The sequence below is a fragment of the Sus scrofa genome, chromosome 4 (assembly GCF_054392235.1).
Source record: "Sus scrofa isolate SSC_HxYL_T2T_F1_AM1 chromosome 4, Sscrofa_HxYL_maternal_Yorkshire_Landrace_v2.0, whole genome shotgun sequence".
Classification (NCBI taxonomy): Eukaryota; Metazoa; Chordata; class Mammalia; order Artiodactyla; family Suidae; genus Sus; species Sus scrofa.
Genome location: NC_139386.1, coordinates 65,936,027 through 66,080,205, shown reverse-complemented (window position 1 = coordinate 66,080,205; position 144,179 = coordinate 65,936,027). Strand labels below are relative to the sequence as shown.

The window sequence follows — 144,179 nt, the reverse complement described above, 5'->3', positions numbered from 1 at the left end:
TGCTTGGCTATGAAGGTGTTGACCTCTCTTCCAGTTCATTTTGTGAATTTCCAACCTTCCTTTCACTTCCACTCAATCATTTTCTCAGGAAAGCCTTCCCTAGCACCTCTGACTTGGTTAAATCTCCCAGTTACAGACTTTAAGAATGTCGTTGTCTTAGAGGAGGTTCTCCAAAAAGCAGAGCCTGAGGCGGGGATGTGTATACTCATGATCTATTGAGGGCAGGAAGGAAGGAAGCAAGATAGGGATGGAGAAGTGGCTGCACAGGGATGTGGTGTTAGGTTCATGCTTTAGCCTGACGTGAAGGGGACCTCTGGAGGGTAAGTGAAATTGCAGAGTCTGTGGTGCCTTTAGGAGGATGTGGGGGGCTCCTGTGCTCCCCATTCCTGTACTGACTGTCAGTGACTGGCCTTGGGTGGCAGGGATGGATTAATTTCCAAGCACTTCCCACAGGAGATGTCTCTGGACAATCCTTTTGAGGTTTTAGGTGAGGACACTGGGGAGAGCTCATCCATCAAACAGGTCCAAGGCACCCCAGGGTCTGGGTGGGGCACCAACCATGGGGGCTTCGATTAGACCCTCCTCCTCGTAGAGTTTGCCCAAGTGAAACTTCTGTATTTACATATATGATTTGTTGATTGAAATCTGTTTCTTCCATTGGTGTGAAATCCTAAAGGACATCCATCTTTGCTCATGAGATTTCCATGTGCTAAGCACAGGGCTTGTAGATAGTATTCAGTAGATACTAGTGAATAGATAAATTGATTGACAAAGGAATGAATGAAGCTGACTTCCTCTTTTGGATGATAACCCTCTCTTTTGCTTTCTTCTCTATTTATCAGCTTTTTGGATGCTTTTTGATCCCATTCTGTCCAATGGAATCTCTTTCCTTCTTTCTGGCTTCCTCGAATGACATTTTCCATCGTATGACTCCTACATCACGGTGGTTAACAAGCCAGGAGTTTATAGAGACATTCTTCAAGAGCTTGTTCTTGAGAGTAGGGACCAGCCTGCTTCTGTAACAACATATGACTCTCAAGAGCCTCAGGGAAAGAGAAGAACACAGGAGGTATTTAGATCACGGCTCCCTTATGTCCTCTTCCTGGGTATCAGGAGGAAACACTGGTGACATAGTGATTTTTCATTCTCTTGAAAAGTTCCATGGCCAATTTCCCATTGTCCTTGTGCAATATCTCATGACTTTGTCTTATGCTATTTAGGTTAATGAAGACTTTTTAGTAATCTTGCAGATTTTTCCATTGGGTCATTTAATTAGCCACTCCTACCTGTTGCCACATAGATTGTTGAGGAACCAGGGCCCAAAAGCAATGTGATGAAAAAAGGCTAAACTTGAGTGGTAGAGAAACTGTTTGGAACCTAAGAAATTTTAGAACATTGAAGGCACTAGGCAGAGGGGTTTGGATTCCTGCTTAAATCTAGAACTAACTCTATCTAATGGGCTAGGCAGTAGAATTCTAGTGAGTGCTCTGCTTTCCAGAAGTTTGTGGGTGTGGAGGTGTGTGTATGCATTAGGAGTTCCTGTTGTGGTGCAAAAGAAATGAATCTGACTAGTATCCATGAGGATGAGGGTTCGATCCCTGGTCTCACTCAGTGGGTCAGGGATCCAGTGTTGCTGTGGCTGTGGTGTCATTCACAGGCGCTGCTCAGATCTCGTATTGCTGTGGCTGTGGTGTAGGCCGGCAGCTGTAGCTCCGATTTGACCCTCTAGTCTGGGAACTTCCATATGCTATGGGTGTAGCCGTAAAAAAGCAAAAAAAAAAAAAAAAAAAAGGCTGGGATCTACTATCTTCGAAATAGTGTTCAAGGCCCTGGGATTATAGCAATGAATGAGATGACAAAATCCCTGCTCCCAAGGAGAATTCCAAGGCGTGAGTGAGTGCGCCTTTGGCCCACACACATCTCCAACCCTGAGACTTGCAGCTCTCTAAATCTGCTCCTGAAACACTCATATTCACCTGGATTTCCGCAGCCTCTCCTTCTACACATCAGGGCAGCATGCTGTCTGGGACAGGATGAGGCCAGGCATGAAAAGAGCTGGCATCTATTCTAGGCTCTGCACAGCTCAGCTGGGTCACCTTGAGAACCATGCTTACTTCCTGAGCCCCTGGTTCTTCATTTATGAAACAAAAGGGTTGGAACAAATGGCCTTCAGCTGTTGAGTTCTTTGGATACCTTTGCTATCTGTCTGCTGTGTCCCAGGCACCTTGTGGTATCTCATTAGAGTTCATTTTCTCATTGAATTCCCTGGGGAGCTGGTGTTGCCCTTGATTTGTAGATGAGGAGACGGAAGCCAGAGAAGTTGAGTGACTGGCTGAAAGCGACTTAGCAAATGAGTGTCAGAGCTGGGGTAAGACCCCCTAGACCGACTCCCCCGTTCAGTGCTCCTTGTAGTCAGCACAACAGACCCTGCACTGTTTTTTAGCCCTTGACCCACCATTCCTCTGCTCTTCACCTTGCTCCTGTGCCTGCCATTGGGGACCACGAGGTGGGTGGCTTTGCTGAAGAGCCAGGAGTGGAGGGAGATCCCATCAGCATTGGCTCTGAGACTCCTCCTGCCGTCGTGTTCCAATGCCTGTCTCTCCGCCTCATCTCACGCTGGTCACAGTGGGTCAGCAGTATCCATGGGGAAGGGAGAGCCCCAAGTAGGAACAGGATTTGGTGTTGTAAGCGAATCTGACACACACCCAATGACGTGCACCTTAGCTCTGCTCTGTAGTAATGAAGAATAATAGTAAGTTGTTACATAATTATGATTAGTGTTAGATTTTAACGGTTAAGCTAAGTACTGGTAACTTTAGAAAAAGAGCACCTGGCACACTAGGCAATTCTAATTGTACCCCCAAAACTCAAATACCTGGGACTACACCTGACCAAGGAGGTAAAAGACTTATATGCCGAGAACGATTAAACATTAATCAAGGAAATTAAAGAAGATGTAAAGAAACGGAAAGATATTCCATGCTCCTGGGTTGGAAAAATTAATATTGTAAAAATGGCCATACTGCCCAAGGCAATCTACAGATTCAATGCAATCCCTATCAAATTACCCATGACATTTTTCACAGAACTAGAACAAACAATCCAAAAATGTATATGGAACCACAAAAGACCCAGAACTGCCAAAGCAATTCTGAGGAACAAAAACCAAGCAGGAGGCATAACTCTCCCAGACTTCAGGCAATATTACAAAGCCACAGTCATCAAGACAGTGTGGTACTGGTACCAAAACAGACGTATAGACCAATGGAACAGAATAGAGAACCCAGAAATAAACCCAGACACCTACAGTCAATTAATCTTTGACAAAGGAGGCAAGAACATAAAGTGGGAAAAAGACAGTCTTTTCAGCAAGCATTGCTGGGAAACCTGGACAGCTGCATGCAAATCAGTGAAACAAGAACACACCCTCATACCATGCGCCAAAATAAACTCAAAATGGCTTAAAGACTTAAATGTAAGACAAGACACCATCAAACTCCTGGAAGAGAACATAGACAAAACATTCTCTGACATCAGCCTTACAAATGTTTTCTCAGGTCAGTCTCCCAAAGCAACAGAAATAAAAGCAAAAATAAACCAATGGGAACTAATCAAATTGACAAGCTTTTGCACAGCAAGGGAAACCAAAAAGCAAACAAAGAGACAACAAAATGGGAGAAAATAGTTTCACATGATGCAACTGACAAGGGCTTAATCTCTAAAGTATACAAGCAACTTATACAATTCAACAGCAAAAAAGCCAACAACCCAATTGCAAAATGGGCAAAAGACATGAACAGACATTTCTCCAAGGAAGATATACAGATGGCTGACAAGCACATGAAAAAATGCTCAACATCCCAGATTATTAGAGAAATGTAAATCAAAACTACCACAAGATACCACCTCACACCAGTCGGAATGGCCATCATGAATAAGTCCACAAATAACAAGTGCTGGAGGGGGTATGGAGAAAAGGGAACCCTCCTGCACGGTTGGTGGGAATGTAAGCTGGTACAACCACTGTGGAGAACTATATGGAGGTACCTTAGAAATCTATACATAGAACTACCATATGACCCAGCAATCCCACCCTTGGGCATATACCCAGATAAAACTTTCCTTTAAAAAGACACATGTACCCATATGTTCACAGCAGCACTATTTTTTTTTTTTTTTCTTTTTAAGGTGCACTTTCAGCATATGGACGTTCCCAGGCTAGGGGTCAAATCAGAGCTGCAGCTGCCGACCTATACCACAGCCACAACAACACAGAGTCTAAGCTGTATCTGTGACCTATGCCACAGCTTGTGGCAACACTGGATCCTTAACCCACTGAGCAAGGCCAAGGATAGAACCCACATCCTCATGGATACTAGTCGGGCTCTTAACCCACTGAGCCACACCAGCAACTCCTAGGAAATTCTTTACATTCCTCTTTCTCCTCAAGTTTCTTTCTTATTAGGTCACACCTTTCCTGATTGTGTGTTCTTCGGTGGTAGTTCATTCTGTTCCCTGACTGGCTGTTTCATGACCTGTAAAATGGGTACCACAATGCGTTTTCCTGGGATTTTGGTAAAAATTAGATCGCATCTGTGGAAACACTTTGTAGACAGGGAAGTGCCGAATGCATGTTAGTTATGGCAGGAGACATATGTGCTGTGCTGTGCTGGAACATGAGAATGACGAGGACATGCGCCTGGCCTGGAAAATGCTCTTGTCTCGAAGCCCCTGTCGTTGTGGCCAGGCTATCTTTGACTTGAGTGTTTTAGTTGCCTCAGGTCACATAGTTTCCTATTTCTCTCACCTCCCTTGGTTAAGGTTACACGAAGAGCAGATGGAGCTGATTTAAGGGAATATCTTCTTTCCTCCTGTGCAAAACTCCAATCTTCTAGGGTAGATTTTCCTAAGAGCAGCGATTGAGGGTACAGCACAGAAGCACAAGCAGAGGGGATGTGGATGTGAGCCGCAGAGGGGGAGGAGGAGCCCCTGGCCTGGCCCAGGGGACATATGAGCAACCAGGGACCTTGACTCACTTTGCCCAGATGTAAGGGGTGAGACGGCCCACTGTCCACTCATAACCACCTCCCTTCTTCTATTATTCAGAAAGCGTTCGATCTGAGCTGAGCTCTGTTACACCCCAGTGTGGCTTTTCAACCGAGTTCTGGGATGTGATCAGCAGGGATGGGGCGACTTCTGGATTGTATCCTTAAAGGGACGAGGTCTTGACTCAGTCTCTTCCCCTTTCCATGTGCTGGAAGGTTGGCATCCTGGTTGGATCTGTAATGGTGAACTTGGATGATAAAATGGAAGCTGCCTGCTGAGAATGGCCGAACAGGATCAAAAGGGCCCGTGTTTCCAACACCACAGGGACATCGTTATTAGCAAGGGACCGCTTACACATGGCCCATCACACAGGGGAGAAATATATCCCATTTTGTTTAAGCCTCTGTTATTTTGGCGTTGGTTGCAGCAGCTGTCTCTTAATCAGTCCAGTGAGAAAGGGAACGTGTGCCCCGCTGAAGAGAGGCACGTCCAGACACCATGAGAACCACTCGATGAGGTCGTTGTAACTTTGGTGGAAGAAGCTCAGATGCTGATATTGAAAGATATTCTGTCACTGCCACAAAATAATTGTTGGGGAAGTTGGTAACCTCTCTATGCCTGTTTCTTCATCTGTAAAAGACCAACAATAACAGACAGAATGATACTAGCTTCTGACATTTTATTGAGCACCCAGCTTGGTTTGAGTTTGATCAAGTGGAATAAGAGAGTTTAATACATAATACAAAGGTGAGTTACTTTCAACTTTGTTAGACATACAGAAGCATTATCATTTGATTTTTCCCATACTGATTTCTTGTTTGCTTCAACTACGTAGGGGCATTGACTTTTTCTGAGGTTTTGAAACTCCTGTAAGACCTAGTTCAAAACTGAGCACATAATGGATACTTAATGAATACGTGTTGAAGGCCTAGCTTCTTTTTAAGTGGGTTACTTCTAGTCACAGAATGACGTTTAATCTTGATTTAAACAATTTTAATTGTTATATACATCACATAAAATTTGCCATTTTAATATTTTTTTTGTCCTTTTTTTTTTTTTTTTAAGGGCCGTACCTATGGCATATGGAAGTTTCCAGGGTAGGAGTTGAATTGGAGCTGTTGCTGCCAACCTACGCCACAGCCACAACCACACCAGATCCAAACTGCACCTACACAACAACTCGTGGCAATGCTGGATCCTTAACCCACTGAGCAAGGCCAGGGATTGATTCTGAGTCCTCATGTACAATAGTTGGGTTTGTTACTGCTGAGTCACAATGGGAACTCCCCATTTTAATCATTTTTAAGTGTACAATTCAATGGCATTACATCCATTCACATTATGTAACCATCACCACTCTTCATTTCCAGAATTTTCCTATCTTTCTAGATAGACACTCCATGCCCACTGAACGTAACTCCTCCCTTCTCCCTCTTCCAAGTCTCCAGTGAATTAACCCTTTCTGTGTCTATGATATTGCCTACTCTAGGTACCCCATATTATTAGTGGGATTGTGCAGCTTTTGTCCTTTTGCGTCTGGCTTATTTCACTCAGCATAATTATCTCAGGGTTCATCCGTATTATGGTACATGGCAGAATTTCTTTTTTAAGGCTGAATAATATTTTTTCCCATGTAGATGCCACATTTCGTTTATCCATTCATACATTGACGGACACTTGGGTCCCTTCCACCGTTGGGCTGTTGTGAATGGTACTGCTGCAAACACAAGTGTGCGAGTCTTCATTTGATGTTAAGGCAGAACCGGGACCTCACATCGGGAGTGGACCCTGGTGTTTCTCTGGAAGTGCTGCTGCACTGGCACCTGGCCCCGGTGTTCCTGTTGGAGGCATGCTTGGAATATTGGAAATGCCTTGTGGATGCCTAGGCATAACATCTAGTCCCTGGCACAGCTGTGAGAGTGTTCAGTGTGCTGCTGTCTCCCTACTTTGCACGGAGGGACTCAAAGGGATGGAGGGAGGAACACGGGGAGGGTGACATTGGCAGGTGAGGGCTCAATGCGTGTTTATGCAAGCTGTTTTCTCTCTGTCCATTCCTGGCTTTGACGTCTCTAATCCCATCTTGGTGCCTCAGTTGGCTCAAGAGTCAGAGGTTGGTGACTTGGAACCAGAGGTCAGGCTTCCATCCCCTGGTACTGGAAGTGCTGGATGTGTTTGGCTGATAATCCTTGGGCCGCTGGCTCCCTGCTGTAGAAGCAGATGCTGATGACTGAAGCTGTGTTACGGCAGAAGAATGCCTGGGGAATGTGGCCATTACTCTGACTTCTGAGAAATGCAATCGGGAGGATTCTCACTTGGGTTGTTGAGCTCCAAAGACACAGCTCCCCAGGCCTGTGGGTTGTACACTGGCTGCCAGTGAATTTTAGAATCCATGTCAACAGCAAAAGCACTGCTCGGCCCTGGAGTCTCTCAGTTGATCCTGCTGTCTGTGAGATCAGATTCCAGGATGATGGGATTTTGAACATCTCTAAGTCTCACACAAAGTCAGATGAGGACAGTACAGGCAGATGTTCTCATATGTCCTTGGTTTGGGGATCTGTCCCTTTGAGTTTCAATCATCTAGTAAAAATTCAGATCCTTTTATGCATTGTGGTTGTAAACTTTCTGTGTTGTTGGCTTGCTTGAATGTGGAAAAGGCCTAATAGGATACCTTAAGAAGAATAAGGATGGTGGGCTACTAGGGAAAAAAAGGATTTAAATTTCATTTTTTGGTTAACTGTAGAAATATGACATTTTATGGAATAGTATAGCAACAAACCCAGTACCTGGGCTCCAGTGCCCTCATTTGTTTTGCTTGCTGGGTTTCTAAAAAATTAGCTGGCTAGCTCTTTCCCTCCCTCTCTTTTAATGTTTTAATACTTTTTTAAATTGAATTTTACTTGAGTAGAGTTCATGTACAATGTTGTATTAGTTTCAAGTGTACAGCAAAGTGAATCAGTCATACATATAAACATATCCATTCTTTTTTCTCACAGAAGTTATTACAAACTATTGAGATTTTCCTGTGCTATAAAGTCGATTCTCATTAATTATCTATTTTATACAGTAGTATGTATGTGTTATTCCCACCCTCCCAATTCTTCCCTCTTCCCCCCCCTTTTTTTTGTCTTTTTTTTCTGTCTTTTTAGGGCCACACCTGCGGCATATGGAGGTTCCCAGGCTAGGGGTCCAATTGCAGCTATTGCCTTCGGCCTACACTATAGCCACAGCAACGCAGATCTCCAACTGCACCACAGCTCACAGCAACGCTGGATCCTTAACCCACTTTGCAAGGCCAGGGATTGAACCTGCAACCTCATGGTTCCTAGTGGGATTCATTAACCACTGAGCCATGACGGGAACTCCAGTTTGTACCTCTTAATCCCCTACTCCTCTACTGCCCATGGCCACTTCCTTCTCTCATATTTCTCTTTCTCGTTTTTAATTGACAAAGATATGCATGTTGCCTTAGCCTGGAAACAGTGTTTGAAGAAAAGCTTAAGTGCTCCTGGTTCATTGGGCGGTAGGATGACAAGGTGGCCAGAGTGAGGGAATTGGAAGTGTGGAGGTTGGGAGGAATGGGAAGCAAATGTAAGTGTTGTGATTTCCCATGGACACAGAAGGTGGCTGCTGCATCAGGACTGGACCTAGCCAATTTCTCAGCCCCACGTGGTAGCTCTGGACAAGATGGGCAGAAACACCACACCCTGGAGCCGTCCCTTGGGGCATGAATGAGGAATACATTGATTTGTTGGCTCTCTTCCATTTCCTGTCTTCCTACATGGTGAAGTTCACCTGTATGACATGATTTTTGCTGGACTTACAATGGGCATCTCCTGACCCCTTAGTAGTTGCAGAGAAGGCAGCCCTGGGGTGTGGTACTTGGTCTGGAGCTAGAGATGCTGGCCATTTACTTCCTCTGGTGGAAGCAGCATGTCACAAGGGCAACAGGTGAAGGGGGCAAGCATCAGAGTCTGGGAGAGAGCTGGAGCTGGAGAATCCAAGGCAGCCCCTAAGTTGTGTCAATTTAGCCTCCATAAACTTTGACGCGATACCAAAGAGTATGCAATAAATAAGTTTCCCTTCCATGGCAGACCTTCAAGTCACGTCTGTAGTTGGCCACGACATGGTACATGTACCCAACTTTCATCTACGTTGGTAAGATTGTATCCATTAGGATAAGATTTTGCTGCTTATGGTAAACTCCTCAAAGGTCTGGCTTAAATAAGGTAGAGAATTATTGTTCTCTGTCTTATCAAAGTCAGAGAAAGGTGGGAAGGCAGGAGGAAGAGAGACATAGAGCAGGTTCCTGGTTATCATTCTGTTCCATCATACTTAGCATATCTTCTAGCCTCAAAGTTGCTGGATGTTTTCAAAATAATTACTGGAACTCCAGCCAGTACCGGACCCAAAAGAAAAAAGAAAGAACGAAAAGGCTGTGATCTCCTAGCTGTGTTAACCTCACAGAAGCTTTTTCTCAGAAGCCCTGCACATCATATGCAGCTGTAGCAATGCCAGATCCATTAACCCCCTGTGCTGGGCTGGGGATCAAACCTGCATCTCCACTGTGACCTGAGCCACTGCAGTCAGGTTCTTAACCCACTGTGCAACAGTGGGAACTCAATTCTTCCACTTTCTTGATAGTTTCCATGAAGCACAAAAGGTTTTAATTTTGATGACGTCTAAGTTACTTAGTTTTTCTTTTTGTTGCTTTTGCTTTTGGTGTCAGATTTAAGAAACCATTGTTTAATCCAAGATCATGAAAATCTATTCCCATGTTTTATTCTAAAATTTCATAGTTTTAGCTTTTGTATTTAGGTTTCTAAATCATGTTGAGTTAATTTTTATATATGATGTAAGGTTGTGGTGAAACATTTTAAAAGTCATTTTTTTTAGAAAACAAGACTTTTTTCATTACATTTAAGTGTTATACATCTTCTCTTAATTTTAGTTCCTTTTCCTTCAGGAGAGATTTCTTCATTCATTCATTCATTCACTCACGTATTTAGCAAGTATTTATTGAACAGCTGCTTTGTGACAGGCTCCAGTCTAGAGGAACGCAAAAAGGAATCAGGAATAGCCTCTATTTCCAATGAGCTAACAGTGAAGAAGGAATGAAAACAAGGCCACCAACAATTAGTAGCTGCTATGGCAAAGGAGGGACACTTAATTCATCCTGAGGAGCTCTGGGGAATGTTTCTCTGGAGAAAGAATGGTTGACTTGAGCACTGACGAATGAGGTCAAGTTTGTCAGATGGAAAAGTGCCTTGGGAGAGAGATGACGTTCTAGGTAGGGTGAAAACACCTGTAAAGAAGGTCTTGGAGGAGTTCCCATCGTGGCTCAGTGGTTAACGAATCTGACTAGGAACCATGAGGTTACAGGTTCGATCCCTGGCCTTGCTCAGTGGGTTAAGGATCCGGTGTTGCCGTGAACTGTGGTGTAGGTTGCAGACTGGGCTCGGATTCTGCGTGGCTGTGGCTGTGGCATAGGCCTGCAGCTACAGCTTCAATTGGACCCCTAGCTTAGTAGACAAGAACTTGAGGTTGTCATTATGTGAAGTAGCATGTTGGGGGGACTCTTACAATTCTGGCAGCAAAAGCCAAAGGTGAGTAGACCCTGTTCCTGAAGGCCTTTGCTGTTATGCAGATGAGAAGTTATGAGAGGTTCAGTTAATTCAGAAGCAATGCTCTTTGCCTTCGAATGAATGAAAACTGGCATTCACGACAATAACTGTGACGATACAAATACCTGTGTTTGCTTTAAAGTCTTCATTATCCGGAATAAAAAAGACAGAAATCCTCTGGGATACAACAGAGTTCTTTATGTGGAAACATTATTGCACCACAAGGGAACTTCTAGGCTTCTATCTTTAACTAGTTTTGCTCCCAAAAGGTCATTTAGGTTTCCTGACATCCCAGAAAACCCACAAGCTGACCTGTGTCCAAAATGTCTGAGTGGGAGTGGAAAACATGATTAAGAACATAGAGTCAGGAGTTCCTGCTGTGGCTCAGCAGGTTAAGGACCTGACGTTATCTCCGTGAGGATTCGGGTTTGACCCCTGGCCATGCTCAGTGGGTTAAGGATCTGGCATTTCCACAAGCTCCAACATAGTTCATGTACGTGGCTCAGATCCAGCATTGCTGAGGCTGTGGCATAGGCCAGCAGCTGTAGCTCCAATTCGACCCCTAGCCTGGGACCTTCCATACGATGCAGGTGCGGCTATAAAAATAATAATTAAAAAAAGAATATAGAAACAAACAAAACCCTAAACGCTTCCAAAATGTATAGAGACAAGGAAAAGTTAATACTTAAGCATTTGCTACAACCCCCCGCCCCCCCAGTAAAAAACCAAAAAACCCAAAATCATGAAATCCCTGGGATATATGTATAAGGCTGTAAAAGGCTTAACGGCTCAAGCAGCCCCACTGGGTGAAATTGGAGCAGGGGCGTGGGAGAACTCACAAGATGCCCCTCGTGTTTTACACCACGAAGCTCCATCTCAGCTAGTGATTCTCTCCATTCCCAAGGAACACTTGCTTCCTTTTCAATCTTCAAAGTATTTATTTATTTTTGTCTTTTCAGGGCCATACCAGTGGCATATGGAGGTTCCTCGGCTAGGGGTGTAATCGGAGCTGTAGCCGCTGGCCTACGTCCCAGCCACAGCAACACCAGATCCGAGCCACATCTGCAACCTATACCACAGCTCACGGCAACGCCGGATTGTTAACCCACTGAGCAAGGGCAGGGATCCAACCCGCAACCTCATGGTTCTTAGTCGGATTCATTTCCACTGCACCATGATGGGAACGCCCTTAAAAGTATTTTAAAGAGAGAGAGACTCAAGGAATATTTCAGAATGTTGAATTGATGAGCATTGATGATGGATTAGACTTGACCAGTGAAAAGGAAGAGAGGCCTAGGGTTATGGCTTCAGGGAACTGAGAAGACAGGGGTGCAGTTTGCTGAGATGAATTCCATTAGGGGCATAAATGAGGTTTGTAAACATCCATCACATCTTAGGTAAACTTGGGCCAAAGCTTCCAAAAGTTTCAGAGAAGTTTGAGTGTACGACTCTCCCTACAAAGTCCAATTCAGCTTCTATTTGAGCTCTTCAATAAGCAGTTTCTTCTCCTATTGCTAACATGTTATGAGATCAGGCTCCTGTTCCTTTCCCTTCCTTCCTCCATCCATCCCTCCCTTCCCTAGCCCTTCCCCTATTCCTTACATTTTCCAATACTCTTGCAAATCTGTGTTGAACCAGCCTATTGCAAGCCAAGCCAGAGAAAGAAGGAACCCAGGACTTCCCAACACTGAGTTTTTCCTCCGTGTGCGGTGGTTCCTCTATGTGTTGCAGAGTTTACCAGGAGATATAACGGAATTTGCTTTCCTGCTGGTTCCCTTGCTAAGAGCACTGCATGGAACAAGCAGACGCCTCACAAGGAGGAAAAGCTGTTGTCAGAATAGGAAATGGGGATAATTGGCAGGCTTCCTCCATCTGCCAATGCTGCCCTGAAAACAAGCCTCCTTAGAGCGCAGCTTTTCCTGCAGTGCAGCTGTGGCTCCCAGCACGCTGAGTCTGTTTTCTGGGAATTAGAAACACGTTGATCTGAGCCGTAAATGCTGATGGCTAAAAACAGTCCAATTGCATTTGTCATCTGATGGTTCAGTTGGTGGTGCAGTTGGGGTGGGGTGTGAGCCAGCCATTTGCTGTTGCTTTTGCTTAGCTGTGACCCCACTTTTCAACAGCAAGATAATGGGCACATGCGTTTTATCCTCGGGGGATGGGAGAGTTGGTGCATGTCTGCCTCCTTGGCCAAATGCAAGCTGTTTGAGGCCAAGGAGTGGAATTCACCTTTTTTTTTTTTTTTTTTTTTTTTTTTTGGTCTTTTTAGGGCCGCAACTGCAGCACATCGAAGTTCCCAGGCTAGGGGTTGAATTGGAGCTGCAGCTGCTGGCCTACTCCACAGCCACAGCAATGCCAGATCTGAGCCGTGTCTGTGACCTACACCACAGCTTATGGCAATGCTGGACCCTTAACCCACAGAGCAAGGCCAGGGATTGAACCCAAGTCCTCATGGATACTAGTCAGTTTTGTTACCACTGAGCCACCATGGGAACTCCAGGAATTAACTTTTGTGTTTCCCATAGCACCTGAGAAAGAGTAGTTCAAGTTATTCACCTAAGTGCCTCTGGGAAGGCAGAATCTGGGCTGCATCCTGGACCCTCTTTCCCAGCTCGCTCTCAGGTGAGCTCATGGGGTTTGGGGGCGGGCCTCTTGGCCACCACTTTCCCAGGATCCCTTGAGAGAGCAGACAGAGAACTGCCTCCTCCTTGGTATCTGAGGGGTAGGGCTGAGGGTGGCTACACCGGGGAGAGCCTGCCTCTCCTGGGGGCCTGGGACAAATGCTGACATTTTGTAGTTGCCCAGAGGCTGGAGTTGGAGAACGCCTGCCTATAGGTATCGGACTCCCACCTGGCGATCCCAATGATGCCAGAGGGAACACCCCCCGCGAGTGGTCCTGATTTGCTGGCTTGCTCACTGAAGGCCCACCTTCAACCCTTTAGTGGTTTGCTCATGTGCCGGAACCCACAGAAACCTGACTTGTCTGCTAGCAGGGCTGGGGTGGAAACACGGGGCTTAAATTCATGAACAGCAAAGAAAGAACCCCAGCTCTGGATACAAAAGCCAAGATAATTGGCCCAGGTGACTCTCTCCTAAGCAAAGCTTTACCTTTGAGACAAGGTAAGAAAGAACTTTAACCAAAAAAAGGGGGGGGGGGGAGTTCCTGACGTGGTGCAGCGGAAATGAATCCGACAGGAACCATGAGGTTTCGGGTTCAATCCCTGGCCTCACTCAGTGGGTTACGGATCTGTGTTGCTGTGAGCTGTGGTGTAAGTCACAGTCGTGGCTTGGATCCTGTGTTGCTGTAGCTGTGGCATAGGCTGGCAGCTGTAGCTCCGATTAGACCCCTAGCCTGGGAACCTCCATGTGCTGCAGGTATGGCCCTAAAAGTTTGAATAAAAAAATTAAGAAAATTCTTGATTATCCTTAGATGTATACATTGCAGTTACAGTTTCTTGCTGTACAGTGGGAAAAAAAAAAGACAAAAAAAATGAATATATAACAGATAATGTTTTATCAATATCAATTACCAATATTACATTCCTTTGGCTTGAAAGCTTGGTTGTAACAGAGATTTTCTTTGTAGGAGATATTTACTGAATAGCACAGATAAAGCTAAATGGAAAGAAAAAGAATTGGTTAATCTAGATGACGTATATACTAATATTTCTTGTACTATCATTGTAACTGTTATGAAGGTTTTATGTTTAAAAATAAGAAGTCAATGAAAAACTTGGATTAAATAAAACATCTTCACACACACACAAAAAAAGAAAATTCTTGAGATGAAATTAGAGCTTTAAGAAGGCTTTCTGGAACTAAAGAACTGTGGTTTAAGAAGAAATTTAGAGAGTTCCCAATGTAGCTCAGGAGTTAACGAATCCGACTAGGAACCATGAGGTTGCAGGTTCGATGCCTGGCCTTGCTCGGTGGCTTAAGGATCTGGTGTTGCCGTGTGCTGTGGTGTAGGTCACAGATGTGGCTCGGATCCCATGTTGCTGTGGCTCTAGCGTAGGCCAGCAGCTACAGCTCCAATTAGACCCCTAGCCTGGGCATCTCCATATGCTGCGGTGCGGCCATAGAAAAGACCAAAAAAGACAAAAAAAAAAAAAAAAAGAAAGAAAGAAATTTAGTAGATGCATTTAGAGCACCTATTACTGTTTAAAAGAACTTGGGCTGGGAGTTCCCACTGTGACTCAGCAGGTTAAGAACTCGGTATAGTGTCCATGAGAATTTTGGTTAGATCCCTGGCCTATCTCAGGAGATTAAGGATCCGGCATTGCCAGAAGCTGCAGCGTAGGTCACAGATGTGTCTTGGATCTGGTGTTGCTGTGGCTGTGGTGTAGGCTGGCAGCTGCAGCTCTGATTCCACCCCTAGCCTGGGAACTTCCACATGCCACAGGTGTGGCCATAAAAAGGGGGGAAAAAGATTGTTTAAAAAAATTAAAATCTTATGCTGAGTGTGACAAGGGATGCAGTGATAACTGAGACTGTCCTTTGTTCAAGGAGTTAACAATCTATTAAAAGAGGTTTCTACATAACTAGACACAGTGCCGATGAGGATGATAGAGGAACTTATATGAAGTAGAAATAAAGTGTTTTCACACTTTAGAAGGAGCCATTAGTTCTAAAGGGCAGATGGGCAAAGCTTTGAGGAAGGAGTGCTCTCAGCTGGGTGGTGTCATGTGGGAGGTCTCAGCTGGGGAGGCTCAGGGGATGGGCCAGCAGGACAGTGGGGACTGAGCTCTGGCAGCAGAGCCGTGAGGCTGGAGGGGTGCCATGGCGATGAGATTGGGAAGCAGTGACGAGTCAAATCAAGGGTCTTGGATGTGACAGCTGTGGTGGTAGATGAACAAAGCAAAACGTTGGCCACCCCTGAGCTGTTCCAGAGAGCGAGAAGCAGCAGCAGGACCTGAGTTTGGCTCAGGCATATTCAGGGTTAAAGGCTTGTGGTCTCTCTCACTGCTGTGAGACCTGGGAGGCATCACTGCTGGTGGCCCTTCTGTACTGGCTTGGCCAGAAGACAAATGTCCTCAAGACTAGGAATCATATACAAAAAGGGTGTTTGGTACATCATGGTCTCTCAGTGCAGGTCTGCTGCCTGAAGAAATGACCCAGAGGAAGGCTTGGGTATGACAGAGTCAGGGTGGAGTGGAGATGGTTGAGGCTGAAAGTAGCTCGTCTAAGCTTCCTGAGTCAGCAAGAATTCCAGTCCGGATTTGAGCCTAGAGCCCTTTTTGTTTGTTTATTTGTTTCTTTTTAGGGCTGCACCTGTGGCACATGGAAGATTTCAGCCTAGGGGTTGTAGGTCTGAGCTGCAGGTCTATACCACAGCCATAGCAACTCGGGATCCAAGCCGAGTCTGAAACCTTCACCACAGCTCATGGCAACCATCTTTAACTCACTGAGCAAGGCCAGGGATTGAACCTGCATCCTTATGGATACTAATCAGGTTCTTAACCTGCTGAGCCACAACGGAAACTCCCAGAGCCCACATTCTTTCTTTGAAATGCCCTTCTCCATGGAGAGCAAGGCCACCACAGAGGGCTTGTAAAACCGGCCTGTGTCACTGCCTTCAAGGAGTTTACCATCTGGCCTCTTAAAACTGGAAGTTGGCATTCAAAGCAAAAGCTGCCACAGGGCTGTGATGCTCATGGGTTCAGAACAAGAGCAATCCCTGAGACAGAGGCTGTGGTGATGGGGGGGCTTCCTGGAGGAAGCTGACCTCCCTGTGGACTTGGCTGGAGAGGGAGTTTCAGGGTGGTGGATGCCATGAGGTGCACCCAGAACCCCCTTTAGGAGCAAGGGCCTTACTCCTCCAGCTGCTGGACGAGCTGTAGGAAGATGGCTCTTGGCAGTTGCCTCTCGGTCCTCTTCCCCAACTTGGACATCTCGGAAAGTTATCTCTAGCCCTCAAGCTCCCTATGGGGTCCGCTGAGGACCTCCTGGGGCTGCATCACAGCTCAGCTTCCCCCTCTCCTGTTCCCCTCCTTCCACAGAGTACTTCCTAAGAGACATCTGCATGCTCATCCTTGTCTCCGTTGGCTTCTTGAAGAGCCCCACCGGTGACATTTGGGTTCAGATGATGCCTTGTAGTTTGGGGCTGCAGCTGAGTCTACATGATTTAGCCCATGCTCTGGGTACCATGTGAAACTGAGACTCCCTATTGGAAGTGCTATCTTAGAGGCTGTGTTGATGGGAACCTGGAATATAAGGTTGGCTGGGGCTTTAGTTGCCCCTTTAGTGCTGTACAAACACACACAAGGGTGAGGTTTGGTTTTGGTTTTGGTTTTTTTGTTTTTTTTTGTTTTTTTTTTTTTTGTCTTTTGTCTTTTGTCTTTTGCTGTTGTTGTTGTTGTTGCTATTTCCTGGGCCGCTCCCGCGGCATATGGAGGTTCCCAGGCTAGGGGTTGAATCGGAGCTGTAGCCAGCGGCCTACGCCAGAGCCACAGCAACGCGGGATCTGAGCCACGTCTGCAACCTACACCACAGCTCACGGCAACGCCAGATCATTAACCCACTGAGCAAGGGCAGGGACCGAACCCGCAACCTCATGGTTCGTAGTCGGATTCGCTAACCACTGTGCCACGACGGGAACTCCTCCTGGTTTTGGTTTTTGTGGCTGTGTCTGAGGCATATGGAAGTTCCCAGGCTAGGGGTTGAATCAGTACTACAGCTTCCAGCCTATGCCACAGCCACTGCCACACCAGATCTGAGCCACATCTGTGACTTACACCACAGCTCACAGCATTGCTGGATCCTTAACCCACTGAGCAAGGCCAGGGATTGAACCCACATCCTCATGGATCCTAGTTGGGTTCATTACTGTTGAGCCACAGTAGGAAATCCCCAGTGAGTTTTCTGAGGGGCTCTCTGCCCCTTCCCTGGCTAGGTGTTGGCCAGCTGGAAGGCCACAATCTAGCAGAGGACAAGCTCCTACAGCAGAGGACACTCTGACCGTCCTTCTGTAGACACTGAGAATTTTGTGCTGGAAAGGATCTGGCCTGGTCTCATGGAGGCAGGGGGCTTGTTTCCCTATTTCTTCTGATTTTTAGGGCAGTGAAGGAACTGGTGTGCAGCCTTTAATAAGGAAGTCACAGGTTCAAAGCTAAGTTTTAGAAGATGGGCTGTGTGTCTCTGGCGCGTCCTAGCAGCAATGTTAGAAAGGGCAGACTGGGGGCTGGGAGACCCATTTGGATGCTCTTGTGATCTATCCAACCAACCAGTGGTGGTGAGGAGCCGAGCTGGAAGGGAGGCAGCAGGACTGGGAAAGCAGGGATCAATTGAGACACATGGGAGGCAGCGCCTGTGGGAGGTAACAGTGGCTGCAGGAGAGGGAAGTCCAGTTTCAGCCCCAAGGGAATGGTGGCTGATAATACCATGATAAGAAGCTAGGAAGTCGGTTCTCACAAACCCTATGAGACAGGTTTCAAAAATAGATCTGGTTTCAAATTCTAGCTCTGTTACAACTAGCCATGGGGGAGCCACTGCATAGGCAAGCCACCTCATGGGGACTTCTTTGTTGTTTTTCCAAAATCTAAGATGACAACAACTACGTCATAGTTTCTTCATTGCAGAGTATAAATTCAATGAGAAAATATCAGAAAGTGTTTATAATAGGCGAGCACATATCACTCTCCAATGGTGGTGACTGGGTAGAGACTGATTAGCACCATTTACAAGGTTGTAGCTCGGAGATGGTCCTGTGGACGCATCACCTGGAGCCCAGTTCTAGTTGAGCTGCTCCATAGGGAAGACCTATGGACACCTCACCTTTTCACAGGTCACTCTTCAGTCTTTTGATGTTTTAGAAATCTGTGTATCCCCAGCACAGAAATGAACCAACTTAGAAAACAGTCTCTCGTTTTTCAGAGTTGATGCAAAGGACAAACCTGAATCCTATTGTATGCTCTTTCATAGTTAAATAAGAAAGAGAAAAAAATCTTACATACTCACATGCATACATACATATTTACATAAGAGAAAAAAATTCTTTCATACTTACATAAGGTTGAAACTATTTTATTACCATTCTAATAAAAGCTGAGATTTTAGTTATTTATTGAAGTATCATTGACATAGAACATTAGCTTCAGGTTTACAGTGGAATGATTTGATCGCTGTATGTATTGTGAAATCATCACCACAATTTTTCTAGTTCACATTCATCACCATGAATAGTTATATGTGGTTTTTTTCTTCTAAGAACTTTTAAGATTTACTTTTCCCAACCTTCACATATGTAAGACAGTATTCTTTTTTCTTTTGTCTTTTTGCATTTTCTTGGGCTGCTTCTGGGGCATATGGAGGTTCCCAGGCTAGGGGTCTAATCAGAGCTGTAGCCGACGGCCTACGCCAGAGACACAGCAATGCCAGATCCGAGCTGCGTCTGCAACCTACACCACAGCAATGCCAGATCCCCAACCCACTGAGCAAGGCCAGGGATCGAACCGCAACCTCATGGTTCCTAGTCCGATTCGTTAACCACTGTGCCACGACGGGAACTCCAAGACAGTGTTCTTAACTATAGTCATCATGTTGTACATAACATTCCCCCTGACTTAGTTACTTTTTAACAGGAAAATTGTGCTTTTGACCCCTTTCACTCATGTTACCCACCCTTACCTCTGGCAACCATCCATCTGTTCTGTTTCTATGAGGTTCTTGTTTTTGTCTTTTTAAGATTCCACATATGTGAAATCATATGGTATTTGTTTTTCTCTGTCTGCCTTATTTCACTGAGCATAATGTCTTAAGGTCCATCCATATTGCTGCAAATGGCGACATTCCACTCTTTTTTACAGCTGAAAAATATTCCATGGTGTGTGTAAGCATAGGAATAAATATACCACATCTTCTTTATTCATTCCTAGGACTCTTAGCTTATTTCCATGTCTTAGCTACTGTAAATAATGCTGCATTGAACATAGGATGCATGTATCTTTTTGAGTTAGTGTTTTTGTTTTCTTTGAATAAATACCCAGAAGTGGAATTGCTATATCATATAGTAACTCTATTTTTAATTTTTTGAGAAGCCTCCGTATCGTTTTCCACAGTGGCTACACCCATTTACATTCCCCACAAACCGCGTGAGGGTTCCCTTTTCTCTACATCATCGTTGACTTGCTATTTCTTGTCTTTTTGGTAATAGCCATTCTAACAGGTGTGAGGTGATAATCTCCTTGTGGTTTTGATTTGCATTTCCCTGATGATTAGTGCTATTGAGCATCTTCTCATGTACCTGTTGACTACCTATATGTCATCTTAGGAAAAATGTTCAGATCCTCTGCCCATGTTTTAAATCAGATTGTGGGTTTTTGTTTTTGTTTTTTTTTTTTGGTTTCTTTGGCTACTATGTTGTATTGATATCTTTACATTTTTTGGATATTAGCCCCTTAGTTATATGATTTGCAAATGTTTTTTCTTATTCAGTAGGTTGCATTTTCACTTTGTTGATGATTTCTTTTGCTGTGCAGAAACTTCTTGGTTTGATATAGTCCCACTTGTTTAGTTTTGCTTTTGGTGCCAGATTCAAAAGATCATTGGCAAGACTGATGTCAAGGAGCTTACCCCCTATATTTTCTCCTAGGAGTTTTATGGTTTCAGGTCTTACATTCAAGTCTTCAATGCATTTTGAGTTAATTTTTGTGTATGGTGAAGATGATGGTCCAGTTTCATTCTTTTGCATGTGGTTGTCCAGTTTTCCCAATACTATTTATTGAAAAAAACTATTCTTTCCTCAGCATATATTCTTGGCTGCTCTGTCTCAAACTAATTGATCATATAATCAGTTTATGTGTTGATCTAAATATCTATTTTTATGCCATAAAATGCTATTTTGTTTACAACAGTTTTGTAATACAGTTTGAAATTGGGGCACGTGATGTCTCCAGCTTTGTTTTTCCTAAGATTGCTTTGGCCATCCAGAGTAGATTGTAGTTCCATACAAATTTTAGGATTGCTTGTTTTATTTCTGTGAAAAATGCCATTGGAATTTTGATAGAGAATCTATTGAATTTGTAGATTTGGGTAGTGTGGACATTTTAATACTTATTCTTCCAATCCATAAATAAGTAAAATCTTTGCATTTATTTGCATCTTCTTCAGTTTCCTTCATCAGTATCTTAGAGTTTTCAGTGTACTGCTCTTTTACCTCCTTGGTTAAATTTATTCCCAAGTATTTTATTCTTGTTCTTTCTTTCTTTCTTTTTTGCTTTTTTCACTTTTTTTTTTTTTTTTAGGACCACACCCGAGGCATATGGAAGTTCCCAGGCTAGGGGTCCAATCAGAGCTACGGCTGCCAGCCTATGCCACAGCCACAGCAATGCCAGATCTGAGCTGCCAACCTACACCGCAGCTCATGGCAACTCTGGATCCTTAACCCACTGAATGAGGCCAGGGATCAAATCCAAGTCCTCATGGATGCTAGTTGGGTTTGCTAATCACTGAGCCACGACAGGAACTCCTATTCTTTTTTAAGTACTTGCAAATGAGATTGTTTTCTTAATTTCTCGTTCTGAGGGTTCATTATTAGTGTATAGAAATGCAGTTTTCATTTTTGTACATTGATTTTTGTATTCTGCAACTTTACTGAATTAATTTGTTCTAACAGTTTTTTTTGGTGGAGGCTGTAGGGTTTTCTATGTATGTCATTTGTAGACAGTTTTACTTTCCAATTTCGATGCCTTTTCTTTTTCTTGTCTAATTGCTATGTGGATTAAAAAGTGGCAAGAAGTGGGCATTCTGGTCTTGTTCCTGATCTTAGAGAAACATATTTCAGCCTTTCAATATTGAGCATGATATTAACTATGGGCTTGTCACATATAAAGCCTTGTAGTATGGTGGGGTACGTTCCCTCTAAACCCACTTTGTTGAGAGTTTTATCAAAATGGATGTTGAAATTTGTCGTATGCTTTTTCTGCATCTATTGTGATTATATGATTTTTATACTTCATTTTGTTAATGTGGTGTATCACTTATTTGCGGATGTTGAATCATCCTTGCATCCCTGGAGTAAATCCCACTTGATCAATGTGTATGATCCTTTTAATGTATCATTGAATTCTGTTGGCTAGTACTTTGTTGAGGATTTTTGTGTCTATGTTCATAAGAGATAAGGACCTATAATTTTCTTTTCTTCAGGTGTCCTTGTCTGGTTTTGGTATCAGAGTAATGCTGGCCTCCTAAAAATGAGTTTGGAAGTGTTCCCTCCACTTTTCCTTCTCATGCTCTTTTTTTTTTGGAAGAGTTTGAGAAGGATTGATATTATTTCTCCTTTGAATGTTTGATAGAATTCCTCTGTGAAGCTACCTGATCCTGGACTTTGGCTTGTTGGGAAGTTTTTCATTACTGATTCAATCTTGTTACTAGTAATCAGTCTATTCAAATTAATTTTCTAATTCTACATGATTCATTCTTGGTAAGTTGTATGTTTCTAGGAATTTATCCATTTCTTCTAGGCTGTCAAATCTGTTGACATAATTTTCATAGCTGGCATATAACATATCTTTCATGATCATTTGTATTTCTGTGGTGTCAGCTGGTCTTCTCTTTTCTGATTTTGAGTCCTCTTTCTTCGTGAGTCTAACTAAAGGTTTGTCAACTTTACATTTTCATATGTAAGGTTGAAATTATTTTTGTTATTTTAATAGCAGCTGAGATTTTTAAAAGGGGGTTAAATGATGATGACATTTAACATGATTAATGACATTTATTGTTTACTTAACAAGAAAAGTTCAACAATGTTATTAAGGATCAAAGCTCTTTCCAACTTTCTGCTGTCCTATTCTTGTTGGGTTTTTGTTCTTAGGCTTGTTGCCTCATGGTTGCAATAGGGTTGCCATAGCATAAAGCATCACATCTACACCCAAGATAACAAAATGGCATGTTGCAGCACCATTGAATTCTCAGCTAGATATCTTTTTTATCAGGAAAGCAGAAAGTTTTCTAGAAGTTTTAGCAGGGTTTTATTGGCCAAAATTAGATCACACAGTGACCTTTAGGGATTAAAAAAGGCCAAGAAAGCAAAAATTTAGCAATGAGGAACAAGATTGCCTGATAACCAGTGGGAGATTTTAAGCAGTTGAGATTTTGAAATAACATTTTTGGCAACTTAGAGTCCTGGTTTAATCTGGTGATTTATCATTTAACTATAGATCAGTAGACATTTTCATGGATAAGCAGACAGTCTTTCTCTGTTTTCTAGCTGATAAGAGAACTGAAAGACTGTTTTAGAAGAAGACATGTTTTTGCCTTTTTGTTTTCTGAGGACCTACAGAAGCTTTCATTCCCTTGCTTTTCATTCCTTTTTCCCTCTGTTTTTTTTTTAATTTATTATTATTTTTTGTCTATTGTTTTGTTTTTTTAGGACTGTACCCATGCATATAGTGGTTCCCAGGCTAGAGGACTAATTGGAGCTGTGGCTGCCGGCCTATGCCAGAACCTCAGCAATGCCAGATCCAAGCCTCATCCACGACCTACACCACAGCTCACAGCAGTGCCAGATCCTTAACTCACTAAGCGAGGCCAGGGATCGAACCTGCAACCTCTTGGTTCCTAGTCACATTTGTTTCTACTGTGCCATGATGGGAACTCCCTTTTCCTCTCTTTTTAAATTTCCATTAATAAATAGTAGATCTCTCCAACTACATAATGACTAAAAATGACTGGTGGACTTGAAGATTAGACTTTGTTGTTGCTTTTTAAATTTATCTGTGAGTGCAGCAGTGAGCTCAGTTGCACAGGAAACTGAAACAACAGGAAGGAGGACAAAGAAGCCAACTCCACTTTGTGCAGGAAGGGGCTTATACAATCATGATTAGCAGCTGCCCCTTCACTGCCCTTGGGCCTGATGGCACAGCCTAGGATCCTTCTTGTGAAGAAAAACTTTCTTGACCCTTCATGGAAGATAAATATTCACAGATATTTACAGTAGTTTAATCATCAAATTCCTTGTTATAACATGAATTTAAAAATTGTACATTTGGGAGTTCCCGTCGTGGCGCAGTGGTTAACGAATCCGACTAGGAACCATGAGGTTGCGGGTTCGGTCCCTGCCCTTGCTCAGTGGGTTAACGATCCGGCGTTGCCGTGAGCTGTGGTGTAGGTTGCAGACGCGGCTCGGATCCTGCGTTGCTGTGGCTCTGGTGTAGGCCGGTGGCTACAGCTCCGATTCAACCCCTAGCCTGGGAACCTCCATATGCCGCGGGAGCGGCCCAAGAAATAGCAACAACAACAACAACAACAAAAAGACAAAAGACAAAAAAATAAAAAAAATAAAAAAAAAATAAAAATAAAAATTGTACATTTGATGTGAGATTCAGACTGAGCAGAAAAAAAAGCTCTTAGAGTAACTTCAAACACCTCTGTATTAAAAAAAAACTAGTGAAATTAATGACAAAAGTTTTTTTTTTTTAGAGAGAGTCACATTTTAAATATCTCAATTCAAATAATCTACTGAAGATGGATAGTGGTGATGGGTGTACAATGATGTGAATGTGCTTAACGCCACTCGATTGTACACTTAAAACATGGGTGAAATGGTAAATTTATGTTATGTATATTTTTCCATAATAAAAAAAATCAGAGTTCCTGTCATGGCTCAGCAGAAGTGAATCTGACTAGTATCCATGAGGACGCAGGTTTGATCCCTGGCCTCGCTCAGTGGCTTAAGGATCTGGCATTGCCATGAACTATAGTGAAGGTCACAGATGCGGCTTGGATCTGGCATTGCTGTGGCTGTGGTATAGGCCAGCGGCTACAGCTCTGATTTGACCCCTAGCCTGGGAACCTCCATGTGCTGCAGGTATGGCCCAAAAACAATAGAGGAAAAAAAAATCTGTAGTCTTGTTGATGGACCCACTCCAGTGAATGAAAGAGTTGTAAAAAGAAGAGCAAATAATTGTGTGTCAGTGGATGTTTTCTCTTTCCACTCAGTACAGAGCTTGACCACAAAGTGTTCTCCTCCTGCCCTGTGGAGCTGGGTACCCAATGGCATTCTCTCCATTTGGCCCATCTCCCCAGCACCTTGGGTCTCAAACAGAATTCAGTGCCTTCAGTTCACCTGTGCACACCTCTTCCTCCTCCCACCTTCCCTGTCTTAGAAGCCCTAACAAGCACCTGAAACCTGGATGTCATTCTTGAATCTGACTTTTCCTTTACCCTCCACTCCAGAGCAAACACCACTTCAGGTTAATTCTGTCTCCTCAGTGTTGCTTGTTCTAATCTGTGCATTTCTCTTTACCTCCATAGTTGCCACTTGAAGGTGAAAAGGAATCAGGAATTCATCTCCAAATGACCTCCTAGCATCCATTCTGCCTTCCAATTATCCTAAATGCCTGGAAAAAAAATCAAGGTGTCAAATAATTTTTTTTAAATGCATTTTATTCTGGTAAGACTACTTAGAAGATCTGTCCTCTTAATAGATTTTAAGTGTAAAATAGTACCATTACCTACACATACAATGTGGTAAGCAGATCTCTCAAATTTGTTTCTCTTGCTTTACTGAGATCTATTGATTAGAATAGGTTTATAGGTAATAGCTTATACCTGGTGATTAGAAATCATTTTCTTAACCAAGATAGACGATTGGTTGGCTTTTCTTTTCTTTTTTTCTTTTTACAGCCATTCCTGAGGCATATGGAAGTTCCCGAGGCTAGGGGTTGAATCAGAGCTGCAGCTCCCACCTACCCCACTTTTACAACTTGGCAACACCATATTCATGCCACGTGTGCAACCTACACCTCAGCTTGCAGCAATTCAGGATCATTAACTCACTGAGGGAGGCCAGGGATTGAACTCGCCTCCTCATGGACACTGCATCAGGTTCCTAACCTGCTGAGTCACAACAGGAGCTCCCATGTTGGTTTTCTCTGTTACACTATCAAATTGCTTAGCAAATTTTACAAAAGTGCTCAGCCATATTTTTTGCCAGATAGAAATGAGTGATATTTAAATTTCTAACCCTTCTTAGTCTTCCACAAAATATTCACACGCACTCCTATTTAGTACAATAATATTAACACCATGAGACAGAAGAATGGGGGAGGGGAGGTCACATCTTCAGAGCAAGTTTTGGAAGATGGCTTTCTTACACTAGTGTGTGAGTTGCCCAAATTGGCAAGGTTGTTTCAGTTTTGTGAATTCACTCATTAATCTTACTGGACATATGTGTTTACTGGGCACTGTTGGGATAGAGATGGGACAAATTCCCCACCTATGAGACGTGCACAGCCTCGTAGCGGAGACAGATTGGAAAACCAGATGACTTAGACAGTGAAGTGCTAAGAATCAAGCAAGGTGGTCTGGAGTCATTAGGGAGCGACATTCCATGGAGCCTGGGAAAGCTTCCCAGAGCTGAAAAGTAAGAACGATCTGGATTTGAGATCCAGTGCTGACTCCAAATCATACACTTTTTCCATTTCAGCTAAAAGTATAGGAGATGTGGCCAGCACTGGGTTTTTTGAATCCATTATTTTATTTTTAATTTTATTATTATTTTTTTTTGGCCATTTCTGTGGCATATGGAAGTTCCTGGGCCAGGGATCGAACCCACACCACAGCCACCACCTAGGCTGCTGCAGTGATAATGCCGGATCCTTAAACTGCTGCGTTACAAGAGAACTTCTGAAATCTCATTATTTTAATTTGCATTTCCCTGGCTGTCAGGTTGAGCATCTTTTTATTGACCTCGTGAACTTTCTCTTCTGTGTCTCGTCTATTTTTTGCCATTGGGGAAAAATTCTTAATGTTGAAAATAAACTCTGAGGCAGGCAGGGCGCTTGTCTGATGCTGATTGTAAGATTGATTTCCTAAGTCCTACACACATCTCCTGACAAAAATAAGCGTCAGGATGTTTTCCTAAACACCCCATGCTTCCTGCCAATATCTGTCTTCCCTCTGATAGCTGGGCTTCCTCTTCTAGTCTGGTGGTTGCTGAGGAAGGTCAGCTGGACGTGATGGAATCCGTATGTGTGGTCACTGTCGTCAGCTTCAACTGCGTAGACGTTCCTCCTGTCAAAACTAGGGAAGAAAGCCTCCACAGATGGACAGAGGGAGTTATGCGTAGGCTTGCAAATGTGAGCACTGTGTGATGAGAACGGGAAGTTTTTGAGTGTGCAAATCTTAAAGAATGAGGTCCGATTTCATATGCGGTTTGAGAGAAATACCTAAGATAAACTACTATGTGGATTTGAGGATGACACTCATTTATGTAATAGAAAATGAGTGAATAAGCAATGAGATCCTGCTGTAGAGCACAGGGAACTATATCCAGTCACTTGTGATGGAACATGATGGAGGATAATGTGAGAAAAAGAATACATATATAGATATATATATGTATGACTGGGTCACTTTGCTGTACAGTAGAAATTGACAGAACACTGTAAATCAACTATAATGGGAAAAATAAAAATCATAAAAAACCAAAAAAAAAGTATTACCTGCGACCTCAGGTGTCATTGTTTCATCCCGGATAAACTTGAGGTCTCAGCCTTTACGCTGTCTTGCCTGATGGCAATCGGAAGGGCTCTCCAACTGTGCCCTGTGTCCTGACCTCTTGGAGGCCAGAGGACAGAGCCACTGAGATGCAGGGCAAGGGGATCTGGGACTTGGAGCCAGAGGCACCTGGGTGGGAGTGTTGGTTGAGTCTACTCTTCTTATTAAATTTGATTTGATTTGATTTGGCTGTACTCACAGCTTATGGTAGCTCCTGGGCCAGGGATGGAAACTGAACCAAAGCTTCGGCAACGCCAGATCCTTAACCCACTATGCCGGCCAGGGATCAAACCCAAGCCTCAGCAGTGACCCGGGCTGCCACAGAGACAACAACGGATCCTCAACCCACAGCTCCACAGTGGGATTCCCCCCCCCTTTTTTTTTTTTGCATTTTTAATATTCAGTTGTTTCTTTCTTTAAAATTTTAATGATTTTTATTTTTTCTATTATAGTTGGTTTACAGTGTTCTGTGAATTTCTATTGTACAGCAAAGTGACCCAGTCATACATACATATATATATATATATATATATATTCTTTTTCTCACATTATCCTCCATCATGTTCCATCGTAAATGACTAGATATAGTTCCCAGTGCTATACAGCAGGATCTCATTGCTTATCCATTCCAAATGCAATAGTTTGCATCTATGAACCCAGACTCCCCATCCATCCCACTTCCTCCCCCTTGGCAACCACAAGTCTCTTCTCCAAGTCCATGAGTTTCTTTTCTGTGGAAAGGTTTATTCTAGATATAAGTGATATTCATATGGTATTTGACTTTCTGACTTCACTTAGTATGAGAGTCTCTAGTTCCATCCATCTTGCTGCAGATGGCATTATTTTGTTCTTTTTTATGGCTGAGTGTATTCCATTGTGTATATATACCACATCTTCTTAATCCATTCATCTGTCGATGGACATTTAGGTTGTTTCCATGTCTTGGCTATTGTGAATAGTGCTGCAATGAACATATGGGTGCATGTATCTTTTTCAAGGAAAGTTTTGTCCAGATATATGCCCAAGAGTGGGATTGCTGGGTCATATGGTAGTTCTATATTTAGTTTTCTGAGGTGCCTCCATACTGTTTTCCATAGTGCTATATCTCCCTTTTTAATTTTACTGAAGTATGGTTGATTTTCAATGTCATGTTTAGTTTCTGATGTAAAACAAAGTGATTCAGTTATACATAAACATACATATCTTTTCCATTATGGTTTATTACAGGATATTGAATATAGTTTCCTGTGCTATACAATAGGACCAAGTTTATCCATTCTATATTTAATAGCTTGCATCTGCTAATCTCAAACTCCCACTCTATCCCTCTCCCACCCTCTCCCCCTTGTCAACAAGTCTGTCCACACATCTGTATGTTTCTGTTTCACAGATAAGTTCATTTGTGTCATATTTTAGATTCCACATATAAGTGATATCATGCTGTCTTTCTGATTTACCTCACTTAGTATGATAATCTCTCGGCTTTCTTCTCTATCCATGTTGCTATGAATAGTATTATTTCATTCTTTTTTTATGGCTGAGTAGTATTCCATTGTGTATATATACTGCATCATCTTTATTCGTTCATCTGTTGATGGACATTTATGTTGCTTCCATGCCTTGGCTATTGTGACTGCTGCTGCAATGAACACTGGGGTGCATGTATCTTTTCAAATTGGAACTTTGTGTAGCTATATGCCCAGGAGTGGGATTGTAGATCATATGGTAACTCTGTTTTTATTTTTTTAAGTAACCTCCAAACTTTTCCAGTGGCTGCACCAATTTACATTCTAATAGTGTAGTAGGGTTCCCTTTTCTCCATACCCTCTCCAGCATTTTTTTAAATAGACTTTTTAAAAATGATTTTAATTTTTTTTCCATTATAGCTGGTTAACAGTGATGGCCATTCTGACCAGTGTGAAGTGATACTTTTAGCAGTTTTGATTTGCATTTCTTTAATCATTAGGGATGTTGAGTATCTTTTCTTGCCTGGCTCTGCTCTTTATCTGCCTGTTTTGTTAAACAATTCTCTCCATCTCTCTGGGCCTAAGTTTTGTCACATGCCAAATGGGGAGAGTGCTTCCCTAGCCCACTGAGCTATTTTAAAGACCAAATAATGTAATTGCTATACACATGTTAGGTGTGCATGTATTCCTTTTCACTCTTTTTTTTTTTTTTTTTGTCTTTTTTTTGCTATTTCTTGGGCCACTCCTGCGGCACATGGAGGTTCCCAGGCTAGGAGTCCAATCAGAGCCATAGCCACTGGCCTACGCCAGAGCCACAGCAACGCGGGATCCAAGCCGCATCTGCAACCTACACCACAGTTCACGGCAACGCCGGATCGTTAACCCACTGAGCAAGGGCAGGGATCGAACCCGCAACCTCATGGTTCCTAGTCGGATTCATTAACCACTGCGCCACGACGGGAACTCCCCTTTTCACTCTTTTTTCTTTTCTTCACACACTGCACACACAGTCAAGCGAAGAGCCTTGACTGTAGTTGGTGCTTAATACTTGTGTTCTGCTTGATTACATAAAGCAGTGGTTCTCAAAGTATGGTCCCCTGGCCAGCAGCATTAGCATCATGTGGAAACACATTAGAAATGCAAAACCCCAGATCTACTCAATCAGAAACTTGTGGGCAGTGCTCGACCTCCAGGTGATTTTAATGCTTGTAAAAGTTTAAGAACCACCGAAAGAACCTCCTTCCTGTTGTGGGCAATATAGAATGAGATTCGGTGAGATTAAAAAAAAAAAAAAAAAGTGTGTTTTTGTCTTAATGATGAAAAAGCTATTTAAAGCAGGTGACTTTCATCTACCATCAGGTTTTCCTTAAAATAGTGAATGAACTGTTTCAAGCATGAGAATTGTTTCCTGTTACCCTTTGAAGAAAAGCTCCCACATTTAGCTTAATAATATGGGGTTTGAGATAAGCTATCTGGACCTGGATAGTCACTGCACTGGAGCTGATACATTCTTACACTCTTTTCTTTTTCTATAAATATTAACAACAGAACTTATAAACTAATGGATGCTACACAGACTACTTAACTCTGGGAGATTGGGACCTGATGATATTTTGCCATGCTATTATTTCTGATTAAGTGTATTTTAATTTAAAGCCAGAGCCCTTTGCCTTTGTTCATAATCACACTGATGAAACATAATAACGTGGCCCATTCACACACTTCTGCATATCAGTGAAAATCTTGGTGCTCTACATGCATTGAAAAGCTTGCTCCTCTGACCAAGAGTTTAATCATTGTGGCAAGTCTTTGTCAAGCTCATTTCTCATACACCCTAAGTGTATCTTTTAATTATACAGTTTTTGTAAGAGGCATTAATGAACAGTTGTACCTAATGGATATATTGAGTATTCATATTATTAAATATTCCTACGCTTATGAGAAATGCATAAAAACTCATCAGTACCTTCTGATAATCATTATGAGCTTTTATTTTTAGTTGTCTACCTTTCGCTTTTGAGAAGGAACTTGTTTAACTGTTTCAAGTACAACTGATTCTATATGCAAAATACATTAGGATAGGACCTGATACTGACCAAAGAATTTCATTTCAGTGAATTTAAAAAAACATGAACTAAGTAATCATTAAAAAAAATAATTAAAACAATTTAGGTGATACAAATAAACTTTATTTAAAATTTTTTTGATTTTTTTAAAGTTTTATTTAAAGTATGGTTGATTTACAATGTTGTGATAATTTCTGCTCTACAAAGTGATTCAGTTATACATGTACACACATCCATTCTTTTTCAGATTCTTTTTCATATAGATTATCACAGAATATTGCTCTATAGCAGGTCCCCATTGGCCAGTCATTCCATATACCACAGTGTGCCTATGCCAAACCCAAACCCCAGTCCATCCCTCCCTTCCTCCACCTGTCTTCTTTGGTAACCCTAAATTTGTTTTCAAAGTCTGTAAGTTTGTTTTCTTTCTGCAATTAAGTTCATTTGTATCCTTTTTTAGATTCCACATATAAGAGATACTCATGTTTGTCTTTCACTGATTAACTTCACTCAGTATGATAATCTCTAGGTCCATCCATGTTGCTACGAATGGCATTATTTCATTCTTTTTATGGCTGAGTAATCTTCCATTTATATATGCACTACAACTTTATTCCTTGGTCTGTGAACATTTAGGCTGTTTCCATGTCTTGGTTACTGTGAATAATGTTGCAATGAACATTGGGGTGCACGCATCTTTTCGAATTAGTTTTCTTCCAATGGATACCCAGGAGTGGGATTGCTGGATCATAGGGTAGTTCTAGTCACAGGGCTAGTTTTTTAAGGAACTTAGATAGTGTTTTCCACAGCAGTTGCACCAATTTACATTCCCACCAACGGTGTAAGAGGGCTTGCTTTTCTCCACTTCCTCTCCAGCATTTGTTTGTAGATTTTTTGATGAAGGCCACTCTGGCTGGTGTAAGGTGGTACCTCACAGTAGTTGTTGTTGTTGTTTGCTTTTTAGGGCTACATCTGCAGCATATGGAAGTTCCCAGCCTAGGGGTTGAATTGGAATTACAGCTGCCAAACTACACCACAGTCACAGCTGCTTGGGTTCTGAGTTGTGTCTGCTACCTACACCACAGGTCACATCATCACTGGATCCTTAACCCACTGAGCAAGGCTAGGGATCGAACCTGCATCCTCATGGCTACTAGTTGGATTTATTTCCACTGTGCCACAAAGGGAACTCTTTTTTTTTTACCATCTATCTGTCCTTCTTTGGAGAAATGCATATTTAGGTCTTCTGCCCATTTTTGATTGTGTTGGTTTTTTTGATATTGAGCTGCTTGAGCTGTTTATATATTTTGGAGATTAACCCCTTGTCGCTTCATTTGCAAACATTTTCTCCTTTTTGTTGGTTGTCTTTTCATTTTATTTAGGGTTTTCTTTGCTGTGCAAAACCTTTTAAGTTTAATTAGGTCCCATTTGTTTATTTTTGTTTTTATTTTCATTACTCTAGGAGATAGATCTGAGATATTGCTGCAGTTTATGTCAGAGAGTATTCTGCCTATGTTTTCCTCCAAGAGTTTTATAGTATCTGGTCTTATATTTAGGTCTTTAATCCATTTCAAGTTTATTTTTGCATATGGTGTTACAGAGTGTTCTAACTTCATTCTTTTACATGTAGCTGTCCAGTTTTCCCAGCACCACTTATTGATTGAAGAGACTTTCTTTCCTCCATTATATATTCATGCCTCCTTTGTTGTAGATTAGTTTACACCCATAGGTACATAGGTTTATTTCTGGGCTGTCTCCTGTTCCATAGATCTATGTTTTGGTGCTAGTACCATACTGTTTTGATGATGTAGCTTTGTAGTATAGTATAGTCTAAAGTTGGGAAGCCTGATTCTTCCAGCTCTCTTTTTCTTTCTCAGAATTGCTTTGACTATTTGGAGTCTTTTGGGGTTCCATACAAATTTTAAAATAGTTTTTTTCTAGTTCTGTGAAAAATGCCATTGGTAATTTGATAGGGATTGCATTGAATCTATAGATTGCCTTGTGTAGTATAGTAATTTTGACAATATTGATTCTTCCAATCCAAGAGTATGGTATATCTTTCCAACTGTTTGTGTTACCTTTGATTTCATCAGTGTCTTAATAGTTTTCAGAGTATAAGTCTTTTCTCTTTAGGTAGGTTTATTCCTAGGTATTTCATTGCTTTTGATGTGATGGTAAATGTGATGTTTTCCTAATTTCTCTTTCTGATCTCTCATTATTAGTATATAGAAATGCAATCAATTTTTTTGTATTAATTTTGTATCCTGCAACTTTACCAAATTCATTGATGAGCTCTAACGTCTGGTAGTGTCTTTAGGATTTCCTATGTGTAGTATCATGTTATCTGTAAACAGTGTTAGTTTTACTTTTTCCTTTCCAATTTGGATTATTTTTATTTTTTTTTTCTTCTCTGATTGCTGTGGCTAGGTCTTCCAAAACTATGTTGAATAAAGGTGATGAGAGTGGAGATCCTTGCTTGTTCTTGATCTTGGTGAGAATTCTTTCAGCTTTTCCCTATTGAAAATGATGCTATTTAGCTGTGGGTTTGTCATATGACTTTCATTATGTTGAAGTGGTTTCCCTCACTCACTTTCTGGAGGTATTTTTTTCTCCCATACATGAATGTTGGTTTTGTCAAAAGTTTTTCTGCATCTATTGAGACATCATATGGTTTTTATTCGTCCATTTGTTAATGCATTGTATCACACCAATTGATTTGTGGATATTGAGAAATCCCTGCATCTCTGGGATAATCCCACTTGATCATGGTGTATTGTATTGTTGGATTCAGTTTGCTGGTATTTTGTTGGGGATTTTTGCATCTATGTTCATCTGTGATATTGGCCTGTAATTTTCTTTTTTTATGTGGTATCTTTTCTGGTTTTGGTATCAGGGTGATGGTGGCCTCAAAGAATGAGTTTACAAACTTTATTTTACACTTCATGCAGCAGTTTCCTTTTTGAAGAAATGCAAAATGGGGCAGAAGATAATATGCTTTTAGAGGATAAAAATACAGAACAAGGATGAGAGAAACAGAAAATATCTAACTGGCTGGGGCTACAGAGTCAACCTTGTTTGGGGTGAGAAGGCTCAAAGTTGGCCTGCTGTTTGGGAATTGATTGGCTGCATCCATATTGCATTCCCAGTCAAGAGGAACATTTGCAGGAACCAGAAAGTTATCTATCTTTTGGTTTGCTGAACTGGCACACCTGGCAGGAGGGGCTCCATCTTGGGCCTAGAAGTTTATTGTTGAAAGGATAAGTTAAAATTGCTAACAAATGTGAGACTGTTAAGTGTAACAGTACCTACTAGATGTTGAGTCTATAGGATGCCATAGAGTTGACTGAAGTTACTGACTTTGATTCTTATAAAAACACTAATGGGGCAGATATTATTGTTCCCAAATGGCCACGTGATGTTTGGCACTGGCGTATCCAATAAATATGAGGATGACTTGAAAGGAAATGTGTAGCAGTTTTCATAAAACGCCATCTGAGAAAATGGAGTACCCAAATTGAGTGTTTTATATGCTTCTCTCTTTCAATTAATATCCTCAGTTAAGCTGACCTGTTTGTCAAACCACATGGGTGTGCTCTGTGTGTCTAAGCTTGCTCCTGGTCTGGGGACTGACGAGGTGCCATGCTACAATGAGGTGAGATGGAGAACTCGTTTCCCAGGGCCCTGGGCATTCAGAATTGAACCAAACACACAGGCAGCAACAAAGTTCCTGAAAGGCAGGGCAGCAAATAGGTTTCAGGTTCTTCCTTCATAATTTACTCAGGTAGTCTTTGGAGGTCAACACAAATAAGATAAATTAATAGTTTGAGTGAACCCATGAAAACTTAAAAATAACTGTCTGCTAGGATCTTTTCTGGTTGGTAATACTTTTTTTTGTGAAAGAAAAAATGGACATGGTTATTAGAAAGAATGGGAAGATATTTCTACTCACAAACATTCTAATAGAAGAAAGCCAAATTGTACAGTAAGAAAATGTTGGGAAATATTCTTGGTGGGTGCTGCAACATCAAAAAAATATGAATTGTTCACATTACTTGTATTCTGACAAACCAATTAGATGTAGAACCACCTGGACGTAGCTAACACCAAACCTTTTATTTTAAGCACAAATATATTTCATTCTTTGGCGCTTTCTTGTGCTGAGATTATTTCCTAAATTCTTGCTTGATTTCATTGGACAGATGAGTAATAACAGACTTAAGTAATACTTATTTATCCTTTTGAATATTATAAAGATTTGTAGGTTTCTAACTTCTCCTAACTTTTATTTGGTCCAATCATCTGACACAAAACTGCTTTTCAAAGGCCATGTCTGGTTCTTAGGTGATGTGATCTACCACCTGTTAGGCCCACAACAATGCTACATTTGAGCATCTTTGGGCCTTTATCAGCTTCAGAAGCAGCTCCCTGATCTCTAAGTATTTATTCTAGTCGTCAGAAGAAATTGTTAAAACATGCCAAGAACATGAGAAAATGAGATGACTTTTGGCTTCTCATCTTTGATTCTGCTCCTGTCACACTAGGGACATGATATTTGACTGCCAGATTCCTTTCTTCCAATTATGTGCCATTGGTGGCAGAAATGTGATATTACAGTCCTGAAACGAAAGCCTTCTGTTACCTTCCCTTAAGCAAGTATCATCATGAATTCCAATGAATGTTCAGTTCTGTCCTTGGTATTTCACAGATGAGTTTGCCTAGGGCAAAGATGAGGACAAGGAAAGGCTTATACCTCAACACTGTAATCATCTTTCACTGAATTTCTCTGCTTCTCTATCTTTCCAAAATTCTTTTCAAAGGTCAATAATACTCTTTACCACAGTAAAAGTGAACAGCCTTATCAATCACTAACTGACTGCATCTCAGGTCCTCACTTTTTGTGTTCATTCTACTCAGTTTATCTAAATCAGACTTGAGATTCAAGAGAATACCAAGGAAATTTTATGGAACACTGAGATAAAGTATCAAAAGAACATCATGATATATGCCTAAAATCCTTTAAGATAACAGTGTGGGTTGAATGACACTATGACATAGCTTGTAGACACTATGTGCAGTTTCTGGGTTAATCCACATGAAACTCATTTATGACATGTCTCCTACTCCAAAATACCAAGCAAGAAAAATTTAAAAGCTCAACTTTTGTTAATAATTGGTAGTATTTTTAAAGGTTCAAAAATAAATAAATGTCAGAGAGGTCCCACTGTGGCACAGAAACGAATCTGACTGGTATCCATGAGGATGTGGATTCGATCCCTGGGCTTACTCAGTGGTTAAGGATCTGGTGTTGCCGTGAGCTATGGTGTAGGTCCCAGATGTGGCTCAGATCCCCTGTTGCTGTGACTGTGGTACAGGCTGAGAGCTGTAGCTCTGATTTGACCCCTAACCTGGAGAACTTCCATATGCCGTGGGTGAGGCCCTAAAAAGCAAATAAATAAATAAATGTCATATCTTACTACAAATCACAAGAAAAGTTTACTCTGAACTGCTGTAGTCATATCAACTGAGTAGCATTCAAGAACTTACAGAAATGGGCTCATTCAACCCACACTGTTACTTTGCGTTTCGTATTTTCTGCCTTTTCATGGCTGATGGGGATGACAATGTGGCATAAGGCTAGTCCATATATGGAATGAAAAAGGACAACATCTAGAGTCAGATCGGGGACTCTGATGCAATCTTCATAACTTTCTGCCTGTATGACTTTGGGCAAGTCATTTAACTGCAAGAAATCTTTCATAGGGATCTTGTAAGACTCTAATGAGAAGAGAAAGTTCTTTGTAAAGCAAATATCTCACATTCTACTATACAAAAAAATCACATTTTAATATACAGAAGGAGCTCTGTAAGTGTGGCCTTTGATTGTCACCGTGAGCAAAAATTGCTGATTACCACTGAGGAAAGCACGTCGTATGACCTATGGCATAATTAACCTTTACAAAGAGGCTTATAACGGGACCTTACTATATTTTTAGGTGTATTTGAGACACAGGAATTACATTTTTCCCCCTAGTTCCTCCAATTAGTCAAGGCTAACAGGTACAAAGCAGTTCCTATATGCCAGGTAGTGTACTAAGCACTTAACATAAAAAAGCTCATTTCCTCCTCTGTACAGCCCTGGGGGCTCAGTGCTAAGGTTATGCCCCTTTTACAGATGAGGAAACCAGAGCGCACAGATGAGAGAAGAATTCATAATCACGATCATGGCCGGAATTCCATCCATGGTCACTGTATTCATCAGTAGTCATCGAATCCCATATATTTTGATGTTTTTCTTCTAGTCCCATAAATCAGACCCCTAGAGAGGCTATGATGGGATACTAAAGAGCTTTCCAGGACTTTGGGGGTAAGGAGGAAATGCTATGACACTGATTATCCCAGGTTCACAAATTCCCTAACACAGCCTGATGATTGTTAGACTGTACTGGCAGAATATGCCACGTCCACCGCTGCCTATTAAGTTGGAGAAAGGAGGCTACAGGACTTTCCAAAGCCTGGGGTGGAGGGAGGACTGCAAGTGCCCAGAGTGTGTGCCTGGGGAGCCGCCCACCACGACTCTTGAAATAGTTATTGCACGAAAACGGCTTGTAGAATATTTTCCAGATTTCCCAACCGCAGTCTTCACCCTCGTTTTGGCTTCAGCCATCAAAACGTGTGGTTTGGACATGAACCTGGAGTCAGTCATCTTTCTAGCACCCTATGCTTCTCTCTGCCTGCTCCAACATAGTCGGTTCTGTGTTCTGTTCCTTTATAGAATTTCCTAGGAGAGTCATCGCGTGAGTTGCTAAATCTGGTAATACCCAGAGGGGGTACTTTGTGCATTATTTCTACGGGGTCTCTGATACCCTAGCCCTCAACGGGAGTGACGCATTTGGGAAATTAAAAGCAAAGTGGCAGCTGCCCGGGAAGCTGTCCTGGAGAAGGTCCTTTTATTATACCTCATGGGCTGCTTGTTGGTGCATCAAGCCAGCCGAGGCCAGAGCCGAGGATGGCTTCAAAGGCTGAGATTAAGTGGCAGCAAGTTTATGCAACTACACCGTGTGTCTAAGCAGTAGGGGCCAGAGCCATGTATTAGTTTATTTGGGCCACGATGGTCAAAAAACTGTAACTGAAAAGTACCCCACATAGGAGAGAGATTTACTCCAACATTAAGTTTTCCTTAAAAACAGAAACACCCTTAAAACCCTGCTTAAAGCACTAATACAGTTAATGAAGGCAACGAGACAGAGTGATGAATCTTATTTTGCCAAGTGATCTGAAAGGCCCAAGGTGAAAGAGATGTAGAAGAAAATAATGGCACAGTGTAATGATCTTCTGCCACCTGGATTCTTTAAGATCCCTCCTCCGCCCCCACCTCCCATTTCTATTGTTAATTTTTCAGCTGATCTCTATTTTCTTTTTTTTTTTTTTCTTTTTGCTTTTTAGGGCTGCGGGTGCAGCATATGGAAGTTCCCAGGCTAGGGATCGAATTGGAGCTGCCGCCTACATAACTATGCCACAGCAACACCAGAAACCTGACCCACTGAGCAAGGCCAGGGATCCAACCTGCATCCTCATGGATGCTAGTCAGGTTCTTTCCCACTGCACCACAATGGGAACTCACGGCAGATCTTTCTTTTAACACCATTATCACCCCCAAATTCCATATAACTCAAGACAGTAATTTACTCTCAAAGGAAACACACCTGCCACTTTATTAATAACCAACTTTTTTTTTTTTTATTAGAGCAGATACAGTTGTGAAAACTGTACATTATACATTTTGGTTTCAAGGATTATAAATAAAGGAACTCACAGGTAGGGAGTTCTTTTTCACAGCAAGAAACTTTAAATAAACAAAGTCATGTTTTATTAAGTACATTGGCAGACTTCATGTGCTGTCCAAAATGTAGAGTACAGTATAACAACCCATTAGAAAGAGCCTTTCATGTAAAATACAGCTGTGCACATTTTAGAAAAATACCCACAATTTGAGCTTTGTTTTAAAAAAGCTTATAAATCATACATATATTTATAAATGGAACCAACATGCTCACTTTATAAACATATCCTTTATAATCTGTTACCCATTATTTCCAAAGCATTACACATTTGAAATAAACACTTAAGATTAAATATTTTGTTTTATTTTTTTAAAAAAATCAGCTTTCCCAGCAGTAAAGAGCTATGGGGTAAGGAAGGAGCGGTGAGTATTGGGACTGACACAGGAACTTGAATGTTTCTTGGGTAAAAACGTACTTCCTAAATTTAAAAGTCAAAGCAAAATGTAAAAAATAAATATACAAGTTGTAATTTTCATTTGCTCTCTTTCTGCTTTCTTCTTTGTTCCACATTGGTCACACCCAGGAGTCTCAATGTATTATACTTCTGCAAAAAACACCACTGGGGACTCGGCATTCAGTCTGCACCTGTGCTAACATGGGAACTGTCTCTTCTGCATTGAAAAAGTAGCAGACAAGGTCAAAAGAACCTGATGAAACCATGCAGATCATGAAGATACTTAGGATTATAGCTCCCTCTCCTCTGTGTAATGTTTTCCAGAGATTTAACAGATACCTTTCCTCCCCTGATTTTCTTTTTAAAGAACTATTTTTATAAAGACCATGTAGTTTCCCTAAATAAGCATGCTTCTGAGTAATAAAGAATAAATTATAAAACAGCCAAAAAAAATCATCAGATTATGTCAGAATAACAAAGGACTGCAAAAGACAGACACTTCAACAACAAGGTCTAAGCCTTTAAAATGTCAAATAAAATTACAAAAAGGACTTGTTGAAAGACACAGAAGGCATAAAATCGAGAAGCGTTGATGTAACAAAGCTTTATGCTCTACCTGAATGTATTCAACAAAAATTTAAGTTGGGAGAAAAAAAAAAAGAGAAGAGCAGTTATTAATAGCATCTTGCTTAACTTTCATGGGAATTAACATAGCCACTGACAAGATTTTATTTGGTTGGAAAAGTACGTCAGCAATGAAACTGAATCCTTTGAACACCGATAACTGCAATGCATGCAACATTTTGACTATACTTCTTAGAATTCTGTTGTCTCTCAGTTTGTAAAATTGAGCACCTCCTAAGTGCATACGTATATCGTCTCAGTAGTGTTAAAAATGTTTAAAATTAAATTTCTTAGGAAGGTAGAGTGCCTTCAAATTTGCTAACATTTTAAAGATAAATAGCCTTTTACAGGTCTAGGAAGACTCAACGACATGAAGAAGGATGTATTGCTCTGAAAAATCAACACATTTTCTCTAGAATTCTCCCGTTTCTCTTCCTCGAGACATGTGCTTCCTCCAGCCAGGACCGCACGCACGCTGAAGGTGACTAGACATCGGATTTAAATCAACCGCAGAAATGAACATAGTCGTGCACAAGCCAACGAAACGTTTTCTCCCGGGGACGTGCCAGGAGATGGGAAGCAGCAGGTCATGGCATAAGACTGGTGAGTGATGCTGCTACCTATTTCTTCTAATGAGAGAGGAGTGAATGCTGGAAGCCCGGCCGCAGCAACACAATCCTTCGACTGCATTCCTCCAGCAGCCGTTTGTTTCCCCAGCTCCCTACTAAAGACGTCAGATGGTAAAATAGTCAGGCAGCTGTTGACTTCCATCAAAAAAAAAAAAAAAAAAAAAAAGAAAGAAAGAAAGAAAGATGCAGCTCCATACATTTCCAGTTTAGTCACACTCCGCTAGGACAGATGGAGTAGCCAATGCCAAGAACTTCGCCCGATGGGGCTGCTTCAGCAGATTTTAAAAAAGAATGATTATTAAGTTTTGCTCTCCGACACTGGGCTGCTTGCTTCAGCTCCCAGAGGACCCCAAAGCCACAAAGCATTCCCGGGGGGTGGGGGGCGGGGACCCGAACAGGTCCTCTGGCTGCATTTTCCAAGTTTCATCTCTCTCGAGATCCCATCCTAATTCCAAGCCTCCTTCCCCGTGTCTGAGTCTGCCCGGGGTGTGCCATTTAAAGGGCTGATGACACCACTGTGGAGAACTGTGGGCTAACACCATTAGTTGTCATGACTTCACTGAAGGGTCAAAACAGTTACATCATTAAGTAACTATGTTGAATCGCATTCGGGCGCAGCCAAAATTAAAGTGAAGGACAATACGTGGTGGTTTTTTTTTTTTTTTTTTTTTTTTTTTTAAAGGTCAATTTGAATATGGGAAGAGATGTTCTATATTGTGATTTTTTATGGATAAATTAAGGCTATTCTTACCTTTCCTAATTCCAATCAGGTTAGAAAGTGAACAAAAAGAATGGCCAACCCGATATTCAACAGCATGACGAGGACGATCATAACTGAATTAGGGCCCTGGAAGCAAAGCAGAACAAGTGTCACTTTTCCGTGTCAATGGCAATAGATAAAATTCGTTCACAAAAGCAATGGCCACAAACATGAAAAACAAAACAACCCGACACAGTTGTGGTAAATACGGCATGAATTATGACAGCGGATCCAAAAGGTATAAACTAAAAATAGCTATGCTGTATTTAGATGGAATCATCTCTGAACTTTCACTTAAAAAGGAGACTAGTCTGGATTAAACCTACAACATGACTTAAAAAACAATCTAGCTCATTCGCCTGAAAACACGGGGCAACAATCTGGGTGAGACAGAGCTCGCCGTAATGGCTTTAGAAACAGACGGGAATTAGATACGCATTTTTGGTTAAGGTGTAATTGGGGTGAGGAAGAATCGTTTCCTCATAAGGGCAGTCAGAACAGGAGAGTGAAATCTGTAGGATTTCCTGAGGCCACTCAGGAAGGGTTTAGGAAAAACTCAAAATGCGGTTCTCTGACTCTTGCTTCTCCTGGTCTTCTTTTTGGATATGTCCCCTTCCTTAAAGCAAAAATGGCAAGTGGGAAATTGGACCCTGTCAGAAATTATGGTGCAGGTTGCATTTTTAATTTCTCTGCTCACAGCCACAGCATCCGCGAAATCAAGTTATAGTTTAACAAATCACAGAATCCTATTCTGGTGAATACTGCGATAATAAATACTACACAGCCCAGGGCACCCAAACTTGACTTGTTTCAGACAAACCAACCAATGAACCTTTTAGGACCCATCTTTTCTCATCTGCCACTGTGCTCAGCCATCTTTATCACAAAGATGCAACTCTGGTATTTCCTATTATAACAGTGCCTCATGCCTTTTTTTTTTTTTTTTAAAGGGCTGCACTCATGGCATATGGAGGTTGCCAGGATCGGGGTCCAAGGAGAGCTGTAGCTGCCAGCCTACACCACAGCCACAGCACGCCAAATCCGAGCCACATCTGCAACCTACATTACAGCTCATGGCAACTCTGGATCCTTAACCCACTGAGCAAGGCCAGGGATCCAACCCACGTCCTCCAGGATGCTAGTCGGGTTTGTTAACTGCTGAGCCATGACAGGAACTCCACCCGTCGCTCCTTCTTAAGTAGCATCAAGTGTTCTAAAACTTGCCTTATGAGGGATCCGGGGTAGGTAGTTTTATTCTCATTTCGCAGATGAGGAAACAGTTGTACTATTATATGAATGTCCATTGAGACAACGGAGACTGTGTCACTGACTTCTCAAGTATTGTTTTAGAGTAATTTGCGGGTGGGACTGGGGGGTGGGGGAGGTGAGCAAGGGACCTTGGACCTGTCATTGCTCCAGTGCTCATGTCGCAGGGTCCAGAGTCTGGCTCCCACCTTCAAGGAGGCCTCCTTTCCAGAGGAGGGCACAACCTCCCCAACAGAGGTAAGAGGGCCTGTTCTTCCTCGATCCTAACAAACACTTCCCACTTGATTGGCATTTCTAATTAACTGCCATCTCCCCGCCTTGACTGAGTTCCCCAGGGGCCCTGGCCTTGTTCACCACTGTGTGCTCTCACACAAGGGCTGCCCAAGTCATTCATACAGGCAACCAATACTTAATGAAAACCTGTCTTTTCCAGGTGCCATGGTGTGGTGGTGGAACAGATACCGTCACTGTGTTAAGTGAAGAACCAGGTGACTGATGATAAAATCAGGGTTTGAGGAGGAATCAAAGTGGGTGCCCTTCCTATAGGGACTGTTAGGAAGAAGGAAAAGCCTGGTTCCTAAACCCCAGGCAAATGGGAGGAAAAGGCACATTTAATTCTTCAGTGATGATTAGTCCCATTTTACTGAAAACTGAGAGGGCAAGTGTCTTGCCCAAGGTTACTCAGCCAGTTGGAACAAGTCAGAACCAGGAGTAAACTTTAGTTTGTTCACTTCAGAGTTCCATGTTGTGTAGCTATTAAAGCCACAGGCCTTAGTTTAAAAAATAATTTCCCATTAACTATTTTTTATGATTTTTATTTTTCCATTATAGTTGATTTACAGAGTTCTATCAACTTCTACTGTACAGCAAAGTGACCCAGTCATACATACATTTTCTTTTTCTCACATCATCCTCCATCATGTCCCATCACAAGTGACTGGGTATAGTTCCCTGTGCTGTACAGCAGGATCTCAAAACTGCATCTTCATCTATATCATATGGGTCCAGAGTATCAGAAAAACATCAAATTTTGATACTGACCAATGGTTTGTTTAGAATATCTGTGTTCCAAGTTTACAGAAGAGTAAATAACCTATGTAACTGCTCCATAACAGCTAACTCAGAACATAGGAATAATGTAGGAAACTCCTGCAACTTGGGCAGTAATTTAAATTTTTTTTTGTCTTTTTAGGGCCACACCCGCGGCACATGGAGGTTCCCAGGCTAGGGGTCTAATGGGAGCTACAGCTGCTGGCCTACGCTAGAGGCGCATCAACTCGGGATCCGAGCGACGTCTGCAACCTACACCACAGCTCAGGGCAACGCCGGATCCTTAACCCACTGAGCAAGGCCAGGGATCGAACCCGCAACCTCATGGTTCCTAGTCAGATTTGTTTCCGCTGCACCACGACAGGAACTCCAAGACGATTTTTTTTTCAAAGATGATCTTTTAACATTAAAACTCCACATGGAGGAGTTCCCGTCGTGGCGCAGTGGTTAACGAATCCGACTAGGAACCATGAGGTGGCAGGTTCGATCCCTGCCCTTGCTCAGTGGGTTAACGATCCGGCGTTGCCGTGAGCTGTGGTGTAGGTTGCAGACGCGGCTCGGATCCCGCGTTGCTGTGGCTCTGGCGTAGGCTGGTGGCTACAGCTCCGATTCAACCCCTAGCCTGGGAACCTCCATATGCCGCAGGAGCGGCCCAAGAAATAGCAACAACAACAACAACAAAGACAAAAAAAAAAAAAAAAAAAAACCTCCACATGGAGATTAAGGAAATGCTATTGCTATACAAACTTTAATTAGATTTTGCTCATGCATATGTTAAGAATTTGGGGATCATTTCAACTGTTTTGGGCCAGTGGATTTCACGTGTAATTCCCCAAGAAAGGGACATGAAGAAGAGGAAAAGTAATAAGGTCAGAACAATATGATGCAGACTTTGGTGCCTTACAGTGGACCCTGGGAAAGCAGAATAATAAAAGTACCTTCAGTATAGCTACCTTCAAAAACCAAGGGTGTGTCTGACCCTTTAACTCCCATTTCATAAATCCTTATAAAGTTCTCTGGGTTTATCTAGCTTTTTTGAATTGTTTAGTATTTTAGGTGTGTGTGTGTGTGTGTGTGTGTGTGTGTGTGTATTGACACACACTCACTTTCTACTGAACACGTATTCCTCCCATATATATTCTAATACACACATATATTTATCTTACCAGTACCAGCTCCATTTATGAAGCTATTTTTAAAGATGACTCACAATGGAGATGAGGGGAAACCACCAATAAAAGGCGCAAACAGCAACCAGGTAAAAAATAAATTCTGGCACGCTACGTTTCATAGGCGTGTATCAAGACATGACCTCTGTGTTCTTCAGCTACCTAGGCTGGTACAGGATGGCAAGCTTTAAGGTGCCGTCTCGTAAATATGACTGTGGTGGCCAGTTGTAGCTTAAAATAGCAAAATGGAAAAAAAAAATCAGTCTTGCTTTTCAAGACTGACTGGGACAGGTGTAACAAAAGAAGCTGTGGCGTCTTGACTGGAAGAAACTTTCAGGCAGTTAGAAAATAAAGTGCAGGCAGTCAAAACGTGGAAAGAACTTCTCCCTCGAGAAACGTTTTCATTTTTTTTTTCTTGAACAGACTATCACTCATTTAAAATTATGAATTTTCTGAAGTTAGTACAGTTTGTGTTAAACCTACACTTTTCCAAAAACATGCAAAGAGCAAAGTTTAATTAGTATGTATTCATTGTATGTGTGTGTGGTTCAAACCTGATTTAACAAGGACACCTCAGGTTTTCCAACAATTACAAAAAAAAAAAAAAAAAAAAAAAAAAAAGGCGGGTATAGCCCAAACTTGGAAGCTGATCAGAGTAGTTACTAAGAAAAAAGAAAAAAGCGCAGTTTTCGGGAGGCGTTGAGATTCCCAAAGAGAAAGATCCTTCACTAGTCTATTTGATGATAAGGTTCGAAAGCTACTGCTCTCTTGCCTCCTACCCGAGACACCTTATTGCAGAATCCTACAAACATGCTGGTATCACATAGCATTTACCCTCCTGGGACATGAGTCCACATGTACCCCCTGCCCACAGGAGTCACAGACTGGAGGGTGGTTTTAAAGTAATCCTTTCTTTCTCCTAAGTGTTAGCTTGTGTCCCAGAAGATTCTCCGTGTTTCTAGAGATCAAGATCCAGAAGATGGGTCAAAATCCACTGGAATATTTATGAACTATTTCTGCCTCCACTAATGTTGAGGCAAACTTAATGACAACCAGAGCTGTTTTGAACACTTTCTCCATGCCGGGGGCTGTGCTAAGAACTTTCTAAGAATCAACTCAATTGTCATAAGACTCCTGTGATCCAGGTACCAATGAGAAACCAAGTCACAAGCAGTCAGGAAACCTGACTACGGGTACACAGCTGCTAAGTAACACAGCTGGGATTTGAACCCATGCAGTCTGGCATCAGAGGTCATACCCTTCCCCACTAGCCTATACTGTCTCAATAAGCTGGGTGACTGAAACTGCAGACTGTTTGGTCAGCCACGCTATGAATGGTGATTCTGACTCAACGTCTCTTGAAGTTGCCCACAAAGAGCCTGGAGGGATTTCAGTCTGGAGTTCCCTCAAATGTCTGCTTTATTTTATTTTTCTTTCTAGGGCTGCACCTGCAGCATATGGAAGTTCCCAGGCTAGGCTAGGGGTCCAACTGGAGCTGTAGCCCCCGGCCTACGCCACAGCCACAGCAACGCCAGATCCGAGATGCGTCTTTGACCTACATCACAGCTCGTGGCAACGCTGGTTCCTCAACCCACTGAGTGAGGCTGGGGATCAAACCCATATCCTCATGGATACTAGTCAGGTCCTTAACCCGCTGACAGGAACTCCCTCAAATGTCTGCTTCAGAGTGAATGCTTCTATGGATTTCCAAGTTTTTATTTGCAAACCTCTAACTTACACATGTCTTTTTAATCTTAAAATGGTATGCAGTGCCCTTGTATTCTACAGGTCATTCAGTGAATACCTTTAGGCTGATTTTATCACATCCTAACTCTCTGTGAAGAAAACTGTTATCAGGGGTGAAAGGCAGCTTTCTGTTGTTCTTAGGAAGAGAAGGTTAATTGTTAGACTCGTCACAGGAAGGGGCCACCTTGGTCCTGATGGAGGCACAGATCCACCGCCTCCTTCCTCCCTGGAGGCGTGTAAGGGAACCTGTGAGCTGCGTGCCTGCTAACTCCAAACCAACTGTTCTGCACGTAAATAAAACAAATGCTGTTTCTAAGCACAGAGGCTGTGAATTTACCAGACACACCTATTAGCAACGTTTTGCAGAAAGACTATTACAGACCAGAGCTGGACAACTCACCTAATGGGAGGGACCTTGAGACATAGGCTTCCCGTTGGGGAGTTCTGGCCATCACCTGAACCCCACTACTGAGTGGCCAAAGGTACAAACAATCTGGCTTTGCATTGTTTGAACTCCCCCCTTGTAAGTCAGGCAAAAGAATACTAATAGATACGTGAGGCCTATTTACCTATGGCTATAAATGCTAAAAGCCACATGAAAAGTGACTTATTACATTTAAAAAATTCAGTTATCATACATATTATATAGTTCGGGATATAGACATATCAATGCTAAAATTAAAAAGTAAATGCTTGCTAAACCGAGTCTCAAAAGTTATTGTTTTTAAAACCATTTATCTATAATATGGAGGCTGACTCTCAAAAAGTTAATCATGTTAATCTGATTTATATTTAGATAATTTTAAAAGCTGAGAATTTTTAAAAAGGTAGGAACCAGTGTTAATAGATACTAGCAAAATAAACCTAAGAAATCTCAAACAATTAAAAAATGAATTTCAACGTGTAACACTCTATGAGTAAACTGAACAGACAAAAGAAACTGACAATCGTATTATATTCTTGTTGGCCAAAATAATGATCCATACCTTTATGCAAATGTCTCTGAAATTACTAGCAAATACTAGGTCTGCTATGGCTGTTTCACCAACTTACAGTGTTCTAAAAGCGTATGACTAGGTCAAAGAATCAGTCATTTGTTTTCAATCAAAAATCACTCAGCTTCAGATTTTATAAATTCTACGGAATATGATAAAATACAAATTCCATATATCATTAATGAATCTCACTGAATGAGGACATAGACATTTATCAATAACTGAAAGCTTTCTGGTTGAATAGCAATAACCTTAAATGCTCAAGACTGATAATAAAAGTAGCATGTACTGGAACACCGACATTTTAGGAGCATTCCCACTCTGAGGAGTTAGAAGACCAAAGTAATTTTCTCCAACAGTCGAAAAATTTCCGTTCTCATATGGGAAAGAAAAATGTTCTGGCTGTAAAGCCTGGCTCTTAAGTAATAAGTCTAAACTAAGTACTGATGAGACTAATTCACAAAAGCTAAAAAAGCTGCTCTTTTTTCTAAAGATGCTGACTGCTGTGGGGGCGGAGTCAAAGGCAGGTTAAGAACTTAGCAAAAGGCAGAGAAGCCCTCCTGGCTAGAGCTCAGAGAATGGCTGGTCCCTGAACTGAGGGCATTCCTTTCTAGCCATCAGAGTTAGCTACTGTTATTGACCTCATGTTTGTGTCCCCAATCTCCGGACTGATACACTGAAGCCCTACCCCCCAGTGTGATGTTATCTGGAGGTGGGCTTCTGGGAGGTAATGAGGTCATGAGGGTGGAGCCCTGTTGATGGGATTAGTGCCCTTCCGAGGAGAGATGCACAGAGTTTGTCTTCCTCTCTCAGCCGTGAGGACACAGGGACAGCCTGTGTTCTATAAACCGGGACGTGGGTCCTCACCAGACGCTGAATCTGCTGGTGGCTTGATCTCAGGACTCCTCAGCCTCCAGAACTGGGATAAATGAACGCCTCCTGGAGCCACCCTGTCTACGGTAGCTGAGTTACAGCAGCCAGAGCTAGTAGGACAGCACCATGAAGCTTACCACCAAGTGCTGCAAACGCTTGCTGAATGTGATACGATAACAAGCTGGTCATGTCCATCTACCTGCGAGAAGTCTGAGGGTGGCCCGGGGGGTGCGGAGGAATTTCTGCCCTGAGAGCCCTTCATTGGCTCAAGCAACAGGTGCTAAAATGAGCCCTACTCTGCACAACCTCGTGCTCCTCAGGACTTTTGCTAACCTGGTCGCCACCTGAAAAGAACCAGCCGGAGGAAAGGGAGAGGGGATGCTCAGGCATGACTTACTGAATTGGCTTCTTTTTCCAAAGAAGGGCACGAATCATTGCTTGCTGGATTCTTTGGTATAGCAAGTTCAGACTTCTTAGCTTTTGGCTCAGCTTTGCTTTCTTTGGCAACTGGTTTTGTCACAGATTTAGGGGGACTCCACTTGTTGGGCGATGGCTTGTGCACCAGCGCCGAGGAAGCCGGGCTCGACGCTGCTTCCTCCTCCAGGTCTTCCGGGGGGTGCTGGGGGGCGTTCAGTTTCACGTAGTAGCCGTGGTACTGGGAGTGCAGCTCCCCGTTACTGGGGTTGGGGACATGGTGGCGGCCAGAGTACTTGGAGTGGGGCACGACCACCCCCGTCTCCTTCGAGGGGGCCTTGGACGTCAAGGGCTTGTTGACCATGGCTGTCACCTGCTCCTCGACCGCGCTCCTTTTGTCTCTTGCCCCCAAGCTGGGGTTCTGCTTCTTGGCGGGCTTGGGGGACGGAGAGCGACCTTTTTTGGGACTTGGCTCCGGAGTCGCTGGGGGGGTCGTGCCTTTGCGGTAAAAGTGAGGAGATTCCTTTGGTGTAGGTGGCTTTTCCAGGACCTTTTCTTCTGGGTTTTCTTTAGCATCTACACCTTCCTGAAATCTCTGCTTGATATAATCTGGGCCTGGGGAGAAAATGGACAATAGAAGGGAACGTGACAACATGAAAAGAGGGCAGGAGGGCTTGTTTTCCATGGCTACTTGTATATATTTGTGCTAAAGGAGCTTAGCTGTTCCTCTTTTTAATTTTTTTTTGGGGAGTGGGGTGGGCCATGCTGGTGGCATGTGAAGCTCCTGGGCCAGGGATCAAACCTGTGCCACAGCTGTAACCAGAGCCACAGCAGTGACCATGCCAGATCCTGAACCTGCTGAGCCACAAGGAAACGCCTCTTCTTTTAAATACATTTACGAGGTTTTTGAGCACAAGGATATTTCATTTGCCAGGAGCAAAGATTCTTTATCGCTGAGCAAGTTTTCAAGTTAATATATACCGATATTTATATTTTTATGTTTTGATAGCCATCAAAAAGTCAAAAACAGTTCTGACTTCCTGAGTAATCGCACTGTTCCTTCTTGTTGGCAGAATATGGAGGCAGAGTTTATGTGGATGGAGCACTGGTGACACCACCATAATTAACCTGCATGTTCAAATTACACGGTATCACCAAACACAAAGTATATACTCGGAGGCAAAAAGGAACTGACTCGTATGTCTAATACTTACTGTGAGACCATTTCAATGTATACAATTAAGCCTTAATAAAATATTCACCCTGTAGGAGGAGAATGTGCCGATAACGGTTTTAATGACCCTTCATCAAAGGATCATTTAAACTTCCTAGTTAGGAACAACGCGGGAGGTTTGGGTTACACTGTACAAAACAACTTACTCGGCGTCCGTTCCCAGCCTGGATGTGCAGCAGCAGTATTTCTGTAGGCATCAAAGTCAAGGTAAGGTAGTAGACTCAGGATTTTTTTTTTTTCTTTTTCTGAACACTTCAGAATTGTTTTAACGATCATATGTTACTTTTAAAAATAGAAAAAAATTTCTTTTAAGAGAAAAAGACCTGGAACATTGTTATTTTATGGGCAGATGTTGAGGTAAGAAGAGGAAACGCAGCACAAGATGATAGCCACAGTGAGAGTGTGGGGAGGCCGATGGTCCAGAAAAGGACCTCTGGGGCTCTCAGACACGCTTCAAGGCTATGCCCTTCTTTCTAGGCACATCACCCTTCAGCCCCTTCCCAGTAACAGGTCCTATACATCCTTCGGCCACCGCTCCACCCGCCAGTCACTTTTCATCTCAGAGGAGGAGGCAAGGTCACACGGTCCAGCTGCCCCTCTTCTCATAAATGCGCAAGTGGTAACAGCATTCAAGGGAGAAATCATCCACCAGCTTGCTTACAGCGGCCGACCAGCTCTTGTCGATTCCAGCTGCTTGCATCTGTTCACTTCCCTTCCTGCCCTCCTCTCTCACCCCTCACCCCGGAGAGGGTGAAAAACAATTATCCTGAATTGTTAAAAATACAAACTACCTCCAACAACAGATGAGTGGATAGAGAAGAGGTGGTGTGTATGTATGTGTATGGTATTTGTCCTCCTCTAACTTCACTTAGGAAGGTGATTACACACACACACACATACACACACACAAAAAATGGAATACCACTCAGCCATAAAAAAGAATGAAATTTTGCTATCTACGGCAACATGGATAGACTTGGCATTACACTAAATTAAGTCACAGGCAAATACTCTATGATGTCACTTCTATGTGACATCCAGAGAATACAACAAACTAGTGGATACAACAAAAAAGCAGACTCACATATAGAGAACAAGTTAGTGGTTAATGGGGGGGGGGAGAGGGGCAAGATAGGAGTGGGACAGACTATTGGGTGTAAGAGGCTCAAGGATGTATTGTACAACATGGCTGGAATATAGCCTATATTTTGTAATAACTAAATGGTTTAATGTAAACCTTTAAAAGCTGTATAAAATACAAAATTTCAGGAGTTCCCGTTGTGGCTCAGTGGTTAACAAATCCGACTAGGAACCATGAGGTTGCGGGTTCGATCCCTGCCCTTGCTCAGTGGGTTAAGGATCCGGCGTTGCCGTGAGCTGTGGTGTAGGCTGCAGATGTGGTTCAGATCCCAAGTTGCTGTGCCTCTGGCGTAGGACGGCGGCTACAGCTCCAATTCGACCCCTAGCCTGGGAACCTCCATATGCTGCGGCAGCGGCCCAAGAAATGGCAAAAAGACAAAAAACCCTAAAAAACAAATAAAAATTTACATACTGCTTATAATTGCTCTTCCTATGGTGGCCTAAATAGTAACTTACTATTGTGAGGCTGCCATTTATCATACAAGGTATTTATTTTCCAAAATATAAGCCTTGCCTAAGTCTTAGGAAGCAGCCATTACCGTGATTTACTGAGGTGGACACAGCTGTGGCAGCTGAAAAACCAAAAGTCACACAGCTCCTATGTATCCATAAGGTAAAATATAATGCAGGAGTTCCTGTTGGGGCTCAGCAGAAATGAACTGGACTAGCATCCATAAGGACGCAGGTTTGATCAGTGGCCTCGCTCAGTGGATTAAGGATCTGGCATTGTCATAAGCTGTGGTGTAGGTTGCAGATGCGGCTCGGATCTTGCATTGCTGTGGCTGTGGCACAGCCGGTGGCCACAGCTCCGATTCAACCTCTAGCCTGGGAACATATATTACATAAAATGTAACATGTTAAATCCAGCAGTAAGAATTCCTGAGGACTCACATTTATAGGTCATATTCAGGCCCCAAAGCATAATAGCATTAACTGACATTGCATTCTCCTGAAGACAGAGCCATCATGCCCCAGGGTTCAAATGTCCCCAAGAGGTCAAGATCACATGCTGACAATTGGGATTTCTAACCTGATTCAGTATCCCCCTTTAAAAAATTGGCCATTTTCTTTTTTTTTTTCTCTCGTCTTTTTTTTTTTTTTTTTTTTTTTTTTTTTTGGTGTTTTTGCTATTTCTTGGGCCGCTCCTGCGGCATATGGAGGTTCCCAGGCTAGGGGTCGAATCGGAGCTGTAGCCACCAGCCTACGCCAGAGCCACAGCAACGCGGGATCCAAGCCGCGTCTGCAACTTACACCACAGCTCACGGCAACGCCGGATCGTTAACCCACTGAGCAAGGGCAGGGACCGAACCCGCAAACTCATGGTTCCTAGTCGGATTTGTTAACCACTGCGCCACGACGGGAACTCCTTCCATTTTCTTTTAAATCCTTTGTCAAAAATGGCAATACGTCATCCATAAAAAAGAACGAAATAATGCCATTTGCAGCAACATGGATGGACCTAGTGATTATTCTACCAAGTGAAGTTGGAGGACAAATACCATATGATGTCATTCACGTGGAATCTAAAATATGACACCAATGAACTTATCTTTGAAACAGACGCACCGACATGGAGAACAGACTTGTGGTGGGGGAGGGGTGGACTGGGATTAGCAGGTGCAAACTATTCTATACAGAATGGATAAACAAGTAAATGTATGTAGATACACTGTATATGTATGTATATGCATATATATGTATAATGGAGTCACCTCACTGTAAATCAGCATTGTAAGTCAACTATACTTCAGTAAATGATTAAAAAATGGCAGCATGAATCCTTAACACAGAGAAAGATATCTCACTTGAGAAAAAGAGGCAACTGCAATAATTCAAAGGAACTGTCTTTCTGAATTCTTCCTTTGTGCTGTGACTGGAAAACACCACCAAGAGAAAGCAGCAACAGCACCAGAAAGATGCTCTTCATTGATAGGCTTGCCCCCACTTTCAAACCCCCCCGAGAACATTTACAGGGGTCTGTCCTGCAAAAGCCCCGGACCTGCTGCAGATTTTTATACAACTCTCCACTGCAGTGTGTTGTTGACATGTTTTCCTCTTACTGTTCTACCCAAGATTTCATCAGACTTGGTTTTGTTTGTGCTTCACTGTTATTCAAGCTAACTGCATCACTGAAACACCCAGCTATGAGGGGTAGTCAATGCTCTGTGCAAGGGTAATTAATCGTCAAGACTCTTAGAGCCAATGGGTTTTTCATTTAAGCCACCTAACTCTGAAGTGCAAAATACAAAGTACCTTGAACGTCTTCAATCTAAGGAGTAAGTGCAAAAGTTACTTTTGCAGATCTTTCTGTCTTAAGATTAAGGCACATTAAAAGCTAATGTTTAACTTAAATGCACACACACAGAAAAGAATGGGAAAAAATAGACTCCGGCAAACATGACTAGTTACATACATTTTTCAAGTTGGGATGAGAAGATAGCCACTGAATCATGAGAAATAAAGCTGTCATAAGGCCTATGTGCCTCATTTTGAAAATACGAGGCCAAAACAGTGAAGCTTATAAATTTAGGATTTATCTGGGTGACCACTTGTCTTACCTATGTTTACTGCAGAAAGCAGATGAGAAGCTGAAATGGGAGCTGCTCTGACAGATCCCAGCAAAAGTGACAGCTGCCAGCAAAGGATGAGACTGCTGAAATACTAACAGCTATAAGAGATCATCTGGGAGGAAACTCAAAACAACTCAGTAACAGTGGGGTCCAAAAAAAATTTTTTTTATAAAATATGATCCTCTTTAGTTATCTGGAGAAAGAACAAGGAAGTATGATACCTGAATACAAAGCACAATTTTCAAATGCTTTTTATAAAGAGTAAATAGAACTCTCCCTACCTCTTAATTTATACTATCACTAATAGCAAGCTGAGAATGGTTTGGCCACTGAAGAATTTTGTATTAATGGACTTATGAAGCTATAATTGAGTGCATTTATTATGTTCATTAACTCTCAAATACCAGTCTGGTTTAATCGCTCCTTTAGATCTTTAGAAATCTCATGCTCCTTTGGACAGTTTTCCTGCCTTAAATGTCTTAGGAGGAGTTCCTGTCATGGCTCAGTGGTTAACGAATCCGACTAGGAACCATGAGGTTTCAGGTTCAATCTCTGCCTTGCTCAGTGGGTTAAGGATCCAGCGTTGCCCTGAGTTGTAGTGTAGGCCCCAGACTCAGCTCAGATCTGGCGTTGCTGTGGCTTTGGTGTAGGCCGTCAGCTGTAGCTCCAATTTAGCCCCTAGCCTGGGAACCTCCATATACTGTGGGTGCGGCCCTAAAGCTAAAAAAAAAAAAAGTCTTAGGAAAGGCATTTCTCATTTGTGCCCGTCTCCTAAGACACAGGTTTCAGGCATATTCATTCACATTTATATACAGGGCTTCTGATGATATCCAAAATCTGCAGAAGTCAAAGAATTTACTAGAATGGTGGAAATATTCCAGTACCACCTTCCAGATAAAAAACCTCCTAGCTTTATTATGCATTAAAACTGGGGTGGATAAGGGAATAAATATATTCCAAAGCAGTGGCTCCACATTTGCTGCCTATCAGAGGTATCTGGGGTGTGATTCCCAGAGACTCTTAGTTAAGTATGAACTGAAGCCTAGAAATCTTGATGTTTAAACAAACACTCCAAGTACAGGCATTTAAAAGCGTGCTCCTCTACATACTACTATATATAAAATAGATAATCAACAAGGACCTACTGTATAGCACAGGGAACTCTACTCATTACTCTATAATAACCTACAAGGGAAAAGCATATGAAAAAGAATGTGTAGGTGCACACACAAACACAAAACTGAGTCACTTTGCTGTTCACCTGAAACTAACATGACAGTGTAAATCAATTACATTCCAATGTAAAATAAAAAAATAAAAAGTATGTTGACTAGAGGCAGACCTCACTCCAGCCTTCCTCAGCTACATCCAGTTGGAAATGGTTCCAACATGGCATAGCCAACTGGGGAATGGCCAGCTCAATGAGGGGATACAGTCCGATTTTCCAGAGTAAGACTGAGTGCTTTTAAAACAAGACATTTAATATAATGCAGAGGGCAGACATTTTTCCTGGACAATTTTCTTGAAAGGCACACGTTGTGCCTGCTATTGTTCTGTGTAGAAGTATGTGTCGGCGCTGCAATGCCAGCAGCGTAAAGCTGATGAGATGCAGTAATTCATTAAAAAAGACTAGCCTGAATATTCCCAAGGGGGTAAATCATAACAAGTGTTGAGGGTTGTTGCGGTTAGCATTTTTCGTTTGTTTTCACAAGACAGTATTTATGAATCCTAAGGGATTCCCCCCCGAGGATTCATATTGGGAAGAATTCAGACACAGGTCACCTGCTCACTGACATGCCACACAATACAAAACAACATTCAGCACACGTCATCCACCCACATGGAAAAGTTATGTGTTATAGTTGGCGTGAGGGCTCTGGACAGAGAGGGCTGATGGAAACAGCAGGGTAACAGCTCGTTCTTCCCAGGTGGGCCTCGGTGAAATGGCTGTGGGCAAGGGGAGCATCAGAAAGACCCCTCAAAAAACATGTCTACGAGGGTCGTGCTGACGGCAAATGCCGTGTGGCAACAGCAGAAGTCCTGAAATAGAAATTAGATATTTCCTATTTCCTTAGCAATGCGGTCCTGCTGTATAGCACAGGGAACTATATCTGGTCACTGGTGATAGGACATGACAGAAGATAATATGAGAAAAAGAATGTGTAAATATATGTATATGTATGAGTGTAATATATATATTATAATAAATATAAATATAACACACACGTATATGACTGGGTCACTTTGCTGTACAGCAGAACCTGTCAAAACACTGTAATCAACTATAAAAATTTTTTTAAAAAGCTAAAAAAAAAAAAAGAAATTAGATATTTTCCTACAGAGACTGTCAATCAGTAAAAGATGACCAGATTGGAAGATTTAAAAACAATGACATAACTGATAGCAGGATCACTTTTATATTCTCTTTGTAGAAGGCTCCTTTCCCCCACAGGACTTTAGAGGCCCACCAGCAACAATACGGCAACTTCTGTTTACAGGGCCCTGGTGCACTTCTCTGGAAGCCGTGGGACATCAGCCCAGGGTCCTGCTTGTGGCAGGCACTCCCTCCACATGTGTGTGGAACCGAATACACTGGAATGAACAAGTGGTAAGAATAACCAGCAGGGAGTTCCCATTGTGGTGCAGTGGTTAACGAATCCGACTAGCAAGCAAGAGGTTGTGGGCTCCATCCCTGGCCTTGCTCAGTGGGTTAAGGATCTGGAGTTGCTGTGAGCTGTGGTGTAGGCTGCAGACTCGGCTTGGATCCCGCCTTGCTGTGGCTCTGGCATAAGCCGGTGGCTACAGCTCCGATTAGACATCTAGCCTGGGAACCTCCATATGCCACAAGAGTGGCCCAAGAAGTGACAAAAAGAGAAAAAAAAAAAAAAAAAAAGAATAACCAGCAAACCAAACCCATGAATTATTAATTTCACCTTGACCAGTGGATTATTCTGTTTCCCTTTTTCTATGAAAAAAATTCATATTTGGAATTTGGGGTTTGGAAAGAGAGTTTAAAAGTCATCTATTCCAAGAGACTTCTTTTTTCTTAACCCCAAATGTTACATATTAATGATAGGCACAGACAATTCTTAAGACTTCTAATTCTTACCAGAAGTCTTCACTTTAAGTCATCAACATACTGTATGCATGTGCGTACACACACGCTATTATATACTGAGTACTTTGTCACCCCCTCCCCCCAAATCCACATGTTGAAACCCCAACCCCCAATGTGATATTTGGAGGTGGGGCCATTGGGAGGTAATTCAGGTTAAGTTCATGAGGGCGAGAGTTGTGATGAGCTTAATGCTCTTATAAAAAGAGCAAGAGGAGTTCCCACTGTGGCACAGTGGAAACGAATCTGACTAGGAACCATGACACGAGGTTGCGGGTTCGATCCCTGGCCTCGCTCAGTGGATTAAGGATCCGGCATTGCCGTGAACTGTGGTGTAGGTTGCAGATGCAGCTCGGATCTGGCATTGCTGTGGCTGTGGTGTAGGCTGGCAGCTGTAGCTCCGAGTAGATCCCCTAGCCTGGGAATCTCTGTATGCTGCCGGTGTGGCCCTAAAAAGAAAAAAAAGAAAAAAAAAAAAAGAGGAAGAGACACCCGAGTTCTCTTTCTCCAGGTACATGCATGTATGAGGACACAGTGAGAAGGCAGCCAGGTGTGGGCCAGGAAGGTGGCCATCACCAGAACCCAACCATGCTGACACCCTGATCTTGGACTCCCAGCCTCCAAAACTCGGAAAAAAATAAATGTCCATTGTATAAACCATCTAGTCTATGGTAGCTTGTTACAGCAACCCATGGTGACTAATACACATGTTTACACACAGGAAGACAAAGCCTGACGAGGGCGTTGCCAAGGCTACTACCCCCCCAAGAGGGCTCTCAGTAATACATTTAACAGAGTCTCTTTTTAATCTCATGACCAGCCGCCTCCCACAACTGATAAACATCACTTAAAATATGAATCGCGATGGAAAGGAAATCACAACCGTGGGGCAAAGAGTCAGACATAGAGTTTTCCAATCATCCTTCCCCTGTGTCCGAGTCCCCACTACTTCCTTAGTGACCCATCCAAAGTCTCGTCTCAGCTTTCCTGGCTTAGAAACCCGGTTTCATCAGCACTTTGAAGTACAGCCATCCCTTGGGGCCGACTCACATGACCAAGGCTCACAAGACTGATGTATAACTCCAGAAGGCCAGTTCATCAGTTTACAACGAGCAACGCACACTTCACAAAGGCCAGGAGCTTGCACGGATACCACCTGGGCAGGCTCGCCCTGCTGGCAGACCTCTAAGGGAAGCTCCACCAAAATTAGAAGGTTACTGGTGAATGTGGAATCAGGGCGGGAGCACGAGATGAAGCAAGTATCTGATGGCATCGGGCTGAGCTAGGCTGATGTGCCCATTTCCTCATTCGGATCATCTTGCCAATAAAGCCATACATGGTTGGCTAGAGCTCCCTGCATCCTTCCCCATAATAGAAACGTCCTTGCCAATGCAACTGCAACGCTCCAAGGTTTTGGCCACAGCTTTGCTCTCCTCTGGAAGGTGTGTGGATGGGCACTGCCAATGTCTGCCTCTGTGACTCTTTTTCTATACCGCTGTGGGTGACCCAATCTTCCGAGGTTTGAATACACAGTCAGGTTGCAAGGAAATCTTGCTGTGCTATAGTGATGCTATCACTTAATGGTCACTTGGGATATTTCCATGCAGTCTCCTGGGCTCATGTTAGAGGTGAACTCTCAGAGGGCGACCTTATTTCTGAGTTCTAAGGGGACAGCTCACTGTGTCACTCATACTCATGGCAACTTAGGTTTCTGTGTACGGAGGCAATCATCCACAAGCACATTCACATACATCTACTTGTATGCTTTTCATGATCTGTGACAACTTAGCCCTTTGGTGATGGAGCCATTCCCACTCGGCTGTGTTTTTTCCTTAGTTTTTAATTGAACTATGGACTAATACTTTTTTTTTTTTTCGTCTTTTTGCCTTTTCTAGGGCCGCTCCAGTGGCATATGGAGATTCCAAGGTTAGGGGTCGAATCGGAGCTGCAGCCACTGGCCTACGTCAGAGCCACAGCAACGCTGGATCCTTAACCCACTGAGCAAGGGCAGGGATCGAACCTGCAACCTCATGGTTACTAGTTGGATTCGTTAACCACTGCACCACAACGGGAACTCTGGTTTTTTTTTTTTTTTTTTTTTGGTATGCATTGTGAAATGATCACAGTCATCAAGCTAATTAACATGTCCATCACCTCACAATTATCTTTTTTTTTGGTTTGCAGAGACACTTAAGATCTACGCTGATGGTCCATTTCAAGTATATGGCTCAGTATTAGCAGCAGTCATGATGCCATACGTGCCATCTGCAGAACGTGTTTGTTCTGCATAATGGAAGCTTTGTGCTTTGTGACCAACATCTTCCCATGTCCCCCCCACTCTTCAGTCCTGGTTTTATTCTCTGCTTTTCTTTGCTTTTCCTTCCTTCTTTCTTCTTCCTTTCTCTCTGCTTTTCTTTTCTTTCCTTCCTTCTTTCTTCTTCCTTTCTCTCTGCTTTTCTTTTCTTTCCTTCTCTCTTTCTCTCTCCCTGCCCCCGTTCTTTAGGAATACTACAGTTTTAGAGTAAAAGCATAGCGTGGACTAAGATGGGAAATATCACAAAATACTGCCAGCTCCTGAATAGAGGAAACTTGCCGTGAAAGCGTTCAAAATGGAAGCCATGGCAGACACCCTTTTTCCCAGGGTTAACAACTTCTATGCATGACACATCCACTCCCAACAAAGGAAACATTTATATCTGAGATATGTAAATGAAACAAGCAGCCTGACTCAGAAAAAGTACTTGAAAGCCCCTTTAGAAATGTCATCTGATTTGATCACCCCGTAAATGCAGAGTGGAAAGCCTGAGTTCTGCTCTCATGAGAAGACCAGTAATAGTACAGAAAAGGCTTTCTATACAGTTGCCGAAGGAAGGGTTGGCTGGGGGTCAAAGGGGATTGCAGCCGCCCCGCTCGGCTCCTGTCGCCAATAGTCCCCCTGTCATTTCGTGCTACTGTGATGTATTCATTACTGACAGACGGCGTGCCTGTAAGAAGCTGTTTTTGCTAAGAAAGGGTGGAATTACATTTTCCCACAATATTTCCCCCCCCTCAAATGCCTTCACACCATAAAAGGCTTTTAAACCCATTTAGTCTGGAAAATTGAGATGACCTCCCATATCAATTACCTCTTGTTAACACCTAGTAGAAATCTACAGGGACCCTACTCCCCAACAGAATTAGCCGCAGAATCAAGAAATTACCATCTGCGGACAATGGTAAGTTTGTTTGCTTCCCAAGCTGCTCCAGCCCAGGGCTGCTTCTGGAAGCTGCACAGCCTCCTGAGTGCTAAGCTGCTCCCACTGGCATCGCTAAGGGGAGGAACAAGACATCCTGCCTGGGTGGCTGAACCTGCTCCCCAGCCCTCGTACCCTGGCACAGGTAGTTGGCCCGGACTTAGGTCCAGGGAAGCGTGAGTTTCCAGGCAAGTGTTTATTCCTACTGCAAAAAAATGGAAAATTTCCCTTTCCTAAGCATACACACACATATGTATGACATGGTTTAAATCCCACCTAGAGGTTCAGCAAAGGTGCACATGAAAGAAAAAAGCCTATCATCACTGGTTGCCCCCCTTGGAGTTGAACTGGTGGTACAGAAGTCACTCTGGTAACTCAATCAGTCAGTAACCAGACGGGCCCATCACCAAGTTCTCACTCAAAAACATTGAGTCTTGTTAACATGGCCTTTTACTGTCTTCAATCTTGGCAGCAAAAAAAAAAAAACAAAAAAAAAAAAAAAAAAATCGTGTCATTTCCTTCCTATTCGCCCATTTATTTTAGCCAAGTTTCTAGCTCTTCTATGGACTCATGCTCTTCTGTTCACTCTGACTTACCTTGTTCATGCAGTCACACTAAGGCCCTGAGAGCTCCAATATTGTCTCACCTCATTAGAACCAAACAAATACTGAACACATCCAGTTGTGCAGGGTGCTAGTTATCCAGCTTAATTTAACAGAAACCAATAGGGAAAAAAATCGTGCACCAAGAAAACATAAATTTCAATATTTAGAAATTTAGAACATTTATTTTGCTCTCTTCGCCTAGAAATCTGTTTCTAAAACAATGGAGAATCATTTTAAAAAGATGTTAAAGGCAACTGCCATGTTATTAACACCGGTCTATTAAAGAAAAGGATGGAGGAGTTCCCATTGCGGTGGCTCAGCGTAACAGACCCACCTGGTATCCATGAAGACACAGGTTCGATCCCTGGCCTTGCTCAGTGGGTTAAGGATCCAGCGTTGCTGTGAGCTGTGGTGTAGGTTGCAGACACGGCTCAGATCTGGTGTTGTGGCTGTGGTATAGGCTGGCAGCTGCAATTCCAATTTGATCCCTAGCCTGGGAACTTCCATATACTGAGGGTGCAGCTCTAAAAAGACCGGAAAAAAAACCCAAAAAAACCAAAAAAACAAAAAAAGGATGCAAACAGTCTAGTAGGAAACCACTAAGAAGTTAGTTAAATATTTAAACCTATTGTAAATATTTGTTTATTGTTATTTTATAATATTTGAGAGGGAGATTATCTGGATTGATTTTTGTGTGCGTGTTGTCACTTTCCCTTCTTCTACCATGACATGCATTCTCTTCTTAATCTGTGCAGATCCATCTGTCTTTAAGTGGTATACTTATTTATGTCCTAGCCACAATCCTTAAAGGTATATTTAAAAAAAAATTCACAGTACTTACTGGCTCTTCTCTTACTGTGATTGTCATTGATGCCTCTGACTTTTTTTTTTTTTTTTTTGGCCATGCCCCCAGCATGTGGAAGTTCCTGGGCCATAGATTGAACCTGTGCCACAGCAGCGACCGGAGCCACTGCAGTGACAATTCTGGATCCTTAACCTGCTGCACCACCATGGAACTCCAAGGTGCCTCTGATGTTTGAAATAGTTGTTTTAGCATCTGCACTGGTCCCAAACACACTAGCATGATTTCTTAGCTACTTCTTTTAGAGCCTTGTCCTGTTGGCTGCGCTCAGCTCAAAGATGGTTGCTGGGGTGGGAAGGCAGGAAGGGAGGGAGAGGCACTGGGGAAGCAGCCAAATCTTCAGCACTAATACTCAGATGGCAAACATGGGTTACTGCATGTTCCCACTGGTTTTGCAGTACTGCTGAAATGCATTAAGCAAAGACCTTTGGGTGAAAAGGAAAAGACACCAAATGGAAACCAGAGGCCACACCTCTGGCGAACAGTCCTACCTGGCTGGTAGAAGTCAGGCGACAGCTCCTTGGCCACAGCTCTGGCGATGTCGCACTCCTGGCGGGCGGCCAGTGCGGCCTGGTCAGCGGCGTCAGCTTTGGCTCTGGCGTGCGCGGTCCTACAGGAGCACAGAGGGCGGGTCAGCAAGGGTGGCGCCTTGTTAATTACACAAGCGGGGCAAACAGTCTATCGGGAAGGTGGGGCCGGGAAAAGAAGTGCTAGTTGTGATCCCGGCCCTACACTGGGAACGGGAAGTTTTACAGTCATTCTGCTATGAGCCCTCAACGAGGATAATGCGGATGAAACCACCTGTGAATTGCCTCAATCCCTCTTTCAAGGTTAATGAAAGTATAAGCGGATGGTGTGCAGCTTAATGCAAAGCCTGGTGCTGAAAACTTAAGAGAATCAAATTCCCTGTTGACTGTGGCTGTTAGCATATCCCACTCCCTATCCCCGCACCCCCAACCATGGAGAGTAGAATAAGAGCCTGTGAATTAACATAGTGTTCACGGACTTAATTTCTATGGTAGAATCAATACGAGAATTGGACTAAGAAAAGTCCGCCCAGGGGTGTGCTGGTAAAGGAGCTCTCTAGGGGAAAAGCAGTAAAACTCTGGTTTGCAGCACTGACGGTTGGTTTCCGTAGTAGACAGACTCCTACCATGGCCAGTGAAAGCGACCAGAGGGACGCTGCCGAATATGCAGCTGGGAACATGTGCGCTTGGGGTGGGGGTGGGGGTCCCCGCCCCCACTTGGTGGAAGCAGACCGGGTGCTCTGCTTGAAGAAATGTGCTGGGGGGGGGGGGGGGGAAATCCAAGGAGTCCATTTAGTTGCTGCTCTTTCAGCACCTCTCTTGCGTGAAACCAAAGGAGGCTGAGCTAGAGGGGAGGAAAGGGGCCTCTGTCTTCCTCCCACCTTCTTCCTGGCCCCTTGTCACTCACAGAAACCTCAGATCTTTCTAGAAGACCAGGGCTAGCGAGGAAGCAGCAGCGATGGGACTGAACTTCCTCCGGCTAGATGGGAACTGATGGCTGCCTGCCCAGGAAGAGAGGACCTGGAGGGCGAGACTTCGGGCTACCCCACTTCCAAAGAAGACCCTGTCCAGTTAGTGCTTAGATGATGATCAGGGGCACCTAGTTCTTATAATTTTATGAATTTTCTATTTTCTTTTATGAGCACTAGGCAGGGCCCTGGATAACTAGTAGTAAAAGTGTAAGAAGGGTCTAAAAGAGGGGCTTGAACTCATTCAGAGACAGCAGGAGAGGAAAAGTTGGGGAGCCACATGGCACCCTTGTCTGGTTTGTGGCGGGGGGGGGTCCCTGGGACTGGACTGCAGGGAGAAAAGGCAGGGCAGATGGGGTCTGACCTGAGACCATGGGCTACCTGGTAAAAGGCCTCAGAGTGAACCCCTCTGACCCTATGTAGTCAGGGGTCCATTTCACTCCTTGGTGAGACCTTGCTCAGCCTGGAGGCTGGAGGCACTAGAATATAAGTGTCATGGAGATTTTTTTAAATTGGGGGGGATTTTTTTCAGTTTTCATTTTTGGTCCTCTACTATAATCCCAAGGCACAGAACACATAATATTTATTGAGGGCCCCACTTTATAAATAAAGGAATGAATGAAGCTTCCTTAGGAACAGCTGAGTTGTCCCTTGAAAATGAACAGATTGACAAAACGACAGAGATGGCAAAAAGACCAATGGTTTTGCCAAGGGTTCGGGGCCAAAGTGGGTGAGGGATGAACAGGTGGATCACGGGGGATATTAGGAGAGTGAAACTACTCTGTATAATTCTCCAGTGGGGGAGGGGGGAATACATGACATCAGGTATTTGTCAAAACCCACTGAACTGCACAGCACAGAGTGTGAACCCTCATGTAAAGTACAGATCTCACTTAATACTGATATTCTATTTATTTATTTATTTATTTATTTAGTCTTTTTGCCTTTTCTAAGGCTGCTCCCTCAGCCTAAGGAAGTTCCCAGGCTAGGGGTCAAATTGGAGCTGTAGCCACTGGCCTACACCAGAGCCACTGCAATGCAGGATCCGAACCACGTCTGCAACCTACACCACAGCTCACTGCAATGCCAGATCCTTAACCCACTGAGCAAGGCAGGGATTGAACCCATAACCTCATGGTTCCTAGTCGGATTCGTTAACCACTGAGCCATGACAGGAACTCCCAATACTGATATTCCATAATGGCTCATCAATCATATCCAAATGTACCCACTAATGCAAGATGTTAATAATGAGGGTGACCGGGTCTGGACAGAGGAGGCACAGGGGAAACTCTGTACTTTCTGTGGAACTTTTCTATAAACTTAAAACTCCTCTAAAAAATAAAGGTCGACCAAATAAAAATGAATGAATCAAATTCAAATCATCAAAACTGTTGTTTATGAGTCATGGAGGGTGTTTCAGATGACCCCTATCTATAGGGTATGGAGATAAAATCAAGAGGGTAGGAACATATTCCTAAAAACCCAGCTTCAGGGATCCGGCAAGGGTGCTTCTGTCCCATGTGTTGTGCCTGAGACTCAATGGATGCTTCTGTTGTGTTCTTGCAGCTTCTCAGAATCTCAATCTTTTTTTTTTTTTCCTCTAGAATTATTTTCCATTTTATCTGCTATTCTTAGCTGGAGCCTAATTATGTCTGGGTACCATAATTAATGAAGCCACAAGAGTACAGTTATCCTGCCCTCTAATAAAATCTGCTAGCCCTTCAATGATAAATTTACAAAACTCAATCACAACTTATCACCATGGAGTCACATAAAATGGCAGTAGTACTTCCACCACTTTTTACAACAGGCTCTACTGGAGAACAGACAAATGCAGCTTAACCTCTCCGCAAATATATTTTGGTAGGTCAGCATCAATCAAGCTCCAACCCTTTACTTTTTTTTCCCCTTGTTCTTTCTTTGTAAGACCAAACAAGGTGGGGGGTGCGTAACTTTCCATCTGGAGCCCCTCCCTGTGTGAGTGCTCCTACAGCCCGCAAGATGAGTTGAAACTACATTCAAACCTCAGACCAGATGTCTGCTCAGGACCTTCTGGAAGTCCTGGACCTGATAACAAGAAACAGAAAAGGGCAGGAACCCATCTGAGTTTGCTGTCATCAAAAGCGCTATGCGGCTGGGCCACTGCTGCATCTGAATTGGGCATAGGGAAAAACCTGGGCTTATCCCAACTCATGTTATTTCTGTGTTCAAGTTCCAGGCTCCAGAGTAACAAACGACCCATTTAATCAGCCATCTGGGAAGATGTGCCATTGTTTATGGGTTGAAGGGAGCAGGGTTCAGGCTAGTCATTCTGGGGAGGCACAAACAGCTCAGCGGATGCCATGCTGCTACAATGTAGCTGGTTACATGGAAAACATACACACATACAAGGAACAGGCATGCCTGAGGGGCTTGTCATTTATTCCAGAGACTGCTGACATCCTAATGGCCCTCATGAGTCTCCCAATACCCTAATTAGCACACAGACTTTCTCCCATCAAATGCAACAAAACCAAAGTGAAAAGCAACATCTTTCCGCTAGGCTCAGCTACTGACTTTCTTTTAGCATTCTAGTTCTACAAATAAACCAAAGTTTTAACTTGGAGTTACTATTTTTGGGTGAAGAAGTACAGAGAGGCCTCAGTAGCTGGCCAGGCTCACACAGCAGCTAGGTGACCTCCGCCTGGACTTGAGCCCTGTAAGGTCACTCATGCACAGCCGAAACAGTCAATGCGGAATTTCTAAAAGCCAGGCACCGCCTGTACTTACAAACTGCATTGCAGCTTGTTTTCCCACCAGTGATTTGATGAGAATCTGAGACTACCTTTTTTCTTGAGTGATTAAAACAGTGCTTCATGAGCGCTCAAGTCAACTTACTTTGCACAAAAGTTGGCTTTCTCACTTTTTCTTGAACATAATTACGCTTTTACCAAAAAAGCATATAACCAACACATTGACCAAGTCCAGCATATACTCCTACTACTAATAAGGTATGTGCAGGTCCCTTCGCTGTCTGTCCCAACTTTGAACTTTCAATCTCTTATACACCTCTTCGCTGAAAGAGCTGATAAAGGTTTTAATCTAGACTGGACAAGAATTTTTGCGAAAGGTAAAACTGTATACACTATTTGTAATTTTCTATTTGTACTTTTTTGCGCATTGTCTTCCCCACAATAAACTGCCTCAGAAGACATGCTGATTTTGATGCCTGTTAAAATTTGTCACATAGTTGGTCAAAGTTAATTTTCTGCTCTGTCTGAAATTTTCAATGGCAGAGGCTATCATCTGACTGGTTCAGGGGCTGCACGTGTGATTTGCTTTGAGGTCCACATATTTAAAGAAAATCACTCGCCAAATTTAAAGATAAGAGCAACTGCACATCAGAATCCAAAGCTCAGTTAATGGCAACCCCATTCTAACAGGTGATCAAGCCGAACCCCTGTGAGTCAACCTTGACACGTCCCTTTCTCTCACACGCCATGGCCATGGTCAGCCAAGGTGCTTGGCACTAGCTTCAAAACACACCCCAACCCCATCTCATTCCCGTCATTGCTCCTGCCCTGGTCACATCACCGTCATCTGCCACCAGGTTACTGCAGAGGCAGAACTGACCTCCCTGCTTCTGACCTTGCAGCTGATCATCCTAGTTCCCTTCCAGTGCTCTTGACATTGACAATAACCAAAATTCTCTCCTGGGTTATGGCATTGCATGCAAGAAAATGAAAAAAAAAATGATCTGTTAGCCTTCCTTTTGGACTGTGACATTTATTCACTTATCAGAGACCTAGATTTGCAAAAACCAATTATCCTGTGGACACGGTTGTAGCCCTTTCTAAAAAATCATTCTGTTAAGCAAGGAATCCTCGTGATGGGAATGAGAACTCAGTGGTTCCATAGATTGCGGCCAAAAAGCAAAAGCATGATTTCTAAGTTCCTGTACCTGAAAGAAAGCTGGTCTTTGAATACTGATTTATTTTTCTGCTAAGATTAACCTGACGAGGCTCAGCATATCCTCTTCCTGCTAAGGCACGTGTGGGGCCCATAGCCGTCTCTCAAAACTTCTTTCAGTCTTTATACACCCGTTTGTTGGCAGAGCTGGCACAGATTTTAATCTGCAATGGGCAGTGATTTGGCTAGAACTCTTCAGCGAATTTGGTTTGGGGAGACTACTTCTTATGGGTCCAAAACAGTTTTTTTGTTTTGTTTTACGACAGGACCTAGACTAGTAACTTCAAGACTGTGTTCTTAGGTCTGGGTAAAAACATGTTACATCATCAGCAAATAGTTGTGTTCCTTCCGTTCATTGCTCCCTTTCCTAAAGACATTATCAAATTATTTAGACATAAAATGTAAATGAAGGGGCATGGTGTCCCCATTGAAATCTGGTATTTGACCCTACAAGGTCCCCAACTCTCACAGAGATATGTGACACAGGCTTTGAAAGTATGGGTAGCTATGGGAGTTCCCGTCATGGCTCAGCAGGTTACAAACCCAGCTAGTATCATGAGGATATGGGTTTGATCCCTGGCCTCCATCAGTGAGTTAAGGATTCTGCATTGCTGTGAGCTGTGGTGTAGGCTGGCACCTGCAGCTCCGATTCAACCCCTAGCCTGGGAACTTCCATATGCTGCAGGTGTGGCCCTTAAAAAAATAAAGGCAAGAAAGTAAGGGTAGCCAGGGAGCATGTTGAGGCCAGTCTAATCACAGATCACTTGTCTGTGAGAGCAGACATTAAGCCACATCACCTTAGCGATCTGAGATGCCTCCAGAGCATCATAATTCATATTCTGCCCTTGGCTTTTTATCAAGGGATGGTAGAAGGATGAACCAAGATATCCAAGATAGGATGTGAACCATGATTCATGTGAAGAAGGTTTACTTAGCTTTCGTGAGATGCTGTTCATTACGTGTAACCTTGCCATGTTCATAAAGATCTAAGTGATACATTCAGCTTAAAGTTTAGTGCCAGGAAAAATCTGGTCTCTGATGATACGCTGGTGTGCTTCCTTGCATCATACAAAGAGAACTACAACATCTATTGTTTCTCTTTTTGTTACAGTTACCAGGAAACCTGGAGTAAAATTATCCTCAATCTGTGTGCATGGCTATCTTCTCTAGCGACATGGCTTTTAACATGCCTTGGTATCTGGAATGCTATTATGTATGTGACTTATAATGCCCTGCCAATCCTTTTTAGAAATTGGCAGGAGATTGAAAACAATTATTGGCTCAATAAACTCTTACTATTGTAAGTCTTCTGAACGTCAGCCCTTCGCAGTGCATGGATGCTTAGGGATATACGTGATAACTTGGGGGCAGCAGAGCCTACTGTTCAGCTTTCTTTATAGAATTTTTTTCTACATCCAGAACACTTTCAAACTTGGAAAATAAGTCATCATTCTCAAGTACTTTACAGGCTCTATTCCCTAACATTTTATCAAACTTAGTAAGCGTAAAGGCTATATTCTCTACAAAGGCCAGGTCAAAAGCACATTTTTAAACATTTTCTGGAATATGCCAAATAACTGGCCATCTTCTACTTTATCCTAAATTTTATAAAATTGACCTTTTGATGTAATTTAGGCATTGAGAAAAATCTGATGTAAAAACTAAGGGATGTTTAATTCTTAAAATCATCATGGAGAAGTCCTGTTTTTTTGAAAAGTTTTTTTTTTTTTTTTTTTTTTTTGGTCTTTTTTGCCTTTTCACCTTTTCCAGGGCTGCTCCCGCAGCATATGGAGGTTCCCAGGCTAGGGGTCTAATTGGAGCTGTAGCCACCAGCCTACGCCAGAGCCATAGCAATTCGGGATCCAAGCCTCGTCTGCGACCTACACCACAGCTCACAGCAAGGCCGGATCCTTAACCCACTGAGCAAGGCCAGGGATCAAACCTGCAACCTCATGGTTCCTAGTCGGATTCGTTAACCACTGAGCCACGATGGGAACTCCAAAAAGTCTCTTTTAATGTGGGTTATTCTACAGTTCAAAAATATTACTACTAAATAAGATTAAAACTTCACTTTGAAACATAACCACCCACAACTCACTGAATGGGAAAAAAACCTTTGCTCAAGTATCTGATAATGGGTTAGTATCCAGAATATATAAAGAACTCCTATAACTTTAGAACGACAACAACAAAAACAATTAAAAATGGGCAAATGCCTTGAATAGACATTTCTGCAAAGCACATATACAAATGGCTAATAGGCATATAAAAGGTGTTCAACATGACTAATCATAAGGGAAACACAAATCAAAATGATAATGAGATGCTACCTCACACCCACTAGGATGGCTACCATTAAAAAAAACCATAGCAGTTCCCATTGTGGCTCAGCGGTAATGAACCCACAGCATCCATCGTTTTAGTTCTGCAAGGTGAAGAAGTTCTGGAGACTGGCTGCACAACAGTGTGAGTGCACTTAACACAACTGGACTGTACACTTAAATGGTTAGGATGGTAAACTGTATGTCATGTGTATCTTACAATTAAAAAACTTAAAAACTATAATCACCCATGAACGAGTATTTCTACAACATCCTCGGTGCCCAGAGGAAGTGAGGAGAAAAGACCAAAGGTTAGGCTCCCGGATGGAAAGTCGCTTCACTGACCTCAGCTGGGACAAGGGAAGTCTAACAGTGGTTAAGAAAAGGAAAAATCAAGGGCCTTTAAGGGAAGAAATGCCATAACCCTGAAACATGAGGGCAGCCTGCACATCTGTTTTGCCAGCTGGTAACATAAAGCCCGGCAGAGAAGCTGCTTTCAACACATATTGGTGGAATAAATAAATATATAAGAAGCAGAGAAACATAAAAGATGTAACTCCAAGATTTCTAAGTTGGTAGCCAGGTGAATGGCCTTACCACAGAGAGAGACTGTACAGGTGGGAAGGGGAGACAGTTTGACGGTGATGACAAGGGCAGTGGTAGATGAGCAGGGTTTGACACGACATGGGCATTTCTAGGTGGAAATACAGGCCTGCAATGCAAGGTGATGGTCAAGGTTAGTAATGCGAATGTGGGCATTGTGATCACAGACGGTGAGTTCACATGAGGTGAATGAACCCATCAAAGAAGTGAGTCCAAAATGCAAAAAACCAAGGATGGAGACAAGAGTCTCCTGGGGCCCTGCTGAAGGAAACAAGCAAGAGGTGATCGGTTGCATACAGGTAGAAGAAGGTGGACGTCCAAGAGAACCACTCAAAGTTCTTGCTCTTGGATAATCCTGAGCTCCTTTTAGGAGTTAGATGGGTCAGACGTCAATGTGTCTCTCTTTTGGGGCAGCGGCACTGACTGGCTGGTTTGGGGGCTGTTAGAAGACCAAGTGCAGTTAAGAGTCTGAGAAAAGGGAGTTGGCTCCTCAGAAATGAATCTGACTAGCATCCATGATTCTTGACCTTGCTCGGTGGGTTAAGGATCTGGCATTGCCATGAGCTGTGGTGTAGGTCACAGATGCAGCTCAGATCCTGTGTTGTTGTGGCTGTGGTGTAGGCCAGAGGCTACAGCCTTGATTCAACCCCTAGCCTGGGAACCTCCATATGCTGTGGGTGTTGCCCTAAAAAAAGATACCCCCCGCCAAAAAAAAAAGGGCCTGAGAAAGGGGTGACTTGTCAATCCTGCCAAGTGCAGGAGCATGGCGAGGGCTGAGAAGAGGCTGCTGAATTGGGGGAGGGTCTTTGAGAAGGCAATCCTAATACCAAGGCCGCTGTGGAAGCCACACGGAAGGGGTCGGTGAGGAAGGAGCAGAGGAAGCAGAGGAAGCAGGTGTGGGCCACATGCTGGTGACTTCTAACCCAGAAAGGAAGGCGGAAATTTGGACAGTAACCAGAGGGACTCGCTGGGCCAAGGGAACAGACATTTCATGTGTATCAGTGAAAGCCCATCCTGTTGGAAAGTGGGATGAAAGATGCTCAGACAACAGAAGAAAATGAAGAAGCTTTGAGAAGGGGACAGATGTTGGAGTTTGGTCCTACAGGGAGCAAATGAAAGGAAATTGGGGGAAAAAAAACCCCAAAAACAAAAACAGAACAGTGATGAGTTGATGCAATGTTTTAAAATTAAAGAATCCTAAGCTTAAAAGAGACAGAGAGTGCTGTGGACTATGGAACCAGACTGACCTAGGTTCAGATCCCAGTTTAACACATCCTGGCTGTGTCCCTTTAGCCTCAGTTTCCCTACCTGTAAAATGGGGATGGTGTTACCTTGTAGAGTTGTGCCGGATCAGGACTGATTTCTATGAAGTATTGCATTCTAATGCAGAGGGCGTATTTGGTTGATAAATGGCCATTACTGGTCTTTGGCTGGAATTCGGGGCTGGAAGGGAAAATCAGGGACTTAAAGAGGTGAAGATTTGGAATCAGCACTGTATAAAGGCTCTAAGGAATGGAAGAAAGGAAAGTTGGAATTGATGAGCAGAGCTTGGAGGACCTGATTTCAGGTCTACGGGATTCTCTACCTTCCTCGGGAAGGGGCCTCTTTTCTCAGAGAAGGAGAGAAAGGAACCTTGATGCAGGGTAGAGAGCTGAGCAAGGAGGATGGAGGTGTAACCGTCACAGAGCTGTGGTGGATGCTGGACCAGATGAAATAAAAAGGGTCAAGTTAGGATCCCATGTTATGTGAAGGCAACCTGATAACTGTCAAGTCCTGTAAACACAGACTATTACTATAGTTTTCACTGTTGGGTTTTTAAATTTTTTTAATTTAATTTTATTTTTTGGTTTCTAAGGGCCACAGCTGTGGCATGTGGAAGTTTCCAGGCTAGGGGCTGAATGAGAGCGGCAGCTGCCAGCCTACACCACAGCCAGAGCAACACCAGAACTGAGCCGTGTCTGTGACCTACACCACAGCTCATGGCAATGCCAGATCCTTAACCCACTGGGCAAGGCCAGGGATTGAACCCGCAACCTCAAGGACACAAGTCAGGTTTGTCACTGCTGAGCCACAATGGGAACTCCCTTTTGATACTTTCTAATTGAATGCTTCTTTCCTATGGCAAATTTCACAGAAACTGCCTTATCCTGACTAAATCTGGTGCACTACTTACTAAATCTGATGTACTTGCATCTTCATGTCAAGGCATTAGCCACTGGGTAATAAAAGGTGAGTCAAATTATTTTAAAATGGATGCATCTGACAGGAAATGAAACTAGATATAATCTGGAGTACATTTCTTTTTGGTGCTGTAACAGGAACATCTGGATGTGCCTAAAAAGAACTTGGCGACCTTTGGACCTGAGAAGACCCTCTGGGTAGTGATGAGAACTGTCGCGTCAAATGCTGTTTTTACTTCACGTCAGTGTTGTCAGGCTTTTTGTCCTTCACTAACGGTCACTGTGGGCAGAGATTGAAGGATGACTAAGAGTTAGAGCAATTTAAGACTATCTACTGGGGAAAACAGCCGACCAGCTGTGACAGTGACCAGCTGACCCCAGCGACTGGGTCACAGGCAGAGCTAACTTCCGCCACTGCTGCAAATGCCCATTCGACACACACTCGGGGTGGAGGGGACCCTCAAGCAATTCCATTTCATCAACACTGAGACATTAAAAAAAAATTAAGCACACATCATTTCATGCCTTAGAAATGACATAAAGCATCCAGAACACCTCCTTGAACACCTAAATTGAAACACAGTCTCTTAGGTAGTAAAATATCCATTTTGTAAATTACCCCAAATGGCTCTCTAAAGATCCCCCATCTGTCCATTATTTACCACGTCGCTTCGATCTGTTGAGACCTGCCAAGATCCTGACCAATAAAGGCCTCCGTTCCTCTATTGTGCATTTGATGCTGAACAATGAGAATGAGAACTTGCTCGGGACTGGCTCTACAAAACCATTCTGAGTCTTAAGCTCTATCATATTCAACAGACACGTTTTGAAATTGCAGAGTTGATAACAGGACTGCTTTGCAAGGAAAGCCAAATCAGTAGGGGTGCGCTTACTCTCTCAGCATTTATTCACTTTTTGTTTCCTTGCAGGATCCGTGATTCAGTTATCCTATTTAGTTCACATCTGGTCCGTGACAAGGGATCCCTCCTTCCCTGGTTCAATTAAGAAATCCTTAGGAGTGGTTAAGGTACCTGACTAATATCCATGAGGATGCAGGTTTGATGCCTGGCCTCGCTCAGTGGGTCAAGGATCTGGTGTTGCCAGAGCAGTGGTGTAGGTCACAGATGAAGCTCATATCCCACCTGGCTGTGGCGTAGGTCAGCAGCTGCAGCAGCTCTGATTCGACCCCTAGCCTGGGAACCTCCATAGGCCACAGGTGCAGCCCTAAAAAAAAAAAAAGAAAGAAATCCCTGACTGGTTTCACTTTAAATCTATAGTCTTTTGTAACAGATATTGGGGATGACAGTGAAATGAATACAAAGGATTTGCATGATTTACATTCACCTTCTGAGTTTGACTGACTCTTCAAAGTCCTGCTTTACCAGAGAGATTAAAAGGCACAATTACAACTGAAGTCCCTCCCCTTGCGGTCACACAATTATTCTCCCTTCTGTAGGGGTTTAAGAATCAGAGAGACCAAGGAACATAATTCAATTGAGTGGGATGAACAGGCAGAACCCAGGCTGCCTAACCTTTAGGGCAAAGCTGGGTGACTACGCTGTGAAGAAATTTCTGGACCACTGTCCCTAGATTTTGTTTTGGCAAACATCCTGCTATTTATCTCATCTTTTAGTTGTAAGATTTTCTTTCTGCTATAAATATTCCTCATAGTTCTATCTTCTTAGATGCAAGCTTTCTCTGTATTTTGAGTCTGTTGCCCTCCTTATTTCTCTACTCAACTATCTCTAATATAATAGATTTTTAACTTCTACTGAAAAATGCAAATTTTGAGCTTCCTTTTCCTACATATTTTTAAAACCAGTTTTGGCTGACTTTCAAACGAAAAACAGCTTAGAAAACATCTTACTAAAGACTATGGGAGAGACTTGGTTTTCATCAAGGTTATTCTTTGGCAGGAACATTTTAGGTGGTGTTAAAAATACTGCAGATTCATCTAACTCATAGTTGCCTTCCCCAAATCACCAAATTAGTAATTAACGCCTCCGAGTTTAAAAGGAAATATTAGAAGATCATCCAGTTCTTCCTGAATTCTTAAAAAGTTTTCTTTTTCCTCATGAGAAACTTAAAAAAAATGGCTGTGATTTTATCTGTTTTAAGCATTTGCTGTGTTAAACTGAGAACAGAAAAAATTTACCCCATACTCATTGGACAAGATAAGAACTTACCCAAGGACATGGAAAAAAAATGGAGGCAGAAACAAATACATAAACCAGGGTATCTAGTTTTCTGATGAGGACTTTCGAATAAAAGTAACATGTGCTACAACTGGGGGGCAGGGTGGCAGAGGCAATTTTGAAGGTGAATACATGCATGCTGAGGTAAAAATACACGCTTCTCTGTCATTAGAGATGGTGGTGGACAGAAAAGAAACTCATGGACTTGGAGACCAGATTTGTAGTTGCCAAAAGGGAAGGGGAGGGAGTGGGATGGACTGGGAGTCTGGGGTTAATAGATGCAAACTATTGCATTTGGAGTGGATAAGCAATGAGATCCTGCTGTGTAGCACTGGGAACTCTATCTAGTCACTTGCGATGGAACGTGATGGAGGATAATGTGAGAAAAAGAAAATGTATGTATGTATGTCTGACTGGGTCACTCTGCTGTACAGTAGAAATGGACAGAACACTGTAAATCAACCATAAAGGAAAAAATAAAAATCATAAAATAAAAAAAGAGATAGTGGTGGAAAAGCAAGGCAGAATTCAAATAAAATGGGTAAAAGAATCAAGTTAGATTCTGGTTCAAATCATAGGAATCTTTTCCTTGGGTCCTGCTAGATTGCCAGCGTTCTGCTTCAATATGACAACCTTACAGGACTTATAACACCTGGAAAATTCTTTTTTTTTTTGTCTTTTTAGGGCCACACCCGTGGCATAGGAAGGTTCCAAGGCTAGGGGTCGAATCGGAACTGTAGTTGCTGGCTACACAGCAACGGCAGCACAGGATCTGAGCCGAGTCTTTGACCTATACCACGGCTCACATCAACGCTGGATCCTTAGCCCACTGAGTGAGGCCAGGGATCGAACCCATGTCCTCATGGATACTAGTCGGGTTTGCTAACCACTGAGCCATGACGGGAACACCATACCTGGAATATTCTTGACCAGGTACCTGCTGGCTGCCTGGATATCCATGCTAGACACATTTCACTGAATTTTTTAACCTTTATTTTTCTTCATGGTGGAATTAACTGATGGGGGGGGGGGCGGTGCCTGGGAGGCCTGGCCTGTGGGTGGGATGGACGGACTCCTGTGGCACCACTGGGGATGTGGGGTCTGCCTTCCCGGGCTCCATTCCTGGGTGGCAGATGAATGGAACTGGCCCTCACCAATTTGAGATTCAGACAGAGTCCAAAGAATGTCAAGAAGAATTCCAGGCACAGAGGGCATGCTGCACATCCCAAGAACAGGGCAGAAATTCAGGCTGGGATGGGCCCTTAGGAAGGGATTCCCTTGGAAGCCCAAGCATTCAAAAGCTACTGACCATCAACTTGTAACAGGGAAAGGAGGACTGAACTTTGGAGGGTCGGGAAGGGTTACCTGCCAAATCCCAAAGCCTGTCTGTCCCCCAAAGCCTGAGTGTTAACATAAAGGTCCTGGGCCTTACCTGCTACTTCGCTGGCCTCTGGCAGCTTCTCTAAAGGTCTCTAGGTTTACCTCGCAGCACAGGCTATGGTCTCCAAATGAGATGTCCTGTATGTGCTAATAAATAAGTTTTAGGCAGTGGCAGGAGTACTGAAAATAGCTCTTTCCCCTTCTCTAACAGAATCGTAGTATCTACTGAAATGACAATAGACTGGGTGACAAAAAGATGTGCCCTCGCCTTATGGCTACTTGGAAACAGAAATGTGAAAATCTGGAGTTCCCGTCGTGGCGCAGTGGTTAACGAATCCGACTAGGAACCATGAGGTTGCGGGTTCGATCCCTGCCCTTGCTCAGTGGGTTAACGATCCGGCGTTGCCGTGCGCTGTGGTGTAGGTTGCAGACGCGGCTCGGATCCTGCGTTGCTGTGCCTCTGGCGTAGGCCGGTGGCTACAGCTCCGATTGGACCCCTAGCCTGGGAACCTCCATATGCCGCGGGAGCGGCCCAAGAAATAGCAACAACAACAACAAAAAAAAAAAGACAAAAAAAAAAAAAAAAAAAAAAAAAAAGAAATGTGAAAATCTGCTTGCACTTAAGGCACAGAACCTCAGAGTCATGAGAGGCTCTGGGGGATTCTGGTGGAAACCTGTAAAGCAGATTCATAATTCTGAACCCAAATAATGCTGCAGCGGACATGGTGGAGTGTGATGCTTCCCTTCTTCACTCTGCTCTGGCACGAAGGAGATGAGCGCAGAAAGCCCTCCTATGGTTTCACAGGGACTCCCTTTGGGTGGACCAGTTACCCTGCAAACTACAGGACATCAAGGAAAAGAGAGGCCTATGAAAGCTGATCACCACGACTGGAACAAGCCCATCCTGAAGGGGCCTCCATTCTTTGGCAGATGTGGGAACCCCTCTGCCTGCAGCCAGGGCCTTTCCCATGGCAGAACTGAATGCCCTGGAAAATGGCATTTGCTCCACTGCGTAAGAATGAGAATTGAGAAGCCTCTTCCCATGGAAGACAAGGAGGCTTGAAGCTGGTGAGCAGCTGGCTGCTCCACATTTCTATTAGGAGCTTTTACTAATATTCCTAATATCCTGCTGCCCTTCATCTTCCTACAGACATGTCTCCAGGTTTCAGATCACTTGTGAATTTGTGTTCTCTGAAATAATCACCCCTGGCCTGTCTCCTTTCACTGCTGTCCACATCCTCAACTCGCAATCTACTCCTAACATGTGCTACCTCAAACAAAATCTCAACATAGTTAATGATTGTTTTTTGGTGTGTTTTTTTTTTTTTTTTTTTTTTTTTTTTGTCTTTTTAGGGCTGCACCCAAGGCATATGGAAGTTTCCAGGCTAGGGGTCGAATCAGAACTGCAGCCACTGGCCTACACCACAGCCACAGTAACGCAGGATCCGAGCCAAGTCTGCAACCTACACCACAGCTCAGAGCAACGCTGGATCCTTAACCCACTGAGCAAGGCCACGGATCGAACCTGAGTCCTCATGGATGCTAGCTGGGTTCGCTAACCGCTGAGTCATGACAGAACTCCCCAACATACCTAGTGATTTATCAACTTCTAGAGATGCTTTTAAATTATTTGCTACTCTGGGCAGCACACATAATTTTACTTAATTCTAAATCTCATGCTTCTTTTTCTTCTCTGACATATTTCTATCAACCACATCATCATCCTGGTCTGACCCCTCGGCAATTCTGGTGGAGTAATTAAAGCTTTTTTCCCCTTTGAATTCCTCTCTGGCACATGAGCACTGTTGGCAACAGTTAATGGTAAACATGGAACTTCTCCGCAATGTGTTTCTGAGACGTCACAGTCACAGTAGCTCAAATGAGTGAGGCTGCATGGCCAAGTGAAATAAAAAAACCTTGGTTCTCAAAGTCTTTAATTTAAAGGCTGTAAGATGATGAATCCCTTATATCATTAAAATTTTCTAAAGCAGTAGTAAATGTTTGCTTGGTAGGTTTAGTATGATGGTGGGTTTTGGCAGGAAGAGTACACAAATATACATAAATATATAATATACATACACCTTAGTATGTATATGTTCCATGTGATTGAAATATATATCTGCACCAACAAATGCTAATTACTGTTGAGTGGGTGAAGGTTTTTTTTTTGCTTGCTCTAATTTGGGGCGAATATTTAACCGTACTTACTCTCCTATAATAAAATGGTTTTTGGTTTTGTTAAATCCCAGGGAACATGACAGTTTGAATCAAGAAAAACTAAAAATCAACCAACCAAACAGAGGGTTCAGGAATGAATAAGTTAACCACAATATTAGCTACAATTCTTGAACAGACTGTCACTGTTCTGGCATCTAGGTAAGTCAGAGCTGCTTGTGTTTTTAAATTCTAATTTCATTATGTGCGGTACCAGGCTCAAAGAAGGCTTTATTATAGGGTTATTAGGTAATTTAACCCAATTTGTGGGTGAAAAATGTCTCCTTTGCCTGGAAAACATAATTGCAATGGTACTGTCCTTGACTGCTGGTGCGAAACCACGCAAGCAGAATTCAGGGACTGGATCTGAAGTTTAAAATCATAATACAGCACATCTGAAGTAGCCGTCGAAGCTGCTGAGTGTTTTAACCAGTCTTCTCTTCCACGCTCTGGGCAGTTATGCTGACCTGAAATTGAAGTGATGAAGCAGGATCCCAGGGTGTCCTATCTGCTGTTGCTCTCTGAGCCTGTACAAACCACCTCAAAAGCCCCTTTTCCCATCCCTTAGCCATCCCTTGGCAAAGATTCCCGCTCCCTGCCATTTGCCACTTGTTCTGGGCTATTTTAATTCTGGACAAGCTGTGGTAGTAGGCTATATTTAAATTGGCCTGCTCTGCGAAGAAACATGGCAAATTCACGTGGCACCTTTTCCCGTTTCGACACACTCCAATTGTGTGCCGGCTTTGTACGAGCTGCCTGCGTGAGTTTCTGTGTCACACACGCTGGCTTAGCTCCCATTCCCGGCTTCTCAGGTGTTTACCCCCGCAAGAGGTGCAGCGGGGTGGACTTCTGGCAGCGATGACACGTGGCAGGGACCCAAGAGCAGTCACCCCCAACTCTGAGACACAAACACAATAACGAAAGGAAAGGAAGAAGATGCCTCCAGCTCCCCGGCTGCGTGCGCCTGAAATATCTGCAAAATAATTTCTCAAAGGCTGAACCGCAGATGCGAATTTCTATAAAACGAAATGCCTCTACCAAGAGAGCCTAATGGGAAATTGCATGGCTGTCAAAAGCCAGCTCTCTCAAGTTTCTGAGCTTTTAGAAGTGGACATTCTAAGACACTTTTGGTTCTAACCTCTCTCGCAACCGCTCCCCCCATCCACTGCCATAGGTTTACATACTTCTGTGCTAGACAGAAGGTGTACATGCTTCCTCGAGTCAAACTGTTGCTTCAGAGAAGAAGAGGCTGGAAATGCCCCCCTAAAATCATTAAAAGTTAAATAAAAGGTCAAAAACCACTTTTCTAGGGAGCTGTTGTTGAGGTCTTGCCAGCTTTCACAGTTCAAAGCTAGCCGAAAGCTAGAATCTATTATGAAGATCTGAAGACAGTTACAGTTTTAAGGAAATATTTTATTTTATTAAGGAAATATTTGCCAAGCCCAGGACTTTTGCCTTGAGACCTTACTGTACAAAGGCTGGGGTGGACATGTTCGTTTTGCTGGCAGGGGCATTAAAATCGGAGTAGTGATCTTTTTCTTGTAGCCCCTCTAGGGAGCTGCAGTACAGAAACCAGGATTTCTGCCTATTTACTCTGGAGGTATTTACTTTAACTACTGGAGCCACCAGACTTTACCTGCAAACTGCCAAGATTCTACTGCACATTTTGCCGAATAAATCTGACTGCCCAGGCAGGTAGTAAATAACAGACGGGGCTTCTGTTTTTTGGAATGAGCCAGAAAACCAGCTTAGAAATGTCACGTTAAAAAAACATGCACCCACGTAGACTGGTGAATTAATATGAAACCATTTTTAAATGTCCCTAACAAAGGAGGGGCCCATGGCAAGACTATCTGGTTACATGCAGTCAGGGCTGCAAGCTTTCAAATTTATCTGCCTAGTAGCAAAACAGGCACGAAGAAAATGGATCTGAACGGAGATGCCCGTTTTTACTAGAAGGCACACAAGTGTTACCGAGGATCATTATGTTCTGAATATCAGGCAAACACAACTCAAAATAAATCCCACAGTACCCTTAGTGCTCTAAGCGTTTCCAAATTCCAGTAGAGAAAATGCCATTTGGTTTGTCCCCAGTGTGTTCCCCCCCGGGCTCCCTGGTGTTCTTTCAGGTAATAAAACCACCTAAATCTTTTTAGTTTTTTCCCTAAAATGCTGTCCAAGCTCATTCGTAAAAGGGAACGTGGCAAAGAAAACAAGTGGGAGGGGCCACTCTTTCACCATCACCATGCACAACTATTTCGAGTAAATCACGCATTTACAAGTCTGGATCAAGGACCTGCCATGGGATTGCTGCCAACGGGAGTATAATTTTGGCTACATCACCACAGATAATGGGAGCATAATGTCCCTAAAGGACCCTCAGATCCTGGAGTGTGACTGCTCTCACAGCCACCAGGACGGTCCTCACACAACCAGGAATTGAGGGGGCTTTTCTGCACTCCCAGCTCCCAGAACACAGGGACGGAAAGGTCGTGGTCAGACAACTTTTTAGGTCAGAATCAAGGCAGGAGAGACCCATGTTGGCTTTTAGAAAATAACTTAAATGATGATTATTATTTTTAGGGCCACACGTGTGGCATATGGAAGTTCTCGGGCTAGGGGTTGAATAGGAGCTACAGCAACGCCAGAGGCAAGCCGTGTCTGCAACCTATACTGCAGCTCACTGCATCGTCAGATCCTTAATCCCCTGAGTGAGGGGGTCAAATCCACCTCCCGAGTTAGTGGATTAGTTGGGTTTGTTTCCACTGAGTCACAAATGGCAACCCCTATTCGTGCTTTTGAGGACATATTTTTATTATCTTCCTTATTAACAGTTCAGTTTTGATGATATTGTGGCTTCTCTGTGATGATTACCAACTAACACACAGACAGATCATACCTGCTCCAAGATTACCATAAACAAAGGGCTTAGGTGTCATTATTTCTAGGAATCACAGAGTACAGGAGAAGAGAAATTACATCCCATTTCTTTAGGAGCCTGGGCGAGGAGCTAACATTAAACAGACCAATAAAACCACAGGTGGTAGGTGCTGAAAGTAAAGGGGCACAGGTCAAATATCTGGGTTTGGGGCAGGGGCCCAAAGATGGGTGGAAAAAAATGGGACAGGAACCCAAAGTTTATACCAGCCATGGGCATACTTCACACAACCTGAACTAGAGGCCAAAAAACTGAGGCTGAGAGAGTGTGAGCAGGGAGGTGATTTGTGAACGCTGCCCTCTGTAGCCTGGAGGTCAGCCCCAGCTTTTGGTCATCACACGATACGAGAGGACAACATACAAAGGAGAGGTGCAGACTCCTCTTAGTTGAATCAACAACCGCTTATCTACAGAGCATCACCACTGGGAAAATGCAAACACCTGGGATATATTTACTGTGTTACATGCAGCCAGCCGGTATTGATGATGATGATGATGATGGTGATAAGTGCTGTTAATATTTACTTGGCAATTCTTTTTTTTTTTTCCCCTATCTTTTCTAGGGCCACACCCGTGGCATATGGAGGTTCCCAGGCTAGGGATCCAATTGGAGCTGTTGCTGCCAACCTACACCACAGCCACAGCAATGCGAGATCCGAGCCTCGTCTGCGACCTACACCACAGCTCATAGCAACGCCAGATCTTTAACCCACTGATCAAGGCCAGGGATCGAACCCACAACCTCAAGGTTCCTAGTTGGATTCGTTAACCACTGAGCCATGACGGGAACTCTGCCTTTTTTTTTTTTATTACGCCAGGTTCAACTTGCATTATCTCTTCTAAGAACTATACGTGCAACAGCTCCTGTAATCCATGCTGGGTCACCAGCTAGTGAGTGGTGGGAACTAATGAGAACTGAAGGCAAGAACTGTGCATGCAACCCTCCGCCCCATCCTACTCAGGTTGATTTTTCCTTCAGTGGCCTTTCTTTTCCTTCTGTCCATGAACACTTGGTGTTCCCCATCACCTGAATTACTAAAAGATGAGCATCTTCTTCCAGATATGCTTTAATTTAACATGTATATTTCTCTCTCTGCAGGAGCCGATTCTTGTATATCATAACCTTTTCAGGATAAACAATTCTTGGTTTATGTATTTTTGGCCACACCCACGGCAATGTGGAAGTTCCCAGACGGGGGATGGAACCCATGCCACAGCAGTGACTTGACCTGCTGCAGTGACAATGCCAGATCCTTAACTGGCTGTGCCACAAGAAAACTCCAATAATTCTTGGTTTAACTGAAAGTATAATGGATACTGTCAACTAACAAGTGATTATTACCTGCACTAGCTTTTCCAACAGTTTTGCTCCAAGATAAGGGATTTTTTTCTTTTAACATCTCCCTTAGACCTTGGTAGGATGTTGGGGTGCAGCTGCCTTTCCCTGGGGTTTCAGTGGGTGACACATGCCCTTAAAGTGGGCACTGCATGCCCATGGCAGTGGCATACGAAGCCCTCTGCTTCAGGCCCCCCTGAAGTCACCATGCCATCCATCCTGGTCTCAGCCATCTGCCACCATCTGGAGGCTCTGGTTGGTCCCTCCCCACCGACTGCCCTCGACGTGTCCTAGGTCTCTCAGCATTTGCGACATTTGTTGGCACCGAAACCCCGATACCCTCAATCTACGGGATGCTGTTACAACCGCAGCATAAACGTAATCCTTGGATTAGATTAGCATAATGGAAACTGCCCGGTCTTCCTGGACTTGCTCTGGAAACATAGACACATTATTTAGGATTCACAGACTTCGAAAGTGCCAAGCTAAAAATATCCCTCACGTCATACTGGAACACACCCAAAGTGGAGTTTCTTGCTGTCTGTCTAATCCCTTCCTATAGTGGCAACGAGCCTGAGTTCTAGAACCAGACTGCCTGGATGTGAATTAGCTTTCGCCACTCACCAGCCAGCCTGTAACGGGGGGCACGTTCCCCTGCCTGGTTACACCTTTGTTTCTTCATGTGTAAATCGAGAACAGTGGTAGAACCTACTTGGCAGCGTGATTATGAGGATTACAGATGATAAACATAAAGCTCTAAGAGCAGATAGTACGAGCGAGGCAGAGAATACTCGACATCATTAGAGATAATGTCTACCTGTTTAGTTAACTGAGTAACTGAAAGATACATTGTCTCTAAGGAAGCAATATGTATATTCAAATGGCTCAACAACAACAACAAAAATTAAAAAGAAAAAACAAGGAAAGCCTCCCTCTTCTCTTGTCCCTTACTCACCCTGGTGCTAACCCAGCACAGCTAACCAGTGTTGCTGTTTTTTTAAAAAGATGTTTCCAGAGCTTCTTTAAGGATATGCAAGAAAATAGGAATAGAAGTCCCCATTTCCTCCTGTTCAACATAAAAGCAAGCAATACATATAGCATTTCTGTACCTTCAGGAAATGCAACCAAAAAACAGTGACCCAGCAAAGCACTGGGCATGATATTGTGCCAAATTACTGTACCCCTTGCCTTCCATGGGGAAGGACAGTGGGGGCAGCTCCCCCAGTGAAGCACGGCAGCAGAGAGGGGCTGGGGGTTCTGGGCAGAGGACCCACTTTTGTGTCCTGGTCCCAGCATCTGCCAGCTGTGCGATCCCAGGCAGCTTACTTACAAGTCTTGGAGGCCCAGCATGTGTTGTCAACAATGTTTGTTGGGCTATAATGACACATGTCAATCTGAAAACACACACAGACATAATACATAGTGTTACCTGCGGTGAGAAGCCACCAAAGCCCATAAGGCCACTCCTTCTACTCTGCAAACATCAGCAGGTGAACATGGACACCATGACATCTCTACTTCCAACCCGGTACACGGCCAGCCAAGTGACATGCCCTGTCTAGGGTCGCCAAGGTCTACTTTTCCTGGAGGAGCAAAGAGCTGACTGGGGTGCGCTCTGCACCTTAGATCGACCTCGTCCAACTTTCCCAACATGGACCCAGTTTCCCAGAGAGCGGTCCTACAACTGTGTCAACAACATTGTTTACCTGCCACTAGGCTTGAGGTCTAAGAGATGAGAAAATAAACTAGGAAGGCGAGAGCAGAAGATGAAACTGTAGCCTTTGGGGCTTTTCACATCCTCAGGAACAGCCAAGCGTGTTGGGTCCTCTAAGAGCATGGCCGCTGGGCCCTGGCCCTTCTGTGCTCCGGACACTGGCTGCGGCTGGGCCTGGCCCTTCCTCCGGGGTGTGGGCACTGGTCAAGGAGAAGCTCTGCCCAGGGATGGAGAGAGCTGGGGTCTGTTGCTGATTTCTTACTCTTTAGGACCAGTGGCCTCTCACTTCCCTGTGATATTTCAGCTGCCTCCTCTAAGAAAATGAAGGAGTTAGAAACGAGAACTCGAATTCAATCTTGTAACAAAACTGAACACACTTTCCCTACCCGGATAAAAATCAGATCAAAGTGCCTGTCTTGGGCATCTACCCAGAGAAAACCATGACTCGAAAAGGCACATGTACTCCACGGAGTTCCTGTTGTGGCTCAGTGGTTAACGAATCTGACCAGGAACCATGAGGGTTCAGGTTCAATCCCTGGCCTTGCTCAGTGGGTTAAGGATCCAGCATTGCCGTGAGCTGTGGTGTAGGTTGCAGACGCGGCTCGGATCCCGAGTTGCTGTGGCTCTGGCGTAGGCCGGTGGCTAGAGCTCTGATTGGACCCCTAGCCTGGGAATTTCTATATGCCGTGGGAGTGGCCCAAGACATGGCAAAAAAGACCAAAAAAAAAAAAAAAAGAAGAAAAGACACATGTACTCCAGTGTTCACGCAGCACTATTTGCAATAGCCAAGACATGGAAACAACCTAAATGTCCATTGACAGAGGAGTGGATAAAGAAGATGTGGTACATATATACACAATGGAATACGACTCAGCCATTAAAAGGAAAGAAATAACGGCATTTTTAGCAACATAGATGGACCTAGATATTATCATGCTACATGAAGTCAGTCAATGAGAGACCAACATCAAATGCTATCACTTACATGTGGAATCAAAAAAAAGGATACAATGAACTTCTTGGCAGAACAAATACTGACTCACATACTTTGAAAAACTTATGGTTTCCAAATGAGACAGGTTGGGGGGTCAGGGGATGTTCTGAGGGTTTGGGATGGACATGCTGTTGGGTTTGGTTGTGATGATTGTTGTACACCTGTAAATGTAATAAAATTCATTAAGAAAAATAAATAAATAGACTAGTGTAGTAAGCTAAACAAAGAAAAAACCAAAGTGCTTGTCTCCATCTCTTTGGCTTTCCCCTGCCTCCTATGGACAGCCCTTCCATAAAACCTGAGACCTCCAAGGTCTGAAGACCCTAAAAAGGTAAAGAGTCTAAAGTTCCCTTCAACTTCAAGAGTCAATATTCAAGTATCATGGTAGCTACACGTGTATTTCTAGTGAAATTCGCTTATTAGAACTTAATCAAATCTAGGCCTCCTTTTATGGGTTTTTAATTTTTTTTTTTTTTTTTGAGTGATAACCATCTTGCTACTAAATCTGTTGAATTACTTTTCTTTGGTCCAGAAAGTTTAAGGTGTCTGTTTCAAGTAAGAGAGGTGAAGAACATACCTTCTAACTAAAACTTTCTGATAACTTGATTGATAAAAGCACCCTAAAATCATGGCCTGTGCAGAGCAATCAAATCATCTGTGGATGGTGAAAAATGAAGTCGTTTTTCTTTTACAAGAACACAGATCAGAAAGTCTACCAACAGATGTTTATGCATATGAGCATAAAGCCCAAACACCCTCAAGGATTCATGGCTATTTTTATAAGTGAATCTCTAATGCTAGCCACAGTCTTCCAAACACCCTGTAATCTTCTAATTAAACCTGGAACTATTAATCATTATATCAACATATTTTGCCAAATCTGGAAAGGAAGAAAGACCTCAGAGATCATTCAGTTCTCACTAGTTTATGCAAAGGAGGAAACTCAGGCCCGGAACAGGTCAAGTGGCACCCCCCCCCAACACACACACACACTCAGATCTACACCAGCGATTTGATGAAGCCAGCCTCCCTCGTGCCAGCACCCATGGGGACAGCATGGCAGGAGGCATGCCAAGAGCCACACAGGATGCAAATATTCCTAATGAACTAGGCAAAATGGATCACTTCACCAGCGATGAGGCGGTGACACCTGGGGACGTGCCATCCTCCTGGGGCTGTTAGAACACACTGTGTCCAGGGACAGCACTTTCAAGTTTGATCGCCAAGAACTGGACCATGCTTCAGAATGTTAGACGCCGTCTAAAGATTTGTTTTTAGTCGATTATACTACAAGTGCCTTTTCCTTTCTTACTAAGGATGAAACGTAGGAGAGGGAGGGAGAGGGAGGGAGGCCAGAGACTGGAGAATGGCAGGTGGACAGGAGAGGAAGATGGCAGAGCAGCCACCAGTGTGGGCTTAACACAGCAGAGCGTGACTAAGCAGTAAACAGCCCAGACTGAGGTGTAACCCTGACAAACCATTCTAAGTCCCTGAAACGCCAAAGTTAAAATTTTAATATGTATAGCCTACTGTAAGGTGTGTGTAGACACACACATATACTCGAATGATAATAAACATTTAACGCTACCCTGCCCACTCCTGAACGTCCATATTCCAGGAACTCTGCGAAATGCTGGATGAACAGAAGAATTGTGCTGGTCTCTTCCTCCAGCCCTTCAAGGTTATTATTCTCTTTATGATGCATAAGGAATCGTGCTCCAGTAGGTGATGGTCTGGCCAACTTACACAGCAGAATCAGAACCGCCCCTGGGTATGTTTAATGAAAAAGCCGGCGCTCTTTCCTCTCAGATTATGCTATCAGCTGAAAATAATTAAAATGGGGTGGGGGAACCTGCCAACTTGTGATAACTTTGCTTTTTAGATTGGTTCTTGTATTTAAGTCATCCATAATCCTGAGAAAATGAACTTCCACAAAGTCGATCATTCAGATAAAGTCTCTGTCAATTCTGCGAGCTACAGATAAAACTCAAATTGGACATTAAGGAGCATCCTAAACCAGCTCTGCTTACCATGGTCCCCCCGGATCAGAAAGTTACGAAGTGGTTGCTTTGGGAGTTCCCGTCGTGGCGCAGTGGTTAACGAATCCGACTAGGAACCATGAGGTTGTGGATTCGGTCCCTGCCCTTGCTCAGTAGGTTAACGATCCGGCGTTGCTGTGAGCTGTGGTGTAGGTTGCAGACGTGGCTCGGATCCTGCGTTGCTGTGGCTCTGGCATAGGCTGGTGGCTACAGCTCCGATTAGACATCTAGCCTGGGAACCTCCATGTGCCGCGGAAGCGGCCCAAAGAAATAGCAAAAAGCCAAAAAAAAAAAAAAAAAAAGAAAGAAAAGAAAAGAAAGTTACCAGCGGTTGCTTGGGCATTTAAGGCTCGCCTTAATATAGCAGGAGCAAAACCCCTACTGATCCCTCTGTGAGCCAGTCTGGTTAATGCAGCCGAAAATACGAAGTGGACAGATGTCTTGACACAATTATTTCAGGCGAACAGACCCAGTCTTAGTCTCCAACACACTGAAATAGCCCCCACTCTTCTTTGGAAACAAGTGTTCACGGACCAGATTCTAACTGGAGTTTGGTAAGAACATTCTGTTTTCACGTGACTTTGGAAAAGATGCTCAATGGTCTTCTGAGGTCTGGAATCCAAGTGTCCAGCCCTGGCTCCCCATGCCAGACCCATCCTTACCTGTCCTGTGCAGCCTGAGGGACCTACGCTGACCCTGACCCAACCTAGCCCACAACTATCTCCTTAAATTCTCACCTGGATGATCCTAGGTCATGGGATCAATCTTCCTAAACACAGTTGGACTGGACACTTCCCACACCTTCCCCTTTTCTTTTCTTTCTTCTTCTTTTTTTTTTTTTTTTGTCTTTTTTGGGGCCAAATTCGAGGCTTATAGAGGCTCCCAGGCTAGGGGGTGAAGTGGAGCTGTAGCCGCCAGCCTACATCACAGCCGCAGCATTACAGGATCCCAGCCACATCAGCAACCTACAGCACAGCTCACAGCAACACTGCATACTTAACTTACTGAGCAAGGCCAGGGATCGAACCCGCTCCTCATGGATCCTAGTCGAGTTCGTTACCTCCGAGCGACAATGGGAACTCTCCCACCCTCCCCTTTTCTTAGAACCACTGATGCTGCTCACCACAAGCCTCTCCTCTCACCATGCCCAGCAGCAGCTGCCTTTGACATCACAATGGACTGGGAGAAGGGGAGAGGCTACACACAGAGGGCCAAGCTGGCCCTCAGAAACACGTCTGCGAAGTTATCTACTCCAAGTGACGTGAGGACGGTTCCTGATGTCCCACGGTTCCCCCTCCTGGAAGGTTCACTACGTGTCAGGTGGTACCCAAGATCCATCTCCTGCATTAGCTCATTTAATCCTTCCGATGTCCCTCTGGGGAGAGCTCCGTAATTAGTCCTATTTTTACTGATGAAGAAATCAAGGCTAAGAGAGGTTAAAAAACTTGCCCAACGTGGAGTCAAGACTCTGTCTGATTCCAAAGCACGTGTTCTTTCCACACTGCAGGGCCTTAAATGACAGACTGTGATTCTAGATTTTTCCTAGTCTAGACTTTTCCTCCAAGATTTGCCTATCCAAGACCCCAACTGTTCTCAGGGACGATGTGTGAATATTTTATTCTAAAACAGAAGATCCAAAGGCTCTCTGCCCAACCACAGCATGTATTCCACTATCAATAAAGTTTCGATTTTTTCTGTGTCACCAGAAGAGCGAGGTCAAGAATATTCCTGCTGTGGTGGGTACCACATTGTAGAAACACATTTTAAATGCAAAACTTTAGAATGTATACATGCACATTGAAATAGTACTGCCAGATGTTACTAGAAGCACTTCACTGAACTGCATCTCGGTTTTTTAAAAGATAGTTGAACACAACATTGATTACAGCCCTGCCTGTGATATGGGGTGTTGGAGGCAACCTAAGTGTCCAACCCTAAGAGAATGGTAAGTAAACTTGGGCGCACACATACTCTGGAATACCACGCAGCCCCCCAGAACTGATGGCAGCATGGATAAAGAAGTTCCCAGGCTCGGAATCAAATCAGAGCTTACAGCTGCCAGCCTATACCACAGCCACAGCCAGACCTGAGCTGCATCTGAAACCTACACCACAGCTTGTGGCAATGCCAGATCCTTAACCCACTGAGTGAGGCCAGGGATCAAACCCATATTCTGATGGATACTAAGTGGATTTTTAACCTGCTTGCTGAGCCACAAGTGGAGCTCAAGCATGGATAAAATCTTAACACACTGTCTTGAGGGGAAAAAAAAACTCAAAAAACAAAAAACAAAAAAAAACCAACTAAAAATTATATTAAAATGTTATTAAGCTATTAAATAGAATTATAAAGAAAAGGAAATGAGCTGTGAGAATTGGTGCCATTCACATAAACTAAACAAACAAACAAACAAACAAACAAAAAACCTATAGAAAATTCCACTCTTCCCTTTATGCAGAATCAATGGTACATAATAAACACTGGTTACTGAGTGCTTCTAGAGGGAACGGGAAAGGCCTGGTGAACAGATAAAGGGGGAGACAAGAGGAGGGCCTTGCATACAGAAGGCCAGGACCTGAGGAATGTGACTACTTCAACCTTCTACACTAAGGTGTTCAGCCGAGGAGAGGTGTGGATGGGGGGTGGGGGGTGGAGAGAGACAGAGAAGAAGTCAGAGCATGGATACAAGTAATGAACCCAGCGCAGAGCTTTGCCTCCACATGTTCGTTTTCATCTTGAAGGTCCGTTTCGAAGCAGTATTAACACTCCATCTCCATCACCAGTTTGCGGGACCTCCAATATATGCAGGTGCAAAGTCATATCCCACCCCGAGCCCCACCCCTGGACAACCAGCCTGGACCAGACCCAGTGTGTGGGCTTGAGTACTAACATAAACCGATGATGGCATTTGTTGGTATCAGAATTGAATCCTTGGATTGATTCTGATTAAAAAAAAAAAATGCTCTCTTTTTATAAAGACACAGACTGGCAGAGAGCCTAAACACTGCAGGACACGGAGACCAGGGAAATGAAGAGGTGCACTCATGGCTGGATGTGACTGGATGTTCCCTTCCCTCCCCTCCCCCTGCACCCAGTGAATCCAGGGGTGGCCACACTTCTCCTTTCCTGGGACCCCAGCCTAGGAAAGTTGTCCTGTCCCTTAACCTCCTGTGGGGAGACGCGGGGACGGTGGGGGAAAAAGGCATCGGCAGCCAGGAGTGGTGAATGAACTCCTAAACAAACTCTCCACTGACACATCACTAAAAATAAGTCTGCTTACATGCATAACACATTTTTGGAAAGGTCCACTGAACTCTCTCTTTTATCCTCTCTGGAGACTTGGCGTTTCATACTCAGCTTTGGAGGAACTAAAATGCAGGTGCAACAACCCTGAACCTGGTAGGTGGGAGATTCTGAGGTCTGCGATCAAGACACATCTTCCAAGAAGCTAAGGAATTGCAGAGAGCGGCCTCGTGGATCAGCTGCTTGTCCGCATCCCGGTCAAACGCTGATAAGGCTCGCTTGGGCATTGCCTTATTTAGTCAGGCTGCGGTGCCCAAACACCGGTGCACAGTGACAACCGCGCATGCTATTACCATCTTTCGCCTCTCGGCCATTGGTGCTGACACACCAATTACAAAAAGTGTCTCCATTATTTGAACAGCCTCTTGCCTTTCCCGGCAGCAACTTTCGACAAAGAGCCATCTGTAATGATATTACAAACAACCCTGAACCTGTTTATCGGGCAAAAAATTCTCACAAGGAACAGTGAAAATTAAATTCTATTTCTTAAGGTTTTTCACCCCAACACTGAACAAATTATAATGGTGAATGTTAGTACTCTATTGGCTTAACTGCTATTTTTGTAGTGTAGCATTGTATGTTCCTCTTCTCTATTTGGCTAAACTGTTTTTATTTCATCAACTAGTATTACTATTCATAATAATATAATATTATATCAGACCTCCTGGGGGGCTGTTATGCAATTATATATAATATAATAGTTATACATTATAATATATAATATAATAAATATTATATTATTTTTAAAAAACAGGCTTAGTAAAGAGACATATCAGAAGTCAGTGGGTTTTCTCAGAGATCATTAATTTGGTGTCAGTAATTTACTCTTAAATTGCCCCATATATGAATCTTGTGTATCTATATACACATAAACCACTATATGAATTTAAATTAAATTCTCTGCAAGAAGTTTAGCATATGAGCAGTTTTTTGTTTGTTTGTTTTTGTCTTTTTGCCATTTCTTAGGCCGCTCCCGCGTCATATGGAGGTTCCCAGGCTAGGGGTCGAATCAGAGCTGTAGCCGCCAGCCTACGCCAGAGCCAGGGCAATGCGGGATCTGAGCCGAGTCTGCAACCTACACCACAGCTCACGGCAACACCGGGTCCTCAACCCACTGAGCAAGGCCAGGGATCGAACCCGCAACCTCATGGTTCCTAGTCGGATTCGTTAACCACTGCGCCACGACGGAAACTCCCATATGAGCAGTTTTAACTGCATTTAGGATGAGGAAGCACATTATGTACTGATATAGAATGAATTCCATTATGTATTGCTAATTTTAAAAAGCACAGTGTACAGAGCAGTGTGGAGTCCAGGTATAATCCTTAGTATACAATTTCAAGACCTAAAAACCTTTAAAAACCCAAACTTGCTTTTTGTCAGTTTAGTGCCCAAACTTATTTGACAGTAATATGTGAATACAATTGACATGAGGCTATTTACAATTCTTTTTTTTCCCACTTGGGGTGACTATTCGGTTTCCCTAGAGAATTCATTTCTTTTATTACTCAGCGCTGCTCAGACCTCCTGGGGCTGTTATACAATTTATGCTATATGCACCATACTGCTTTTCTAAAATCCAATAAATTCTGAATTTCGAAAACAAATCTAGACCCAAAGATTCTGGAAAGCAGTTATGAACTTGTGGTATGAAACCATCTGCATCAAAGGGAATAAATGTATATGTATAACTGTATGAATAACTACCAGGAAAATTTTACAAAGTACTAATAACAACCTGGTCACCTTCAGGGAGAACTGGTTATTAGCTGGAGTCATGGGTGGGAGGGAGATTTTATCACCTGTATCTTCTTGTAACTTTCAAAGTTTGAACCATGAACATGCATCAGGTATTCAAATAGTAAAGCAAATTTAAAAAATGAAAATCACCAACTATAAGCATACAACAAGAACTCAAACTATTTAATATATACCCTGTTAGTAAGTCTGGTAGGCAACCCTTCACGCCCACTGTCAGTGGATCCCTTTGACCAAACTTTCTTGGTCACCATGAACTCTGGTTTCTCTTGATTCTCATCGTAAACATCCCTAGGTCTTGATGCCTTCCTCTTCCTTTAAAATACTGTTTGCAGTTTGTTTCTTCCAGGAAGCTTCTGTCTCCCTAACTCACCTGTGGCTACTTCAATTACATCTGTAAACTCACTAAAACTCATGTAGTTGGCCAGATACATGCTTACTTATTTGTCCTATCTTTTCTATTATACCAGAATTTCATGAAAGCAAGGATAAAATATTTGGCTTTAAAATATTTACTTAGTGTTCCGTAGTGGTTGTACCAATGTACATTCTCACCAACAGTGTAGAACGGTTCCCTTTTCTCCACACCCTCTCCAGTATTTACAGACTTGTGGTTGCCATGGGGAGGGGGAGGGAGTGAAACGGCCTGGGAATCTGGGGTTAATAGTTGCAACATACTGCCTTTGGAATGGATAAGCAATGAGATCCTGCTGCATAGCACTGGGAACTATATCTAGTCACTTACGATGGAGCATGATAATGGGGGATAAAAGAATGTATACATGTATGTGTGACTGGGTCACCTTGCTGTACAGTAGAAAATTGACAGAACACTGTAAACCAGCTATAATGGGGGAAAAAATCATTTAAAATAAATAAATAAATAAAATTTTTACCTAGGAGTTCCCTGGTGGCTCTGTGTGTTAAGGATCCAGCATTGTCACTGCTGTGGCTTGGGTTACTACTGCAGTGTAGGTATGATCGCTGGCCCAGGAACTTCTGCAGGCCATGACCATAGCCAATTTTTTTTTTTTTTAAACCTGGCACAGTTTTTCTTACATGGATAGTTACTTATATTGTGTGTCTATCTGGTCTTCCTAATAAGCCTTCCAGTGCCTGCCCAAATAGTAAGCGGTAAATATTAGCTAAACTGTATTTTTGTTTGTTTTTTTGTTTCCCTTTTTTTTTTTTTTTTTTTTTTTTTAGGACTGCCCCTGTGGCATATATAAGTTCCCAGGCTGGAGGTCAATTTGGAGCTATAGCTGCTGGCCTACACCACAGCCACAGTAATGCAGGATCCAAGCCATGTTTGCGACCTACACCACAGATCATGGCAATGCCAAATCCTTAACTTACTGAGCGAGGCCAAGGATCAAACTCGCATCATCAGGGATCTGATTCGTTTCCACTGAGCCATGATGGGAACTCCCAATATTAGCTAAACTGAATTAAACTTAGAAAACAAAAATTATTTCCCAGGAAAACTTTATAACGAAAAGAGGATGGAAAAAAAAAAATCAAGGCAGGCTTCTGAAGACTCAAATACCGCCAACAATGACAATTAGAGGTAGTGCCCTGGGCTGACAGGGAGTGATTCTGAATTTACAATTTCTGAGTGCTGATACCTGCGCTGATGGTGGAGAAAACTCAGTTACGTTCTGTTGCTTTTGCCCACAAAGGAAATGGTCTAATAAATAATGCCAGTTAAAAATCACATTTGTTCCCTGTAGTGCTAAAGAAACAATTTATCTAATGCTCATGAGTCCTGAGGACCTAAACTAAGAGTCGAAATCTTTAAAAATCATGGGCTACTAAATTTAAATTTAATTACTTTTTTAAAAAAATTGTATTATAATTGATTTACAAACTACATTTAGAAACAACCCAAATCCTTATCTTAGAATCCTTGACATCACTTCAAAATGATTTTTGTAAAGGTCACCCAATTGCATTAGTACATAAATTCAATTTAACAATTAGTCCAGTTCCTCTTTTTTAAGATGGAAAGCAGAGACTTTTGAAGAGGAGTCAAATTTCATCCAGCAATGTCAAATTTCTCTCTATACATTTCATCCAAATGCACTGTTTTGTAAGCGGTAACTAACCTTTGCATTCAAAACCATTTAAAAAAAAACTCACCCAAATTAAAAAGTATATTTTTTCTCCTTTGAAATTCATCCTACTAAAGAAATTCATTTTTAAACCATATTGGTGTAATCACAAAATAAAGACAGGATGTCTAAATTGTTTTCAATACAAATAGGTACTTTCTTTTCTTTTTTTTTTTTGGTCTTTTTGCCATTTTCTTGGGCCGCTCCCGTGTCATATGGAGGTTCCCAGGCTAGGGGTCTAATCGGAGCTGTAGCCGCCGGTCTACACCAGAGTCACAGCAACGCGGGATCCGAGCTGCGTCTGTGACCCACACCACAGCTCACAGCAACGCCAGATCCTTAACCCACTGAGCAAGGCCAGGGATCGAACCCACAACCTCATGGTTCCTAGTCGGATTCGTTAACCACTGCACCACGACGGTAACTCCAAATAAGTACTTATTTTAACTGATGATCCCTGAATTTGTTTCAAGCCAGAAGAACCTTGGTAAGAATTCTAAGGCCCCAGTCTCACTTTGTAGATGAAAAAGCCAAGCCCAGAGACATCCCTGTTTACTAGAGATGTTCGATCTGCTATGCGCTGTGAGGTGTGTTATTATTGAGAACTGGCTGGATGTTTCTAAAGAAACAAGGACATGTGTACAGCCTATTAGCTACTGAAACAGAGGTCTGCACCCAAGGCCAAAGGTGGAGAGAGGAAGATAGAGGGACCTAGAGAAGACGTCCTTGGGGAGGGTGGGTTCGGCGGGGACAGGCTTCATCCCCCGACCCCAACGGCCTGCTAAGCCTCCTGACACCCTCCTTGGCTGAATTTCAGCTGCCCCAGCACTTCTGCCCTGTGGGCCTTTTACTTGTTTGACTCACCTGAAGGCCAAGGCCTGCTGTTGAAAACCTATTTCTTCATTTTTTTTTTTCTTTTTTCTTTTTTTGGTCTTTTTGTCTTTTTAGGGCTGCACTTGCAGCATATGGAGGTTCCTAGGTTAGGGGTCCAATTGGAGCTGCTGCCACCAGCCTACACCAGAGCCATGGCAACGCCAGATCCGAGCCGTTCCTGCAACCTACACCACTGCTCATGGCAACGCCAGATCCTTAATCCTTAACCCACTGATCGAGGCCAGGGATAGAACCCGCAACCTCATGGTTCCTAGTCCGATTCTTTTCCGTTGCACCAACAACGGGAACTCTGAAAACCTATTTTTTGACCATGCCTAATGTCAGCATGCGGTAGGCTCTTTTGGAGGTGGGGTGGGGGTGGGATAAAGGAGAAAAAGACAGGGTTATTGCTTTGCCAGGCAAAGGGGGCCACAGCAGGCTAATGCCTTAAAGACTGTGCCCCAGCAGTAGGCTCTTTTATGGGCTCTACAAATGACATCGGGGGGAAAAAAATGGGCCAATCCAGAAAGCAGAAAAAAATGGGAAACAGGAGAAGGAAGATGTGAGCAAATGGCAAGGAAATGCAAGAGGCAGAAGGTGAGAGACAGGTGAGGAGCAAGGTGGAGCTCAAGGAAATGCTTTATGAGGAAGGGGGAACAAAAAGAAAGTTGAGCCCATGGACGGTTTTCCAGAGAGATGAATGTGTGTCATTTTCAGTCAATATTAAATCAACAGAGGTCATGAAACAAGAGACTTACATAACTGTAGTTAACAGTCTTAGGTTATTTGAATAATCTTTTGTTTCTGATAAGAGCTCGTAAATATTTTAACTGTAGAGAACTGACTTGGCCTCAAACTATGCACTTCTTTTGTGCATGAAGTGGAGATATGACCTAAGAGCATGTTGCCTGGCAAATAGGGACTTGCTCGGGGGAGTAGATGAGCTACCAGAGAGGAGGCTACTGTGCAAACTCTGAAAGACATCAACAAACCAATCCAAAGAAAGCCATCTATCCTGAAACCATAGGATCCATTAAACTGCGCTGCCATCAACAAGGGGAAAATGCATGTTCTACAGAAATCGTATTTGAGATGATGATGCAATAGTTTAGTTAGATCCGGTTTTCACGTCTTCCCAGGATTACGAGGACATAAATGACCCTCGGGGTCTACCTACTACAGTCATGGCAATGGGTGTCAGTATCCATCACAAATGTGCCACCAGCTACAACATGGTCCTCTTTAGAGAAAGATGCTAACACGCATCTGTTTAGCAAGAAGAGTAAGATGCTCTGGCAGATTTACAATGGCAATTAAAGCGTTTAAAAAAGGGAGCTAACCCCAAAGGCATTTAATTGAAAAATGCACAGAAGTCACAAACCTTCAGGAGCACATCAGGAATTGAGCACATACAATGGGCACCCCTTCTGCTGCTCCTGCACTGCTTTTGTGCCCTTTTCTCATGCTCTTTGCTCTACTTAGAGCCCCCCGCCCCCCATTTCTGCTGCTGAAATCCTTTGAGTGGTTCAAGACCCTAACCCCCTCCCCAGCAGGCCTTGCCTGATGTTCCCACAAGAGTAAGTCACTTTGCTCTTTTAAACTTTATCCAGAGCAGAAAAAATGTTCTGGGAAACAACAACAACAACAACAACAAAAAAACAATTCTATCAGGGCGCTTACACTTCACCTTGCATCACAGGGACCTGGTGCGGGCCACCACTACTGCACAAGCTGCTGGAGAGCCGGGATTATCTCGTGCCCTCTTCTGAACGCCCAGCAGGGTTCATTCGCAGAAGCAACAACAGTATTCACTGTGATAAAGGAAGTGGTCTGGGTCTTCCACGAATTTTCATAATACGAGTGGGACACAGGTCTGTCCTGACTTCTCCTCAGGTCTTTCCAGGATTGCAAGGAAATAAATGACCCTCAGGGCCTAACATAACTGCAGTCATAACTCTCTATCCTTCTTTTTCACTTTTTTGGCTGCCCCGTGGCATAGGGAGCTCCCCTGGCCAGATAGTGAACTCCTGTCCCAGCGCTCCCAAGTCACCGCCTATCCCGTCGCACCACAGCGGGAACTCCTCCATCTTTATCCCTCTAATGGCATTCTGCAATCAGCACATGTATACCCAACTTTTCTAAGAAGGCAGCTTGTGGTTGTTTCCTTCAAGTCTAAGCAGACACACTTAGAAAAGGATATTAATGAAGAAGTTTTTAATATTCTTACGATAGACAGACCACTTTTTTTTTCTTCCATCGAACAGAAGAGCAATAAAGGGAGAATCTCCTACCGAACTTTAATGTTATTTTTCTCATACTTTCAAGTCTGGCTCTCTTTTCTGAACAAGTTGACTGAAGCAGCGAGAGGCAGGAATGCAGAAATGCAGGTGGGGGGTGGGGAAGGGTGGGCAACTGTCCTGCAGAGAGAAGTCCAATCAAAGCCTCTTCAGCAAGGCGAGGCCAGGACAAAGACACAGGTGTTCAGTGCAGCGCTGTTTCAACTTCCACAGCAGACAAACACCACGGTGAGTTGGGCTGGTCTGGGTTCCCAAAAAGGAACCTGCATCACACAAACATGTCTTTACCTCCGAGGCTAGCACCCACCCTGGGGTGGGTTCAGGCACCTCACACAGAGGCCTGGCCGGGGACACCACAGGTAGGAGGGTTTTTTTCACATTTTAGGTGATGGATCAGGAGAAAATCATTCACCCTATTCCAGAATTGGCTGAGACTCCCTCAGCCCTCATTCTCAGAGACCTAGGACTGTCAATAAACTTGCACTAACCCAATAACTGACCATGTGTATTCCTTGAATGTCATTACAGCCTTGGATAGTGCCTCAGGCCCAATGATGCAGCAAGAGGACAACTTCACCAAAAACCTCTCTCTGCACCCGATAGTAAGGCTATGAGCTCACACCTGCTCAGCACTTGCTGGGGCCAGGCCCCGTTCCAAACATATGCATCGACTCACAGGAGGCACTACGAACCCTCACGCCCATTTCATGGACAAGGAAACTAAGGCTTGGAGAGGTAAACCTGTTTGCCTGAGGTCATTTGGCTGAAAAGCGACAAAACCAAGACTTGTAGCTACTCTGATTCAGATGTCTGGGCTCTTTTTTTTTTGCTTTTTAGGGCTGCACCTGTGGCATATGGAGGTTCCCAAGCTAGGGAGCTATAGCTGCCGGCCTACACCACAGCCACAGCAATGCCGGAAACTTAACCCACCAGGAGAGGCCAGGAATTGAACCTGCATCCTCATGGATCCTAGTCAGGTTCTTTAACTGCTGAGCCACGAAGGAAACTCCTGATGTCTGGGCTCTTAACTCTGATATGGTATCACAGAAAGATTTCAAAAGAATTCTCTCACCTCTCTGGGCAAAAAACCGGTGGTCAGGTTGAGGATTTAGGTGTGTTGTTTCTCTTCTTTCTCCCTTCTGAAATTCTCTGCGACATAGCCAGCTCACATTCTCCTCTTAGAGTCTAAGTCACTAGAGCTGACCTATAAGCCTCTCCTCCCAGGGCCAGGCTGACCAAAAAGAAGGGATGGACTTCCTTGGAGCTCAAGCTATGGGTCAGAGCCAGAGGCTCATCACCATCTCTGAGATACTTCTACCAGAAATAGGATAGTTTGGGCCCAAGTGTTGGAAGACACTGGGGGACGAGTGGACACCCATACCCCGCCAGTGGCCAGCAGCCCCTGTGAGCCATGGGGCTCTTGTACAGCACAGCCGGGGGTCCCCCACAGCTGTTAGGGGCCGGGCTCACCTCTGCTTTCTGAAATTGGGCCCAAGGCACAATGCTGGCCTCATTCTGGCCTGTCCTGGGGGAGCCATAGGGGTGGCAACCTGCAAACCAGGGGGAGCGCCTTTGAACGTGGGAGTCGGTGGAGCCACTGGAACCAAGAGCCACGAATCAGGTGCAGCCAAGTGGCTGGAACGGGAATTCCGTGAATGGGCTCCAGAGCCCAGGGACTCACCTGTAATCTCATTTCTCACCACAGGAGAGAATGTCCTCAGAACGTTCTGGCTCTGTGGGTACCTCTCTCAGGCTGAGCACGGAGACCCACCTTATCCACCTCTCCAGCTTCAGTTCTAAGGGGAGCCTCTGAATGCCTTCCAGGTAGATGGGAGAGGAGCCAAGATGAACTTGGCCACAAGGATGAGCCAGGGCCAAGGGCAGGCCTGGATGGATCTGCCCTGATGTGCACACCATGGAGCCTAAGGGAGCCAGGAGGAGCAGCGGGCAACTCTACACCAACCTCTCTTTTCCCAAGAACTCCCCCTCGTCCTCAGAACAAACCTCCTTTCTGGTGATGCTCCTACCTACTGCCCCAACCTCCGGGTAGTGCTTATTTAATTTCCGGCTCCACTGCTGGTTGTCTACACATCCATCTTTGCCACTTGGTTCCACATTTCTGGAAGGGTGGGGCCCTATGGTTCTCAGGTGGATTTCTGCCAGGGCACCAACTCTCCCTGTGGCTCTGCACAGAGTATGCCACCTGGAGATAGTCAAAATGATTTCACGATTGATGCTAACATCCAAGAGTTATTATCCACTTTGCACTTCCATTGATGACCTTGTTTAACCTTCACAAGAATCCCGTGAAGGGGCTATTCCATCCCCAACATGCAGCTGAAGGAGCCTGAGACCTGCACAGGTCAAGCCACTTGCCCAGGACCCATCGTTGGCAGCGCCAGGACCTGAACCGGAACTGTGGCTGCGGTGTGTGTTCTTGGCCACTCACAGCTTGTACCACCTCTCCGTGCCCCCGAACTGCACAGATATAAATGACAATAGCATTTTTGCAGGGAAGAAACAAAAGAGAGCTCTTCATCCTGAATGCTTTCGCCCTTGCACTTCTCTCTGCTTGGAAAAGCTTTCTCTTTTCTGTTCCTGCGAACGTCTCTTCTCCAGAGCTGCCCCTTGAAGTCTCTCTTGGGTCCCCAGGTGTTTAAGAACCCTCTGCTGGGCTCTCCTCTGCTGTACTGCATCCTGTAATAGCTGCTGCTCTTCCCCTCAACCTTCTGCCCCTGCCTATGAGCTTTCTGAGGGCAAGGGCTGTCTTTTCACCATGCTCAGCATAGAAGTATTCAAAGGCTATTGGCTCTATCAGTTTATTTAGCTAAGCCCTAGGAAATCACTGTCACAAATCACAAAGGACCTTTAGTAATGAATGATCATTTCCATTAAATGGCACAACGGTTATGCAGTAATCTCCGTATAGGGATTCAGAAAATACACATAATATATGCAGTATTGAGCTGATAGAGGAACTGTTGGAAACCTGATTTGATCTTATCTTTTTACTGCCAGTTCTAAATCTCAAAGGAAGAATACCAATTGAAAGGTGACAAACCAATCAAAACCAAGTATTTAGAGGGCCTATGATGTCTTGACATCTGTACTAGGTGCCATGCAGGTTATAAACTATATAGCATGTATGTTAATAAGCATCGAATAAGCCTCTAAAGTTTAAAAAGAACCTAATTATGACGATAACTTTCTTTCCAAGTGTATAGTAAAACTAAACATTTTATTCCAGGTACAACCCTCAGAATCCTTATTGAAAATGGCTCTAGCTAGTTTTAGATTTGTGCCTCATTATTTGGAAAAACTTTCAGTAATTCTGTCAGGTGTTACAGCTCATTAGTTCAGTATTTATTAATTCACCTTCTAAAGAGTATTTACAATTTAAGTGAACAGAATTTCATACTAATCAGAGATGCAATGAATGCGACAGAAAAATTAAGAGAAAAAAAAAATCCTGAAAATGTCATAAGAAAATCCAGTTGTGCACAAACTATCTTAAATTCCTAAAGGTCTTTACACCTATTTAGCGCAGGAACTGTAAATATATCAATTTGCCTACAAACTTCATTCTTTCCCTAAAAGATATCCCTTTAAAAATTAAAAAAATTACTTAAGTATAATTGATTTATAATGTTGTGATTTCTTCAGTATAGCAAAGTGATTCATATTTTTTATAAATATATATCTTTTACATATATATATCATTTTTATATTCTTTTCCATCATGGTTTATCACACAAAGATGTCCTTTCTTAACCTTCATGGTTTGAAAGCTTAAACTTTTACATTTCTGGCTAATTTAGAGTCCTCACAGAAAAAAAAATGATAAAGCAGGATTCAACAGAATCCATGATTTTGAAAAACCAACTTATACCTGAAGAATTTATTATATAAACAGCTCTAAATTTTGATTCACTAAGGTGCTCATCATTTCGTTAAAAATATCTTCTTTTTCCCCATAGTTCCCTGTTTTACAAGCAAAAAGAAAAACAGCTGACAGACTAGAGCCAGTAACCAGTTTCTTGTTAATGGAAAAATCAGACTGCTCAGCAGAGACCCCTGCACCGCATCAAGCCCACCAACACCTGACTATTTCTAGCAGGAGGGGTGAGTTCCCAGGTAGGTGGGCAGACCCCATCAAGAAGGCCCTTTTAAACAGGGACCTGCCACTGCTCAGGATTTGCAGGAAGCCTGGACTGGGTTCCTGGACAAGCCAGCTCTTGGAGTCAAGGCAGATTTTTCTACTACAAGCCAGAGAGGGGAGCAAACAAAACCAACCTGCAACGACTTAGAGAGGGCACCAGAGAAAAGAAAAGATGTAAGTGGTACCACGGCACATCATAAGCACAAAACAGACCTCCTCACCCCTTTGGTTTTGATGCTAGCTGAACCCCAGTGCTCTTTCCAGGATTCCTAACTCACCCCTTATTCTCTGCCGTACCTAATTCTATGTCAGGAAAATGCCTATTCGTGTCCTCCTACAGGTACACCCTGGATCATAAGGTTTGGAGCCTGAAATGAGCCACTGCAAAGTTTTCACACTAGGAAAGTGAAAGATGCCTTTTCTAAGCATCACAGGCAAAGAAAGTCATGGATATTAATTTCCTCTTTGTATACGGACTTAGTCAAAGATATCAGGCAGCATGAGGAGTCAATGAAACCTCTGACTAGTGTATGGCTAATCATCTAATACTGCGATGACTAGTCTCTTAATAGACTGAGTGAAAAAAAAAGTTTTTGCTAATTTGATTTGAGACAATGGAATCACACAAATAGAAATGTTAGCTATAACCACAACCAAACCTTGCTCTGTACTTTTTCGGTTTATCTTAGTATAAAGTAATCCCCCTGCTTCTTTCTACATATAAAGTTACTAACTCTGACTCTTATAAATTTCTCTACCCTAGCGGTTACAGCTCTGATTGGACCCCAAGCCTGGGAACTTCCATATGCCACAGGTTCAGCCCCCAAAAAACAAAGACCAAAGAAAATAAATAAATAAATAAATAAATAAATAAATAAATAAATTTCTAGGATCTAGGCGTTTGTGCCAGATTGATTTATTCAAGTCCTGATGGTCCTGTCCCAGCTTCTGCTGCTTGCATCCACATGGAGCACGGCAGCTAAAATCCGTCTCCTTGGCGGTTGTTTTGCTCATGTTACTAACTTCCTCAGAACTCTGAAACCCTTTCCACTTGTGTGTTGCATAACACCTGATTAGTGCTTTTAGGATCCTTGAGTAGTCAGCACCCCTTATCTACTTGTTCTCTTCAAGTCCTGCCATGACTCAGCTGCAAAGCGAAACATGGCGAGTCCAAGCTTAACTACGCTGGAGGCTGGTGCAAGATCCAGAAGGGGGTGAGGTACAGTTTCCTACACACCCTTGGAAGACTTCTCACAGGGGGCTGAGGCTCCAGAGTCTGAAGCTGACCACAGGGCTCTTTCCAGGGTTCCTAGCCTCCGACTTTCCTATTATTTTGTCTTTTCTACAAACCAACAGCATCCATTTCTAGGACTGCCCTGCCTCCCCAAATGTACAAACATCGTTCTTCCTGGTGGAGGGATGACGGTGAGAGGGAAGTGTGTGCCCAGGAAAGAGCCTTGCCTTTGGTTTCTGTTGGCCACGGGACTCATTAGGGAGATCAATACAGAAGGTTAGATGATTAATAAGGATACGAAATGAACAGCAAGAGTCCCTCCAGCCAGCCACAGGGACAGTCCTGCCCACGGATAACAGGCACTGGTGCCCTGGTGATCTGGACTGCCTTTAAGCCTTTGCCTGTCCCTTCAAGCTGTGAGTCATCAGAGTCACCCCTCTCCCCCCACCTGGCAAAACCTCCCTTTGCCTCTGTGACACGTCAGATCTCTGCTCCCTTTAAAATGCTGTTTAAGGCTCCAATTCTTTATGAACTCCCTCCAGACCAATCCCATCTGGCACCAGACACACCAGTTATACCAAGAACCCCTCTTTACACACGCCGTCTGGTTTCCCCCCCTTTTACCCATCACCGGGCATTTCTTTAGGACCAGAATTCACATACGTACATGTTTACACAGACTCTGCTGTAGAAGAATGCTTGAGACTTGTTTCTTTTCTTTCTTTTGTAGGCTCACGCCTACTTCCCTTGAAATATCTGTAAGGTCTTATTATTGGCCCCAAACACGGCGGAGGCTCTGTACAATTACAAATATAGCAGCTGTAATTTAAAGAAAACTTTTAAACCGTAAAGTCAGGAACTGAAGCTTAACGCTGCAAAATTAACACATGACTGAAGATTCCAAAGCCAGAGGAGAGAAAACTTTTAAATAAGCCCTTTGCCCTTTTTGTTTCCTTTCTGGAATTACACATGAGTGACTGCTCCCTCTATAGCCACATTTAATCATCCCAACAATGGGTTGAAAGTTACTCTGATTTAGAGAGGGGTGAGAAATAACATCATTTTGAAAAATCCTTTCACTGTCAAGTTTATACATTAATATATTTTTTTAATCAAATATTACTAGGATATGTGGCCAAGTAAAAAGTTCTTGGAACTGTCTTATGGCAGTCAATTTATTCCTTTTAATACCTATAAGAGTGACCATTTAGATATTTTAAACTACTTGACAATCTGCATGGAGGGGACAGTGCTAACAGCTGACCGACTGAATGATTCTGTGCTATTATTTTTATTTTATGTTTTCTGTCTTTTTTTTAGGGCTGCACCTGCCACATATGGAGGTTCCTGGGCTAGGGGTGGAATCAGATCTGTAGCTGTCGGCCTACACCACAGCCACAGCAATGTGGAATCTGAACCTCGTATGTGACCTACACCACAGCTCATGGCAACGCAGGATCCTTAACCCACCGAGCGAGGCCAGGGATGGAACTTGCATCCTCATGGATGCTACTCAGATTCGTTTTCCACTGAGCCACAACTTGGGAAGTCCTGTGCTATTATTTCACTGGTCCTATGAGTACAGGTTACCTCCTGCCAACTCTAAGCTTGAGTGAGTGTTTGTGTGTGTGTGTGTGTGCTTGGGGGAGTGTCAGGCTCACAATTCCTCTCTCCCCCTCCAGGGCTAAGCACCTAACAACAGCTAACATCTAACAACATCTCTGACACGATCCAGACTGGGTATGTTAGGGGTGCTTCAAAACACTTTCTATTTTGGTGGGACATTTGTTCTCACAACCTTGTTCCCAACAGGGTACATGGCAGGACATCTTCCCTTTCAGTCCACCATCGACCGCAGACAAATGTGGAGCTGGAAATGGAAAACGTCAGTGACGTCTCACTGTGTTTACTCACAGAGTAACTTCTGTAAGAAGCATTGATGGTAGAGTTATGTGAAGTCAAGGTTCAAACACAGGCAAAAGATGGAGTTCCTGTTGTGGCTCAGCAATAACAAAACCCCACTAGAATCCAGGAAGATGTGGGTGGGATCCCTGGTTTTGCTCAGTGGGTTAAGATTCTGCGTTGCAGAACTCGGCTCGGGTCCTGCGTCGATGTGGTGTAGGTCGGCAGCTGCAGCTGATTCCAGCCCTAGCTTGGAACTTTCACATGCTGTGGGTGTGGCCCTTAAAAAAAAATAGGCCAAAGAGGTGAATGCACACAACAGTGGAAACCCAGACACGGGCTTTCTGAGACCACCTCGGCCACCTTTCCACTTCCTCACTCCCATTTCATTGGATAAGAGAGATCTGGAAAGATTACTTGTTTCATCTTTGAAATGAATCACCCATATGCTGGGAATGAATGAACTTTTTTGCTGACCTGATTCAGGGGCATCACAATATCACACACACACGTCTTAATCTGCCTCTGCTCCTCACTGACCACTTCCAGTCCATCAATTTCTGCTAATTTTTAAAATTTTAATTATTTAGTTATTTATTTGCTTTTTAGGGCCATACCCACAGCATATGGAAGTTCCCAGACTAGAGGTTGAACCAGAGCCACAGCTTCTGGCCTACGCCACAGCCACAGCAATGCCAGATTCATGCCTCGTCTACAACCTCGACCACAGCTCATGGCAATGCCAGATCCTTAACCCACTGAGCAAGGCCAGGGATGGAACCTACATCCTCATGGATACCAGCTGGGTTCATGTCCACTGAGCCACAACAGGAGCTCCCAATTTCTGCTAATTTTATCCCTTGCTTCTCTACCATCCCTGCCCTCGACTGGGTCTTTGTCATCTCGACTGACTAGGCCTCCAGCCTGGTCCCACTTAAACCCATCTCAGAGGCAGATGGTTCCCTGCTCAAACTCCTTCCAGGACTCCCCTAGGCCACTAGTAGAAAATCCAGCTCCCAAACCTTCACAATCTCATTTCATCTCATATCTCAACAGGGCAAACTTCAGTGTGCCTGAGAGTGATCTGGGAAGTGTGAAAGATGCAGACTTTGGCTCTCACTCTAGGATGGGTTAATTCAGCAAGAGGTGGAAGATCAGGCATTACTTGGCAGCCCTGGGGGTGGATGGACCACACCCTGGAGATGCGCTGCCCTTCCTTATGGGAACCTTTACTCCGCATTGCCTTCATCAGGCAGTTCATCTGGAGCATCCTTGCCACCATGTGCGTCCTGCCTAACCTCACGCTCCATAGCTCAGGCTCAACCCCGTTCCCTTAAGCCCCATGTCTATCTGTGTTCCTCCTCCTCCTGCATTTTCATGTGTTTTGATATTACACTGACATTTTCTGTTTATGTCTGTCTCCGGCACAAGATTCATGGCTGTTGAAGGAATCATGTCTGTTAAATTAAAGTGGCAAAATGCAGAGTACGACTAAATAATACTGCTCCTGGACAGATCTGCCTACAGATGGTATGTGGGTTAAGAAAAACACTGCAACTCCAGTTCTCAAAATCTAGTGGAGGTTAAAAGCTTGGGCTCTGATGGTTATGCTGTCTACGACCCTGCCTAAATAGGTGGTCTACTTATTTTGGGACCTCCCTATGCCTCGATTTCCTACCTCCTTGGCATTGGGGGGGGGAGGGTTAGGTGAGACAACAAATGACAAGTTCACATCCCAAGTCAAGGTACCAAGGACAAGACACGTCAGCTCTGCATGCATGTGGCCAAAGGTAGCATTCCACCTGCTATATTCTCAGACCAAAAGGGGAAGGGTGCTTGCCCTAATGCAACGTATACACTGGGGAACTGCTGAGCAGTGTCTACGCTGCTTTCATATCTGGAGACATTGCCAAAAAGTTAACTAACGGCTAAACAGCTAACGTGGGTGTCTCTGAATCCAAACGCTGCTAATGAGATGCTCCCTACCGTCAAAAATCATGTGCTATAGACTCCACGTAGAAAACGTAATTAAAATTATTGAAGTATTTAAAATTTTTATTTTTATTTAAAGAAAGCATAGTCATCTTCCCTCAGCATTATAAAATTCTTACATTCTGTTGCTACAATTCCTATTGTCAAAGGTAAAATTACACATTCGAAGAGACATTAAGTTTTCTTAATTTAGTCTGGGCCTGCTATGGATCTTGGAAGTGATCACAAAAAACTGTAACAGTGGTTAGGCAAAGGAAAGGGACCTGAGAGGAGGGCGGTCCAGGCTGAGGAAGCTGCGTGTGCAAAGAGCACCGGAAATCATCTGCAAGGAGCTCACCTCGGAGGGGTTAAGTGCTTCCGGGTGAGCCCCTCCAATCTGCAGCCCCTGCCTGGCTCACAGCCCCTGTCATGCTGCACAGAACCCGCCAGCATATCTGATCTTAACAACAGGTTTTGTTTCTTATCCCTTGGGCCTAGTGCCATGTTTGGCCAGGGCTAGCACGAACTAAATGTTTGCCAAATGATGATTCTTGAGCATAATGATTTCTGGGAGTGATATTTTGTTCCCGTGTGTTGCCAAGAAAGAAAACAGGCCAAGAGATCTTGTTCACCAGGTAGGTCCCTTGAGCACAGATCTTAGAAAGCAGAATTTCACAAATCCAAGAATAGACATTCTGATACCCGAATTGCATTGTCATAAGGCAAGAGATTCCCAGGCACTTAACGTGACAACTGCTTCATTTGTATTTCTTTAAAAAAAAGGGGGAGGGGGGTGGGATCTAGTATCACGTACATGGAATTCCTCTTTGGGGGCATGCCTCATAGATCTATTTGCTCCTCAGGGTTGGTTTCCAGGCACTTTACATACAGGACCAATCGTTCTGAGTTCCAGGGCCATGGTCCCTTTTGTCTTTGGGGCTAGCATCACAAGATACAAGAAATCAAAAATCCAAACTCATCTTCCCCTCTAAACCCGCACCTTCCTCCCTGGTCCTTGTCTCAATAAACAGGACCAGCATCCATCCAACTGGCCAAGCCAGAAACTTGAGTCACTGACTCCTCCCTTTCCTGGTTCACGGCACATCAACCACCCATCACGTCCTCTCCAAGTCGGCTGGGGAGGCTTTCAAGCATTTCCATCTTCTTCTCTCCACTGCTCCGCTTAGCTAAGCCTATGGGCTCTTACCTAGATGACTCGTTAGCCGATTACTACTTAATCTCCAGTTTTACTGCCTGTTCCTTCCACTTCCCAATCTCTATACAACCTGCAAAAAGAGTGATCTTCTCTAACGTTTGATCATGTCATTCTTCTTTCTGAAATTATCAATAACTCTCCTCTGTCTTTGGGATAATGTCCAAAGTCTTCTTTATGTTGATGAGCCCTTGCTTACTTCTTCACCTCATCTCCCAACACCCCCCACCTAGCACCCCTCTTTCCAACCACATCAGACACCTTGCAGTACCCCAAATACACGTGGGCCACTGTCTTTTGCACCAGTCTCCGCCTTCTTCCGCAAAATATCTATACGTCCGTTGGTTCCCGGCTGGATACTACCTGCAGAATCTCACCTACCATTAAGTGTACAGTCAGGTACATGCTACCTAAGCTCACAGCAAGGTGCTAATCGTCCAATCGGTAACTGCTGTTTAAATCTGTCCCAACCAGACTCTGTGATGCAAAAGACTAGGTCCTAATCGTAATTTTACATTTACATAGTATGTCATTGGTTAACGTAATAAAGAGTGATTAAAATTAGCATTTCACTGAGATAAGAACCAAACCTTATAAAATGGGCTGGTAACCAAGTGTCTTTCTGGGACTCCAGTCCAGATTGCTAACTAAAATTTTAAGTGATGACAGTTAAGAGCTAAAGGTACCACGCTTTCAGGGCACTTGTATCTTTGCAAGGTCATCTGTCAGTTGGTCCATAGTGGAACTGATTCTGAAGTCACTGGGATGAGGAGGGGGTGGGAACGAGAGACCAGGGCTAGTGATGGTGGGTGAACTCCATCATGACATCCTTACTCTTGAACTCTGGCTTCTATGGGATATTTCCTCAACATGTTTTGACTAAGAGGTTCCTCCCATGAACATCAAACCTTTCCCTTAACAGATGGAAGTAAACATATGAAGTCTGGAAATACTAATTCAAAAAAGCTCCCAAATCAGTGTAAAAAAAAAAAAAAAAAAAAAAAAATTTAAACTGACAGGGAGCTCCAGGCCAAGCAACTGAGATCAAAACTTGACTGACTCCATACCATAAAATTGAGCAAAATTTTCCTCTTGTTTAAGTTGTTTCAAACAAAAACATAGCACCATTACTTGTTCACCTCTGGCATAACTGATTGTTTTTAAAGTACTAGAAAGAGAATTAATTGTATTTTACTTGGCTTGAATAAGTTTCTTTTGGCGCACAGGGAAATCCTAAGAAGATTTGACTTCAAAGAGCTGTGCTGGTTTGGAGGCAATCTTGATTCCTTACATATTAATTAAATTCCTGATAAAGGAGCTTATTCTGAATGGGGCATATTATACAAAATAAATGTGAGACGCCAACTGAAGGAGAAGGGCACAATTATTAAAAGCTTATTAGGTTTTATTCTCAAGAGGCTGTTGGACTAAAGCTGAGGGACTTACATAAATACCTTTGGCATTTGTTGGATCCTGTTCCTAAACACAATGTTCATATTTCATCTATAATAAGAAAAGCATCTCAAAGATTTGCAAGGCACTAGTCTTGCGAGCGTCCAGCTTGGTGTCTTGAGTAAAGTGAGATTGGCAGAGTCAGCTTAATCCATAATGGAAAGTTGTGAGCGGGCTGCTTTGGCTGCCTGGCAGCTGCGGCTCCCGGGCGTCTACCTACTGGCTAAGGAGTGTGCAGAACCCGACCATGGGCCCCCAAATGGAGCTTCTCGGGGCAAAGCAAAGAGTCCATTCGGAGCACATGAGATGGAACCTGAAAGCAATCGCACCTTCATCTTTCCAGAAAACATGGGAGTTGGGTAGTTTCCGTGACAATGAAGCTAGACTGCTGCCTTTATTCTTCATAGTTAACAGAATCGGCAAAATGTTGTATTTCATAACCCAATGAGATGGAATCTGCTGAAATGTGAACGGTCTTGAGCACACTCAGATTTTTGCAGTTAAAACAAGGCCAACATGTGTCCCAAAAACCTAGCTTCTCATCACCCTGGATTGTTTTTTTTTTCCCCTCCAGGCTTCACGGCTGGTTTCCACCAAGCAGGTCTCTGCGGAACTGAATTACGACCTCCTGTCCCACTGACACCACACAGGGCACCTGCTCTCTGCCCTCCCTCTTCGGTCGAAGTGGAGAGCCATGCCTACATGATTCAGGATTTCAAAGGGAATGTTTTTAATGGCTGATGAGTCTAAATAACTGTGCAGTCCTCCCTCTTATTCTGGCCCCAAACTGAGTTTCACTAAACCTGTACTGCTTTGACCTAGCTGTTAATCATTAAAACCCAGAATCACCTCGGTGCCTCCTGGTTTCTGAATGGGCCTGGCCTCTGGAGGGCTGGATGGAGAAATTTTTCAAGCAAGATCTCTGGGAACGAGATAAGAATGTTTCAAAGGTTCTCACGAGACAGTGTGTTCTCAGGTCACGCGCAATGGCCTGTTAAAGCCACGAGGTGAGGTAACGTCAGAGCTGAAGAAGAGCGGGTGGCCAAGGGCTTTCTCTGTGCCCCCGGGTTTGGCCTCTGGAGCAGCACTGTGTCCCAGCTCTACCCCTTGCCTGGGAGCAGGACAGGGCTGATGCCTGGCTTATCTCGTTGGTTTCGGCTGCCTGCTCTGCATACCCACCGAATTCTCCAGGACCCACTCGGCCCATTAAGAAGTCCTGGGCTGGAGTTCCACTGTGGCTCAGTGGGAACAAACCCACCCAGTATCCCTGAGGATGCAGGTTTGATCCCTGGCCTCACTCAGTGGGTTAAGGATCCAGCGTCGCCATGAGCTGCGGTGTAGGTCGCAGACATGGCTCAGATCTGGCACTGCTGTGGCTGTGGTGCAGGTTGGCAGCTGCAGCTCCAGTTGGACCCCCTAGCCTAGGAACTTGCATATGCCACGGGGGCAGCCCTAAAAAGACCAAAAAAAAAAAAAAATCCCGGGCCTCGTGATGCAAAGAAGCCTGTCTTTCTTTTGACAGCCTGGAGAAGAATGTGAGGAAATTAGAGCAGGTGCCTCATGTTCTCCCACAGGAAACGGGCCATCTTTGGTAAAAAGAAGCAATGTGTACTTAAAACGTTTATGCGCAGGAGAGAAACCATAACACACGTAGAGCATAACAGTGACCCTCAGTCATGTACCCAGACAATAGGAAGACGGAGGTCTTTGCTATGAGACACTGTCTTCAGAATTGGACCCCAGCCTAGCTGGATGTTGTTAACACATGGGCCATCTCTTTGCCTGTTGGCTCTTCAATCTTAAAAAGTGTTAACTGCCTGCTGACAGTATACTGACTCCACACAGTCTGAGGCTGGGAAAGGGGCAAGATACACACTCAGGTCTGCACACAGGTGGTCCAGCTCGGTGGACTGAACTCCTTTTCCTTTGGCGCATCCCCATTTCTGCTCCCCAAGCCTGCCTTCCCTTCCTCCCTCCATCTTCACCTCCCTCTCCGTCTGGCTTCTTGGTCTTCCATCGCTGAGCAGGCTGGGAAGTGGTACACATGGGATCAATGCTTTTTTTGAAACACTGACTCTCTACCTAGCGATTTACAGTTTCAAGTCCCATGACACTCTCTCATTCAACCCTCAGAACAACTCTCCTGTGAGGACAGAGGCAAATAGCAATCCCACTCCCAGTAAAGTTTCTGCACCCCAGGGCCTGACTGTTTTAACCAAGACTCTGGAATTTGTTCGTAGAAGGGCTAGCCATAGCAGGTGGAAAAGGATGACAGGAAGCAAAGGTAGATATAGAAGCACACACAAGACAAAACTAAAGAAAATACCCAATGCTCTCCTCAGCCATAAATTCCCACATTTTAGGTGATTTTCCCCTAAATTTCCTTACTGATCCAACAGCCTCTTCATTAAAATGACTTATGAGGCACTACAAGGAATTCACCTTCCTGTGAAAAATCACCTATGATAATAGCAGAAAATTAGCCAGAGCCCCAGGAGAAGAAACCAAAGAATTCACGGAAAAGGTAACCTAAAATTTTTTTAAAGATATGATATGGCCACTATTACTACAGAAAAGACAGAAGATAAACTGTAATAATACTGATTTTCAAAAAGAGGAAGAGAATCCTTTTGTCCAACAGAACCTCAAATGCCTTGCCCTTCACAATATCTTGGCAGCAATTAAGCCTTTTCCTAAAACTGATGGTAATAAGCTTAATTTGGATCCATAACATGCATGACTCATGGTTGACTCTGGGCTTCAACTGCTAATAAGCGACGTGTGAATCAAGTCAAGAAAATCTTGTGAGAGACAGCTCTACTGAATGTTATTATTTGAGCTACAGAAAACGGACCAGAAAAAAAATTAAAAAAAAGAAATGGCCGGACAAAAAAAACTTTCAAAAGGAAACAAAAAGCTGCATATTCAGCAAACTTAGATTTTTAAGATAATAAGCTCTTATGTTCTGCCTTATCACACATTTTGTTGATGTCGACTACGGAGCATGAGCCAATGTTATCGTGGTTAGTAAAAAAGTGGATCTCTGGAGTTCCCGCTGTGGCGCAGTGGTTAATGAATCCAACTAGGAACCATGAGGTCGCGGGTTCAATCCCTGGCCTCACTCAGTGGGTTAAGGATTCAGCGTTGCTGTGAGCTGTGGTATAGGTCGCAGACGTGGCTCGGATCTGGTGTCGCTGTGGCTGTGGCGTAGGCCAGTGGCTACAGCTCCGATTCAACCCCTAGCCTGGGAACCTCCATATGCTGTGGGTGTGGCCCTAGAAAAGACCAAAAAAAAAAAAAAAAAAAAAAAAAAAGTGGACCTCCTGGAGACGTCACATCTGTCTATGTCTAGGAAGCACTGGCAGGTTATCCACTGGACCAGCTCACGCCTATGAAGAATGGAATTAACAGTTCAGTTTAACCAGAAGTGCCAATTCCCTGGCTATGCTTGAGTTCTGACACTTTAATGATGTTGACTTCAGTGGCGAAAAGGTACCTGTAACACATACTTGTGCATCTTCAGCGCTTCCTTGACTGTTGTCAGACTGTAAGATGAAAAATTGTGAGGGCTGTGTTTCCTGCCTGAGAACTGCGGTTTAAAAATGTCCGGCCAAACGGAATTAGAAGCGCTGGCGGTGCTCATACCCAAAGGAGTGAGAACTTAATTCACTCATTCATCAAATATTTACTAGAGCTCTTCTAAAAGTACCCTGATCTAAACTAGCTGCTGGGAATAACACAAAAGTGAGCACAGCTGCCTTCAGGGCCTGGCTCTCCAATCCAGGTGGGGAAAGAGATACTAAACAAACATACGGAAATACAATGAAAACTAGACTGGTGGAGGGGGGCAGATTTGGACTTGAGAGGGGTGGAAGGAGGGAGGGACAGGAAAACCCTCTGTGCAGAAGACACTTTATGCCTAAACTGGAGTGGGGGAGCAGCCCAAGGGCTCTGAGGAGAGGGAGGGCTGAGCAAAGACTTCCCTGTGGCTGAGTCACTCTGGGCATGGAGTAAAGGGGGAGAGTGGGATGAAACTGTAATGTATCTTTTTTTTAACAGCTGCACCTGCAGCATAAGGAAGTTCCCAGGCCAGAAGCTGAATGGGAGCTGCAGATGCTGGCCTGCTGCGTGTGGCCACGGCCAAAGTGTGGCAACACCAGATCCTTAACCCACTGAGCCAGGCCAGGGATTGAACCCACGCATCCTCACAGAGATGACCTTGGGGGTCCTTAACCTGCTGAGCCACAACGGGAACTCTGTTATCTTTTTAAGAGAGAATTATGGGAAATATATTTCTTCTGTAAGATTAAAACAACAACAACTATGTCATTTTACTATGTAAGTCCAAAATCGGCAAGCATGGAATCTAAGCTCTAGTTCTGCAAACGGATACAGCAAGCTCACCCGATCCCTTGATCTTGAGGTCCTTCACGTGCTATCTGGCTGCTTCCAATCCCCCTGCACAGCTACACCTGTGCCAAGCACAGCAGGGCTGGGGCTGGGCAGGGGACAACACAGGGCTCCCTCATGACATTCCCCTGTCTAGGCGCTGCCATTACCACCTGAAATGGCACCAATGGTTGGGGAGAGGCCGGCCTGTCTCATTGCTGACACTTCTCAGTGGTGCTGGGAGCCTGCCCAACTAACCACCCGACTAGCTTCAGGGAGGCTGGCCAGAGTCAGCTAATGATGGCCACGAACACACTCTATGCTGAAGAGCCCCTTGGTTTTCTTTCTTCTGATCTATCTGATCCAACAAAACTAGCAGAAGCAAATGCCCCCAGCTCTCCACTGCTTTAGGCCAGAGTTCTCCCATCCTTTTCACCACACTTCTTCCACCCTGTAGCAAGATAACGATCACGGATAAGGCCCAGGTTCTACAAAGCTCTTCTTTGGTCCACATTCCTCCCTAAATGATCTCTTCGTTTCCAAGGGCCGCTTATTTGCTGTCTCAACCAAAGGCCTCACCTGCAAATTCTTCCTTAAAATATTTTTCTCAGGCAACAGTCATTTGAACAAGCTCTCCTAAGGAATCACTGAAGAGTTAATGGAGTAAAAAAAATGACCAAATGAGAAAAGTGACTGCAACGACAGGGATAGTGAGGGGATCCTGGGCAGAGCCCCAGTCTCTGTCTCTGGAAACAAGGAGCTTGAAATGTTCAGAGATGCTCCCCTTCCTTTGGAGCATTTCTTAAAAAGAAAAAAAAAAAAAACACTTTTCCATGGGATGGGATGATTTTTACCCTCAGGACCAAGATAAGAGGGAAACAAAATACTTTGTTAAATCTTATAAACATATACATTTCGAGCTGGTGCAGACATCTAAAGAATGCTGTGGCTATGGCAGCAAGTGACAAAACAGTGTAAATCAACTATAATACAAAAAATTAAAATCTTAAAAAAAAATGCTATAGGGAGTTCCCATGGTGATGCAACAGGATTGGCGGCATCTCTGGAGTAGTGGGACGTAGGTTCGATCCCTGGCCCAGCACAGTGGGTTAAGGATCCTGTGTTGCCGAAGCTATGTACGTCACAACTGCAGCTCGGATGTGATCCCTGGCTCAAGAACTCCATATGCCACGGGGCAGCCAAAAAATAAATAAAATAAAAATTTCAAAAAGCTACAGGAGTCAGCAAATTATTAGCATCCTTGACAGTTTTAACTCTGTAAGTGCTAACCTGCTAATCAACAATCAGTTATCTACTAAGTCTACTGTGTTCTTTCTATCCTCTGCTAACTCTTCTGTCATCCTTATATTCCCTGATCTATAAGACTTAAGCAGGGGCCCTTTATAAGCCTTCAGAAACAAGCCTCCTGGGGGAACTAGGAAGATACACCTCTTCAGAGAAGCAAAGGAAAAGACCCCCAGATCTACCATGTTTTCCTGAATCTCTGGGCCAAAGATGGTTGGTTCCATGTCTCCTGATTTCCCTGAGGAGCCATTATTGGCAAGTACAATTATTTTCCCTCAAAGCTACCTTGAAGCTTTGCTTCAAGATAAAACACGGTGAGGGGTAAAAGCAGATCCATTTCCTTGGGACTTCAGAAACAAGCAAACATCTCTACAGCCTAAGAAATGACAGTGAGAGAACAACAACAAACACTATCACGGGAGCAGGAGTTCCCATTGTGGCGCAGCAGAAACGAATCCAACTAGGAACCATGAGGTTGCGGGTTCAATCCCTGGCCTCGCTCAGTGGGTTAAGGATCTGATGTCGCCAGCAGCTGTGGTGTAGGTCGCAGATGTAGCTCTGATCTGGCGTTGCTGTGGCTGTGACATAGGCAGGCAGCTACAGCTCCAATTAGACCCCTAGCCCGGGAACCTCCATGTGCCATAGGTGTGGCCTTAAAAAGACAACAACAACAACAACAACAGACAAAAAAAAAAAAAAAAAAATGCCCCAAAACAGGGGAGAAAAATGAAATGATCCATAACCATTAACCCATCATCTTCCTTTGCTGCTGATGGTGAATGTGTGATTTTGACAGCGGCCCGCTGTCAGGAGTCTTACTTTCTAGTTCTTATTCTGCCAATTACTGCAGCAGGGGAAGGGAAAGAGTGTCACTTTATGTTCTTAAACTCTGGATATTTTTAAAAACAAAAAAGAGGAAGTTCCCTCCTGGCCCAGTGGGTTAAAGATCCGGCCTACAGCATTGCCACAGCTGTAGGGTGCAGGCCGCAAAGGCAGTGTGGGTTCGATCCCTGGCCCCGGAACGTCCACCATGCTGCAACATCCACCACGCTGCGTGTGTGGCCCAAAAAGAAAAACAAATGAACAAATGAAAACATTAACAACAAGTGCGAGAGGGGCCAGGAAGAATAGAGCAGGTACTTGAGCATCATCAAGAGCCATGGTTTCTGACAGTGATATAACTAGATGTTCTGCCCTCAGGAGGCAAACCTTGATAAAAATCTTTCTTTTCTCACCTTATTTAAAAAAAAAAAAAAAAAAAAGTTTTTAAAAGCATGTTGAATTCTAAACTCCGAGCTGTTATAACTCAGTCCTTCAGCAGCTTTCTAGAAAAATAAGTTGCCAAACCCTTTTTATCTGAGGGAGTCGTTAAAAGTGAGGAATCTGGGAAGAGACTAAAACTGTGAAAGTAAAATACAAAAGGTTATTTGACTATTTAAACTTTTTTTGGCCTATCCTGTCATCTAAATGGTATTTTGCTTTATTATGGTAAGAATGCTTAACAGGAGATCGACCCTAGTAACACAATGCTGAGTGCACAATACAATAGCGTTATTCCCAGGCACAGGAGTGTAGAGCTCTCTAGAACTTATTCATCCCGCTTACCTGAAACTTTATACCTGTTGAACAGCAACTTCCAATCTCTCCCTCCCTCCAGCCCCTGGCAACCACCGTTTCACTGTTTCTGTGAGTTCAATCATAACAGATATCGTGCTGAAGTGGAATCCTGCAACGTTTGTCCTGGCTTTTTTCCCTCAGCACGAGGAAATGGGCATTTTTTAAACAGCTAAGTGAACTCTTTAAGAAGTAGTTTAACTAGCTAAAAGAACGAGCTCTCAAGCTAAATATTTGGTGATCACAAACTACCACAAGGCACTACTCCCAAACTACATACTATGCCCCCATAAGTCTTTCCACAGAGGGAACGTGGCTAGGACTTGGATAAGAGTTTTATGACACTGGCATAATCAGAGATCTCTACATCCTAAACACTTCCCCGTCATGATGTAGGTTCCTCCAAGTTAAACTAATCATTAACTTCAATAATTAAATCAAGCATAGGAAAAGTCATTTGCGAGAATGTCCCGCATAGGTTTATTTTCCAGCTGCCAGGATTGAATTACCTCTAGTCTATCAGTAGGTGGAAATAAAATGGAAGAATCCAAGACTGCATTTCAAATCAGAGGCTGGGGCCTAAGGAAAGTGTATCACTAGCTCTATTTTTTTTATTTTTAGCTTTTTTTTTTAACTGCCACACCTGAGACATATGGAAGTTCCCAGGCCAGGGGTCCAATTGGAGCTGCAGCTGCTGGCCTATGCCACAGCCACAGCAATTCGGGACCTGAGCCATGTCTGGGACCTATAGCAGAGCTCACAGCAACGGCGGATCCTTAACCCACTGAGAGAAGCCAGGGATCGAACCTGCCACCTCATGGTTACTAGTCAGATTCATTTCTGCCGAGCCATGGTGGGAACTCCTGTATCACTAGCTCTAAAAGTTAGCTGAGGGCCAGGGAAGCCAGTGAGATGAGATGTGCCAAGTACAAGCAAAGTGAAAAGCAAGTGAAAGCCACCCTTCGGGATCAGAGAAAACCACGATCGAAAAGAAAAGATGCTCGGCAGAGAAGAGGGGAAGAACTTTCTTGCAAGTTTATGCCAATTACTAAGCAACATTAACTTGAAAAGGTGCTCAGTAGGGGATAAAGATGGAAACCGTGAATACCTTAATATATATCTAAAAATAATGCAAAACGCAGGACCGCCTCCATTTTCCAATTAGTGTTTCAGACACTTGGAAGTAAAAAGTAACCATAAAATAGGAGTTGTTTTTTTTTTAAAGAAATTTCAGACATCTGAAACTATTAAGTTGAACCATGTGAAGTCACCATTTTTTATACATCCAAAAGTTCAAACATGAGAAATTTCACAGGGTTCCATCAAAAAAAATAGATGAATTCAATGCTGATTTAAAAAAAAAAAAACAAAACGACTGAAGACACGCTAATATTTCGTGGTTTCCAAAGGAGCTTTACTTCAATGGAGAATATTACTGAAGCAGGAAAAGGATTTTTAATATTCTACACTAAATGTATGCCTCAAATCGCACAAAACTGGAGCCAGTCAGTACTTGCTTAAATAAGCCTAAGAATAAAAGTTTCCATGTATAAACCATCCGTTTTCTTTTTTGTCTGACACGTGACATCCATCCCTAGTAAAATTCTATTCCCAACAGAGTTCTCTATCCTCCCGGTTGGATGCCTGAACCTGGTTATTAATGCTAAAATTTTAGGCGCATAGTCTTTCTGTGCCCACATACACCCCACTTTTCAATCTATTATTCACCGCTTTCTCCTACTCACTCCAACCCTTCTCTACTGCTAGCTCTTTCAACCTTGGCACACTGACAGTCCCATCTGTCCATGTCAGGCTCTCCCCACCCCAGTCCTTTTAATACACCAGTGATCTAATCTTTCCTGCACAGAATGGGGGGGGGGGCTTGCTGAGCCTCAGTCCCTCTGCCTTTTCTCATACAGAGGAGCTCTGGTGTTTAAAGAAATGCCTGCTGGATTTTGTGATGTAACTTTCCATCTATCTAGATCTTGGTGATTTTCTCAAAGTCAATTTCACCTATAAGGCATCAATAAACAGAACTGAATATTATAAATTAGGATAATTTTCCAGTGGGGGAGAGTTATACACACACACCTCCGATTTTAATATTAGAGGGACTAAGCTACAGGTTTCCACATGAATGGATATTTTCTTTCCGGTGCACAAAGTACTGTGCTCTCTGTGACACTATTTCAGAGGTACTTTTTTAAGATAACTTTTGGACTCTGGGAAACGGACACAGGTTCTGAGTCAACTCCATCACATTTAGTATTAGAGAAGCAATTTACAGGAGGAAGGGGACCTCAGTGTGTCTTTAACATTTTTTGAGGATGGAAAGTTTCCGAAGAGTGCAGGCATATTTCTGATTAATTCTAATGGGCTTAATAATTTTTCACCTGATTCCGAAAGTTGCGGATGGAAGCTATTTGGTGACGTCACCAGAGGACTGACAGACACATTATCTGATATTCCACTGTTTGGAAGGACCCGGCCAGAACCACCCAGCCTGCGTTTACATACCTTGAATTTGCAATTTCCACTTTGGTTCTCGCCATGGCAGCTGCCCTTTGCGCGCCTTCGATCGCTCTGTCCACCTTCTCCCTAGTTTTTGTATTTCTTATTGGTATAAGCTGCTTCCTTATTCCACGGACCAGAATATTATTTTTGTATTTGCCCTCTTCCTTGGAGCCGTCGGGAAACACCGTGCAGCCGTACCCGTGCCTCTTGTTATTCGCCCACTCGCCTTCGTACTTCATGCCGTTGGAGCGCTCGCTGATGCCGAAGCCCGTGCGCTTGTCGTTCTTCCACTCGCCCATGTAGGTTTCCGTGGTGGTGGCGTCCACGTGGTCCTCCACCGGGCAAAAATCACAATCTACATCGCCGAAGCTGATCGTGGAGTTGGCATCGCTGGAGCTGATCCTGCTCATGGCCGCGTCGCTGCGGACCGAGCTGCGCTTGCTCGAGATGGAGGACTTGGACTCGGACTTGCGCAGCTTCATGCTTCCCAGGAGGGAGCCCCGGCGGAAGAGGCCACCCTTCTTCTTGCCGGCGAGCTCGGCGTCGGCGTGGAAGTTGAGCACGAAGCCGCCGCGGGTGCCGGCCGGGCTGTCGGCGGCGGCCGCGGCGTCGTGGAGCACGCTGCCGTTGCTCTGCTCGCTGCGCAGCGAAGCCAGCGACGTGCGCAGCGGCGAGCGGATCACCGTGGCCATGCCATAGGGCACGCTCTGGCGCACGCCGTAGCCGTGCCGCATGCCGCCGGCCCACTGGCCCTGGTAGGTACCTTCGAGAGACCGCAAGAGAGCACAGCGTGAGTCCGGGGCCGACGACGGGGCACGCGGTCGCCTGCGAGCACCCAGCGCGGGCGTGCACTTGGAGTGCCCAGTGCGCAGGCCTGGACCGCCCCAGGTCAAACCCCATGCATTTACAAGTCAACTTTAAGAGATGCGTATCATCCCTTGGTGAATTGCCTCCCTGAAAGGCTGGGTCTAGGCCTTTTAGGCAATGGTATATAGACTTTCTGTTCACACCTTTGGTGGATAAAAAGTGTGCACTGTCTACCTTTAGGAAAACTGACCTAAGGCCAGAGGGAAACTTCCACTCCTAACATCATGGAATTCATCTCAGAGCAAAGGTGTGCTTGACAGTGTCTATTCAAACTTCGTTGACTTTTTTTTTTTTTTTTTTGCCATTTCTTGGGCCGCTCTTGCGGCATATGGAGGTTCCCAGGCTAGGGGTCGAATCGAAGCTATAACTGCCAGCCTACGCCAGAGCCACAGCAACTCGGGATCCGAGCCGCGTCTGCAACTACACCACAGCTCACGGCAACGCCGGATCCTTAACCCACTGAGCAAGGGCAGGGATCGAACCCACAACCTCATGGTTCCTAGTCAGATTCGTTAACCACTGAGCCGCAACGGGAACTCCTCCTTGACACTTTTTAAGATCACTTTTTCAATGATAGCCTACTCCTGAGAAGGCCTAATAATCTCTAAGCTAAATCTAAATTTATACAGGCTTTTCCAGGAGACTTTTTTGCTTTTCACTTAAAAATTATGCAAGTGTTTCAGATGAAAACCACTACTTTCTAATAACAAAGAGAGTGATCATTAGAAAATGACTTTTCTCCCCTGAAATTAACACATCAAAAACCTCTCTTAGGAAGGCAGTGCCACAGTGGAAGATGAAATGAGTTCTATTTGGGAACTGTATTTTAATTGTACTAATTCGCTGAAAAACTAAAGACTCTGGGTCTGGCAGTGTAACATTCCAACAAGCTCAAAGACTTAAAATTATTAGTGATCTGAATACTTGGGACATGATGGTCAAACGCATTATCCTACATTTTCTTTCTATCACATTTACCATGTTCTCTAAGGGTAGGGAAATATTTAATATTTGATTAATATTTAAGATAATTATTTGGATTTGAGCAAACCTTTTTGAGCTAAAAGGGATTTGACTAATAGAATATATATATATTCTGAATATAAGTGAACCATTATGAAAAAAATGGGGAATTTGTTTTCGTATTTTGTACTTCCAAGAGAAAAGGTCAAGACCAGTCCCATATTACTTGCTAAATTTGCTTTTTAGGACCGCGCCTGTAGCATATGGAGGTTTCCAGGCTATGGGTCAAATCAGAGCTACAGCTGCCAGCCCACACCACAGCCACAGCCACACCAGATCTGAGCCACGTCTACAACCTAAGCCATAGCTCACGGCAATGCCAGATCCTTAACCCACTGAGCAGGGCCAGGGATAAACCCATGTCCTCATGGATACTAGTTGGCTTCGTTAACTGCTGAGCTGCAGCAGGAACTCCTACTTGCTAAATTTCTGCTTTCTCCTGGTCATTCTCCTTGTGGTTTCCCTAGCTTCTGCCACTGGTCTGTGAATCACATCATGAACTAGAAGCACTCTAAGGGCAGGTGCTGCCTTACATGAGAACACAATGTTTCCAGACTCTGGGCTATGTGTCCTGTGGTCTGTAGGTGTTTGGATGTTTGATGAGTTTAAAAAGCTGTGGTGGCTAAAAAGCCTGTACTCTTTACCTTTAGAACTGACATAAGGCCAGAGGAAAACTTCCACTCTTAATGTCATGAAATTCATCTGTGCTTGACAGTGTCCATTCAAACTTTTTGACTGCAGATCACTTTTTCAGTGAATATTACGCTTTCTCAGGAATAGGATAATCTCTACTCTAAAGCATTTGTTTTCAAGTAAATTTTTCTGTTGCATAAATTAGCAGACATTTACAAATTAATCTGGAGTAGCTTTTTAAATGATCTTAGAAGGAACTGAATATTCGGATTAGAGAATTTACAAATTCCTTTTCTAAATCAAATCCATTACCTTTTAATTAAGGGCAAATTTTAACTTAAAATTCCCCCAAAAGAAGCTATAGAGAAATTTTGAGATGTAATTACTTCTGTATTATTCCTAATTCACAATAGCAGAGGAAATAAATCATGATTACAGTCTGTCTTGACTCCTTTCAGTTCCTGATTATATAGAGCTACCCTGCAGTCATTTTTCATTTTATATTGCCACAAAAAGATGTCCATTGTATGGGACACATTTATTTTTAATATACTGAGCAGTTCTGCTCATGGTTTTATCACCGTGTTAACAAGGACTGATTATTTCATTCACTTAAAAGTCAAAGCCATAGATGGCTCCCAAATCAAAAGTTTTGACTAATTTCAATACTGTCTCATCCTGTTCATTTTGATATATTTATGGTACATAAATAGACAATAGCAGGGCAATAGTGAAATACCAATGTCTCGGGACTTCCTGTGGTGGCTCAGTGGTTAACGAACCCGACTATTAATCATAAGGTTGCAGGTTCGATCCCTGGCCTCAATCAGTGGGTTGAGGATCTGGTGTTGCCATGAGCTGTGGTGTAGGTTGCAGATGCAGCTCGGATCCCATATTGCTGTGGCTGTGGTGTAGGCCAGCAGCTGTAGCTCTGATTGGACCCCTAGCCTGAGAACCTCCATATGCCTTGGGTGCGGCCCTAAAAAGACAAAACAAATAAAAAACCCAATGTCATATTCTGAGTAGGTCTTAACATCTTAACTTGACATTTAAGAACTTCTGAGCTGAGTGGGCCATGACTTTCTCAAAAGGATAAACCCAAAGGGATAAGATGGTCAAAGAGAACATTTCAGGTCAAGAAGCTTTCTACTGAATACTAACCATCTCCAAACACTTTAACAGGGAAGAAGACTGATAAGGAAATTGCAACTGACTTTCCCTTTGCCTAGAAGATAAAACCTTAAGTTCTAAGATAAAAGTTATACAACCTGACTTACATGCATTAAAACAAAGCACTTTCTTTTGAAATATGTTGTTCATTTAAACAAGGAATGCTAGAATCACATCCAACTTTTCTACATAATGACAATTTTGCTAGAACAACTTCCAAACATACTGTTTGATATCAAGAAGTAGTTACACTTTTCGGACTATCAACCATACTATCTTAGGAAATGCTTAACTGGGGGGAAGTTAACAGCTAGTTTCCTTAAACTGCTGTCTCCAAAAGTGAGACTAGTATTTAGAATTTCCAAGGATGGAGGTATTGCTTGAAAATCTAAATGGTTTAAGGCAACAGAGATAATTAGAAAGTTTATGTTGCTGCTTAACTGCTGAGTTGAGAAGACAGCACAACAGCATTGGCTATATTCCCATCCTCATCTGCTGAGGAACAGTATATATATATATATATGGAAGGGTTCCCCCACAGAATTGCTAGAAACCAGTTTACAGTCAAAGTGTGAGTGGGTCATCTGAAATTTAAAATAAGTTGTTTAGTCAATGAACCTAGGAAAAAAGGGCCTCCATTTCTTTCTGAAGCAGGTGGGTTCCACCTCCTCCCTACTGCTCAAATAGTTAGTTCCTCAAATATGGATGCATAGTCCACAAGTTTAAAGATTATGTTTATAGGTTTTGTTTTCAATCATGCTCTATGATTTTTTAATCTGGAAGCTGAGATTCTAGATATGGCCATTTTTACTCAACAAGTTTGTGGTAGAAGGTGCCCAGTTCAGAAATAATTCCCATCAAATTCAGACTTCTTTATGTCAAATCCATCTACCTGCTATGCATGGATATGTGCATATGCAAGTATTCATATTGTGAACAAAACAATGTGTCTTCCTAGACATTTTCAACAGTTTCACAATCGGTGAAAAAAGGAACTAGAGCAGGATGGGAATTTGCACAAAATATTCTAGGCACCTAGACCTGGATTTCATGAGTACCATACTGATTTATTTGTAATTAACATTCAGGGCTATTTCAGCAACACTTACACACAAATCACTAACAAGTTAAACTGAGTGATATTCGTCAATGGAACTACTACTTCCTTCCTCTTCTAGTTTAATGTCACCACAAAAGTACACAGAATCAGATTTGCTCTAAGTCTGACAGAGGGTGGCTAGGGTCAGACATGTGGGGGTGTAGAGGCAAAAAGTAAAATTAGGGCAAGTGATATTTCCTTTTTGGGTCAAAATCCTTGTATGAAATAAATTATAGCAATACACCTTCACTTAGGGCCCCTCCCCCACTTTATGATTAAGGACTATCTAACTGATTGACACATCAAAGAAAGAAAACACAGTAGCAATTCAATAGTGATTTTTTTTTTTTTTTTTTTTTTTTTTTGTCTTTTGTCCCTTTAGGGCTGCACCCGTGGCCGTTTCCAGGCTAGGGGTCTAATCTGAGCTGTAGCCGCCGGCCTACACCACAGCAACAGCAACACCAGATCAGAGCCGAGTCTGCAACCTATACCACAGCTCATGGCAACGCGGGATCCTTAACCCACTGAGCGAGGCCAGGGATCAAACCTGCATCCTCATGGATGCTAGTCAGATTCTTTAACCGCTGAGCCATGATGGGAACTCCAATAGCAATGTTTCAGAGAGGTTTTTTTCTTTCCCCTTTCTAAATGATAGCAAGTTATATCTATACATATATATGTATAGATATATATTTTTTTTTTGGTAGAAAAAGCAAACCACAGTCCTATCATGATGCCAAATTTTGAGGCTTCAAAAAAATTCTTTTAAAAGTTAGTCTTAAGACAGAAGGCTGATTATCCATAAAGCTATCCTGGACACTTACTGAGCTTCTACAACACATACGCAGATGACAGTTACTTTTCTGATTGCTAGGTATAATGAATATACTAAATCAAGAGATTTTGTTTGAGTAGTAACGTTAATTTTTAGCCTTCCAAATACTGAGGTAAAAGAACCATCCATGGCCTTCTTAAAAGCTTATAAAAAAAGGCACACATTTGAAAAATAAATTTTGCCTTCCACTTTTGATCATGAACTTTTGGTGATGTTGGAGACCTGCAATAAAAGACAATCACAAGCTAACGTGTTTATAGGGATGTCACCCAAGGCACCCTATGCCCATTCAGAACATTTAAGGGCCCTAATTAACTACTGTGGAACTTGAAACCCATGCAGCCCATATACAAGTATTAGACAAAGTTTTTTTCCCCTTTTGAATCCATGAGAACCATATCCCTTATTTATACTGTAGGCCAAAAAGATGTCCTTTTTAGCAAATCCTGCCATTCTGCCGTTTTGCATTTGAAACATGGCCCAAGTGTTCTGAGTAAGTGAAGTGTACAAACTGTATAGGCTTTTTATATAAACAATGGCCTGACTGGGGTTGCAGCGGGCTGCAGAAACTTTTAATTGGATCCCTTTAATATCCTTCAGCTCTGAGCTGCATAATTCCAAAATGTGACATTGCTTCCTACAGCCCTTTTCAATTAAGTATGATTTTATGTTTATCATCAGAAAATGTATTTTGCCAGAGCAGAAGCCATTCATTCTCCTCAATTTCTCACACAAGAGAATTCATTTTCTGATTGAAAAAGAAGGGGAATTCTGCCCTGTTATACACACAGTTTCCTTCACAAATACTGTTAAATAGTAAAATAAGGTGAATTTTGCTCACAGCCACCATTCTGTTTAGGTCATACACTTTAGTCAAAGTCAGTGATTAAAGTAATGCCATTCTCACAAGGAGCTGTTACCTTAGCAATATAGAAATACATCTTTCGATTGTATTTTTTAAAAAGCAGACTTCATTTCTAAAATGTTTTCCCAATTTGTCCAGAGATCTTCAGATCAACAATGACTGCTTTCTTTTGATAGAAAACCAATGCTTTGAAGAAACAAACAAAAACAGGAAGAAAACCTCACATCCTCGGAACACCACCTGCAGCAGGTGGCCTCTCCACTCTCATAACTAGGATGTTTCCAGATGCACCTCAGATAAGGAACAGTCCCCCAACATCCTAGTTATGGGGTTCTGGCTTCTATCTTTAGGCTCCTAGAGGACCAGAAGCGAAATACGACTCCACGTGAAACCAATCCGGGGAGCTGTCGGCAGCGACCGCCAGCCTCACCAGCCCAGGGCGTTCTCTCTAACTCCACGGGAGTGGCGATTTCAAACCCGGCCCGGAGAGGGAGGGGTCAGGAACGTAATGTGACGGGCTCAAGTGACAGCGTCCTCTCTCCAGCCCAACCCTCCCCGGCGCACTCCCTCCCGGTGGCAGTGCAACGCTGGCGCCGGCCAGGTATATTCTCGCCTGGTTCCCCCGGGTGTGGACACACCGCCCGCTCCAAGAACCGGGTCAGAGCAAAGCCTCGCGCACCGCTCGCGTCCCAACGCACCCTCCCGGGGAGGGCGGGCGCGGGGGCAAGATGGGAGGCTTCCCCAGGTGTTTTGGCGGGTTCCTGGACACGTGCGCCTCGCGTCCTCCCCGCTTCCCCGCAGTCTGGGCAAAGCCCACCGCACCGGCTCGCCCAGCAGCCGAGCCGCCTGCGACGCCGCTCACCTCCGTCCCCGTAGGTCTCCACGCCGTACCCGTCCTGCAGCCCGTTACTCCAGGTACCCTCGTAGCGAGCGGGGGTGCACAGGCTCTGCCGGACCCCGTAGCGCCCCTTGAAACCGTGTGACCACTCCCCCCGGTACATCCACTTGCCCTTCGTCTCCACCCCCAGCCCGTGCCGCTTGCCCTGCGCCCAGTAGCCCTGGTAGGTGTTTCCGCTGGGCCAGGTGTAGCCTCCGACCACCTCGAAGCCGTGCGACCAGGAGCCCGAGTATTCGCCCTGGCCCTTGGGCCCCGTGCAGATGCCATGCCCGTGCGCCTTTCCCTCCTCCCAGCCGCCGCAGTAGGTGCCGCCATCGTCGAAGTCGAACCTTCCGCCCGTCATTCGGGGGGCAGCCCCGGCGCGCTCCCCGCGGGGGCACGGACGCGGGCAGAGCTGGGCACGGCAGGGTGTAGCTCGGGGGTGGGGGCCCGGCGGGCGAGCTCACGACAGCGCCCCGGGCAGCTCGCGCCGCCGCTCGGCTCCAGTCCGACGCCGCCCCCGTCCTCCCCTTTTCTCTCGCCGCGGCCGCCACCGCCGCCTTCCTCCTCCTCCTCCACCTCCGCCGCCGCCGCCGCCCCGGCCAGCGCCGCGCGCGAGAGGACAGCCCAGGCTCCGGAGCGGACCTTCAGCTGCTCCCGCCCGCCCACGTGAGCCGGGCACCGCCCCGCGCCCGCCCCTCGTCCCCTCCCCGGGCGCCGAGGCCCGGCCCCGCGGCGCTCCCCCCACCTCCCCCGGGCCCTGCCCCCAGCCCCTGGAGCCGCCGCTTCCCCGGAGGGAGGGCGCGAGGCCGGCCAGCGCGCGTGTGATCGCGCAGCGGGATGCGGGTGGGAGGGCGAGTGCGCCCAGGGACGCGCGCGATTCCCCGCCTGGAGGTGAAGGCGCGGCCGGCTGTGTGGGGGCCGCTCGCGGGCGGCGGAGGCCCGGGTGTTTCGGGTTGGGGGTTATCCATGTGGTGAAGCGCCTGTAAGTGCGGACACGTGTGTATTGAGGGAAAACTCCTAGGCTCGTCTGCCTGGGGTTTGTAGTTGCAGCCTTTCGGCATTCCAACTTGTGTACTGTGGCGTTCGTCATGCTCAGCTGTCGCCGTGAATGAATATCTCCCAGATAAATGTATGCATGTGAGATAAATCTGCGACAGCCTAGATATAATTGTGCAGAATGTTCTTTTACACCTACCCATCTCGAAGCACATGTGTTTGCATTTATTTAATGAAGATACAGGGGGAGAGCAATGCAGTTGGAAAAAGTACCGAATACATTGGTGAGTTTTTTGTTTGCAATAATGAAGAGGATGTTTTTAATCTGTCTCTGCAGGGATTTAAGGTAATTGCTTTTACATCAGAGCCTGCTCCCTCTAATGCCTCCTTTATTCTTCTAACAACCCTAGAAATTCTTCAGCCCTGAGCTGTGTACCCAACAGGCAGACGGCTCAGTCTGTGTATATTGTCTAAGTGTCTGGAATGTACACCTGGTACCTCTTCTCTGGCATCCACAGTTTAAGAAAGTAAATAGGAGCTTTCAAGGAGGAATATGGTAAGTAAAACACTGCTCTAAACTTACAGAGAGTCCGTGACCTACAAAACCAGGGACAGGTGTCAGCTGATCTACTTTCCAGCTACAACACTGCTTTGTTGAACTCACTTTAGAGAAGTCTTTTAAACTTTTAAACCTCTATTTCACCATCTTCCAAATGGGAGTAACTGGATTTACATAGTTCACTTTCTATATTGGGTAATGATTGAATATATGGTGGGTGCAGCATAAAGCCCAACATTGGAGATTTGTTAATAGGCAAGTCGAAAAGTCAGTATTGCCTCTGGGAGAAGCAGGCACTGGTTTCAACCTCACCCTTAAAATACAGCAGAAATTGACAGAATGTTTTAAATCAATCAGAATAAAAAATTTAAAAAACACTATTAAGAAAAAACTTCACCTTTTTATTTATAACACAAAATCTGCATACATAGCTGGGAATTCTCAGGAATTCTGAAGTCTTTCCCAGGAGCTCAAAAAAAAAAAAAAAATCTTGCTGAAACTTAAAAAATGTATTACATATATCCAAGAAAAAAATGTTAACCAATTCATGTTCAAATAATAATGTATTTTCAATTAAAAGAAAAAGAAAAAAGAAAATAAAATATCCATAGGCGAACACTTCTCTGTGGTTCAGAGCCAGGGGGTCTTAGGTTGGCCTCTCAAGGACACTGCTTTGCAGAGTGTTCGTGGTATTCCTTAAGCTGAGAGGCTCTTGGATGACAGAGCGAGGACCAGAGGCTGCCAAAGCTTCTCTCACTAGGTTTTGATAAGCAGATAAAAATACAAGGGCAGGTGTCAGGGAAGGCAGCAGGGAAAAAGTAGACTAAACTTCACAGAAAACGAACTGAAACTGACCTCGCTCGGCTCTATCTTAGGATCAGAACTGGCCTTTCCTGCTTATCTGGCTGAAATACTGAAAAAAAAAAAACTCGGTTGACACAGAACCAAAGCACCAAAGAGAATTAGAAACCCTCATCCATGGCGCTGCCTGCAGAGTTGCCAGGAACAGTGCTTATCCTAGTGGCCTGAAATAATTAGGCACCTTGCTCAGCATCTTGTCCTGGACTGAGGATTGATTTAGGCCACTGGGAACACGAGGGCCTGGGATTTTGCAGCTGAACCGTAATTCCTTTTTTCTGTTACAAGGTAGACCGGGATCAGGAGCTAGTGTAGACAGACACATTTCCATCTATTTTTAGGGTTCTGTTTAATAGGAGAAACAGCACTATTGCTCAAGCCAACACATTTTTTTTTTCTTCTCGTTTTGAACTGGTTTTCTTCACAGGGCAAGCTTTATATCTTTGCATTGTTTATTTTTGACCCACACATATGTTAGGATCCATAGGTATGAACATTTAAGGGCTAAACTTTTGTTTGCAAGCATGGTGGAAATAGTTCATGCTTTTTCCTGTTCCTAATTAGCTCTCAGGGAAACGATGGATTCTTTGAAATATGCGGCACAGAGCAAGTCTCTGGCTTCCATAGTGGATGTGTCGTCCATCTCTGGTAGATGGATAAAGGATGAAGGTTGCTACACACACACACACACACACATCTGGGTTGAAAATGGAGATTTGGGGAAGTTAAAAGCTATGGCCATTTATCCCTTAATCTTTTCCTTTTGCCATTGCTAATAGACGTCTTCCTCGGAAAGACCCTTCATTAAAAGAAAGACTCCACCACCAGATATCTGCTATTAAATTTCAACTAAATCAGTCCATGGACTCTATGTCTTTTTTCTTTTATCTTTTTTTTTTTTTTTTTTTTTTGGCCTTTTTAGGGCTGCACCCAAGACATATAGAAGTTCCCAGGCTAGGGGTCAAATTGGGGCTGTCGTCCCGGCCTCCACCACAGCCACAGCCACACAGGATGTGAACTGACCTACACCAGAGCCCATGGCAATGCCAGATCCTTACACCCACTGAGCAAGGCCAGGGATGGAACCCTCATCCTCATGGATGCCAGTCGGGTTCATTACTGCTGAGCCACAATGGGGAACTCCTGCCACAGACTCTCTTCACGGATGAAAATTAGTACTGAAATTTTGGCAAAATAACCGTATAAGCCATGCTTCCTGCTGTCGTAGGGAATGTGTCCCTAGTCTCCCCGATGAGTTAACTGAGTAACGTCAGTGTTCAGGTTCAGCGGCAATGGTTGGGGAAGGAGAACTAGGAAGAGGAAGAGGAGCTGAGAAGAATGGCACAGCAGGTAGGAGGCCGTGAAATAATGCTGCCGATTACTAATTGTGGTTAGTAATGTCCTTATTTTCCCTCTTACTCTGAACCTTTGCCCTGGATAAGGGGGAGTTGAATTTAGCTTTAAGAAGGGATTAGTAAGAAGAGAATGTGAATGTTGGTTTGACAGGTGGGGTGGGGGAGGCTGTTAAAGCCCAGGGGCCAAACAGCCAAGCAAGCACTTGGTTTTCCTCCGCAAAACCCAGCCCTTGCAGGTTTCCAGTCTGAAACATTCCGTAACAAAAAAATAAACCATTTCCAGCGTGAATGTCTGGTAATGACCTGTTGGTGAGGATGTTTTGCTTAGAATTTTATCTTTTTTTTTTTTTTTTTACATGAAGGTCTATTTAAAATTTTATTGGCGATTTCATTTTATTTACATATTAGAATGAGTTTCTGATTTTTCATATTAAAATTTTAAATAAAACTACAAATGACAAAAAGCTAATTTGGCGGTGTTTGTTGTCTCAAGTGTGTTTATTGATGCAAAATGTGTACGAGAACACGCAGAATTGAAATTACTTGGTTTATTACCAAAGTCACAATGACTCTTGCTAGCACATTTGTAATAAAGCCTTCGTAAACATTTAAGAAATGTGTCCACAATAAAGACCAAAGTTAAGCAATATGGCCATAAGCTTTGCGGACAACATCGAGTCAGAAGAGGAAGCAAATTACAAAATTAATGATCTTCAAAACTTTGAAGGAGAAGGTCCTGCAGTGGCACAGTGGGTTAAGTATCTGGTGTCGCTGCAGCTGTGGTGTAGTTCACAGCTGCGGCTCACATTCGATTCCTGGCCTGGAAACTTCCATATGTCAAGGGTGCAGCAAAAAAAAAAAAAAAAGAAAGAAATGATGGTATGCCACATTCTATGCTAAATTCTCTACATATATCAATTCATTTATATCTCATAAAACCCCATGTGATTAGTACTAGTTTTCTAACCATTTTATAGGAGAAAAAAATAGGATTTAAGACATTTATGTACCTAAGATTATTCAGGGTAGAAAGGTGAGCTGGGATTTAAACCAAGTTTGTCTGACTCTCTTTATTACCATTTTTTATTGGAGCGAGTGTGAGAACTTCCAAATGGAGGAAGGAAGCAGGCTCGGTGGAGAGAAGGACTCTTATTTACTTTTTAGGAGAGCTGCCTGGATGATGGTGATACCGCTGTCTAGAGTTAAAGAAATGGAGGAAGAAGAGTAAATTACACAGCGTGGAAAGAGAGGTTCATAGAGAAAAAGATCCAGAAATATATCCCAGGGAAGATGTTAAGCAAGCAGTTGGGGAGTTCCTGTTGTGGCTCAGTGGGTTGAGAACATAACATAATATCCCTGAGGATGCAGGTTGGATCCCTGGCCTCGCCCATCGGGTTAAGGATCTGGCATTGACACAAGCTGTAATGTAGGTCGCAGATGCGGCTCAGATCTGGTATTGCCGTGGCGGTGGCCTAGGCCCCAGCTACAGCTCTCATTTAACCCCTGGCATGGGAATTTCCATATGCCAATATGCCACAGGTGCAGTCTTAAAAATAATAGCAAAAAATAAAAAATAAAATAAAAAATAAATAAAAGGGCAGGCAACTAGTAATGCAGCTCAAGAACTAAAAATAAATGAGTCAATAAGTAAATACAGTTGTCCTCTGTTATCTGTGGAAGATTGGTTCCAGACTGCTCCTCCCAATACCAAAACCCACAGATGTTCAAGTCCCTTATAAAACAGTGTAGTATTTACATACAACCTATGTACATTCTCCCATATTCTTTAAGTCCTGTGCAGATTACCTGTCATAACTAATATGATGCAATTACTGTGTAAATAGTCGCCAGCATGCGGCAAATCCAAGCTTTGCTTTTTGAAACTTCCTGGAATTTTTTTTTTTTTTCAAATGGGTTCCATCTGTAGTTGGTTGAATCCATGGATGTTGCAGCCCATGCAGGATAAGAAAAGCCAACTGTAATCCTTGAGTTTCTCTTCCAAGGGCTGTTTTTCAGTAGCCCCTCCCTTTGAGCCTGGTAGTATTCATGCAGTCAGTGGCCCACTTTTTAGGAAGCCAGAACCTTGCTCTGTGCTGTGTGGTTCAGAAAACCCATCTTCTCTAGGTCACTCCCCTTGTTCCTCCAGGTCTAACGACGTTTCTGCTCTTTCCTCACATGCTGTCACTTGCCATGGTCCCTGGCACCTTCATCCTGGCCTCACAGTTCATTGCCTTTCTCAGCATCATGGCCTCTAGTGGAAAATCCTCAGGCATGACCTGGCCCTTACCTTGACCCATATGTCAGCCACCTCTGACAACTGGAACTTGACTGTCCCTGTCTTTGACAGCATTTGCTGGCCCTTCCCATTCACCAAACAAGCCATTGATTCTTAGCAAAGTCTTCACTCCTTTGATGCTCCCTGTGTCCTCCCGGCCCTCCCCTCCCCTGCCCGGAGGCCCTCACGTACCCTTTCCACCACATCATCCTTCCCACAGTGACCTCCTGGTTCACCTGCCTGCCCAGCCACCAAGCCTAAGCCGCAATTTCTCATCCTCTGCTCCTAGGAAGCCCCTTTGAGACATCATCACATTCATCAGTTGCCATTGCAAACCATGGGCATCAAGAAGCCTCAGACCACCTGCCCCACCAATCTCTTCCCAGGCGACTTCCAAATGCCTGTCACTGACCCCAAGCCCCTCTCAGCCCCAGGTGTTCCCACTTGTCCTCTCTCTCGTGGAGGAAAAGAGCTAATGCACGGAAACACCTTCCCTCTCTTCAAAACTTTCCATCGCTTCTCCTTTTCTTCCTCTCCCCACCTCCTGGTCCCAGAGGAAAAGATGTCCTTTTTCCTCTCCAAGTTCTGGGTCAATTCCTGCTCTCTTAGATATGTTTCCCTTTCTTTTCTTCCATCCAACAGAAGTGCTCATGGGTTCTCTGTGCTAAAAAACAGTCCAGGACTTCCTGTGGTGGCACAGTTGGTTAAGAACCGGACTAGCATCCATGACGATGTGGGTTTGATCCCTGGCCTCGCTCAGTGGGTTAAGGATCCGGCGTTGCCTTGAGCTGTGCTGTAGGTCATAGATGCGGCTCGGATTCTGGCGTGGCTGTGGCTGTGTTGTAGGCAGCTGTAGCTCTGATTCGACCCCTGGCCTGGGAACTTCCATATGCCATGGTGCAGCCATAAGAGGAAAAAAAAACAGTCCACATTTTCTGGTCCTACTTTCACCTCCAGTCTGTCAGTTCCTGAAACAGAAGACGTCCCTGAAAGAGTGGGTTACATTCAAGTCTTTCCTCCCTACTTCTCATTCTCCAGCCGCTGGATTTGGGTTCTAGCCTCACTGGTCTAGTGAAGCTTGTTTGGCCATTCGGGGCCTCCTAGTTGACAGAGACAAGGGCATCTCTTCAATTCGTATCCTGCTGTGAGTGGCAGCTGGGAATTTGATACTTACCTCCCTCCGCTTCTGTAAAGCCTGCTCCTCTTGCCTCTCCTCTCCTTCCTCCTTCTCACCATTTCAGCCATCTCTTTCCCTGTGTGTCTTTCTTCTTACCCCCTTTCTTTTTTTTTTATTTATTTTTATTTATTTATTTTTGTCTTTTTGCCATTTCTTGGGCTGCTCCTGCAGCATATGGAAGTTCCCAGGGTAGGGGTCCAGTGAGAGCTGTAGCCAATGGCCTACACCAGAGCCACAGCAACTCTGGATCCCAGCAGTGTCTGCAACCTACACCACAGCTCACGGCAACACCGGATCCTTAACCCACTGAGCAACCTCATGGTTCCTAGTCGGATTCGTTAACCGCTGCGCCACGACAGGAACTCCTTCTCACCCCCTTTCTAGTCTCCTTAGGCTGTCTTTTGCTTCCCCCAACATTAGCTTCATGGTATTTAAACTTTGTATAATTACTGGATACTTGTTGGCTTATTTTCTACATCTAGGCAATCTTGCCCTAGGAGCTAATAGTCTAATTTAGAAATAGTCTAATTCTGATATAAAAACACACCAGCCAAGCCTTATTTGAGTCTCAAGGGCAGTTCTTTGGTTTCTTCCCATAATTTGTGCCCGTGGCTCTCTGCCTGCTCTTCCTGGTGGGCAGAAGTCCACCAGACCTAGCATATGTGTCGAATGGCGAGGCCCACAGGGGTTCAGGGAAGTTCTAACAAAGAAAAAGGTAATGACAGAATAAAAGGAGACTTGAAAGAGATAGTAAGCTTGAGATTGTCATACTAAGTGAAGTAAGCCAGAGAGAGAAAAGCAAATGTAATACAATATCACTTATATGTGGAATCTAAAAAAAATGATAACGAGTTCCCATCGTGGCACAGTGGAAACAAATCCGACTAGGAGCCATGAGATTGTGGGTTCGATCCCTTGCCTTGCCCAGTGCGTTAAGGATCCGGCGTTGCCATGATCTGTGGTCTAGATTGCAGACGCAACTCGGATCTAGTGTTGCTATGGCTCTGGCATAGGCCAGCCACTGCAGCTCAGATTTGACCCCTAGCCTGGGAACCTCCATATGCTGTGGGTGTGGCCCTCGAAAAGACAAAAAGACAAAAAAATGATACCAATGAACTTATTTACAAAACAAAAATAGACTTACAGACATAGAAAACAAACTTGTGGTTACCACAACAACAACAACAACAACAAAAGACAAAAAGACAAAAAAAAAAAAAAAAAAAAAGGAGTTCCCGTCGTGGCGCAGTGGTTAACGAATCCGACTAGGAACCATGAGGTTGCGGGTTCGGTCCCTGGCCTTGCTCAGTGGGTTAACGATCCCACGTTGCTGTGGCTCTGGCGTAGGCCGGTGGCTACAGCTCCGATTCAACCCCTAGCCTGGGAACCTCCATATGCCGCAGGAGCGGCCCAAGAAATAGCAACAACAACAACAAAAAAAGACAAAAAGACAAAAAAAAAAAAAAAGAAAACAAACTTATGGTTACCAAATCGGAAGGCAGGGAGAGGGATAAATTAAGAGTTTGAAATTAAAATACACACTACTGTATGTCAAATAGACAACCAACAAGGACCTACTGTATAGTACAAGGAACTCTACTCAATATCTTGTAATAAACTATAATGGAAGAGAATGTAAAAAAAGAACATATATATATATATATATATATATACATATATATGTATATGTATAACTGAATCACTTTGCTGTACACCTGAAACTAACACAACATTGTAAATCAACTATATTTCAACAAACTTTTTTTTTCAAAAAGAGGTAGTAACCTTGAAGACACATGGACTAAGTCTGTGCACTGAAGACCTCATACCTGAAGCAAGCCATAAAATGTATGCATAAGTGTGTGTGTGTGTGCGTGCCCGCGTGGGCATGCATCTATATATATGTACTTGTAGAAGCAATGCTGAGTAGTTATGTTGCGAGCCACACAGGAAGTCCTGTACATACCTGTATATATGATTATTGGGTTAGGTTTAGAGATAGAGAAGTAAGGCTCAGATCATGCTTTTAAGGGTATAAAACACATCTAAAGAAGCAAAAGATAAAGATGAAAAGTAATAAAGTGCATGGGAGACAACTGCAAGTGGAAAACAATCCCCAAGTGTGATAAGGGGCCCGAGGACATGGTGGTTTTGTAGGCTGCTGTGGTTGCAGTGGTTTCGGGGCTCATGGGTGCACTGGTTAGCTTTGTGGATAAAGGGGAAGGGACATCCTCGCAGACGTCTCTAAAGGGATGATTTTCTTGGGTTAAGATACACTGTTGGAATGAGGGGAATCCATGCCTGGGACTGGAGAACAGAGGAGACCTCCTGGAAAAGAGGTCCCTGGAATCGGAGACAAGAGGATGAGTTCATCTCTCTCATGTGCCAAAGAGAATCATGATGCTTTATTCTGAAGATATGGCTGAAAGGAAACTCAGAATTTGAAATAACACAAACTGGGGGTGGCCAGAGAGTATAAAAGCATTTCTGGGAGGGTTGTTAGTGAGATGGTAAAAGTTGTGAAAATCGATGCAATAACCTTTTCCTAAAGAGGCTGAATAAAGAGAGGAGGTACACAGTGTTGCTGAAAGCATAACTAAGGAGGAAGTAATTGCCAAAAAACTGATAGCTGAAGGAGAGCAGAAACCAGTTATTAGGCAGTAAAGAAATGTAAATTAAGGGGCTCCTGTTGTAGTCAGTAATGAACCTGACTACTATCCATGAGGACAAGGGTTTGATCCCTGGTTTTGCTCGGTGGATTAAGGATCTGGGTTGCCATGAGCTGTGGTGCAGGTTGTAGACATAGCTTGGATCCTATGTGGCTGTGGCTGTGGCTGTGGCATAGGGTGGCAGCTGCAGCTCTGATTCAACCCCTGGCCTCCTTTATGTTACAAGGATTTTCTTCTCCATGCATGTTCTGGGTGCAGCCTCTCTTCCTGAGGGGACTCTTAGAAACGGGAAGTTAGTGAGGAGTTTCTGTTGTGGCTCAGTGGTAACACACCTGACTAGGATGAGGATGCAGGTTTGATCCCTGGCCTCACTCAGTGGGTTAAAGATTGGATGTTGCCTTGAGCTGTGGGGTAGGTCATTGGCTACAGTGTGGATTCGACCCCTAGCCTGGAAACTTCCATATGCCTCTAGTCCATCCCCTGGGACTGGGAATGAATGGGAACAAATATTGGCCTGGGAACTAAGAGGGATTTTTAAATTTTTTTAAAAGAAATGCAAATTATAATTGGGGAATGAATGGTTCCAAGAGCTCTGGAATGGGATTCGAAACAATAGCCAATAACAGAAAAGGCTTCCCTCTAACTGAGTGACCTTGGGGCATGGTGGATCCTTGCCACGTGCCCCTGATGTCACCTCAGTGCACATACCTCTGAGCCCTACAGCAGCTGGAGGCTGTCTGCCAAGGACCCTCATCACCACAGTTTCTCTTGGAGGAAGATCTGAGCAGTGTATCTCCACGGCCACCCCAATGCAACCCTAAAAAAACCAACAAAAAAAAAACGAGTTTGGATATAGCCCCCAAATCTGCAGTTCGTTTGGGGTCTACAAATGGTTATCTTCTCCCTCTTCCCCATCCATTTGGAATTCCCTTCCTCCTAAGCGATCATGTAGCAGGTTCTGATGGTTTATCTGGTGGTATGACCCAAACCTTCATTCACAGATCTGAATCCTTGGTAAATCACGCCCTTCTCAGACCAAGATTTGCTGCGTGCCTGCAGTCATTTCTACCAGAGGTCAATGGAATACCAGGAAGCCCCTGGGTTCTCTACACATTCCTGTGTGTTCTGTTGTCTAAAAGCCTCTTCTTGCCCATCAGGATCAATTATTCTCACCAGTATGGAGATTCCTCTTCTCATCTGCTAAGCTATGGGCACAAGGAGTCAATGGGACTGCAGGCAGCAGCCAGAATTTGAAAGTTAAAGGGACTCTCATGCATCCTCTTGCAAGGGCACTGCCAACCCAAGACTCGGCAGAGCCCATAGTTGGTGCAATAAGTGAGACAAAGACCCTGAGTAGGTACTGGACGTGATGATAGGTAGGATACCCTTGCGTCCCCTGTTAGTTCCCAGGCCTGTATTCGTTCCTATCCCTGGGACTGGGAATGAATGGGAATGAATATTGGTCTGGGAACTAAGAAACATTACCCTAGTCAGGTGTGTTACCACTGAGCCACAACAGAAACTCCTCATTAACTTCCCGTTTCTAAGAGTCCCCTCAGGAAGAGAGGCTGTACCCAGAACATGCATGGAGAAGAAAATCCTTGTAACATAAAAGGAGGCTGTGTTGGCCTGTGCACTGCCCAGCTCTTCCTTCAAGAGGACTGGCTGCAAGCAGGGAGACTGGCAAACAGCCTCAAGCTTTGGATCCTGCAGGGTCTGTGTGGAGCCACGGTCTACCTAGACTGTCTCCAGCCAAGAGTGGAGCACAGGCGGGATTGCTAGAGCTGGACCATGCCTTGTCAACACAGGCCTCCTCCGACAGGCTCATATTTTCTGGGCTCTCGATTGACCCAGCTGGAACTTTCTTAGGGCTACACTGCCGTCTGAGTTTCTCCTGCCCAATCTTCCTTCCTTCCCTCTTTCCTTTCACAGGTTTGAGACCTGCACTGTGACCCAAAGGGTCTGCCCACCTACTCCTGCTTTCTTTGGCCTTTATCCCTCCCATGTGTTCGCCCCAGTGCATCTCTCATATATCTAATTCTGTCCTGACATCAGCTTGGTGGAGGCCCTGAACAGATACCCCCAGTGATCTTTCGAAAATAAACATGCTGACACACTTCCATTTACAGGTGGGCCATGGTCAAAGAGAGATGAAGGTCTGCTTTAGAACTTAATAAAATTGAATTGAGAATCAGATTTCATAGTCCTTAGAAAAGAATGAGGAAGCTCTCCATGTACTGATAAGGAAAAATCCCCAAGATCTATTAGGTGGGAAAAAGCAATATATAGAATAGTGCATGTAATATGCCGAATTTTTCTGTACTTCTATCTATGTAAAAACCTATAAGGGGGGAGGGGGGAGGGAAAAAACCTGTAAAGATACAAAGAAAAATAAAGGGGTAGGAGTGATAATGCTCACTAAAGAACATTTTGATTTTTTTTTTTAATTTTCTTAAAGTTTTATTGAAGTGCAGTTGATTTACAATGTTGTGATAATTTCTGCTGCCCAAAAAGATGAGTCAGTTATATATATATATACAACTAAATATATATATAATTGAATATATATATACACACACACATTCTTTTTCAGATTCTTTTTTTTTTTTTGTCTTTTCGCCTTTTCTTGAGCTGCTCCTGCGGCATATGGAGGTTCCCAGGCTAGGGGTCGAATCGGAGCTCTAGCCGCCGGCCTATGCCAGAGCCACAGCAACGCAGAATCCGAGCCCCGTCTGCAACCTACACCACAGCTCACGGCAACGCCGGATCCTTAACCCACTGAGCAAGGGCAGGGACCGAACCCGCAACCTCATGGTTCCTAGTCGGATTCGTTAATCACCGCGCCACGACGGGAATTCCCAGATTCTTATCTTATACAGATTATAACAGACTATTGGGTAGAGTTCTCTGTGCTGTACAGCAGGTCCTAGTTGTCTCCTTGATTTGTTTTGTTTTTGCTTTTTTTTTTTTTTTTGAGGGCTGCACCTGCAGCATATGGAGGTTCCAGGCTAGGTGTATAATCGGATCTGTTGCTACCAGCCTATGCCAGAGCCACAACAACGCCAGATCCTTAACCCACTGAGCAAGGCTCGGGATTGAACCTGCAACCTCATGGTTCCTAGTCGGATTTGTTTCTGCTGCACCCCGACAGAAATGCCACATGTTATTACTTTAAAATTAGTCCTTTATATGTGACTGAACATAACTGCCAGCTGGCATACGGCGTGGTAACGTATATATAACAGTGCATGGACCTGATAAAATTAAGGACCCTCTAAAACCTAGTCTCCCAAATGGAAAAAGACTGCCTGGGTCATCCAGTCGGTCTGAGTGATTTCTGACTCACCAACTGATTGAATAATTCATAGACTGTCTGCCCATGTGTGCCAGAGTGGACATTTAGAAGCTTCCAGCTGTATATGCCTGTGTCAGTCCCACCATGTTTGCTGGTCTGAAAGTTTTGCAACTTCTAGAAAGAAGTATATTCCACCATTTCCTTCTTGGATGTTATAGTCTCAGCTAAATTATGCCTCATTTCCATACCTCAGATCCATAATAAATGTTCCTTTAGTACAGATACAGTATCACCAAAGTACAGGGAAACATCCTTTGGTGAGCATTTTCGAATGCTCCCCTAGTAGAATCTCTGAGAGAAGCTCCATTATGCACAGTCTGGTAGCTTCCCCAGCAATTCTAATATATTTCTGAGGAAGAATCATTTCTGTAAGGCAATTTCCCAAACTCCCTTTTTGACAATCACCAGGGGACACTTGTTAAGTATCCGCATGCCCAGGTTTCTCTCTTGGTGAATTCTGATTCAGTGGGTTTGAGTTGGGGCTCAGGAATCTGTGGGGTTTTTTGTTTTCTTTTTAGAGCCACACCTGTAGCATGTGGAAGTTACCAGGCTATGGTTCAAATCAGAGCTACAGCTGCTGGCCTACAGCCTACACCACAGCCACAGCAAGTCGGGATCCGAGCCACAACTTCAACCTGCATCGCAGCTCACAGCAATGCCAGATCCTTAACCCACTGATCGAGGCCAGGGATTGAACCTGAACCCTCATGGATACTAGTTGGTTTCCTTAACCACGGAGCCACGAATTGAACTCCGGAATCTGTGTTTTTAATAACTACTCTGAGTCTTCAGGGAAGCATTACTGTAGGGTAATCCCCTCATGTGCACTACCTTAGATTCCATAAGCTGATAAAATAAATTCAAATTTGCCAGTTACTAGCCATCTTAATATTAGTTTATCTTTCTTGCATGAATTCTCTCTCAAGGTGCTTTGATCATTAAAACAATATCCTCATCATTTAAAGGGCAAAACTGGGAGTTCCCATTGTGGCCCAGTGGTAAGGAACCCAGTTAGTAGCCACGAGGACATGGGTTCTATCCCTGGCCTCGCTCAGCGGGTTAAGGATCCAGCATTGCTGCAAGCTATGGTATAGGTTGCACACTCGGCTCTGATCTGGCATTGCTGTGGCTGTGGTGTATAGGCCAGCAACTCCAACTCCTCATATATCTTGTTTTTTGTTTAGTGTCTGAGGAAACTATGAGTGCTTTTTCAGTTTGTGATCCTCTTTCATGACTTTTCCTAAAATGTATCATTCCTTTAGAATGCACTAGGTTAATGTAATCCATTAATTAAAAGACTTTAAAATGTTATGAAAAATCTTTTCTCCCTCTTTATAGTTATTTCACTGATATGAATATAGTCTTCAGAGTTTTCTTTTGTCCACTGACTCGCATGTATATACCGAGTGTGTTCTAAATGGGATGCCCTGTAGTGTGTATGATGTCATTAATGACCTGCCCTCATGGACTTTACAGTCTACTGCAAGGGATAGATAGTAAATCAATATACCATTGCAAGTTGATGTGCTATAGAAGAAAAATTAGTGCCATAAAAAAAGAAAGCCAGGGGACACTTTTGTTTAGATTGAAAGGTCAGGAAAGACTATCCCACTCACCTACCCATCCATCCGTCCATCCATCCATCCATTCATATATCCATCCTTCCAACAGATCTGTCTTTGTCTGACTTATTTCACTAAGCATTAATACTAAGTCCATCCACATTGTTATGAGTGGAAGAATTTCATTCTTTTTTGTTGCTGAGTAATATTCCACCATATATACATATGCCACATCTTCTTTTATGTTTTTATCAATAGACCTTATTATTTTATTTTTATACTATTTTTTTTGTCTTTTTGCCTTTTCTAGGGCCGCTCCCATGGCACATGGAGGTTCCCTGGCTAGGGGTTCAATCGAGCTGCAGCTGCCAAGCCTACAGCAACGTGGGACCCAAGCCGCATCTGCAACCTACACCTCAGCTCACAGTGATGCCTGATCCTTAACCCACTGAGCAAGGCCAGGGATCGAACCCGCAACCTCATGGTTCCTAGTCGGATTCGTTAACCACTGAGCCACAATGGGAACTCTTTTTTTATACCATTTTAAAGATTACTTTTCATTTACAGTTATTACAAAATATTGAGTATATTCCCCATGTTGTGCAATACATCCTTAAGTCTATCTTACACCCAATAATTTTACCTCCCACCCCACCACCCCTTTGTTGTCTCTCCTCCCCTCTCCCCATTGGTAACCACTAGTTTGTTCTTTATATCTGTGAGTTTGCTTCTTTTTTGTTATATTCACTAGTGTGTTGTAATTTTTAGATTCCAATTTTTAGATATCATATAGTATTTGTCTTTCTCTATCTGACTTACTTCACATAGCATAATGCCTTCCATGCCTATCTGTGTTGCTGCAAATGGCAAAATTTCATTTTTTTAAATGGCTGAGCAGTAGTCCATTGTATGTAGATACCACATCTTCTTTATTCACTCATCTGTTGATGTTTATTTAGGTTGTTTCCCTGTCTTGGCAGTTGTAAATAATGCTATGAACATTGGGGTGTATGTCTCTTTCCAAATTAGTGTTTCGGTTTTTTGAATATATACCCAGGAGTGGAATTGCTGGATCACATGGTAATTCTACTTTTAGTTTTTTGAGAAACCTCCATACTGTTTTCCATAGTAGCTGCACCAATTTACATTCCAACTAACAGTGTTTGAGGGTTCCCTTTTCTCTACATCCTCACCGACATTTGGTATTCGTGTACTTTTTGATGTTAGCCATTCTGATTGATTCGGGGTGATATCTCATTATGGTTTTGATTTGTATTTCCTTGATGACTAGGAATGTTAAACATCTTTTCATGTGCCTGTTGGCCATCTGTATTTCCTCTGTTTTTTTTTTTTTTTTTTTTTTTTTTTTTTTTGTCTTTTTGCCTTTTCTAGTGTTGCTTCCTGTGGCATATGGAAGCTCCTGGGCTAGGAGTCTAATTGGAGCTGTAGACGCTGGCCTAGGCCAGAGCCACAGCAACTCGGGTTCTGAGCCGAGTCTGCGACCTATACACCACAGCTCACAGCAACGCTGGATCCTTAACCCGCTGAGCAAGGCCAGGGATCGAACCCGCAAACTCATGGTTCCTAGTCAGATTCGTTAACCACTGTGCTACGACGGGAACTCCTGCATTTCCTCTTTGGAAAAATGTTTATTCAGTTCTTCTGCCCATTTTTAAATCAGCTTGTTTTTTTGATGCTGAGTTGTACGAGCACTATATATTGGCTAATCCCTTATTGGTCCTATTCAGTAGGTTGTCTTTTTGTTTTGTCAGTGATTTTCTTTGCTGTGCAAAAGCTTTTAAATTCAATTAGGTCCAATTTGTTTATTTTTGCTTTTATTGCCTTTACTTTAGGAGGTGGATCCAAAAAATTATTGCTGTGATTTATGTCAGAGTGTTCTGACTATGTTTTCCTCAAAGAGTTTTATAGTATCCAGTCTTACATTTAAGTCTTTAATCCATTTTAAGTTTATTTTTGCATACGGCATTAGCAAATGTTTTAGCTTCATTCCTTTACATGTAGCTGTCTAGTTTTCCCAGAACCACTTATTTAGGACATTGTTTTTTCTCCGTTGTATATACTTGCCTTCTTTGTCATGGAATAATTGACCATATGTATGTGGGTTTATTTCTGGGTTCTCTATTTTTTTTTTTAATGGCTGCACCCATGGCATATGGAAGTTCACAGCCCAGGGATTGAATACGAGCTGCAGCTGCAACCTACACTGCAGCTGTGGCAACACCAGATCCTTTAACCCACTGCACCGGCCTGGGGATTGAACCCACACCTCCATAGTGACTTGAGCTGCTACAGTCAGATTCTTGACCCACTTCACCACAGAGGGAACTCTTGGTCTCTCTATTCTGTTCCACTGATTTTTGTGTCAGTTTCGTGCCGGTATTGTGCTTCTTTAATTACTGTAGCTTTGTGGTCTGAAGTCAGGGAGCCTAACACGTCCAGCTTTGTTCTTTTTTCTCAAGATTGCTTTGGAAGTTGAGGGTCTTTGGTGGGGCCATGTATATCTTAGGATTATTTCCCAAAAAAGTGACATTTAAGCTAAGCTCTGATGGATGAATAGGAGATAGCTTGGAAAGTAAGTAGGAGATCAGCTAGAGAAAACAACCCAGTGGTAGAAAGAGCTTGGCAAATAGAAGTAACTGAGAACAGAACAGTGTTTGGACTCACTGAACAAGGGAGAGGCTCTTGGTGAGAGGATGGAGGGAGGCAGGCACTAGGGCCTGGTTGTCATCTTATTCTAAGAGCTCGGTAAGAAATGATGACCATCTAGTCACTTCCCCCAGAGCTGGGGTCAGGCAGAAAAAGGAAAAGGGAAGAAGGTAGTATTGGAAAGAAAATATGAAAAGGGTGTTAAATACCAGCCCCTCCTTCTGGATTCTGAATCACACCCTGAAGCAAGATGTGACCTCCTCGGCTCAAGAACAGTGTTTTTCAAACTTGAGAAATGCACAAGTAGCTTTTGAAGGAAAACAAAAATTTATCCAGACCTCTTGCCAATAACTATATATATAATTATAACTATATATTTATATAATTAAATATATATAGTTATGTTTGTATAATTAAATATATATAATTATATATTTATGTAATTAAATACATATAGTTATATATTTATATAATTATATATACAATTATATATTCATGTAATAATATATAATAATATATTTTAATTATACTTAAATAACTGAATATATAATTATTCTTTTTAAATTAAGTTATGCTTCTATAAGCTATAAATATAATATAAATTATAAAATATAAATTTAATTATATGTTAATATATATTTATCTTTTATAATTAAAGTTATAT

The 144,179-nt window shown here is 43.7% G+C and overlaps 1 protein-coding gene across 2 annotated transcripts; it reads right to left on the bottom strand.

The window, feature by feature from the left end:
- Window positions 1–38,406: 38,406 nt before the first annotated feature.
- On the bottom strand, window positions 38,407–126,696 carry JPH1 (junctophilin 1). Of its 2 annotated transcripts, none has more exons than XM_021089189.2 (6): window positions 126,025–126,696; window positions 118,674–119,433; window positions 61,708–61,826; window positions 48,441–49,072; window positions 40,936–41,031; window positions 38,407–40,453 (listed from the first exon to the last, which is right to left on the bottom strand). In XM_021089189.2, exons 1-5 carry the CDS (start codon window positions 126,401–126,403, stop codon window positions 40,951–40,953), a joined length of 1,971 nt encoding a protein of 656 aa, XP_020944848.1. In that variant the 5' UTR covers window positions 126,404–126,696; the 3' UTR covers window positions 38,407–40,453; window positions 40,936–40,950. The 2 variants fall into 2 exon arrangements, with proteins under 2 accessions (XP_020944848.1, XP_020944847.1); XM_021089188.2 differs by having other exon boundaries at window positions 38,407–40,450.
- Between the last annotated feature and the right edge of the window lie 17,483 nt (window positions 126,697–144,179).

Excerpts from the sequence above, each read along its gene's own strand:
- JPH1 (XM_021089189.2), bottom strand. The coding sequence starts at position 126,403 with ATGACGGGCGGAAGGTTCGACTTCGACGATGGCGGCACCTACTGCGGC. Across the intron at positions 61,827-118,673 it reads GTGGAAATTGCAAATTCAAG|GACCGCGCACGCCAGAGCCA; the intron begins GTATGTAAACGC and ends GTGCTCCTGTAG. Across the intron at positions 41,032-48,440 it reads TGGAAAAAGAAGCCAATTCA|GGCCCTAATTCAGTTATGAT; the intron begins GTAAGTCATGCC and ends CTTTGCTTCCAG.